The sequence below is a fragment of the Haliotis cracherodii genome, unplaced genomic scaffold (assembly GCF_022045235.1).
Source record: "Haliotis cracherodii isolate W230 unplaced genomic scaffold, xgHalCrac1.p SCAF_12, whole genome shotgun sequence".
NCBI classification, from domain to species: domain Eukaryota; kingdom Metazoa; phylum Mollusca; class Gastropoda; order Lepetellida; family Haliotidae; genus Haliotis; species Haliotis cracherodii.
In genome coordinates this window covers 44,078,090-44,222,268 of record NW_027266267.1, presented here as the reverse complement: position 1 = coordinate 44,222,268, position 144,179 = coordinate 44,078,090, and the positions used below count along the sequence as shown (strand labels likewise).

The 144,179-nt window shown below is 42.2% G+C and overlaps 3 protein-coding genes across 7 annotated transcripts in view; 1 reads left to right on the top strand and 2 right to left on the bottom strand.

Moving 5' to 3' along the window:
- Nucleotides 1-7,152, bottom strand: part of LOC139457923 (phytanoyl-CoA dioxygenase, peroxisomal-like) — a 25,584-nt gene extending 18,432 nt beyond the window's left edge. Inside the window, exon 1 of one of the 3 annotated variants that reach the window (XM_071239265.1) lies at nt 7,105-7,152. The gene's annotated coding sequence lies outside the window, so the exon portion shown is untranslated. Of the gene's footprint in view, nt 1-648; nt 705-7,100 lie in introns of those variants that run through there. The other 2 variants (XM_071239263.1, XM_071239267.1) reach the window with 2 other exon arrangements.
- Nucleotides 7,153-7,367: 215 nt separating this feature from the next.
- LOC139458450 (vang-like protein 2) lies at nt 7,368-51,403 on the top strand. Of its 3 annotated transcripts, XM_071239888.1 has the most exons (4): nt 7,368-7,614; nt 21,182-21,233; nt 45,705-46,961; nt 49,817-51,403. In XM_071239888.1, the coding sequence occupies exons 3-4, from the start codon at nt 45,743-45,745 to the stop codon at nt 50,242-50,244; spliced, it is 1,647 nt and encodes a 548-aa protein (XP_071095989.1). In that variant the 5' UTR covers nt 7,368-7,614; nt 21,182-21,233; nt 45,705-45,742; the 3' UTR covers nt 50,245-51,403. The 3 variants fall into 3 exon arrangements, with proteins under 3 accessions (XP_071095989.1, XP_071095990.1, XP_071095991.1); XM_071239889.1 differs by lacking the exons at nt 7,368-7,614; nt 21,182-21,233 and adding an exon at nt 35,396-35,532; XM_071239890.1 differs by lacking the exons at nt 7,368-7,614; nt 21,182-21,233 and adding an exon at nt 35,407-35,473.
- Nucleotides 51,404-62,285: 10,882 nt separating this feature from the next.
- On the bottom strand, nt 62,286-124,884 carry LOC139458449 (dixin-like). Its single transcript, XM_071239887.1, has 20 exons — nt 123,240-124,884; nt 119,637-119,766; nt 112,691-112,816; nt 110,314-110,453; nt 103,633-103,727; nt 102,027-102,068; nt 90,195-90,418; nt 89,558-89,697; nt 88,180-88,260; nt 87,223-87,327; nt 86,645-86,749; nt 85,582-85,635; nt 85,294-85,440; nt 76,753-76,857; nt 73,354-73,520; nt 73,077-73,089; nt 70,773-70,851; nt 68,528-68,636; nt 66,471-66,579; nt 62,286-66,030 (listed from the first exon to the last, which is right to left on the bottom strand). The coding sequence occupies exons 1-20, from the start codon at nt 123,372-123,374 to the stop codon at nt 65,947-65,949; spliced, it is 2,190 nt and encodes a 729-aa protein (XP_071095988.1). The 5' UTR covers nt 123,375-124,884; the 3' UTR covers nt 62,286-65,946.
- Nucleotides 124,885-144,179: the final 19,295 nt, after the last annotated feature.

Below are 144,179 nucleotides of genomic sequence, written 5' to 3'. Positions count from 1 at the left end.
TAATATGCACCCTTAATTATGGGCATTTAAATTCTGGAAAAATATATCAGTCGTACATAAACATTTCAGGAGGTCGGCATAAACCACGAAATTTATCTTTCAACTCTGTTTTTCTTTTGACCAAAATAATATTCTAATAAGAGCCCCCTAGTTCTAATTTTGACAGCACCCAGGGCGCTTATTACGTCGAATACGGTATTACTTATTGATATAGATTCACTGTATATGAAGAGTAGGTTGTCGAGACAGTTGTCTCCACTCAACAACATTTAAATCTGACCATTATACAGCATGCCATGTTTACAGTGGGGCTGGAACGAGTCCAATTTTACTACCTTGGTACCCACACCCCTATTACCCGACCCTACCCAGGTACCCACTGTTGGTGTCAAGAGATAGGTACAAAATGTCCGATTGGGAATAGTTTGACAGTAGCCTTGGCAGAATGTATTTAGATACACGTACAAAACGATGTGGTCATGCATACACTGAAGTTGACTGACGTTTTAGCTTTGTTCAAACATAAACAAGTCAGAAGGAACGTGTTCATAGTCATGAAGAAATACGAACATTAGAGACTTAAAATTGTTGTGTAACCATGTAGTTATAGAGAATTTTTCTCATGAAACAATATATCATGTGACTAACTGTGGGTCCGGGTAGTCCTGTGGGTACCCGGGTCCTACTCAGGACCTACCCGACCCGAGTACCCGAGTACCCGTCCCAGCCCTAGTTTACAGCAGGGCCTATGTGCTTGAAACCATCATGTCTTGCAATACTCAACAGGGGACATAACTCTGGATGGACTGCCACTAAATAGATTTGCTCAAACACCACATGTAATATTGTGCATTGCATGTGTATATTGCAATGTATTTGTATTGACTATCATATATATTTACTGTATTAAATGTAATGTATATTGTATATAAAAGTATACTGTAGTGTGTACTGTGTTGTTTACAATATAGCATTATGTACTTAAATGTATTGTGTATTGTTTACTATATAGTTTATTCTATTGTTTATTGCATTGCATTGTGTATATTGTATTGTAAATTACATTGTATTGTATAGTATATTGTATTGTATAATGTATTGTATATTTCATTGCATCATATACTGTAATGTAAATTGTATTGTCTAATGTAATGTATTGTATATTGTATTGTATACTGTATTGGATGATGTATTGTATAGTGTTTTGTATACTGTATTGTACATTGCATTGTATATTGTATTGTACATTACATTGTATTGAATACTGTATGGCATATTTATTGTATACAGTATCGTACGTTGTATTGTATAGTGTATTGTATTGCTTATTATATTGTATACTGTATTGTATATTGTATACAGTATTGTACTGTATTGTATACCATATTGTATATTGTACTGTATATTGAATAATGTATTATGTATTTAATTGTATAGTGTATTGTGTACTGTATAGTTTATTGCATGGCATTGCATTGCATTTCATATATTGTATCGTACATTACATTGTATTGTATATTGTTTTGAATACTGTACTGTATAATGTATCGCATATTGTATTGTATATTCCATTGTATTGTATACTCTACTGCATATTTATGTATACTGTATTGTATATTATATTGTATACTGTATTGTATTCTATATTGTAATATTGTATATTGTATCGTATTTTGTATTCTATACTGTATTGCATATTGTATACTGTAATGTACATTGTATTGTGTACTGTATTGCATACTGTATATCTTATTGTATATTGTATTGTATACTGCATTGTATATTGTATTGTATACTCTATTGTACATTGTATTGAATACTGTATTGTATATTGTATTCTGCAGTTTACTGTATTGTATATTGTATTGTATACTGTATTGAATAATGTATTGTATTGTCATATACTGTATTGTATATTGTAGTTTATTGTATAATATATTGTATTGTATAGCATATTGTATACTGTATTGTATAATGTATTGTATAATATACTGTATTGTATATTTTATACTGTATTGTTTAATGTAATGTATTGTACATTGTATTGTATTCTTTATAGTATATTGTATTGTATATTGTATTATATATTGAATTGTATACTGTAATGTATATTGTACATTACATTGTATTGTATACTGTATAGTACTCTGTATTCTATACTGTATTGTATATTGTATTGTTTGTCACATTGTATACTGTATTGTATACTGTATTGCATATTGTACTACTACTCAAAAGAAAACCTGATGTTTTTTACAACAGCTGGCATGTGGCTTTTAATCTTTTATGCAATGTTTAGACATGCCATTACATGACAAAAAGACATGTCTGAGCACACACAGTGTTTCTGATTGACACAGTCACTGATGAATGGCTACCAGCTTGTGGAGATTGAGCCCCTTTAATTGCAAAGTAGGCTGCCCAGTCATCAGATACTGTAACTTATAGCTTCTTGCTGTAAGAGCGCCTCTGGGATCTTGTGGTAGAGTGAGTGAGTGAGTGAGTTGGGTTTAACGCCGCTTTTAACAGTTTTCCAGTTATATCGCAGCATGTCAGCTTAATGTGGGAGGAAAGCCTGAAGTGATGCAGGTCTCAGACGTTTACCACTTCGGTGAAACCCACGAGCACGGGTATGGTGCTGACAAACCTAGAAACACAATCGGGGCCAACTGGGATTCGAACCCACAATCATAGGTTTCTGGCGTGCCCAAGGGACGCAACTCTGCACAGCGAATCGCGGCGCCTTAGACGACTGGGCCACCCGTGCCCCTCCAGTGGTAGTGCGTCCGCCCGGAGAGCGGAAGATCCGGGGTTCGATCCTTGGCCGCATCATACCAAAAGACTTTAAGAGAAGGTACTTGTTGTTACCCTGTCTGGCGCTCGGCATTAAGGGGTTAAAACAAGGACTGGTCGGCTCGGAGTCAGTATACTGTGTCTGAGTGGGGTATTCATATTAAACTGTGGCATGGTATCTCAGTGGGCTAGCACTATAAATCGGCATCAGTCCGGACTAGTACAAGCAGCCACACACAGACACACACGTACATGCACGTCGCTATATAAGGGCAATAATCTAGGACGCAACGTTAAACCCCATTTCACCACCTCTTGCTCTAAAGGAGACATAACAGGCTATCTAGTCCGTCATACAGACCCTGAAACAAATATATCCAGTACATGTATAGCCCATGCCCGTCTTTAATATTTGGCAAGTCTAGATTCTAGTATCTGAAAATGAAGAGTCTCCAGGCTCATTGTTATATTATTTTTATAACTATAATTTAACAACATTTTTTTATCTGTAAAATATGTTCATTTCAGAGACTACATGTCGGTTGGTTTGTTGTTTAAAGCCGAACTCAGCAATATTCCAGCTATATGATGGCGGTCTGTAAATAATTGAGTCTGGACCAGACAATCCAGTGACTAACATCATGAGCATCGATCCACACAATTGGGATCGATGACCGTGCATCAACCAAGTCAGCGAGCCTGACCACCCGATCCAGTTAGTCGCCTTTTACGACAAGCATAGTCACCTTTTACAGCAAGCCTGGGTTGCTGAAGACCTATTCTACCCCGGATCTTCACGGGTCCTAAATGTCAGTCTACAGGCGATCATGCTGCAGTAAGTGACTGATGCAACATAATCCAGGATGAGAAGTCACAGAAATCTCCATCTCGGAGTGGCACTTAGGGAGCTCTTCTCATTGCTGCAAGCAATGTAACAAGTCCTTAATCCATTACCATAATACCCTAGCCCCAAAACATGACTAATAACTCCAAGCACCCTTTTTAAGCTGTCATGATTTGTGCTCAATCCCTAATATTAATGTTTTTGCACTATCTGAACATGTTTAAAGACCACAGATTACCATCTTCCCAAGGCAAGGGAGTTAACTGACTATAAAAGTCCAGTTTCCACCCATGCTGAATTAGGCTGGAATTATGGAGTTATATTTTGGCTGGACTAACGAGTCTATGCATAGGCCAATCAAAATCGTGTAACAGATTTCGGATGATTGCAGGATTTGCAAAACATGTGTATCATTCAACAGATATTTGCTCAATCTTTTCATGTTTTTAATCAAGGAGCTCATGTGATTTGATGCACTTCGAAAAATGAGACCCTTTATCACAATCTAGATTTTGATTATCGATCAGATCGTGTTGACTGGGCGCTGCCATTTTGTTTGAAGCGCATGTAAGCAATATGAGAGGTGGAATCTGATTGGCCAGGAGGAGGAGCACAGAGGGGACGTAACTTGTAATAGCCACTGGTGGAGCTACAATCGAGCCCAGAAATTCCAGCCAATTTTGGCAAGGTGGAAACTGGACTTTTATAGTCAGTTAACTCCCTGGACTTGGAAACACTAGCATCAGTAGTAATGTTAGACTCATCTTCCCGAGGCAAGAGAGTTAACTGACTTTTTTAAAAGTCCAGTTTCCATCCTTGCTGAACAAGGCCTGAATTCCTGGGCTCGATCGTAGCGCCACCTGTGGCTATTACGAGTTATGTCCCTTCTATGCCTGTCCTATGGACCAATCAGATTCCACCTCTCGTATCACCTCCATTTGCTTCAAACAAAATGACAGCGCCCAGTCAAGACAATCTGATTGATAATCAAGATGTACATTGTCTTACATCGCGAAATGCATCAAATCATGAGCACCTTTTTTAAAAACATGAAAAGATTCGGAAAATATCTGTTGACGAGTTGGCGTTGCATATCCTCTGCAAATCCTGCAATCGACGGAAATCTGCATGACAGTTCACAAACCGGATTTCAATTTCGTTGCGCGGTTTTGATTGGACTATGGAATTACTAGTTAGTTCAGCCAAACTGTAACTCCATAATACCAACCTAATTCATCAAGGGTGGAAAATGGACTTTTGTAGTCAGTTAACTCCCTTGCCTCGGGAAGATGTGTTAGACTGGGTGATCAGAACTAATGAGTGAGTGAGTGAGTTGGGTTTAACGCCGCTTTTAAAAGTATTCCAGTTATATCGCGGCGTGTCAGCTTAATGTGGGAGGAAAGCCCGGAGTGATGCAGGTCTCAGACGTTTACCACTTCGGTGAAACCCACGAGCACGGGTATGGTGCTGACATACCTAGAAACATAATCAGGGCGAACCGGGATTCTAACCCACAATCATAGGTTTCTGGCGTGCCCAAGGGACGTAACTCTGCACAGCAAATCGCGGCGCCTTAGACGACTGGGCCACCCGTGCCCCCGGCCCTCTTTGAACCAAGAATATCACACACGATGTTGTTTGTCGTGCTTCATGGAGGCAATGGTGTCCGTCGCTCAAGGAGCCGCAGTTTGTAGTGCAGACTTGCGCCGTAAGGCGTGCCAGCATCCGATGAAGGTTCGGAACTAAAGAAGGCTGAAGGGGACATCCAAAAAGGTGCTACAGATATATGCTGATGCTACCTTCTGTGTACTGGGACGAGTATATTTCACAATACACCAAACAAGTTGATTTGCAGACTTGCACAGTCTACATCGTATCCTTGACAACAACCCATTAATAATGACTAATTAGGTTAATTATGACATCATCATTTTGGGCTAACCAGTACAACTCTCCTTCCAGTGTGCACAGTTATTTCAGAGTACCAGCGAAAGGAATATTATATATGTATGTACCCTGGGTTTGCATTATCGACTGAAAATAGCTATTTGACATACAGTAAAGTACGGTTATAACGAACTCTAAGGGACTACAAATTTGAGTTCGTTTTAACCGTAGTTCGTTATAAGCATATATACAGCATAACTACAGCAAATAGTCGGGACCAAAAAAGTAGTTCGTTATATCCGTCAGTTTGTTATAAGCATGTTCGTTATAACCGTAGTTTACTGTAATAAATTAATGGAAACTATTTTAAAAAACAAGACTCTATAAGAATATTTTCTTTTTAATTACGGCCAAACATGTTATTAAAGAAAACCAAAGATGAGAGTCTTGATAGGCATATCATGGATAACAACTTCATCAGCTGATGGCGAGGCAAGAAGTGAGTGAGTGAGTGAGGATGGTTTTACGCTTTTAGCAATATTCCAGCAATTTCACGGCGGGGGACACCAGAAATGGGCTTCACACATTGTACCCATGTCGGGAATCGAACCCGGGTCTTCGGCGTGACGAGCGAACGCTTTAACCACTAGGCTACCCGACCGGGGCAAGAAGTGGCCTCAACATATGTTATCATAAAACCCCACAGACCAGGGCTGGGACAGGTAACTCGGGTACTCGGGTCAGGTGGGTCCTGACGGGTACCCACAAAACTACCCAGACCGGTGGTTGGTCACGTGATTTACAGTTTACTGACAGTAACAATAACCAAACAACATAGATCTAGATCTACAATTTGCTCTGTAAAAAAAAGGTTGTACCGTATTCAACGTAACAAGCGGCTTGCTCTAATAAGCGCCCATGGTGATATTTGCTAATATATAATTTATTGGCTAGTGAACAATAACAATTAGCACCCCTTCCAATTGATCAATGTACACAAGACTTATTTATATGTGTATAATACGCACTCGTATGTTATATGCACCCTTAAGCTTAATTATGGGCAATTAAATTCTGGAAAAATATATCTGTCGTATATAAACATTTCAGGCTATCAGCATAAAACACAAAATTTACGATTTTTCAACTCAAAATAATATTCTAATAAGAGCCCTCTATAATCTAATTTTGGGAGCGCCCTGGGCGCTTATTACGTCGAATACGGTACGTATACAATATTATTTTATTCTTATTGAGAAAATGTATTAAAACGTACACTGTTTCAACTATGCACACACTACCTAAATATTAAATTGGCATGATACATGTATGGAGGGGACTCCAAGACAAACGAAGGTGCTGTCACTGATCTAAGACTTTTTTTTATCATCCTTATCAGTATTATTTCGTAAATAGGACAATGCCATGTCGTCTTCTTACACGTGCGATGTTTCAGTTGTATCAGTTTAAATTCCGAGTATTTCGTGACACCAGTAGTAAATACGACTGTTGACAGTATTGTCATTATATAGAAACATAATAACTATTGGGACGTGCACCCTACTGCAACACTGACCTACTCTGCTCGCCAGCTCGTGCCACTTCCCGCCAAGGTCGCTCACGTCCAGTGTATAGTCATGTGACGTGATCATGTGACTGATGTGTTCATTTTTCCTTTAAATATTTTTTAAAAACCCTCAATATCCTAAATTAAATCAATAATTATTATCACTATTCGCATTGTCCTATTTTCGCCAAAACAAAAATGTAAAATGTAACAACTCCAATTAATGTTTGGAACAACTTCCGGTGGCTATTCTCTTGTCCCCCCTTTCTATCAGTTTCCACGGACTAAAGGCACATCATACTGTGTTATTTTCCATGGAATAATTATTCATTTTCGTAGTCATTCTCCATGTTTCTGTAATCACTGTAACAGGGTATAATTTTGGTAAAGTAAGCATGAGTAAAGTTAAAAGATCTTGACAAGTAAATCATCACAGATTCTCCGAAGGCGGGAAACAGAATAGCCATATTTGAAAACATGGAGGCACTTTGTGTTGTCGGGTGAGGAATATGTTGAGAATATTGTAAGTATTTGACTCTTTATTTACTCCAAAGTTTGAATATGTGTTCTCTTGCAGTTTCTTTATTTGCTGTAAAAGTCATCTCTTGGTAAATTTGAGTGATTAGCCCTGTAATTCGTGCATTATTTACACGCATGTCGAACAAGGGGAGGAGAGAATGTTTGTTTAATGGGGGCTTGCAGGTAAGAGGATTTGGGCTACCTTGATTCGCGCGACTCTCATTCAATCTCGGCAGGCAAGTTCGCTCCACTTAATCCCAAATCAGTTTTTGTCGTAGTTCTACGTCCCATTGTCGTGTCCTTGTTTATTTGAATTGTTCAAAAGCAATTACTCAGAGAAATTGGTTATGTAGAGATTTGGTTTTCCGCTCAAACGTCAGGTGTGCGGAGTCCGTGTTCTAGTTGATCTGGTACTTACTGTCCACCAAACTCATTCCGTTCGTTGAAAAATAAGAGATGCACATAACCGTAACATTCACAAAAAAGTTACAACTTTTCTCTTACTTAGCTCTTTGATTTTACTGAAAGCTGTAGTGAGGTAAATGTTTAGTGCAGCAGTACTAGTAGTTAGTCGGGGGAGACGTAAACAAAGCCAATAAACATGTTTGATTCAATTTTTTAATTTGAAGAATATTACTTGCATATTTTTATATTGAGAAATTGAGCAAACATTTTGCCAATTTATTTTCCAAATTGCTGGAATACATGAATCATTAATAGAAGGTTACACCGGCGGATCCAGATGAAGGGTTTAAAGAATAAATTAATTAAGCATTCTAAGTAGGGATCTGTACCCTAGCTTCTTTCAGACACCTTATGGGGTAGCCTAGTGGTTAAAGCATTCACTCGTCACGCCGAAGACCAAGGTTCGATTCCCGACATGGGTACAATGTGTGAAGCCCATTTCTGGTGTCTGCCACCGTGATATTGCTAAAAGCGAAGTAAAACCAAAACTCACTCACTCAGACTCCTTATAAATGTGTATTAAGACACTGACTTAGGTATTATTTGCACACACACACATCTTTTCAAATTCTAAGCTTATTTTCTTTAACTAAATACCATTTCTTAAAATCAAAAGGTTCAAGTCCTATCTGTTCATGTGAATGTTTTTATTGAGATGTGCTTGCACTGCTTGAGAAAACATAAGACATCTATTGTCACTGGTAAGATATATTTTGGGTTATCTCAATCTGAATTTACATCAAATTGACGTTCATTTGGGGGCAATTGAAAGCCAGTGCCTGCAGTAATTTCTAACCACTGTTGACAATGTGAAGTCAATTAGCACAGATGTACCCTAAATGTACAAGCTATATACACATACAGCACTTACCCAGATATGTGCCGTCAATATACAAGCTATATACACACAGGTGACACATCACTTAATCAGCAATCAATATACATGTAAGTACATTGTGTGTAGTATATGACAATATGGCCTTAATTAGTTATTCATTCACTGGCAGGAAGCTTTTCAGTGAAGCAGCTTGTGTGATGACATTTGAACAGATTCGGATGAAAATAGGTCTTCAGCAACCCATGCTTGCCGTAAAAGGTTACTAACGGGATCAGTTAGTCATTATGAGCATCAATCAACGCAATTGGGATACGATGACATGCATCAACCAAGTCAGCAAGCCTGACCACCCGATCCTGTTAGTCGCATCTTACGACAAGCATAGTCACCTTTTACGGCAAACAGATCTTCACGGGTCTTATGACATTCAGAGACTTACAGTCTATGGCATAAGTTTACATGCTTAGTTGGTTTTTTTTAACGAAGCAATAAGTTGTCAGGTCCAGTATAAAGCACTGCTGTATTTGTATGGCAGTCTTTCCAGTTCCCCACCAGGACAATAGCACAAGATGAGTGCAAGACAATTCCACACACACAGAATCCCTCACATCTCACGACCGCCTCCGTGGTCTTGTGGTAGAGCGTCCGCCCAGAGAGCGGAAGGTCCAGGGTTCGATCCAAGGCCGCGTCCTACAAAAAGACGTTAAAAGATTGTACTTGTTGTTACCCTGTCTGGCGCTCGGCATTAAGGGGCTAAAACAAGGACTGGTCGGCTCGGAGTCAGTATACTGTGTCTGAGTGGGGTATTCATGTTAAACTGCGGCATGGTATCTCAGTGAGCTAGCACTATTAATCGGCATCAGTCAGGACTAGTACAAGCAGCCACACACACATACATGTGCTCGACGTCGCTATATAAGTGCAATAATCTTGGACGCGGCGTTAAACCCAATTTCACCTCACCTCACATCTCGCATTAAAAAGGCAGCTGAGTAACCAAAAACAAATGACAATATATATTTTATGTGAAGTAAACATTCAAAAGGTCACCTGAGCGTGTTCAGTATGATCCATTGCGCTTCTTTCTTGTTGATTTCATTTCCAATTTCCACAAATTAATTTCAAACTGTTAGATAACATTTGCATATGCCCTTAATCCCATCCTTCTTGCAAAACAACAAACTAGCTAGTTAGAGCTGTATGTAATCTTTCCTTAATGTTTATTCATTTCCAGTTTCCTGCACTAGTTAGAAGAAACATAAACCCTTTTACAAATAAAGTTATTGTTGGAATGTCCTTTAATTGGTAGGGGGATACCGGTGTGGGGAATTGTTCGGACCCCATACTAAGATTTCCCTTTCAAAAGCTGAGTTATAACAAGTATGGTTTTAATTATGTAAACACGAACAGTTGCTTGTAAACTATTGTACAATTTGTAGGCCTTCCTGTAAGTATGTAGGAGTGTTTTGATTTATTGTATTAGTTGTGAACACTTCAGGCAGTACAATTAATTACCATCTTGTTAGGGACCTTGTCAGGTATTGTTATTATAACCAGTTTTTCTATGGCACTGAATGCTTATTCTGTTGTTGTTTTGGTGTTGATTCATTCCTTGAGTGTTTTGAGACAAGTGCACTTACCCTAGTCAATGTAATAAGCTGACCCAGGGCATCACTGGCTACATAAGACATGTCCAAGGATGGTAAGTTATACCCTTTTCGACCACCTCACTAAATGGCCTGAGGACTACCATGACTTGATTTATACTTGTCCTCAGCACAATTTACGAATGATTTAGATGTCCCATACTAATGTGAATTTTGAATGCATTTTGAGGGTTTTGACTAAGTTCATGAGTCTATGGATTAATGTTCTTCTGTATGTGTTTTAATATGATAACAAGGCCAATAGATTAGCCAACATGCTGTTTGTAAATGTACAAAATATAGTATAGAAAACCTTTGAAGACTACCAAGGGTTATGCCCACGTATTAGACTAACATGTAGTCTTTGATATGGACATATCGTACAGAAAAAACAGTTGTTCAGTTATCTTAATAAAAATATAATAAAAGGGAGCCCAGAGACTCTCTTCATTTCCTGCAGTAATCTAGACTTGCATGTGCTGTATTTGATATCTATTTGTATCAGGGTCTGAAAGACTGACTGATATAGAAGATTTAACGTGTGCTTTCCGACTGCAGCGTATTTCGCACACGGGCCTGGTCGGACCATTTAGTGTATTCCGAGAAGGGTGAAAGTGGTGTGGGCTACCCAAGAGGGGGCTTTAAGGGGTTGCTTATATTGATTTTTTGAAATTTTGAAATTTGGAATAAAAGCCGAGGTGGGTGGAGGAGGGAACTAAGGGAGCTGGGTAGGGTGGGTGTTTGTATGTTTATTGGATTTTGGACTGGTAGATTAATTAGTTTTTAGATGCGCTTAATTAGGTCTGTTTTGATTAGGAATATGCCTAGGGCCTTGAAGTTTTCTAGTTTATTTTGAGGGTTTAGTATTTCATCTAGAGTAGGAACCTTCTGAAAGGACTACCTACCTATATTTGTAAGGAGACAGATTATAGTCTAGATGCTAGTGCATCAGACTGAGACATTGTGTCTGTTTACGTATAGTAATCATTAAGATGAATACTACTAGATTGAATAACAATAAAGTTAATTGTCAGATAAATTAATTTTGATAAAATTAAATCAAACCTGCCAGGTTTATCCATTGACCTGAGTTTAGTTGCCTACTTTAAAGTATTATAAACCATCAGACATTGTGTGAGGTGATAATTAGTGAGTAGACATTGTGTGAGGTGATAATTAGTGAGTAGACATTAAAAGTCTTTTTCGCTTTGTCTTTTGTCAAACATGAGACAATTGTCAACCTGTAATCTACATCAGTAAATAGTCTAGATTTTAAAATCTTTGTTTTAGAAAAACAGACTAATATATAATTAAGCCGAGTACATGGCGTTTGTTCACTGGTCATTAGGTCAACAGCTATGACCAAATAATTGTATTAGGTATCTGATTATTTCCTGCAGGATAATACAGAGAAATCTAGGCCATGTGTGATCATAGGATAATCAATACACAATACTTATCAATTGAGCGTGAAAAGTGGAGTGGATTTCCATGTCGTTTCCTGGCTTGATAACACCCTAGATCTGATTGAGTTGTGTCACAAACCACCAATTACTTCTAACAGTACGGAGCCCGCCATGATTTCACAGCTCCCCTGTGACAGGTACCTCTAGGACAATAGCTAATGGAGGTTTGTCACCCACCCACCACCCTCTGATAGGACCTGGCCGTTGTGCTTGAATTAACAGGTGCTTGTTATTGAAATGAAACAATGGTCAGCTAGCCTTTTGTGTTACGAGATCTCGCTTTGAAACGAGAGGTGTGAAAAACAAGGCCAATGTGGGAAAAATATGTTTTAAGTGATAGCTGAAAGGTAATTGTTAATGAGACATGCGGAATGGCTTGTGGGGGGGATTAAGTCAGATTTGTGATTGAAGTGACTGTGTGGGGATTAGCCAGGGACGAACTCCACATGTTGTCTTTCTTGACATGTTTTAATGTCAGAATCTTTAGACATTGTCATGGAAGACTAAGGCTTGGAAATAGAGGTAGGTCACGAAGCTGAAAAAAACGTCACAATTTTTGTTGTTGCTTATTCGTGTGTTTTCTCTGTTTATACTGGATAAGGTAGGGCTGTTTTACATAAGCTTGCTGCTTGGTTCTGTGGAAACAATTGTTTATTCACATGCCTTTAAACAATGTTTAGGTAGTGTTATATTGTCTGCAGTATGTTCAGTGTATTGGAGGTGGATCTTAGAAGACTTAAATTGTAGTCTAAACTGTGTACAAAATTAGATTAATAGAATCTCTTGAAGTAATCGATACAAGAAAACTTCATTATCCCATTTATGAACAATCTGTTTATTTTAGGAAGTAAAATCACTCCAACTAGTTACTGAGAATTTTTCAGTGGAAATATTCGACTAACGAGAAATTGCCTGATGACAATTTTTGTTTTAATAGTATAGATGTGTCAAAAGAATGTTGTTTTGGGCTTTCATTGAAGACGTTAACTTAAAACCAGGAAGGTCATGTGACCCTTTCTCAACCGAAAAAATACAGATATAATTTTTAAGTGAAATAATGTTACATATTCTTGTTGATATTGCCTTCTGCCTCTTGCCATATTGACAAGAAAATCATTGAGCATTTTTGGGTGTCATGTTCTTTATTGTGTGGAACACTCATTGGAGTATATACTTACTCCTTCATTCACCCAATGAGGGGCAGTCGGGTAGCCTAGTGGTTAAAGCGTTCGCCCTACACGCCGAAGACCAAGGTTCGATTCACGACATGGGTACAATGTGTGAAGCCCATTCTGGTGTCCCCCGTCATGATATTGCTGGAATATTGCTATAAGCGGCGTAAAACCAAACTCACTCACTCACTCACCCAATGAAAGTTAACATCCATAAATTCTCTTAGGTTTATCATTTCTAAATGCCATTCAAAGACAAGAAAATCAGAAACGTTCAGTCTGGCCATGCAAAGTCGCAACAGTTTTTATGACTCATGAATTATTCTTTTGGATTTTGTGAGTTTTGAAAATATTTGTCAATGTTGTCATAACCAGAATTTGGCAGGGAAAGGTCCTAATGGCTGTAGATGTATGTTGGATGCCTGTCTGCCTGTAACCCATCACTGACAGAATGAATTGTCATCTTCAATCCTAGCGTCTGCCAGCATGGACCTGCCTATGTAGTGTTGTGATAGATTAGCCTTCTATTTGTAGGCTGTCGCACGTCTGGCTGGTGTAGTACGTAGGAGAAAAACTATCTGGTGTAAAATACCTACATGCTGTCGACTGTTAAGTCAGTGTGTCGGTGAAGGCCCGAGGGATGACCTATATTGGAAGTGGTATGATATAAGGTATATTGACACGGGAGATAGCATCTGGTTATTCAATAACTGACCTGTCAACTCCCAAATTATGTCATGGGGTATGTGATATTTAAGTTCTGTCCCAAGGACATCGTATATGTGTATGTAAATGGTTGATACATGTTTTTGAAACAATTTTGTGACCATTATTAAATATTTGCAATAATTGAATATTGATGTAATTTGGGTGGCGATATTAATTTAATTACATCAATGCAGATAGTTTCTTCATATATTATGTTCGTTATCCAAGAGATGTATAAATAATTTTGTAATCATGATAAAATTTCATTTGACCATTTTAGCATGTTCAGCTCAACTTTATCGAATCAAATCACAATCTTTTTTCTACCACATAATCTTTCGGATAAAATGAAAAACCACATATTTCAAAATATCACTTCGGGTTCACTACCAAGCGCAGAAAGTCATACATGTTTCGGGTAATACTCTAAAATGTTTTGATTGAGCTCTGCACCAGTGCCTGTCGACAGGGTAGGGAGTCTATTGACAGGCGCATGTACATGTTTTGAGGACTTCTGTAAACGTTCACCTCGACCACGGGCTGACTGCGAGCTTTGTCCTCGTCATGTTCCCAAGATTAGGCCTCATTTCCTAAGTACATGGGTAGCCTGAACAGACCTGATTCTGTAATAACCGCACAACACATGTTCGTGCCATGTTTATCAAATCAATACCAATATGTACAGATGCTACATTCCTACAACTAATGCTCTTTTGTAGTCAGGAGCGGGAACGTAATGGGGGTTTATTGTTGGTCGTTGATGTAATTGAATGGACAGCGGCCAATTTACAAAATAGGGGGATTAAAAAGTGTTTTGAGACTCATCCTGCAGCGTGTGTTGCAGTGTGACCTCAGTAGTTAGTCAGCTGTATATTACCAAGGGGCACAGGTGGCCCAGTCGTCAAGGCGCTCGATTCACTGTGCAGAGTTGCGTCCCTTGGGCACGCCAGAAACCTATGATTGTGGGTTCTAATCCCGGTTCGTCCCGATTATGTTTCTAGGTTTGTCAGCACCATACCCATGCTCCTGGGTTTCACCGAAGTGGTAAACGTCTGAGACCTGCATCACTTTGGGCTTTCCTCCCACATTAAGCTGACACGCCGTGATATAACTGGAATAATGTTAAAAGCGGCGTTAAACCCAACTCACTCACTGTATTACCAGGGCTCCAGATCATTTTCTCAGCCATTGGGTATTTTACCCACATGTTATTAACAATGGATGTTTATAATTTTCTTTGACTGTTCCATATATTTTTGATCCCTTAGGTCAAGTCTATAAGGTATTCATGAACAAATTACAACTTATTTTTGAAACAACTTGGCTTAAAATTAGGGGTGTCACGATAAATCGAAATGTCGATATATTGCTATTGGTAAGCACATAAAGTCAATAAATCGATTGTTAAATCAGTTTCCGATCAATAGTATCGATTTCAGTAAGGAATATCGATAGTTTCAATTGTATTTACCTTATCAATAACTTAAATTTGTTTTTCTTTTGATCATGCGTGGTAGTAATTTACGCATGGTAATGTGGAAGTCTCTTTTTCTAGAATTATTAGCATGATTAGGGTAAAGAAAAAACAAATCAGTCATATCTCAAACTTTACTATTTATTTGTTGTTATGGTTATCACATTCAAAGGAAACTTCAGTTCCAAGGTTTAAGTCAACTCTCAACTTAATGCCCTCATTCTATTAGCAAAAGACGTAGAAACAGATACAGGCACGCAAACTGAAAAGGCTATTAGGGTACTCAAACAGTATTATATTTTATTGTTTGTTTATTTGTTGTTTAACGTTGCACTCAGCAATATTCCAGCTATATGACGGCGGTCTGTAAATAATCATGTCTAGACCAGACAATCCAGTGATTGACATCATGACTACAAAGTAGCTCGCTGTGTTCGGATACTATTGGGTTTGGACATTTACCGCATAATTGGGTAATGGCAATTTAATTTACGCAAATTCTCAGTTCTGTATCATGTGTATTACTGACATCGTCTAAATGAATTCTGCGTTGGGAATTGGTTTCCATGCTTTCTATTTGGTATCCAGGGAAAGCCTGTCAAGTACTCTCGCAAATGATGACATTATTATGAATAAGTAATTTCAGCTCTCCTAATGTGGCCCATTAAAGGGGCATATTGCATAGGTCAAATAAACATCTACTGGGTACAAGAGCTTCAGAGTTACCTAACTTATTTATACCAGGAATTTATTACGGGTATCTAGTGTACCTAAGTGCCCTTCACAGACAAAATGGTGGAAAAAGTATTGTGTTCAAAAGTATCTGAAATTCAATACCACTGCATTCAATGCTGTTACGTAAAACGAAGCATTGAACTGAAGTGTCATCCTATTTATTGTCCAGTGAACTACAAGTCACTACCATACAGTGTACAACCATGACAGTAGTCAGGACAATTTTATATGAGAAGGGAAATGATAAATTCCAATTTTGGAATTTGTACTGACATTTGCTGCAGACGTGGGGCAGATATTCGGCCTCTGAGCAGGTTTAGATAATCCCTGTTTAAACCTTTCATGCTTATGTTTCCTTAGCAACCTGAAATTATCTTCTTCAACAGGAATTTATATACCCCTAGCAGGGAATTTGGTGTTAAAAAATGTTGTTTTATTCAAAATTAGGAAATTAAGTTCTTATTTTTAAATTCAAGCTATTTAACATTGTATTACTATGCCATTGCATTCAGTGCAACAAATTAACTCAGCATTAAAATCTCATCACCTTTACTGGTCCTGTTATTGGTGAAACACAGGTAACCTGTATTAAGCCATGAAATTAGTTACAGTATTTGACGTAATAAGAACCCAGGGCGCTCTCAAAATTAGAAATAGGGGGCCCTTATTAGGATAAATTGATGGGGGAAAAACCAGTTGAAAGATCGTAAATTTCGTGGTTTATGCTGACAGCTTGAAATGATACAAAAGAGCATATTATACACGACATATATTTTTCCAGATTTTAATTGCCCATAATTAAGTGTGCATATAACACACGAGTGTGTATTATACATGAATAAATAAGTCTTGTGTACATTGATCAATCGGAAGGGGTGCTAATTGGGATTGTTCACTAGCCAATATATAAGCAAATATCGCTGTGGACGCTTATTAGAGTGGGGCGCTGATTACGTCAAATACAGTAATAGTTATTACATGAATTAGGAATATTCATGATTTTAATTTTTGAAGTTTTACTGACATTTGCTGCAAGCTTGGTCCGAAATATCAGCCTTTGAGCCAGTCCATTTATCGGCCTTTGAGCTGGTCTAGATAAATCACTCTGTGATGTTATTTTTCCTGAGCAGCTGATGTCATCGTGTTGTAAAACTATGCAGCACTGGGTGAAAATTAAAAATGAATTTTCACCAGACTAACGACGGCCTTACAATGACTATGTTCAGTGAACGTAATAATTAGAAATAAAAGAGAATTATTCAGGGGTCGCTATGTTAATTTTCTTCGCTTGACAGTTTCACTGCCATTTATCATGTTAATGACTTTCAAGAGACGTTTAGAACAATTTCCAACAAATCATTAATTGTTTGAACCAAACGACCCTTTTTAAATGGGAGGAAATAGTTGGTGAACATGTAATTGAAACAAATGGTGTAGTGAATGCCCTGGACTGGCTGTGGACAATGATTGCCTATGTTTAGCATGTTTAATTCAGACCCGTCTATAGTGTCCGTAAAAGTGCTTGGTATTGATCGTGTGAGATTTCTCTTGATAATGGGGAGCGCTGAAGACTCGGGTTTGATTCCCGACATGGGTACAATGTGTGAAGCCCATTTCTGGTGTCCCCTGCCGTGATATTGCTGGAATATTGCAAATTATTTTTATTTCTTCCTACCTGAGACAATTATCTGCAACTCCATGACCAATAAAAAAAGTATGTTGTTATATAGGAAATATCGTTGATATTACAATACAAGTGTTCATAGATCCGGGGTAGAATAGGTCATCAGCAACCCATGCTTGCCGTGAAAGGCGACTAACGGTATGGGGTGGTCAGGCTCGCTGTTTTGGTTGATGCAGGTCATCGACCCCAATTGCGTGGACCGATGCTCATGATATCAATGACTGAATTGTCTGATCCAAACTCGATTATCTACAGACTGCCATCACATCGTTGGAGTGAGTGAGTATGTTTCACGCTGCTTTTAGCAATATTCCAGCAATATCACGGCAGGGGACTCCAGAAATGGGCTTCACACATTGTACCCATGTCGGGAATCGAACCCGGGTCTTCGGCGTGACGAGCGAACCCTTTAACCACTAGGCTACCTGACCGCCCCTCATATAGCTGGAATATTTCTGATTGCGACATTAAACAAACATACAGGTGTTAATAAGAAAGGCAGCTCAGTTGCAGACCCAGCCCAGGTATATTACCCCTGTCCTATAGCTTGAATATTGCTGAGTGCAGCCATAAACAACCAACACGTAACAGTCAGTCTCCATCTGCAATAGCTCAAATATATTGTGCCTATTAAATTCCTGAAGTGGCTCTTACCAAGATGATATTGACAGTTAACCTCAGGGTTTGACGATCACTGAAAATATATACCCACCAATTTGTCTGTGATAAACGGGGGCATGGGTAGGCCAGTCGTCTAAGGCGCCACAATTTGTTGTGCAGAGTTGCATCCCTTCGGCATGCCAGAAACCTATGATTGTGGGTTAGAATCCTGATGCATCCCGATTATGTTTCTAGGTTTGTCAGCACCATACCCGTGCTTGTGGGTTTCACCGAAGTGGTAAACGTCTAAAACCTGCATCATTTCAGGCTTTCCTCCCACATTAAGTTTATACGCCGTGATGTAACTGGAATACTGTTTAAAGTGGCCTTAAAACCCAACTCACTCTACGATAAACCTTGAACATTCAATGGAAAACTTATGATCAGAACCAATAGTAACATACATTATTTTTTTAAAAATGACAACATTGGTTTGTTTGTCGTTTAACGCTATACTCCAGCTATATGACGTCGGTCTGTAAATAATCGACCTGGGGCAGAGTACTAACCCAACTCAAACATTAGTTGGCCAGCACTGAATATGATTTAATGTTTTTTTGTTTGCCACACCCTTTTTTTGAAAGGGAGAATGGACTACCAGATTTCATTTTAATTTTAAAATCCTACCAATTTGGCCTGTAGTAGGCTTGAATGAAAAATGTGATATTAGCTATAAGTGCTTATAAGAGTATGGTGAATGTATTCCAAGAACCTTTTTTAAATGTGCTTGCAATGGTAGGCATAGTGTGTTCCTTGGCTGCTAACTCATGTGTATTCAATTGGCTCTGGTCTCCTTGTGAGAGACATAGGATGGTTAAAGTGGGGTCTCTATGTTTTGTTGTCATAATAGTAGTTGTGTGAAGAATGGGAGAGTAGTATTTTGAGGGCTTTTTCAGACAGAAGCAGTCATGCCATTACAGTCTGACGGTAATGCATTTTCTTTCCACTTAGATTTCGACCCGTGAAGATTCCGGGGTAGAATAGGTCTTCAGCAACCTATGCTTGCCATAAAGGGTGACTTTGCTTGTCGTAAAAGGCGACTAAAGGGATCGGGTGGTCAGACTCGCTGACTTGGTTGATGCATGTCATCGATCCCAATTGCGTGGATCGATGCTCTTGATATTAATCACTGGATTGTCTGATCCAGACTTGATAATTTACAGACGGCCGGTATATAGCTGGAATATTTGTGAGTGCGGCGTTAAACAACAAACCAACAAACCAACCACTTAGATTTCCATATCCCCAAATAACTGTCACTGGGGACGTTTATTGTATGATTTTTATATGACTGCTGCCTGTAAATAAATGAGTCTGGACCACACAATCCAGTGAGTGACAATTGGGATACGATGACATGCATCAACCAAGTCAGCGAGTCTGACCACCCAATCACGTGAGTCACCTTGTACGACAAGTAAAGTCGCCTTTTACATCAAGCATAGGTTGCTGAAGAACTATTCTCTCCCAGATATTCAAGGGTCCGTTTATCGTATGAGGTTGATCTGCCTGACCAGAAAGAAGTCAGGTAGTTGTTTTTTCCTCAAGTTCTTTGTTCAAGGTGATGAATGTGGTTATTATTCAAATATTCATAACCAAATTACTTTCAATTAACTTGCGTACAGAAACGCATGCAATAATAAAAACTCATGTATAAAAACAGCTTGGTAAATAGCCGATAAAACTTTTTCAGCATGTGGACAAAGGAGCTAATTCTTAAACACAATTACAAACAAATTTACTTTCCGAGCCAAGCCTATATATTTAGAACAGTTATATACATATATAACATTATTTCATTATATTTTTTTTAAATCTTAAAAAGTTTTAATTTTGGGAAACCCAAAAGAGTGAAAAAATATTGGTTACCCAATGAAAACTGTAATCACCCAATTAAAATAGAAACCCTAGAGTGAAAACGCAATTGCTCAAAAAGTTCTGAGCTCTGATATTCTGTGTTGGGTTCTGCAGTTAGTGCCAGCAAAGAGTTCCGGGCGATGTGTACGCTGTATGCTCATACACCAAATGGGTCTTCGGGACTCCATTGCCTGTGAAAGGCTTGGCCAGGTTTGGCAGTGTTCAGCTAAGGGGTGATATTTGTGAAAAGGAGTGTCATTTATTCAGAGCCATTTGATATGTTTAAAGCACTTGCATCTACATGTAATCAAAGTTTCCAAATTAGACAGTATGTACCAGATAGTTGGCATTTTGGAAGCTTTTCTGGCAATTGTTGGCTGTAGGACATGAGACTAAGATTATATGTAGGCAGGTGAAGGGTGGAAAATAATGTTATTTGTTCCATTCCATCAGAGAAAATTACCACATAATTACTAAAAGGTAGTTGTCCAGAAAATGTCACTTATCCTTCCTTGTTTGATGATGATGTTGATGATGAAGATGATGATGATGATGTTGTTGTTGTTGTTGTTGATGATGATGTTGATGTTAATGATGATGATGGTATATGGTGATGTTGTTGTTGTTGATGTTGTTGTTGTTGAAGATGATAATGATGATGAATGTGTATGGCGCACTTTCCAAATTATAACTGTTCTCTTAGACCACGATAGTTCTTCTAACCCTGATCACTGGATCACTGAGCTCTATTTTTATTCTCAACTCCTTGGGGAGTATACAACCTAAGCATCCTGTGAGGGGACATAATTTCGAAGCGTGACGTGAGATTAGTTACTGTTTTTTTAATAATGTTTTGTCTGTTCCAGATCCAAGCAATGACAGAGAAGCAGGAGGTCGAAATATAAACCTGTCAGTTTGGTAAGCTGTTTTGGATGTTTTTAGTTAAGGAGACCCGTGAAGATCCGGGGTAGAATAGGTCTCCAGTAACCCATGCTTGCCGTAAAAGGCGACTATGCTTGTCGTAAGAGGCGACAAACGTGATTGGGTGGTCAGGCTCGCTGACTTGGTTGATGCATCTCATCGATCCCAATTGCATGGATCGATGCTCATGATGTCAATCACTGGATTGTCAGGTCCAGACTCGATTATGTACTGACCGCCGTAATATGGCTGGAATATTGCTGAGTGCGGCGTTAAACAACAAACAAGATTCAGTTCAGGAAACACTATCTGTGTACGGGTTGTTTTACTATCATTTATACGGAAGACAAACTCGGTATTCCAAGGTAGAATTGTTCCCTGGTGTCCTCTACCTCAACAAAACTGGATAGGGGACTCAAGTTGTCTTCGTGTTCTGATGACGTGGATAGCTGCTCATGTTCTCACTCACTGGTTTGGCTGGCACAGTTATTTACAGGCCGCAGTGATATGGCTGGAATATTGCCAAGGGCATTGTAAAACACTCGCTCACTCTCTCGCCAAGAAATTCAACTGATGTTTTGTCGTGAATTCGCTCATATTCTGTTTAATTAACTCTTGAAAAATTCCTGCATCGTAACATGGATTCCAACCACAGAACAGGTGTCATGACCCGGACTTGAAGTAAGTCAATGACCGCCATGTTGCAACAAGCTACAGCCAGTTTGTAAAATAGGAATATATACAATACTCATTCACAATAGGAAGTTATAATGACCAGAAAATGTACAGCATCTTCTCACTCGCCCTCCCCCAATATGTTCAGCATGTTGAATTTGTCAGAGATGGAAACTGACAGTTTCAGTTCGCTTTCTTTTACAATGATAACAATACATAATCATAAAACAAATCCCTTAAAAAGTGCAAAGTTCCACTATTCCTTATAATAACAAAGCAAAACCAAGGACACATTTCCACTAATCGTTATATTTATAACATATTTTAAAGCAAAACACTTAAAAAGGCCAGATTTCCACTAATCCTTATAATGATAACATATTTTAAAGCAAAACTCTTAAAAAGACCAAATTTCCACTTATTTTTATATTGATAACATATTTTAAAACAAAATCCTTAAAAAGGCCAAATTTCCTTATAATGATAACATATAGCAAAACCCCCAAAGACCAAATTTCTACTAGTCCTTATGATACCTTAACTATCGGGCAGTTCTGCAAGAACTATAGGACTAGTGTTGATTTCTGTTGCTGTGTGTCCAGTCAGTACCTGCGCCTACCCGTACCGTACACTCATAGTGTCTCCCTCACCACTTGTCCCAAGCCTGAGGCTAGTAAACCGTCCACTGGTCAAATAAGCTCAGCGGGAAACTGTCCGCAATTTGTTCAATAACAACTACAAATGTTGCTCTTGCAAGGGATGATGCTGTGGATGATTTCAGTGTCGACCAAGGTTTTTTAGTCATTTACTTAAAATAGTTTCAGATGAGTCATGCATTTTATCAGCTCCTAAATATCACAAATGGCTCCTGAAATTGTCAAGTTCCCATCACAGTCGACTAAGAAGCGCGGGTAATCAGGCATTATGGGGCTCACATCTGACTAGGGACTCCTTGCTAACTTATTGCCAACTATATCAAAGTAATAGGAATGTTCCGCTTGCATTAATATGTCTGTAACAGGGGACGCATTGCTTCCCACGAGGGGCCAAGTACCTGATAGTCTCGCTGTGTATTGATGTATACTAATCAAATCAAGTTAAAGAACACCCACAATTTGCAAAGTTCACCAGCCATGATAGATTGGCTTCACTCATTTGATACATCGGTGTTATTAAACTTCTTTTTAGTGGTATATGATGTTGTGTGGGAATTTGTTGAAATTCAGAATTAATTATTTCTTTTAAAAATTATTGATTTACTTCCATCATTTGAAAACATTGGTGTTCTTTAACTTCTTTTTTAGTGGTATATGATGTCTAAGGAAAAGTGTGACTTACAAGTGATATTGTGCTGGACCAGCTATTCTAGACAAGGGCGGCCGGGTAGCCTAGTGGTTAAAGCGTTCGCTCGTCACGCCGAAGACCCGGGTTCGATTCCCGACATGGGTACAATGTGTGAAGCCCATTTTCTGGTGTTCCCTGCTGTGATATTGCTGGAATATTGCTAAAAGCGGCGTAAAACCATACTCACTCACTCATTATTCAGGACAATCACAACTACAAAGATTTGCAGTCCCAGCAGACCTTTAGACCATCTGGTCGACCTTCGGACTTCACTTATTATTCTCCCCAAATGAAGTTCATAATTGGGAAATAATCTGTCAGATTCATGATTGAAATCATTGATTTGGATGAATTCATTGCCAGGAAGCTGAAATTAGCCAATTGTCAGTCAATTAATTAGAACAGCATAGGGCTTAAGTATCGCCCTCATGGGGAGTCCGGGTTAGAAGAGGTCCATGTGTGGATCGATGCTCATTACATCAATCATTAGATTGTCTGGTATCTGGTCAAGACTTTACTGTCTGCCATCATAAAACTGGAATTGGAACTGGAGTGCAGCATTAAATTTGGTGTTTGTCTAGTTGGGTTTTAAAATTATTTCAATCAGTCATGTGACCCATAAATGATGCCTTCTCATCTCCCAAGTTACCCGCCCACATTCAGACATAAATACTGAAAAAAACACTACAAAATAAGAAACAAATCGCATCTTAACTCAGTTGAAATGATGCTAACAATTACTTGAAAATCTACTCGGAGCTATAATAAAACTGAATACGGAAGTAGGCTTAAAATTATGAGTCTGACAGTCAGGCAGGTAGAGGAAAATTTCATCTTGCTCAACAGAAAAGTTACTAGCCACGGGCAAGGTGGCAGGCAATTATTTCAGTCAGTGGTTAAATCAACAAAGGAACTTAACTCTTTCAACACCATAGGCCTGTTTTCCGGCCAAGAAGCATCAGGAAATGGGTGATGACAGAAACTATTTATAATTCTTTTTAAAATGATTTTCCAAATACGTAAACAATGAAAATAAAACAGAAGTAGGTAAGTGGATTTTATGAAATCTTATATTTGCCGAAAATCATCAAGTTTTCGCTTCCTTGGTCCTTAATCTGGATGTTAACGTGTTAGCGTACATTTTTTATTTACAACAAACTTAATTAAGTTGTAAATGCATTATTTTAAATAATGTGAAAAACATAACTTTCATATTTAGAAACCATAGGATCAGACCTTTCAAATGGTGTATAACATGTAGTAGCAAATATATTTTACAAGCAGATATTTTCTTTGATAAATATTGGCTTCATCTATCACACAAGAGTCTCTGGGAACTCGGTGTCCCAGCAGTAAACACTTCTGGTTGACTGGTGTTGAAAGAGTTATGTACCAGCACATTTCTTGGAAGAGGACAATATTGTCCTACTAATTCACATCTATTTGTGTCTCCCTGTTGAAATGTGTGTGTGGCACCGAGACGTTTAAATTGGGCACAGGACTTAAACCGGGAGACCTAATGTGTTTAATCCGAAAGGAAGGAGCAAGAAGAGTGTGGTGTTGATGTAAGAGATGAAGTACGTGGAACGTATACGAAGACAAAGTGTTATTTGAGGTGGAATCCTGGTACTTACGATGGTGTCATCAAGACTTGGTCCATGCCGAGTCGTGGATGCTTGACACGTGGGGCTGTTTTCTCTCTCTACTCCTATCATGACTACTAACCCCTAATCAAATTACCCTGTCAAATAATTTACGAAGTGCGACAAAACGGGGACACCTTGTGTCTATTCTTATTCCTGGTGCGAGGACAGTTGGGAGTACCAGAGGGGGCGTATCACAATCTGTGTTCCTGTTATCGGCTGCTTGTATCAAGGATTACAATTAGATGCTGACCTTAAGATGATTAGAAACTGTATGCTTGGCTTATAATAACGAAAAACAAAATGTGTTTGTAAAATGTGAATAATATATGACTATGTCACTGTTAGATATTAGTTTGTAAACTTAATATTCTGCCAATCTTGTCTTCTAGTGTGAAACATTCACATTTTTATTGACATTCCTCTTTTTTCACAGCTTTAAAAAAATTTAAATAGCTGGAATCAAAACTACTCAGAACCACACACAATTTTTATTTTTTAAAATTTACACCGCACTCATTAGAATTTGGCATGATTTTTTTTATTATTGGTGTTGGCACGGCCCCTGTGCCTTCTTGACCATGGTGTGGTGTGGCTACTCATGTTATTATGCCGACAGCTGATTGGCTGATCAATGTTCAAGGCAGCCATCTTGACAGAATAGCACTTTGTGCTAGGTTAGTCAGACTTGTAGCATCCCCGAGGGAATTCAATTTCAAATTCTGACCTCAGCAAGGCGCCAATCTCCAGAACTGTCACACAATCCTAAAATTTTGTGCTAATTGTGTTTGTTGTGATTGCACTGAGTGACCTTTACTTCAACGTACCAATTTACCCTTAAAGGAGTATACTAAGAACAGCTTAAGCTATTTGAACACACGTTAAATGTCATTTACAGCCCTGAATTTGACAAATACAATACACAAGTCTGAAAATGAACCCTTTGTCAACAAGATCATTATTCACATTGCGCATTAGCAATGATGAGTAAGTGAGTATGGTTTTACGCCGCTTTTAGCAATATTCCAGCAATATCACGTCGAATATTGACGAAGGGTGTATTTTCAGATTTATCAAAATATATTTATTTTGTCAAATTGATAAATCTGTTTATGAAGAGAAGGTCCTTGATGATTTCTGATGTAGTGTTTCAAAGCTCTAACTATATTAAACATTCACATGTCACCGTATCCCATTTGTGTAGATTGATGCTCATGATGTCAATCACTGGATTGTCTGGTCCAGATTTGATTATTTACACGCTGATGTCATATAGCGGGAATATTGGTGAATGCAGTGTTAAACAACAAACACATATAAATTTAAAGACAATAAACTTGGACAGTATTATTACATGACTCTTAATAAAATCAATAATTCCTCCTTTTTTTTTTGCAACTTGTTAAAGTTTACATTTTGCTGCCATGGAAATAAAAATATTTACCAAAAAATTGGATAGAATAAAGTGCCCCTTTACAAAATGGTTCATTCCATCCCTGCACGCAGGCTCTGTGATGGTATGCAAGGCCGGTAGTGTTGTGTGTGGGCATGTGTGGCCATGGCAGACATAGTGGAGGTGACTCACCGCCCATCACTGCTCCATCAAACCTCCATCAAACCAGATCAGCTTGCTTCCTCAGCCCCAGACTTCATTCATAGGCCGGGAACTATTTGCCCCCTTTCGATATTGACGCATGAAGGAGGAGTCTTTTTCTACTTTTATTTGAATTGATTTTCTACTTTTGTTTTGGCAAATTGAAAAAGTGCTGATTCAGCATCATGTATCTCCACTGGTTGCTATAGAAATTACTGAATGTACCGATCTCATTAAGTGCAGGCGTTCTTTACAGCAACAACCCCCATGCAGTCATATATTCATTGGTTTGAATGAAAGCTTGAGCGTAAGAAAATCACTGTCGACTGGAATAAAATAGTTCCGTTCGTCCACGTCATTGGTATCACCTTAGTTTGCAGTACCGTATTCGACGTAATAAGTGCCCAGGGCGCTCTCAAAATTAGAAATAGGGGGCTCTTATTAGAATATTATTTTGGTGGGTAAAAACTGAGTTGAAAGATAAAATATTTAGGTACGACATATATTTTTCCAGAATTTAATTGCCCATAATTAAGGGTGCATATAACACATGAGTGTGTATTATACACGAATAAATAAGTCTTGTGTACATTGATCAATCGGAAGGGGTGCTAATTGGGATTGTTCACTTGCCAATATCTTAGCAAATATCGCTGTGGGCACTTATTATGTCGAATACGGTATTAAGATCTGTAATAGACCAATGTGTAAGTAATCTTCATTACTGGCTGGTTCTAAGCCCCCAAAGTTAAGTGACAGTTCGTGTTTTCTTGTGAATATTACAACAGAAGGAGGGTCCATAACTGCCTCGCAACTATAACCTAGAAAATGTTTTTGTTCATGGGTGTTTGAAGTAATTCTTTCGGAAAGCAAATTCGGCTTGTGTATGGTTTTAATAAGCGCCAATCTTTGTCAATTTCCTTGGACCCCAGGGTGCTTATAATGGCTGATGAGGCATCTGCCTTTTGTCGTCTACCATGCTGCTATGCTGAATTATATCATGTATTCTTAAAATATCAGCCCCTCAAATTTGTGCAAAGGGTGTCTGTTTCAGGTCATGTATTGATGCAAACTTGTACATTTATAGGGGCAGGTAGCCTAGTGGTTAAAGCGTTCGCTCGTCACGCCGAAGACCTGGGTTTGAATCCCGACATGGGTACAATGTGTGAAGACCATTTCTGGTGTCCCCCGCCGTGATATGGCTGGAATATTGCTAAAAGCGGCGTTAAACCATCTCACTCATTAACTTGTATATTTATCTGCGTTACAAAACAAGTTAGGTTCATGAATATTTTTTGGGATATTTTTTACTTTAGGTTTTTAAACACATATGTACTGTATTCGACGTAATAAGCGCCCCGCTCTAATAAGCGCCCACGGCGATATTTTCTAATATGTTGGCTAGTGAACAATCCCAATTAGCCCCCATTCTGATTGATCAATGTACACAGGACTTATTTATTCGTTTATAATACGCACTTGTGTGTTAAATGCATTCTTAATTATGGGAAATTAAATTCTGGAAAAATATATCTGTCGTATATAAACATTTCAGGCTGTCAGCATAAACCACGAAATTTACAATCTTTCAACTCTGTTGTTTTTCACCAAAATAATATTCTATTAAGAGCCCCCCATTTCTAATGTTGAGAGCACCCTGGGCGCTTATTATGTCGAATATGGTACATGTTTCCAGTCTTAAACTGTACAGTGATCACATATTGCATTGAGACTTCGTGGTGAGGTATGCTCTTTATCACTGAAGTCCCATAGGGACTGAAAGTTTGAATAACAAGCACCCAGTTCCCCATGATAGTCATAAAAGTATTAGACCTATGAAGATCCGGGGTTAATAGGAGCTGTGAAGATCCGGGGTAGAATAGGTCTTCAGCAACCAACGCTTTCTGTAAAAAGTGACAATGCTTGTCGTAAGAGGCGACTAACGGGATCAGGTGGTCAGGCTCGCAGACTTGGTTTGATGCATGTCATCGTATCCCAATTGCGTGTATCAATGTTCATGATGTTAAATCACTGGATTGTCTGATCCGAATTTGATTATTTACAGATCGCCATCATATAGCTGGAATATTGCTGAGTGTATCTTTTAACAACAAACAAACATTAAAGTATTATAGCTATCAATCACTTGATTGTATGGTCCAGACTTGACTATTTACAGCCAACTGCTACAACTGAATCTTGGAGACTGGCTTAAAAAAACATTCATTCTCTAGTCGTAATGTCTGCAAATGACTAACACCCACTTTAATGGATAGGTTTTGTCAGTGCCACACGAACAGCCATTTGCCTCTGTCCTGGTGTATGACAGCAATGAATATAAATTCCTCCAAGCCACAGAAACACACTATGTCCCCTGGCATGAGTTACAACAGATATTTTTCATAACATTTACAAGTCTCCAACCTTTGAAGTGAAGGGATAGTTACAAATTGAAAGACCATATTTGCATGGAGAACATGACTTTGAACATTGTTGAACACACAGATGAAATTTTGAATGCCAAGTGTTCTGTTGACCTTGTCTCAACAAGAAGATTCCCGCAAGAGGAGCTGCCTCTTTGCCATCTGGGATGCAGGTGTCGACGGCCATGGCTGGTCGGAGACAGATTCAAATGCAAACGTTTAGTAATCCCTTCTACCTGTGCCTTGTGTGCTTGATTCTGTCGACAGGGTCAAGGTCGGCCAATACAAAGGGTTTCAATCCCCCAGCTTAGGTGTATCTGAAATACATGAGGGATTTAACCTGTCGTAGGTTGGCTGATATATGGGATGACTGGCTTGACGGGAATGAATTTCATTCATTTTGCAAACCTGGTCGGGGCAGTCGTAAATAACAAACTGAACATATTTAATCAATCATTGATTTATGATATCACGTATATTGTTTGAAAAATAACAGTGGTGATTAGAATATTTTGGTTGTCAAGTTATTGGCTTTAGTAGGGTGTAGGGGACGTGTTACGTGATTGATTTTTGGGTGTCAAAGGGCACTCTCTATTGTCTCGACACGTCTATGGTAGCCCATGTAATAAAGGGCACCTGTTGGACTGCTGTTCCTGGTGTCGTTCTCGTCTTATCAGAGGCTTTTGACAGAGGATAGTAAAACAGATATTTAGTCGTTCACATTTATTGACTAGGGAGTATTTTTCTTACAGTGCTGATAGTGAATGAGGTTTATGGTTGTAAAATATTCCAGTATTGGGCGTGTAATAATTTATGTTCAACATGTTCAAACCAAGGCAATACTCGCAATGTTACGAGTATCTTTTTGTGAAGTTTGTTGTTTAACGCCTCACTCAGCAATATTCCAGCTATATGACGACAGTCTGTAAATAATCAAGCCTGGACCAGACAATCCAGTGATTCATATCATGAGCATCGATCCATGCAGTTTGGATCGATGACATGCATCAACCAAGTCAGCGAGCCTGACCACCTGATCCCGTTAGTGGCCTTTTACGACAAGCGTAGTCGCCTTTTACAGCAAGCCTGGGTTGTTGAAGACCTATTCTACCCCGGAACTTCACGGGTCCTACATGTCAGTCTACAGGCTACACGGGTCTTCTTTGTGTGTGTAAGGTCATGTATCAATAGGGGCGGTCGGGTAGCCTAGTGGTTAAAGCGTTCGCTCGACACGCCGAAGCCCCGGGTTCGATTCCCAACATGGGTACAATGTGTGAAGCCCATTTCTGGTGTCCCCCGCCGTGATATTGCTGGAATAATTGCTAAAAGCGGCGTAAAACCATATTCACTCACTCACTCACTCACTCACTCACTCACTTGATGATTGGTCGGAGAATACGACATGGTGACAGAGCCACAGGAACATTTATTTCAATCATGGCTGACAACCGGAAACATCCAAATTGTTTTGTCATCGAGGTCATTGTCATGCCATAAATATACCCGTGTAATTAGCCTTGGGGCCAGATTAAACAAGTCTGAGTTTATTGCTGGTTGATGTTTAAGGCGTGAAGTGTTGACTGGTAGCACAGCAGGTCGAGCATTCACTGAAGTCTTGGGTTTCATTCCTCAAACCTTTGTATTGCAGTTATATTGCTGGTATTAGTGGTGGACAGTTTTCCAATATCAAATATGAGCACATCCCTAAATCTTTTGATATCCTTGCAAGTGCTTCACTAGGTTTCTGGGTTTCCCTGTCACCTGTCTGTGGTCTAGCTCAGGAAAATGGAAAACAGGAAATGATGAAAAAACGTTAATAGATGGTACTTGTTGTTACCTTGTCTGGCGCTTGGCATTAAGGGGCTAAAACAAGGACTGGTCGGCTCGGAGTCAGTATACTGTGTCTGAGTGTGATATTCATGTTAAACTGCGGCATGGTATCTCAGTGAGCTATCACTATAAATCGGCACCAGTCCTGACTAGAACAAGCGCACGCACGCACTTTGCCATATAAGTGCAATAATCTTGGATGCGACATTAAACCCCATTTCAGCTCACCTAACAAATGAAGTATGATTTTAAATAATTATATAAATAATAGCATTCCATAACATTAAAAACAGTAACATGTTAAATAACAGGAAATGATGAAATATTTGTTAGATTCATGTGTTAAAATCAGTATATTCCGCCTTTCTTTGTCATCATCTGGAGATTGCCTTCGATTCTTGACGCTGTGCTCAGATGTCATACGAAGTCAATTTCTTGTAAATGACACCTTTAATAACACCGGAATGAAATTGAGGGAGACCCTACTGACACGTGATGAGACTTTCTCAAGACATTGAGTCATCGCCACACCTTTGAAGTGTGCGAGGCCTCTAATTAGCCTGTCAATCCTGCCTGTGATGGAACAGATCCTTGTTACTCAATAACTGACCGTGAGCCTCGCCAAGACGTGGACTGCCCCTCTATAAACAACAATGGCTGCTTTGCTGACAAGACTGGGTCTGTATGGGCGGGGGTCGTGTGGCTGTGGGGATCTGTGTGGCTAATTACCCTGTTTGATCCCTAGCATCTATAGACTAGCGGTGAGCGGCACGAAAGGGTCACACCGGATCGTGCTGAGCGGGGAATGAATGTAGCCCAGAATCTCACCACTGACCTGGGTTTGTTTTTTTTGTCCAGCAGGGTTGACTTTTTCGAGCGGGCAGTTGTAATTTTTTGCCCTGAAATATTAATGAGGTAATCTGAGAGAGAAATAATTTTTTAATCTTTTCAAGCCTCCCATTTCCCCTCCCACCTGCATCCCCCTCCATCCCCCCTCCATCTTCATCATCATCACACCCCGAACCCCCACCCCCACATCCCTGCACCTCCCCGCTCATCCCCCCCTCCTTCCTTCTCTTTCTCCTCCTCATCCCCCCTCATCCATCCAAAGTTATTCCTCTATCTCTTCCTTTTGTGAGAAGTCTTTTCATCTTTTTTGCACGGTCTTGAAAGTGCCCTAAGGGGTTGAACATTTAGCGATATGCAGATCTGCAGTGGTCTTAGATAACTGCCGGCGTGTTGTAATGTGGTTGTCATATTAGGGGGATGATTTGTCATTCCTGCCCAGAGAGTGGTTTATGGCCGACATCACATTGGCAACCATGCGTGTGATCTGGCACACTCCACGGTTTCCTGGGTGCCTCGCACACACCACTAGAAGAGTTCAATAGCTAGAAATTCAATTTTAGCATTATTTTCAAATTTCAGTGCATTGATGTTAAACTAAGTATTAAAGCCACTTTGACTTTATTTTGTGACATACAAGTAAGTTTTGAAAAAAATATAACATTGTCATACATTATGGTAACTTGAATTGGGAAAGTTGAATTTGCTGTAGACCCCCAATAGGCCTCTTGGAGCACCTGGATAACTTTGTGGTGAGACACACATGGCTCTGAGAGTATGCATCGTATATCCCGAGTGTGAGATACATGCATTGTAAGTCCTGACTGAGACACATGGCTCTGAGAGTATGCATTGTATATCTCAAGTGTGAGATATATGCATTGTAACTCCGGATAGAGATACACATGTCTCTAAGAGTATGCATCGTATATCCCAAGTGCGAGATATATGCATTGTAACTCCGGACAGAGATACACATGGCTCTGAGAGTATGCATCGTATATCCCGAGTGTGAGATACATGCATTGTAAGTTCTGACTGAGACACACATGGCTCTGAGAGTATGCATTGTATATCTCAAGTGTGAGATATATACATTGTAACTCCTGACAGAGATACACATGGCTCTGAGAGTATGCATCGTATATCCCAAGTGTGAGATACATGCATTGTAAGTCCTGACGGAGATACACTTGACTCGTCATCTCTTATATACGTTGTATATCCCCAGTGTGATTTACGTGTGACGAGTATATATCCCAAATGTGGGATACGGATGAGAAGCCATCCATGGAGTAGTGCTGCACATACAGCCTACCCCTCTGTCTGACCTTGCTGCTAGCAGCCCCCTCAGATGTGAAACATTCCTGTCGTGTACTGAGATGTCCTGAGTTCCGCCTGGGTGTGCTGCCGCCACCGTCCCCACCGCTTCCCTTCACAGGATGCTTACCCATATACAAATAATGGCTGGACTGCCTTCTTCCATTGTGTCAATACTTCAAGCAGGGATGTTGTTCTTCTGACATAAACCTGTGTAAGGAGGATAAATAGTGTTCAAGAAAAGTCCAATCATTAATCTCTCTTCCCCCATCCTCCTCCTCCTCCTCCTCTCTCTCTCTCTCTCTCTCTCTCTCTCTCTCTCTCTCTCTCTCTCTCTCTCTCTCTCTCTCTCTCTCTCTCTCTCTCTCTCTCTCTCTTCTCCTTCTTCCCCCCCCCCCCAGTATAAGATGTATAGATGAAGCCAGATACAGTGAGGCCTCAAAATTGACTCTAAACAATTGTTTTCAGGGAGCCAATGGGAAATTCAAGAAGCCAGGTTAAAATCAAATTTAAGGAGCAAATCTTCAAGATTATAGTCAGTAATGTATAATTCTGTTAAAGCATAGCTAATCTGCCTGACTGCAGCAATACCGATTCCTACGTTTGGTGTAACACACGTTGTTGTTTACGTTGTTGAAAATATTTGACAAGATTTTAATATATTTTTTTTACCATACAGCTCCTATGTTGATTATTAGATTTTCTAAAATAAATTTGAAGTTCTGTTGATCAGCATTCATTAAAATGTATTGTATTTCTGTACTATGCAGTTAGTAACATCAGGTTGCCGGCTTGATTTTTGCAAGTAGCCAAGTGACGACTGCTCAAGTAATATTGGTCGCCAAGTGAAAATTTCAATTGCCATAGCGACCAAATTAGTTGCAACCATTGAGGCATCTCACTGTACAAGGCATTGGATAAAATAAGACACAATACATTTCCTTCCACCATCACCATGACGATGTACATTTTTCAAACACGACATTACCATGTCCACCATTGCAAGTTTCACCTGCAAGTCATACAACTGTCACAAGTCCTCAAATGTGATATTAAAATATATTTGGAGTATTTACCAACCCATATCTGAAACTATTCTTTTGAGTAAACTCGTCAAAACTGCTTAAAACCATGTCTGTAACTCCTTCGGAAAAAATTGAAACTGCTAAAATATATTTTGAGTAACGGCCACCCCATGTCTGTAAAGGGCATGCTTTGCTTGTTACCTGAAACACAGGTATCTATTTATGTTTATTACCTGAAACACAGGTATCTATTTATGTTTATTACCTGAAAAACAGGTATCTATTTATGTTTATTACCTGAAACACAGGTATCTATTTATGTTTATTACCTGAAACACAGGTATCTATTTATGTTTATTACCTGAAACACAGGTATCTATTTATGTTTATTACCTGAAACACAGGTATCTATTTATGTTTATTACCTGAAACACAGGTATCTGTTTATGTTTATTACCTGAAACACAGGTATCTGTTTATGTTTATTACCTGAAACACAGGTATCTGTTTATGTTTATTACCTGAAACACAGGTATCTGTTTATGTTTATTACCTGAAACACAGGTATCTGTTTGTTTATTACCTGAAACACAGGTATCTGTTTATGTTTATTACCTGAAACACAGGTATCTGTTTATGTTTATTACCTGAATCACAGGTATCTATTTATGTTTATTACCTGAAACACAGGTATCTATTTATGTTTATTGGCCTCTTTGGGAGGCTCTAGCCTTTGTTTCCCCCTTGTTCCACTGTCACCATTCACTGCTTTCAGTAATCCTGTAGCGTTCCTCTTGACATGCACCTGTATAAAGAGGACAAATAAACTTCTCATTGTTACAGCCCCCTCCCCCTTCCCCCACCCCCCTGCCTCTCCCCCATTCACTGGTTTCAGTAATCCTGTAACGTTCCTCTTGACATGCACCTGTTTAAAGAGGACAACTTCCAAGTCTCATTGTTACAGCTCCCTGCCCCCTGCCTCTCCCTCCCCCCTCCCCCCTCCCCCCCTCTCACTCCCCCCCTCTTACTCCCCCCCCCCCCTCTTACTCCCCCCTCCCCCCTCTCACTCCCCCCTCCCCTCCCCAACTGCCGCAGTGTGCAGTGACCATGCAGTGCTCTGTCTATGACTATGGGGTCCACAGCACAAACACACCAGCCCTGTGTCCCTCTGTTAGCCTTGCTCCAAGTCTGTACTGAAAGATAAGTCCATGGATGTGTCATAATTCTACCCTAATAAGGCAAGTCTAGACAAGTGGACTCTAAGGACCCAAGTTTCTTCTAGAGACAACTTGTTCTTATTATTTACATAATCTAGAAATTATGATTTAAACTAATATTCATTGGCATGGAGACCTGGTCAAGTCTACCTCTGTGCAAACACCCTATTCCCCCCACAACAGCCATGTTTAGATGGCCACCAGTCAAGAGGATTTGCAAAGGATTGTGGGTACAGCAGACATTATGCTAAAAAACATGGCCGCCGCCGCTAGGTAGCAAGAGCAGGTAGACACCATGGCTGCTGACAAGTGTGGATTAGGTCTGTGATCTGGTAATGGATAATGGAGTCGGGTAATGGTGTTTGGAGCGAGGAGGAAGGTAGGTGCAGGGGGGATCGGGGGGGATCGGGGAGGACATGTATCACTAGCTAGGTCTTGTCGTGTGGTGATCGCATTTCTTTGTACACATGTAAACACAGGGGTGATGCACTTTAGGTGATCAGGGGAACTGATCCCGGTGAACCTTGAACAGGGCCAGTTTGGATTTCCGTGGATGAATTTATGACTTGTTTGTGGTAGGGATCGGGTGGTAGCTGCATCGTGAGTCACTGTGAATTATGCCGGCTGTGTAGGTATGAGACATTCTTATGATAATTACCTGTGTTTGTGTCGGGGCATGTGACTAAATCGAATTGTGTTGCTACATCGACACATTCAACATGGTTGATGGAGACTGTTGTTTCTGAGGCAGATGGCCAAGTATTAACAGGTGATAATTGCATGAGCTGTCATAGTGGAGGTATTTGTAGGCGAGACTGTTGACAGTAAATGAGGATTTGAATGTAATGGAGTGAATTTAAAGATCAGGGTTGACATATTGCCGATGCAGTTGTATTTTATTTCTTATCATTCAGCCATATAATTGGTCATGAGTCACTCTGTTTAATCAGACATAAATTACCTATACCGGTACCTAATTTGTAAGTCCTAATGGATAAAAGGCCACAAGAATTTTTAAATCAATATTGTTTGATTTTGAATCCGTTGTTAACATTTCGTCAGATTATGACATGTAAATATTTGCCTTGAGAAAATAACCAGATGTAATAAATTACCCGGTATGTCGTTGTTCCTCATTAATTTTTTTTAGTAAATTCCTTCTGCATCTGCAGAGGATGCAGATATAAAGACAAATATATTTTGGGTTGTGCATACCCAGCGAGCCCACTTGTCCTTATAATGATAACATATAGCACAACCTTTATACAGGGCAAATTTATTTCTACAAGTCCTTAGGATACCTTAACTATAGGGCAGTTTGGCAAGGACTATAGGACCAGTGCCAATTCCTAACGCTGAGTACCTGTGAACAATCACTCCTTCGTCCATGTTTGTTTCGCCTGGGGGGTTGGACCACAATGGCCCCAGGTTTGTAAAAAGCTAATTTTGAGGGGTCGGGTCAGGCATTTTATTGAACCCTCAAAAGGGTGGGATGTATCAACCACTGTCTGGCCTAGGCAGGATTATTTATAGGTCATTGTACTGAAGCTAGAATATTGCTGACAGGCATAAAACAAACATTGCTCTTTGACTGGTGTTCTGTTTAATTTCAGCACTACTGAGGCTCTATCAAAATTATTACCCTGATCCAAGTCAGACTTGCAAATAAACACTTTCACTGTGTACATACCAAATCTTATCGGTTGTTTTTACCGGTGCTTTTTGTGCCGTTCATAGATGTATGCCTTTGCACAGATGGGATTCCATGTATCTGATGGCTGAATATTTGTGTTCCTGCTGTGTTTGTTTGAGGAGGTAGGGTTTGTATGCAGAGCAGGATTCCGACAGACAACACTCCGCATTGCCGTACAAAGTGTATCTACCTCTTGTAGCTATCTCTAAGTAGGGCACGAGTGATTGCTTAATTCATTCATACTGTGTGCCCTGTATATCCCGCTGATAGGGGCTGTATACGGCAGATAGACAGAGCTCTTATCACACGGAGAGACTGGTCGTGGATAATTCACTCCTCCACAATGTAGATATAAAAACCCTCATAGCTCCCGGCTTTGTTCTGTGTGGCTGCAGGAGTTGATGGGGTATATAACATCGTATTCCTTGGAATACCGTGGTCCTATTGAGTACAATTGCTGTAAACAAGATGTGTTTTATTGTAGACCCCGGAGGGGATACATCTGTTTTATGTTTTGCCCAATTTGTGATTTTCGTTTCAGATTGCTGAGTTTGTTAGAACGTTTGCTGTTTATTGTGCGAAACACATGGTACCAACACCTAGTTATTGTGTTTTTTTGGGCAGACAGTGGTCACTAGATATTATCTGGATGGCAAATATTGCATCCTATACGAAAATAAAAACAAAAATGGAAGCATATGTATGCACTGTGAGTCCATTACAGGTTTTCGAATAATGGTAACAGGGAACATTGGTGAATCCAACTTCAAAGATTGTAATTGGACGTAAGGATCTTTGAAAGGGCTGTGTGACCTGTTAAGATCCGGGGTAGGTCTTCAGCAACCCATTTTTGCTGTGAAAGGCGACTTTGCTTGTTGTAAGAGCCGACTAACGGGATCGGGTGGTAAGGCTCGCTGACTTGGTTGATGCATGTCATTGATCCCAATTGCTTGGATCGATGCTCATGATGTCAATCACTGAGTTGTCTGGTCCAGACTCAATTATTTACAGACTGCCATCATATAGCTTGAATATTGCTGAGTGCGGCGTTAAACAACAGACAGACAGAAAGGGCTTCACTGTGCAGCCTTTGGGAATAGACAGTATTTAAGATAACAATCAAATTAAAAAACCACTTGACGTTGTTTTTGTATTCACATGCATGTCATGTGCCCCCGCGACATACAGATATGTGTTCTTGTTCTTAGAGTGTGGCAATAAGTTACCCCCATCAGTGTCAGTGGAGAACACTGATCTCATCAGAGCCAGGCGCCTAACAGGAATTACAACGAGTTGCTAATGTAGATAGAGAATGCACTCGCTCACATGGACTGTCACCATCTAATGCATTCACTTGCACTTTGTGGAACATTACCGCCACATTTCCAGGGGACCGGCGCCGCCTGACAGTCTGGCCTAGGGGAACCACTCTGGTCCTCCAGGATTGTACCAGGCATTGCCCGATGATATGGCAGCCATGTTTAATTCACTTCCATCATGGAGTGATGGATGTAAATTTGATCGCTCGGCAGTTTGAGGAGATGAGGGGAAATCATGAATTATTGACCAAGGCTGGGGATGTGTGGTGATATTTTGTGGCAGTGATATTAATACTCTGCAAATGGACAGTCTTGGCGATACTTGCACCCAGTGTTGTCATATTTCAGTGGACTCGATGCAATCATAACCTATTTAACTAACATCTGATTCACTTTGTTGGATGACATGCAAACCTATAGTGAAGAACAGAATCTCAATCTCAATCTCAGCAAAACATCCGGTCCGAAAACACAACCACTTGAAAGAAAGTTGGCATGTCAAACCATCTTCATACATACGAGATCAGCCTTTGTTTACACATTTTTCGTATCTAGCACTTGGGTATTAGAAACAAGTGTGCTTGTAACGGTGTAACACAGTCCATGTTTATGTTCATGTAACAGTGTTACAGTCCTCACAAGGACTGTGTACAAGCATAAAGTATGTATATTCAGAGCTCCAGATAACTTTTTGAGTTTTCACTCGCAAGTTTGTATTTTAATTGGGTTGTTACATTTTTTATTAGGCGACCAATATTTTTTCTCTCATTTATTCATCACTCTATTGGTTTTTCCCCCAAAATTAGTAAACATTTTAAGATTTACAAAAAATGAAATAATGTTTTAGATGTTTATAACTGTTCTAAATATATAGGCTTGACTCGGAAAGTAAATTAGCTCGTAATTGTGTTTCTGAAATTAGCTCTGTTGAAAAAGCGTCATTGAGTATTTTTGTGTGTGTTTTTATACATTTGAGGTGGGTATTTTACGCAAATACTCTGCTTATCTGTAGCTCTGTATATTTGATACCATATACAATCTGATACAGCTTCCTGGAGAGTGACAGATATGGAAACTGGACGCATCTTGACAGAATTTAATACACTAATGTTTTCATGGTTGGACTCGTCTGAATTGTTGTCTGTCATCCGAGTTTGAGATACAAATCTCGTGTGATCGCCATCGCCTCCTGTTACAATGAGCTGACAAGGACCATTGCCCTGCAAGCGGAAACTATCTGTGTGCTTGGGTGAACATGACTTCCACTATAAGCCGAGTCCTACACTGATATATATAATTAGTTTGGGAATGTAACAACTAGCCATCAATATTATACTTTATGGTAGATATCCATTGTGCAGGGAATACGCACTCGTATCACCTGATAATGTAGGACAATATGGTCCCATCTCCCATTGGAAATGGACTTGAATGGGTGAGTCGGACATTTGTAATGTTCTTCCACTGAAGGAATAGTATCGTTGGATCAGTAGGAGAGATAAGAATTCCCAGCTAGATATGTACACTAGGTTGTGTGGTATGGGGTCATGTGATATGCATATATATTCCCATACTCATTTCCGACTATGCTTGTCGTAAAAGGCGACTAACGGGATCAGGTGGTCAGGCTCGCTGATTTGGTTGAAGCATGTCATGGTATCCCAATTGTGTGGATCGATGCTCATGATGTCAGTCACTAGATTGTCTAGTTCAGACTCGATTATTTACAGACCGCCGTCATGTAGCTGGAATGTTGCTGAGTGCAGCGTTAAACAACAAACTCACTGTTCCATAGGACTTTAGTTCCATGTCAAGAAGGAAGCCATTGTAGATGTTTCTTTGTTTGTCTGATATATTTACATGCATTTTGTGAAAGCAAAAGTAAGATTTGTATAGCAAACCTACTTGCTGATGGTTGTTATGTATCACAAGTCTTCATGAATGTAGTATTTTATTGTATCGCATCTCTTCACCACTATCCATGCATTTCTTTGACCCTGGACTATCTCCGTGGTCTGCTGGATAGAGCGTATGCTCGGAGAGCGGAAGTTTGGTTTCGATCCCCGGCCGCATCATACTGAAATACAATAAAATATTGTACGTTTTCTTTCCCTGTCTGGGGCTTGGCATAAGGACTAAAACAAGGACTGTTCTCACTGGGGTATCCATGTTAAATTGTGTATGGTATCTCAATGCGCTAGCACTACTGAAATTGGCATTAGTCTGGATGCGATAATATTGAAGCGACATTGAACCCAATTTCCCCTCATCATCTCATCTGAGATTGGACTTATTTGAGTGGTCAGGTAGTCTGTCTTACAGACCCTGATACAAATATATATCAAATACAGCCAATGCAAGTCTATAATCTTTGGCAAGTCTAGATTACTGCATATCAGGAAATGAAGAGAGTAACTGGGCTCCCTTTTATTATATTTTTATTAAGATAACTGAACAACTGTTTTTTCGGTACGATATGTCCATTTTAGAGACTAGATGTAAGTCTAGTGGTCAGGCTGTGTTAGATGTTGTCATGGTGCCCTGTTGGCATAAAACAACATTCACTCACTCATCCCTTCTGAGTAATATTTAAGGGCATGTGCCCTCTATATTCTATCATTGCTGTTCCTGTCTTGTTTGACTGTTGTGCACAGGTAGCATTACCACGTAACCTTGTTTGTGGAAAAACAGCTGTTTGAAGTGAAAGATAGTTCCCTTCCTACAATGGTACTCTCGCCTATACCTATTGACTGTATAATTGGGACTTGCCTGTGTTAGGAGACTGCTATCTCATTGTCATACAACAAACAATTTAGAGTATCACATGACACAGTCGACTTGCGACCCACCGGAACTGGTTTACTTTGCGCCGCCAAGTCACAGTGACGACAAACAGTCGATCCTTATAGACTCGCTCACTTTAAATAGTCGCTCCTGAAAAAGATTTTGAATGTTTGCAGACACTTAAGTGAGAAAATATCAAGCAGGTGACGTGATTTGGGGAGACGGGACGTGTGGAGTGGTTCACTTGGGTGACAGACAGCATTGGAAGTCAAATTACTCACCTTAGTAATCATTCGTGGAATAAGAACATTTATTCCCAGGCCCATAACACTACCCTGAGTATGAAGAAATTGCTGGACTGGGCTGTGATTAGTCCTGCACCATGACCGTGGAATATATTTATTTTATGGAAAAATAATAATCTAGAAATGCATACAAAAGCAAGTCTAGCCAGCTCAAGCTAGCTCTGTTCCACATCTGCATAGGGAATTTTTATTTTATTTTTAGAGTCAAGAAGGATATTGTGTAATGTAAGATTTCAGAGACTAAATGTTAGTCTAGGCTGTGATGTTTGCAATGGTTTGCCTGCATATATTGTGAGTGGCCTTTCTCGTGTGTGTATGTGTGTGTGTGTTCATGCTGTAGGTCCACATGTTTACCAGTCCTGGGATATTGCTGGAGACATGACTTTTTATCAACTTTTGACATTCCTCTATATCCCTAGACCCGTGAAGATCTGGGGTAGAATACGTCTTCAGCAACCCATGCTTGTCGTAAAAGGTGACTAACGGGATCGGGTGGTCAGGCTCGCTGACTTGGTTGATACATGTCTTCGATCCCAATTGTGTGGATCGATGCTCATGATATCAATCACTGGATTGTCTGATCCAGACTCGGTTATGTACAGACCGCCGTCATATGGCTGGAATATTGCTGAGTGCGGCTTAAAACAACAAACAAACAAACAAATCTATATCCTTATGAAATTTGAAAATTGTGGACAACATGTCCTAGAAAACAAACAGATGTGAAAGCCATCAGTCAGTACATGTCGGTTCAGTTCCAGTGGGGGGTCCTTGAGAAGTCTATCAGTAATTGGGCAGGAGACAGGGAGAAAACTGTGACATATCAGTTTCCGATAGGGCAGTGGGATTGCCTTGTGGTTGAAGTGTTCACTCGTCACGTCAAAGACCCGGGTTCGATTCGCCACATGGGTACAATGTGTGAAGCCCTTTTGGTGTGATTTTGCTGGAATATTGCTAAAAGCGGCATAAAACAATACTCACTCACTCAGTCACTCAGTTTCCAATAGGACAATCTTCATTGTCAGTAGAGAATCTTTGGGACATCTGAGAATCTGTAGATGTCCTGACCCGTGAAGATTCCGGTGTGGAATAGGTCTTCAGCAACCCATGCTTGCCGTAAAAGGTGACTATGCTTGCCGTAAAAGGCGACTAACGGGATCGGGTGGTCAGGCTCGCTGACTTGGTTGAGGCATGTCATCGGTCCCAATTGTGTGGATCGATGCGCATGATATTAATCACTGGATTGTCTGGTCCAGACTTGATTATTTACAGACCGCCGTCATATAGCTGGAATATTGCTGAGTGCGGCGTTAAACAACAAACCAACCAACCAACCAGTAGATGTCCTAGAAAATGAAACCTTGCCCCTCCTCTGGTGGATGGTATGGCCATAATGGCTGTATTATTAAATTAAATTAAATTACGAATTTGGATCGCACATTTTCCAATTAACAACTGCTCAAATGCACGATGACCATGATCGTTCTAGTCTAAGGATCTCTTGAAGAGACAGGTTTGGAGTGTCTTTAATGTTTGTCAGATTTTGTTTCTCGGATTTCTTGTGGCAGATTGTGCCATGCTACTGTTAAAATCCATTGATCTCAAGACAACAGCAAAGCTGGAGGTCAATATGAGTAAAGTTCCTGTCAGTTGAAATGATTTAAGAAAACCCAAAATGTCTTATAGCAAACAACATGGAGCTAACATGTTCCTGGACCGAAAATAAACTTCTTGATAGAATGTAACTGAGTTTAAAGTAATAGACCCTGTGTTCTCTTGGAAGTATCACACCAGGTTGGCAGCAGGGGAAGGCCATCAGCTCAGGAATCCATTACAGATGCTTATATATTTAGCACAGAACAGATTACACTAAAGAGTTTTGGACAGAGTTAATGCTTTAATAGCCATCCATCACAGAGTCAGAAACAAAATGGCTGCCAGCAGCTTGTGAAGTCGATGTTTATAAACAGCACTCTTAGTTAGGGTTCAAGTCTTCTACACTATCTATTTATTTCTTCTATTTAACCACCATCTGCTTCACGGTAGGACTCAAATTAAATGTTTTTGCCTGCGAGGCAAGATGGCCTCTCTGATAGTGACATCACAACTGTTTTCCTGCAACAAATTGCATTATGGGAAGGTGCTTTGTGGAGCATCAGATGGTAGATCTAATTAGCAGAGCTGGGTGTGAGAGGGGATCGCCCTGAGACAGAGTGTGCCCCCTGAGACAGTGTGTGTCCCCTGAGACAGTGTGTGCCCCCTGAGACAGAGTGTGCCCCCTGAGACAGACTGTGCCCCCAGAGACAGAGTGTGCCCCCTGAGACAGACTGTGCCCCCTGAGACAGTGTGTGCCCCCTGAGACAGTGTGTGCCCCCTGAGACAGAGTGTGCCCCCTGAGACAGACTGTGCCCCCCGAGACAGTGTGTGCCCCCCTGAGACAGTGTGTGCCCCCCTGAGACAGAGTGTGCCCCCTGAGACAGTGTGTGCCCCCTGAGACAGAGTGTTCCCCCTGAGATAGAGTGTGCCCCCTGAGGCAGAGTGTGCCCCCTGAGACAGTGTGCCCGGTACATCGATGCAGTAGGTCGACTGTGTTAGTGCTTGTGAGGTGTTGGACTTCAAATAGCTTTTGATAGTACATATGTGAGCAAAAAGGGGCCGGTCATTTATTACAGAGTTTTTTAATGCAAATAATGACCCTCCCCTAATCATGTGCTAATGCTTGTCATATTTTTGGATGACCCTCCCCATGTCAATGGACGTTTGTTTTCATGACCTTTTCTGAAACGACCAAAAAATAAAAAGCACTTTATATTTCATAATATCAGGGCTTGATTTCAGGAAATGTATTTAACTTTAAATACGACATGTAATCTTAGTTGCACCAGACAAAGCAGATTAAATCAGGTCCCATAAATGTTTTAAAGCTGAAACAAACAGATCTCTGACGACTGTGTAATGATTTTACATAAATGACTGACGAGTCGCTGTAAAACATAACAGGAACATGTACACATTATCTTGAATGACCAACAGTTCGATGTCGACGTCAAGATTTTACACTACACAAGGATTGGTTATGTAGTATGCTTCGTCAAGCTGAGATGTATTGACTCTGTTCAAAGATTGATGATGTGTGGGAAAAGTAAGGGCCAGTCATGCTAGGTGCATGTAGACATAAATATTAGACTCTGCTTTTCACTGATAGGTTGCACTGGTGCATGTTTTGTGGGGTTAAATCTAGCCCTGAATTTTATGTTAATTTTTGAATGAACCTCTCCAAATATGTGTCTCTCTTGAGTCTGTGACCCTCCCCTGATGCTAAGAGCCAGTGTAATACCTCACTCACTCACTCACTCACTCGCTCACTCACTCACTCACTCACTGATCAAATAAACTTGTTCAGGGTGAAATGGCAACGCATGTGGCAGAACCCCCACACTGACACCATATTCTATGTAATGTTTAATTCTGTGACTTCGGCCCTCCCAGCCGTGAGAGTTAATGAAGGGGAAACAACTCTGACAGACTGCCCTCAGTGCCTGACTTGTAAAGCCATTAAGTTGGAGAGAATCAAACGGTTTCTCCGTCGCTTTGTGGCAGCTAATGAACAGACCTATTTTGGGCTCAGCTTTAGACAGTATACACAAGAGTTAATATGGCCGCACCCAGGAGCCACATTGGATATTGTGTTGTCAATTGGATCAGATATACATGTAATTGTCAATGTTCACACGATTGATCCCCCGAGGTCTTTGAACCCTAGAAGTTATGTTAATATATTTCAGTGTTTATGTGAATGTTTGACAGAAGTTAACTTCAAAGTCAGTGATGACATGTTGAAAGGAGCCTCTTAGAAAATGGTAGTTTTATTCTCCAAATCAATTCTTGACAAAAAGGGAGCTTAGAAAAACAAGGTCCACCCTGATATAAGCACTCCCATGATAAAGCGAGCCTCATGCATTTTGTGTTTCAGAATTTGTTTGCATACAGATATTTCAATATTGTCTTCAATATTTGTAGACAAACCAATTGTTCTATTCAAAACATAATTCTGCCTGTGTTTCTGACCATCGCCGGGGGGCACGGGTGGCCCAGTCGTCTTAGGCGCCATGATTCGCTGTACAGAGTTGCGTCCCTTGGGCATGCCAGAAACCTATGATTGTGGGATGTTTCTAGGTTTGTCAGCACCATACCGGTGCTTGTGGGTTTCAGCGAAGTGGTAAACGTCTGAGACCTGCATCACTTCGGGCTTTCCTCCCACACACCGTGATATAACTGTAATACTCTTAAAAGCAGCGTTAAACCCAACTCACTCACTCACTCTCTCACTCACTGAATATTTGTATGTTTATCTCTGTCAATGTGTTAAATCAGGTTTTGTTGACATTTATTCCCATTATAATACCCGTGTACAATCTTATGAGTGCTAATTTTCCTGTTTTATTTTCAGTCACCCTATTAGCAGTTGTCAAGTAAGCGGTATCTAAGATGGACGGAGCAGAGTCAGTACGTTCTGGTCGTAGTGACCGATCTGAGCGGTCCCATCGTAGCCATGGCAGCCACCACCACCGTCACCGCCAGCAGAGCGGGCGACCATCCAGTCACAGAGGTCGGAGCCGCGACCGAGGCGACCGTGACGACCGCTCGGTCACCATCAAGACCCCGGGTCACATGTCTGACGACTGCCATGAGGAGGAACGCATAGAAGTCCAAGTAATTCCTCAGGATGACAACTGGGGCGACAACACCACGGCCATCACAGGCAACACAAGCGAGACCGGATTCTCTATGGAGGACATGCATAAATTTTCGAAAGAATTCGAGGACAATGTTGGGTTTGACTGTACGCGATATGTGGGGTCAGCGTTAGCAGCTGTGCTCAGTATATTCGGCTTCATTTCGCCAATCGCGATGGTGGTTCTACCCAAACTGGGAATCGTAGACTGGAATGTGCAACCGGACGGCACTGTTGTAGCAGCATCAGATCCCGACGATATGAAGTGTAAACCAGAGTGCGAGGGCCTCCTCATCAGTTTTGCCTTTAAACTCATCATATTATTCGTAGGAACATTTGCACTGTTTTTCCGTCAACCCAAAGCCACGATGCCGAGAGTTTTTATTTTCAGAGCCGTGGTGCTTTTCCTTGTGTTTGTGTTGACATTCGCGTTCTGGCTGTTCTACGGTGTTCGTATATTCAAGGAGAGGGAGCATAAGTACCACTCTATAGTGCAGTTCTCGGTGTCGCTAGTCGACGGACTACTTTTCATTCACTATCTCGCCATCATCTTGTTGGAGGTGAGACAGATTCAGCCGCAGTACGTCATCAACGTGACGCGGTCGCCGGACGGGGAGAGTCACTCGTACACGATGGGCGTGTTGAGCATTCAGAGGGCAGCTGTCTGGGTGCTGGAGCAGTATTTGAAGGATTTCCAGTCTTACAATCCGTATTTGGAGAACGCCACCCGCCGCCCGGCCAAGCTTACAGGGTTCAAAGTGTACGATGTGGACGGAGGCGCTAATCAGGCCAATCAACAGGGCCGATCACGGGCTGTGTTCGCGGCCGCGGCTCGCCGGAGGGATGCTAGTCATAACGATCGGTTCTACGAGGAACAGGAGTACGAGAGGAGGGTGCGGAAACGTCGCGCGAGGCTGCTGGTTGCAGCAGAGGAGGCGTTCACACACATCAAGAGGATGCAGGACGAACAAGGTCGGTGGATACACATAGATACTAGAGGAAAGGTTACAAAAATTCATTGATCATAAATTTCAAGGCTGACACTTATTCAGTTTTAATACACCTCTGAATGATGTTTGTATTTGTGTTAATATGTGGTTTAGGTTGCTGCAACTTACCTATCAGAGTTGTGCCCCCTAGCTGTGCCAGGATCTATTGTGCATGAACGTCGCAATAAAAGTGAAATAATCTTGTCTATTCTTGAATACAACATTCAACCCTATTTCACCTAAACACCTTGGGTTGTGTGCACCATACCATGTGCTTGTGGATTTTTATTAGGGGCTTACTTCTCACATGTAGGTGACACTGAAATACTGTTGAAAGTGAAAACCCTCTATCAATATGACAATGAAATATTTGTATCTGGTGTTCTAGTAAGTCTGGGGGCGGTCAGGTAGCCTAGTGGTTAAAGCATTCGCTCGTCACGCAAAAGACCCGGGTTCGATTCCCGACATGGGTACAATGTGTAAAGCCCTTTTCTGGTTTCCCCCGCTGTGATATTGCTGGAATATTGCTAAAAGCGGCTAAAACCATACTCACTCACTCCAGTAAGTCTGTTCATTCTCTTCTCATTTGCTTTTATCCATGACCATATCAATGAAATTGTTACTGTAAAGACTGTTTGCTATGGCGTTAGGTCCAACTATTCCGAGCAGAGCACTTGCGTGGCGGGGCACGTCACATGGAGGGAGTAAGGGAAGACTAATGGCACAGTAGATCTTGTTGTGACAGATCTGTCAGTCGTGTTAGTGGACGTGTGACAGATCTGTCAGTCGTGTCAGTGGATGTGTCTCTGTGAATGACAGGTGTCACAAACGAAGGAATAACCCCTGATTTAAGTTCAAAAGCAGATTATGAATTTGATGTGGCCAAGATGTCAGAGCTATTCTGTCATCTTGACTGCATTTATGTTTACATGGCGATAAGGGGGGGAGGGGAGGGGAGGGGGACATTCCTGAGGGTCTGGTTGGTTGTGACACTTTGATGGATGAGTCGAGCAGTTTAAGTTTCCATGTAGCACGCAACAGGGAGTGAAAGCATTACTGTCTTAGTGCTCCGGAGTATGGGATTGGCCATGAGATAACCTAATACAGGAGTGTAATACTGCCTCCCTGTGCGAAAACAGACAATTATCTCCCTTTGAATTGCAGTGATGGGACATTGTTGCCTCAAGAGGAGAATTCTGAAAACTATTCCACGAATGATCATGTCCAGATTTGTCCTCTTGATGCTGAAACGTACCAGTTTTGCAGAAAATCACTTATTGTGCAGAAATTTGCATTTTCCTGCTGTGAAATGGGTCAAATACGATGCAAAATATAATGGCAGAAACAAATCGTCAACAAATGTGGATTAATTGTTTTGTTATTTTTGTACTAATAAATAATTTCAAATAATAGTTTGAGAATAATAATAGAAAATAATATGAAATTTGTTTGGTATCTTGATCATGTTGATTACCATTCGTCCTGTCACAAATCATAGATAAACTTGTCCAAGGATCAGTGAATTCATTAAAAGCTAGCTTAAGATATTGCAGAATTCGTCAAATGACATTTTTGTCTGCAGAATTCAAATTTGTTACTATGCATCAAGCATGTCTTCTTGGGGTCACAGCAGGCGTAGGGGTTGTCGGGTAGCCTAGTGGTTAAAGCGTTCACTCGTCGTGCCGAGGACCCGGGTTCGATTCCGGACATGGGTACAATATGTGAAGCCCATTTCTGGTGTTCGCCGCCGTGATATTGCTGGAATATTGCTAAAAGCGCGTAAAACTATACTCACTCACTCACTCACAGCAGGCATAGTCATGTAAGGTGCCACTGTTCGCTGACTTGCAATGATGACAGTGGTGCCTTACTAGGGTTGGCATATTGGCGCTTAAGGGTTGTATTGCTGATGGACGGGTTAGAATTGGTCTCCAGCAACCCATGCTTGCCATAACAGGCAACTATGTTTGCCGTAACAGGCGGCTGTGTTTGTCTTGAGAGGCGAATAGCAGGAGTGGGTGGTCAGGCTCGCTGACTTGGTTTGGTTGATGCATGTCATCATATCCCAGTTGTGTAGATCGATGGTCATGAAGTCAGTCACTGGATTGTCTGGTCCAGACTCGATTATTTATAGACCGCAGTCATATGACTGGAATATTGCTGAGTGCAGTGTTCATCAACAAACAAGTGACAAAGTAGACACAATTTATGGATAACCACTTCTTTATTTCACTGTAATGGCGATGTTTCAGTTTAGATCCTTGTGCCATTAACGGTATGAGGATCTATACCGAAACGTCATTATAGTAAAACAAAGAAGTTGTCTTCAGCAACCCATGCTTGCCATGGGAGGCAACTAACGGGATCGGGTGGTCAGCCTCACAGACATTGGTTGACACATGTCATCGTATCCCAATTGCATGGATGGATGCTCATGGTTTCAATCACTGGCTTGTCTGGTCCAGGTTATTTACAGACCGCTGTCATATAGCTGGAATTTAATTTTTTTAAATTTATTTATTTTTATTTTATTTTATTTTTTTAGTTTATTTTTTTATTATTTTTTTATTTTTTATTGTTCCTGGTAAAAGTACATCATGTTTTGATAAGAGTCAAAATACATGACCAGGGTTTTTTAAGAAAGTACATATCATTCACACACATCCATACACTCATTCACACTCACTAGAAGCTTTAGTATTTATGAAGACAGAATGCGTATAGCTGGAATTATGCTAAGTGCGGTGTTAAACAACGAACAAACAATAATCACAATTAAGCTAACATGTTATTTAACTCTTTCTGGAACTACAGTTGTTGTTGTTGTTGTTGCCACAGGTCCAGCCATCCCCATGGACCCCCAGGAGGCCGCCCAGGCCGTCTTCCCCTCCATGGCGCGGGCGCTGCAGAAGTTCTTACGGGTGACCCGTCAGCAGCCCCGCTACACCATGGAGTCCGTGCTGAACCATCTTGCCACCTGCATCGCCCACGACATGAGCCCCCGGTCCTTCATCGAGAGATACCTCACACAGGGGGTCGTCATCATGAACGAGAAATCGTACAAATCCACGGAACGCTGGGTGCTAGTGTGTGATCAGCTGGTCACAAGGGAGGTGGAACACGGATCGTTGTTTCAGCTGCGGAGCGGGGATGTTTCGTTGTTGTGTTCGATCCGCAAGATACCACATTTCAGTCTCACTGAAGAGGTCATCGACCCCAAAAATAACAAATTTGTGCTGCGGTTAAACTCTGAAACGTCAGTATAGTGAAGTGTTGTGATCTCTCATTGGCTGGCAGCATTGTCATGTGACCTTGCATTATGTTAAGTGAATGATCATTGGTTGTGTGGTTGTCATGTGGCCATTGTGGGTCGACTTATAGCGTTTGCATCGATGCGGGAACAAAGTCACAACATGATTGGTCGGACTTCAGGTGATCTCAGCGCGTGGATCATGTGACAGGACACTCAAGTCATGTGACACCGTGACCAGGACATCGTCAAGAAAGAAGGAACCTTATGTTGTGAATCACGAGTGGATGTGGTTTAACCCTTTAGATTCTAAAACAACATGAATATGAGCTTGTCGTGTTGATCGTCTAATGAGTGATTGTCTCCCCGGAGCAGGTACAACTTGTGGTTTTCGTAAAGTTCACTAACTCATTGTCCATGAACTGTTGAAGGTGTTGAACCTGTTTGTGTGGAAGGCCCAAAAAACAAAATATGTGTTTCCTGTTTCACCCTGACCAAATATAGGCGTGGTCGGTCAGGTGGTTTTTTAAATTTTCATTTTTTTAAAATCTGTAGCTATTGAACAAATTTACACTTCTTTCATAAAATACAGACAATGTCAAGATAGTATTAATACTGGTGCGACTCGAGAAAAATAAGAAAAGAGTTTTAGGTCAAGGTTAGGGTCAAGGTCAGGGTCACTGCAGGAAATGCATATATTGTATTTGTGGCCCGAGTGTGAGTGTGTTGCACGGACTTGTGGCTGTTGCGTATACTGCTGTAGAATCTGTCTGTACAGTCTGAAACGGGTGATATTCACCATACACTATATCACACACGGATGTTGCCATACTTTCAGTGAACTATTCTCTACTGTGTGAATTGATGTCTTTTCTCTGGCTGCTATTATCATTTCAGTTTGGTATGAGAAATATGTTGACACTTCTTCCGTGTATGTTCGATTTTGTAAAATGGAGCAGATGTGGAGATTTGACGGCATTTGCAGTTCTGGTGATACGTGTCGTATTGCATGGCATTGTTCACGTCATACCACGCATTCAGATGGTCTTGCTGCCATTGTTTCTTACTGAGGTAGTTTCCTTTTGTTACGAGTCTCCACAGACATTCATAATAGTAGAGAAATCTCAGTGTCTGTCGTTTACAAACCTGGAATCTCATTCTAAAGTAAAATATTATGGCTTTTGTTTCATAGAATATAGCATTCAAGAAAAGTTGAAATGTGAAATGAAATCTCACCGAGCTAGAAGTTAAAATTTAAGAAACCTTGACATGTTGGCATAAGTCTACAAATCAATTTATGTTTTACAGTTGAATTTATTAATAAAATGTAGTGTCAGTGCATACACAAAGTTGCTTTATTTTACAGCTGGTCCGTGTTAGCGTGTTTTATTTTTGAAGGATAGGTATTGTTCAATTGTATACTTCCCAAGTCTCCAATGTTTTCCAAGACTCCAAGCTGCAGGTTGTACAAATGTTGTGAGTTTGTCTGAAGTGATAGCGCGTAGCACCACATGTGCCGTAGACTCCTGTTGCCATGGAGACTTCTCAAATACTTTAAAAAAAACAAATAATGTTAATATTTGTGTGAGCAAATATGCAGTTTTTTTCAAATCCCAATTGAACAAACTTTATCGATGCATAATTTAGTCCACTGCATTTTAAATAACTATGAAATAACATCAACTTAGGATCCTAGCGCAACACTCTTCATTGTACCTTTGACTTGTGAAGTTTTGTTGTCAGTTTGGATGGCTCGCATGGATGCAATTTGTGAAGTCTATTTTCTGTTGTAATTTGGCTAAACAGCATTCATGTTCCACTCAGTGCATCTACAGTAGAGACAGAGTTATCGCCCTTTGATTACATCGTCACATTTTGCCTTGACTTGTCTCAGGATACATCATTGTCTGTAGCACGTCGTCGGCCATCTTTCACGGACCAATGTTTGAACATTCAACCAAAGAGTCAGGAAGGCTTGTATTTGCTGTATGAATGTTGCACAAATTCATTTTTAGAAATCAATATTTTAGTCTCATTTCAATCATGTGATGATAACGGGTGATTGTCTTTGAAGAAAAAAGAATCCTCGCACATGTTTTATAGACGTGCATAACTGATCAGACGTAAATCAAATAGGCAGATGACAAGTTGCCATGGTTACTGCCATGTATTATGATTATTGTTGCTATGAACTACGGAATAAGATTAAATTAAATTTGATTAACGTCATCAAGTTATCTATCAATGTCCTGTGATGGTAGAGTATATATATGTCTGTCAATAACACTATCTGCTTTACAAGTAGATTCTCTGCTTATTTCCATGTAAATTTCTTAAACTACTTAATGATAAAATGGTATTCACGGTAACATGTATGCTTCAAAAATAGTTAATTAAGTTACAAACATCTCTCAAAACCTGATCCAATTAAATTCAATATTTGATAGGTCTTTTCTGTCAAATTATTTGAAGATATTTTGTTATTTCACGTTAAAAAGGTGAACTTGTCTTCTTTAAAAAATCAAAACTTTTTTCTTTTCTGATTTTTCTATTCAGTATATAGGAGGAAATCAATTTCTGTACAGCAATCAAATAATTCGACCACCTGTGAATGATTGTATTGGCTGATTGTCTCGGATGTTTGCATATGTATTGTACTGATGTTCAACCAATCAGAACTCAACAGGGATGTTTCAACCAATCGGAAATCAGCAGTATGCACACTTGAAATAGTGCTGTTTTATTTACATTATTTTGTAATGATTGAAACATTCAGCTTCTGATTGGCTGAGTTTGTAAATGCCATGAATATGCGAATATGCTGTTGTACAGTGTAGTAGCAAGACTGTTTATATACTTATTAGAGTAGTTGTTCAGACATTAGTACCGTGTTCGACCAATGAGTGCCTGTCCCAGGTGAAAAGGAAACGGTTGGCTTCTGGTAATGGCAGGGATGCAGGGTGTTTATTTAGACCTGTTTTTTTTATTTCTTTTGCGGATCCTCTGACCCAAATTATTAACAAATTTTGGGGGGGGGGGGATTTTTTCATTCAAAATATAATAATTTTATCACTGCTGACCTATATGAATTTTTTATAGGAATTATAAAAATGTATTCCTAGAATTTTGCATCACAGTAATGAGATGTTTTTGTCATAAAAAAATGGTACGCTGCTGAAGGAATAATTTATGTATCAATGCAGTGTTGATAGTTCTGAGTATTAACTCCAGCCCAGTCCGCGTCCCTTATGGCAGAATTCTTTTTTCCTTTCCCCCCCCCCCCCCCTTCCGAAATGACTTATTTGGGGGAAGATTTGTAAACCCACAAATAAAAAAAGGCCTAACTTTCAAATGGTAGTTTTACAACCAGTCCTGCTTCGTGTATCTCAATCAGAAGTTCACACAAATGGGTACTGATTATTTGGCAAATACCTTCAGCAAGAATCTTGCCTTCATCACTGTATGGGGGCGGTGGGGTAGCCTAGTGGTTAAAGCGTTTGTCGTCACGCCGAAGACCCGGGTTCGATTCCCGACATGGGTACAATGTGTGGAGCCCATTTCTGGTGTCCCCCACCATGATATTGCTGGAATATTGCTAAAAGTGGCGTAAAACCAAAACTCACTCACTCACTCATCACTGGATGTCCCATGTAAAGATTGACTGGACCTGTTGGCATAAAGTGATGGTGGTGAATGGGACTAGAGTCGGGCACTTATTAGGTTGAATACGGTATCAGGAGCATAGTCATATCAACTTTTATTTATATTTTGTACAATTTTGCAACTATTTTCTACACTGATAATTTATTTTGCCTTTACAGCTTCAACACTACTGTTGCCCTGAATGTTAATTATCTGTAAATAAGCCCATATGCTTACAGAATAATTTGCCTTGCAGGAAGGGTTGAAATACGAAGGGAAATATGAAAATGAAAGATCTGTGTCGAAAACTTTAGAACGATGTATAGGTAGCCTAGACCTAGAAACTTGTTTCAGTATTTTCACATTTTGAGATGAACTTCATAAAATTTGTTGGAAGAATCTCTGTTTACAAGATGTAACTTAATTTACAAGATTTTGGAGACCCTCGTTGTTTGGTTGCTGTTATTTCTCCTTCAGTTCAGCTGTATTACATGACAAGCCCTGCTGGAGCGAGCCCCGATGCATCATCCCAAACACCCTCAGGAATCTAGGGAATGAGAAATTCAAAATGGTAAATGGGAAGAATTCCCAATGCAATATTATCATTGCCCATGTTTTCAATTTAGAACTCTGAAACATTGGATCCAGTAAATTTGGATCTGCAAAAAAAAAAAGTTTTAAAAGAACAAAACCCGCCATCTTTGAATGTCCTTCCCAAGGCTTGTCTGGCTCCAGCAGGTGCTTGTCCTGGAACCTTGTCTGGCTCCAGCAGGTGCTTGTCCTGGAACCTTGTCAGGCTCCAGCAGGTGCTTGTCCTGGAACCTTGTCTGGCTCCAGCAGGTGCTTGTCCTGGAACCTTGTCAGGCTCCAACAGGTGCTTGTCGGATGTGATGCTCCTCCTCCAGTATTTTGTATTGCCCATCGCCATCATTTGTACAAGCTTCATCCTCAGTTCATCTTTTATAGTCAAAGTTTTGTACATAAGTTTATGGCCAATAAATACTTCACAAACATACGTCTTTGTCATCTCCTCTTTGGAGTGAGTTTGAATGCAGCAATCCGCTATATTCTAACTGTATCAAGGAGGCGTAGGTAATGAGTTGTGGACATGCAACTCGTAATATGCCCAGGATGTGGCGTTTGACGTCTACACCTCTGAACAGTTTTTTGACCCAGTTGTCAGAGTTCGCTGTGTAGAGCTGTGCTCCTGAATATACCGCAATCCAGATCATGGGTTCAAATCCCGGATGTCCCAGATTATTGTTCTGGGTTTGACAGTATCATTTGAAAGGCTGATTCCTGAACATATGGTAAAATGGTAGTGAAATGTTTCAGGCTGTGGACTCCCAGTATGAGAAAAGACTAATTTCTTATGAGGTGAGGTGAAATTGGGTTTAACGTCGCGTCCAAGATTATTGCACTTATATAGCGACGTGTGTGTGTCTGTGTGTCTGCTTGTACTAGTCCGGACTGATGCCGATTTATAGTGCTAGCACACTGAGATACCATGCCGCAGTTAAACATGAATACCCCAATCAGACACAGTATACTGACTTCGAGCCGACCAGTCCTTGTTTTAGCCTCTTAATGCCGAGCGCCAGACAGGGTAACAACAAGTACCATCTTTTAACGTCTTTTGGTATGATGAGGCCGGGGATCGAACCCCGGACCTTCCGCTCTCCGGGCGGACGCTCTACCACTTGACCACAGAGGCGGTCAAAATTTCTTATGACAAATGGACAAAAAAGCAAACTGCAATATTTCCACAGATGAAGGATTTGAAAAACAGGCTTAGAAAATACTTTTTTGACCATCTTGTTCTCACTAATTTTGAAGCCTTTTGCAACCTGCGGCATGGTATCACAGTGGGATAGCACCACAAAACTGGCATTACACATACTTAAAAAAGTAACTGCTTCATATAAAGTTCAATAAAATAATATTCAGAAAGTAAACAATGCATCTTTCAAAACATTCATGATGACATCTCAACTCTAATTTAGGTCGAGATTCACAATTTACACAGTGGACTGTTTGTTGGGTGCTGTGGGTATGCTGCAAACAGGAATAGGGGCAAAATAGTTGTCAGATATCATGGTCATCGAAGAACACTATCCAGCAGGGACTTATGACTCAGCCCTGGCTTGTAATCCACATGCGACATCAGGTCAACAAGACAGCCATCTTCGATTGGTGCATCTACGAAATCCATTCCAAACTGCCACATTAACAGCTTGGACAATTCCTGGGTAGTAATTAAAGGCAAAATCATATGAAACCGGTTGAGGGAGCACAACATCTGGCCCTAACATCAAGCGATATGCCCAATTTCATCAGAAAACCTGACAGGGACAATACTACAGTTTTCATCTGGACAGTTCTGATGTCGTGCAAAGGTCTACAGGCATCCAGAACATTTTGGTGTCACTTGCGTTACTCAACATTGTGAGTCTGGGGCTGGAAGTGAAGTGTAATGTTATAGGGATATAATTATTAATAGCAATTTGAATGGAGTACAAGATCATGTTAAACCCTTTGTGTACATGCAGTGCGTTGAAGCGGGGGAAAATGCCCGCCCACACATTCCACATTTTACAGACTTTATGAGGCAGCATTACATTGTTGTATAACACGCCCTCTCCTATAGAACATGTCTGGGATGAGATGGAACAACTCCTACGACAGGACCAGAACCAGTTGGTATAGCTAGCTCCATGGGTGAAGAACATCCTCCAGGCTGATTTCAATCTCTAGTGGGGCGGTTGGGTAGCCTAGTGGTTAAAGTGTTTGCCGTCACGCCAAAGACCCGGTTTCGATTTCCGACATGGGTACAATGTGTGGAGCCCATTTTTGGTGTCCCCCGCCGTGATATTGCTGGAATATTGCTAAAAGCGGCTTAAAACCATACTCATTCACTTATTCATACTTAATTATCGTCTTCAATGCACTGCCGCCACTGCCTCGCAGACCTGATACTGATATTGTTAGTTAAGTCCTTACGTTGTTGCTCCATCAACTCAGATGGTTTTGTCAATGAATTTATGATAAAACAGTGATCAGTCGAATGACCAAATATTATGTTGTTATTTTCAATAGCCCAACACTTACACCATTTCATATGAAGCACAATTACATTCTTCTGCTAGCATATGAAATTACAATAATCTTGAAAGTGATGTTAAACCCAATTTCACCTCAACCAACAGTGAGTGAGTGAGGTTTTACGCCACATCTATCAATATTCCAGCAATATGGCAGGGGACACCAGAAATGGGCTTCACTCCTTGTACCCAAGTCGGAAAACAAACTCGGGTCTTCGGTGTGATGAGCAAACGCTTTAACCATTAGACTACCCGACCAGCCCCCTCAACCAAGAGACCCCCGACAAGAGTCGTCCATTCAATCAAGCAGCCTCGACCGCAAAAAAGACCAAAACACATGGCATACTTTGCAATTTGTATTTATTTTGACATTTTGCCACGGCCGACTGAAGCGGCAGATAATCACATAATGCTTCATGCGTAGTGAAGACTGTAGACACACAGACATGGGATATATGGACATAAATAGGCAGTTTGTACACGAGTGAACAGCTAATTGCATTACAGCGCACACTGACAGGGACATACACTTAGGTGGACACACAGGCAGTGACTGGGACACTTGAAACGGGTGGGCTGATCTCGGCAGTGACCGCTAGCATCAAAACATGGGCGTAATAAGGGCAAAATATTCTTGAGTCAACCTTGCAGAATGAACATATTTTTGTATGAAAACTGAAAAAAATATGACAATATCTGAATGAAAATTGAAACAATTTTTGCATGAAATTGATTGTCCAATAATTGTGTTTAAAAAACATGAAATGTTTCCTTGAATTAAAAAGACTCCAATAACATTTCAGAAAATACATGAAATTTAAATTCAATTAACAAGAACTTTGAGAAAAACATGATCTTTCCAACAATACAAATCAAATCAATTTGTCATATTTTTCTTCCAAATAAGTAGAGGAAGCAGGTTGGGCCCAGTGATGGAGCAGACATTGGGAACACTGCCAGCAACACCGGGGAGCGCGGTACCAACATAATGCTGAATGTTCTCATGACAAGACACAACACTTTACACTTAGATATAGACCTTGTATCTCTTACTTGTAGGCAGTTTTAGCCATTACTTGAGCTCTATAGTCCCCACCATAAGCCTGTATTCTCTAACTATGCTTCATATTCCCCACCATAAGCCTGTATTCTCTACCTATGCTTCATATTCCCCACAATAAGCCTTTATTCTCTACCTATGCTTTATATTGCCCACCATAAGCCTTTATTCTCTACCTATGCTTCATATTCCCCACTGAAAGCCTTTATTCTCTACCTATGCTTCATATTCCCCACCATAAGCCTGTATTCTCTACCTATGCTTCATATTCCCCACTGAAAGCCTTTATTCTCTACCTATGCTTCATATTCCCCACCATAAGCCTGTATTCTCTACCTATGCTTCATATTCCCCACCATAAGCCTGTATTCTCTACCTATGCTTCATATTCCCCACCATAAGCCTTTATTCTCTACCTATGCTTCATATTCCCCACCATAAGCCTTTATTCTCTACCTATGCTTCATATTCCCCACCGATACATCATATTCCCCACCATAAGCCTTTATTCTCTACCTATGCTTCATATTCCCTACCAATGCTTCATATTCCCCACCAATACCTCATACTCCCCACCATAAGCCTTTATTCTCTACCATAAGCTTCATATTCCCCACTGATACCTCATATTCCCCATCGATACCTCATATTCCCCACTGTAAGCTTATATTCTCTACCATAAGCTTCATATTCCCCAATGATACTTCATATTCCCCACTATAAGCCTTTATTCCTACCATAAGCCTTAATCTCTACCTGCCATCAGCCTCTTTTCTCTATTAACACTTCAATTCTTCACCACAATATGCCATTATTCCCCCCACAATAAGCCACTCTTATTAAGGACGTCTCCAAATTTTCAGATCTCCACAGATTCACAGAAAGTTATCGTAAATATATCACCTTGACTAGATGTATACGTTTGAAGAAGACACTTTCTGCCAACAGTTTCTACTAAAACCTTGTCAGAACTCTCATCTCAGAAAGAATCTACAAATAAATTATGAAGTCTATAAAACTAGAAAAAAAGTAAAAGATAAAAAAAAATCTACTCATCTGTATACACACATCTTGACCATGGGTGGTAACCATGGCAACGAACAAAATCCTAGTGACTAAGATGTACAACAAAATATGCGGAGTCTGCAACTTGATGTAAATTAAACGAAGCATGTACGAAATGATACACATGGCCGATATAGACCAGCTTGGGACGGAGACACAATAAACAGAAGTCAAACCTATGACCTCGCAATGTGACAAAATAGTCATGTACATAATACGACTCTACAACAAAATGATAAGACAACAAGTCCTCATGCCGGAATGTGTTATGCGAAAAGATTCTTCAAATCCTTGTCTCAGTGTCTGTATTACTAATGGACGACCTTAACTGCTGAAATATTTGGGAAATCGACTAGATTCATTTAGAAAGTTGTCTGACAGCAAAAATATGGAATCATAGAAATATTGCAGTAAATTTCCTATGTGACGTTGTCAATCTCTAAGATGAACATATAGAGGACTGAGATCTGCTGAGATACCCGTTTAACAAGTACCTTCTTGGAATGGTCAAAGAGTACTGGGAGAGAATCGGTGCGACACGGGAATTAATACACTGATTCAAAATAGCTGACTCATTTCATATATATATAGATTGTATATAAGCGGTATTCCATAACAGGTTGTTACACTAATAGAAAACAGCTGGCTCATTGCCCATTGTATATATATCATGAAGATTGTATAAAAGTGTTATTCCATTCCTAGGACAAATCTGGTACATGATTGTAGTAGTGAGTGAGTGAGTTGGGTTTAACGCCGCTTTTAACATTATTCTAGTTATATCAGCTTAAAATGGGAGGAAAGCCCAAAGTGATGCAGGTCTCTGACGTTTACCACTTCGGCGAAACCCACGAGCACGGGTATGGTGCTGACAAACCTAGAAACATTATCAGAGTGAATTGGGATTTAAACCCACAATCATAGGTTTCTAGCGTGCCCAAGGGATGCTACTGTGCTGAGAGAATCGCGGCACCTTAGACGAGTGGGCCACCCGTGCCCCCGATGAGCGTAGGATCAAGATCAGGCATGCCATGTTCTTTTTTGGGGGGGGGGAGAAATAGTTTGAACATTTTTTTTTTCATTTTTTTTAAAGATCCTGAAATGTCATGATGCCACATCCACCCCTCCTCATCACTTGCTCTGCTTCATGTGATGTGCAGTCAGTCTCCCCCATCTTCCCGAGGCAAGAGAGTTAACTGACTTCATAAGATGAGTCTCCCCATGCTCTCAGCAAGGCCACCATCTTGCCTGAACGAAAATGTGGTGATTGTCGTGCTGCAATGATGCTATACCCAATAGCCTGTCACTGTCAATGCACTTCGAAAGTCTTATCTTCATCTCTCAACCACCACAGCTGAATCTATTTTTAGCTGATAGCCCTGCTGAGGTGTTAACAGTGTCATAACTGTAAAATGATAGTATTTGTTTTACCCATTGGAAAAAAACAAGTCATCTGATCTTGTTCTGTTTATATTGAAAAGAAAGTTACTGATCACACAAAACTTCAGATGTTTAATCCTCAGATATTAGCCCGACAAGCCTGAATTCCTAGGGGAGTACTGAGCTTGAACCAGCAGTGAGGATGTGGGGAGGACTCGGTGAATGAGTGAGTGAGTGAGAGAGTGAGTATGTGTTTACGCCGCTTTTAGCAATATTCCAGCAATATCACGGCGGGGGACACCAGAAATGGGCTTCACACATTGTACCCATGTCGGTAATCGAATCGAACCCGGGTCTTTGGCGTGAAGAGCGAACGCTTTAACAACTAGGCTACCCAACCGCCCCTGGGAAGGGCTCAGACACGTATGCGTTGCGCGATGACTAGTGCGATGACTAGTGGATGCTATTTTTGTATGTTTTTAGCAAAAACCAAGGAATACTTCGATCTTTACAATGATGAATGTGGGTTTAGTGGATATTCAGATGATTTTAATGATTATTCCTTAGTTATAGGTTACACAGTCCTCGAAACAAGTCAAAATTAGATCAAGTTTCCAATTGTCGACCCCTTCACTTTGTCTGTTGGTTTAATCTGCTGGTGGAGCAGTAGTTTCAAGCTTAGATCTAGAAGTGATTGGTGGACAGGAAGTGGGTGGTTGGGTTGACTTGGAGGTTGGGTTGACTTCTGCCGAAGCTAGGCGACAAAACTGTGGCAAAAGCATCACTATCGACATCGCTGCATTTGAAAGACAAGAAACACCGCATTTCAAAACCAAAGTACAAATGTCAAGTGAAAAAGCTACCAATTACTGCTATAGACTATTACAATCACTGAGCATATATTCAAAATTGCCAGCAGCCCAAGGGAGGTAACTCCTCACAGACTTGCACTATCGACATCCTAATACTGATACTCTACCACTGAGACAACACTTAGTGTAACTCAACCCTTTCAAAGACAGAGGTGTGTGTGGGTTCGAGTCTCGGCACAGACACACCACTGCAGTGAGGGGTTGAGAGCATGTCATGGACTATGAAGGCACAAACACATGGTATAATGGTGTCAGATACCGGTACGAGTGAAGGAATATTGAGAATGTTTTTTTAAATACACATTAATCATACTTAGCTCCATTCAACAATGCAATCCTAGCACAGGGACAAATCGGACACACCATAAAGATAATGTTTATTCCCTTGTGAGGATTAATTAGTTGTCATGTGAGTGATGAATAAATAGACGTAAGAGCCCAGAGTGTGATGTATTGACTGTAAGGGATAGAGTTCCGGCAGTCGTTGCTCTGGGATATCTTTGTGGAATGGGTACTTTGTGATGATTGTGGCTTAGATAAGAAGTTAACAGCTGCACAAAGTTAACAGTTGCACAATGTTAACAGTTGCACAAAGTTGAGTTGCACATAGTTAACAGTTGCACAAAAGTTAACAGTTGCACACAAGTTAGGAGTTGCACAATGTTAACAGTTGCACAAAGTTAACAGTTGCACAAAGTTGAGTTTCACAAAGTTAACAGTTGCACAATATTAACAGTTGCAAAAGTTAACAGTTGCACAAAGTTAACAGTTGCACAAAGTTAACAGTTGCCCAAAAGTTAACAGTTGCACAAAAGTTAACAGTTGCACAATGTTAACAGTTGCACAAAGTTGAGTTGCACACAGTTAACAGTTGCACAAAAGTTAACAGCTGCAGAACAGCATTAACAGCTGCAGAACAGCATTAACTGTTGCACAGTCCAGATCCACATCCACACTCACATCAACTTCTCAGCACATGAGTTGTGGTAGAATGTTTCTCTCGTATCATCAGAGAAAAAATATTCAGCATTTGTTTTAGAAATAGAGTAAAGGAATGATCAGCACAGATGCAAGACGAGAAACCTGGGATGAGAATGATTGCAAGGGTTATCTCCCTTTCATGAATTCACATGAACTGTGTCTTCCATTTTGATCACGGAGAAAACTGACGAAAATACAAAATGAAATGTTCACAAGGGTTACCTCCCTTCTCAAATATTTGAATCAAATGAGCTGTATTCTCCATACTTATCATGGAGAAACAGACGAAAACACCCCCTAAAAAGATGAATATTTTGACAAAAGTCAGTTTGATTTCAATAAGCCTTCGAATTAAACAAAATATCAGTCAACTTCTTCAATTATTGCACATATAGTGTCGGGTCTCGGCACTGACATGACACAAACACTCGACCTCTCAGAGCCCGGGTCCCGTTCTACAGACCCATCTTAGCTCTAAGGTGATCGTAACTCCCATATTTGAACCTAGGCCTACGGTAGTCGTAGCATTAAGATCGCATAGTGGAACAGCACCCGGTACTAGGATACAGGGGAACACCACCATCACTTTCAAATCCTAGAAAGTCACAATCTTATGGTTTATACTTAACATGTACTGAAGATAATGAAAATCATAACAGGAAATAAAGACATATTCATCTTGGTGTGGCTTAATGTTTCCACCATGTGAGTGAGTGAGTTGGGTTTAATGCCGCTTTTAACAGTATTCCAGTTATATCGCGGTGTGTGGAAGGAAAGCCCGAAGTGATGCAGGTCTCAGACGTTTACCACTTCGGTGAAACCCAGGAGCACGGGTATGGTGCTGACAAACCTAGAAACATAATCGGGGCGAACCGGGATTCTAACCCACAATCATAGGTTTCTGGCATGCCCAAGGGACGCAACTCTGCACAGCGAATCGCGGCGCCTTAGACGACTGGGCCACCCGTGCCCCCTCCACCATGTAATGTTTCTACTTTCTCACATTTGGCAGAAAACTGATAATACCTGAAAACACCTGTAAATATGAAATATGGCCTACATGTCAAGCAAAGATATCATTTAAGGCCAGAAAAATTTCATATCTTGTTTTAAAGATGTTCTTTGTCAATTCAAAATAAAGTTTTAACAATTATACAAACAAAAATCAAACAACATTTTTTTTTTCACTCTCATAAAATTAAAGTTCAGTTTCTGTGAAACATAAATAATCCGGCCTCAAAGCCTTTAAGAAAACACTTGAAACAGTGTCAAACAGGATTAGTTCATATCTGGACAAAATAGGTCCGCCAGTTATGAGAACCACGTATATATTGTAAATGGGGCTGTCACTGGGTGTAGCAGGTGCCCTTTGGTTCCCATGACAACTGATGGCTGCGTACAGGATACAGGGAAATCAGCGCAGCTGGGGTGATGGTGACGACAGCAACATGGGCATTTTTAAAACGATGGATATTTGGCATTAGAGGCAGTGGGAGGTTCGATCTCAGGCCATGATGACACAGTCAGGCCAGAGTGATGGTGATGATGTGAGAATTGTCCACAAGTTAGCATAGGATAACTTCAGTAGACGTGGTCCAAACTCACTGGATATTTGTAATGAAACATTGTCATAGAGATTGTGAATAGTCTTGAAAGGTAGTACTGGGAAAACAGGTTCAGAAAATCATTACTTGTTGAAGGTGTCTTGAGTGAGTGAGTTGGGTTTTAACGCCGCTTTTAACAGTATTCCAGTTATATCACGGCATGTCAGCTTAATGTGGGAGGAAAGCCCGAAGTGATGCAGGTCTCAGACGTTTACCACTTCGGTGAAACCCACGAGCACGGGTATGGTGCTGACAAACCTAGAAACATAATCGGGGCGAACCGGGTATTCTAACCCACAATCATAGGTTTCTGGAGTCCCTTGGGGACGCAACTCTGCACAGCGAATCGTGGCGCCTTAGATGACTGGGCCACCCGTGCCCCCTGAAGGTGTTTTGAGAAATGGGTATGAAAGGTTGCCGAGATGGTCTCCGTAAATGTTTCTAGTTCTCACTGGAGAGAGAGAGTGATTATTGTACTGTTTTATGCAGCATCAGCAGTTCTCAATGGAAGCAGTTCTGTAACATACAACTGTTTATGGTTGGTTGGTTTGCTGTTTAACGCCGCACTCAGCAATATTCCAGCTATATGACGGCTTGACACAATGTTTGACACATCGTGTGACACCAAGGCTTTCATGACAGCCAGCTTGACACAATGTTTGACACATCATGTGACACCAATGCTTTCATGACAGCCGGCTTGACACAATGTTTGACACATCGTGTGACAACCAGCCTTTCATGACAGCCGGCTTGACACAATGTTTGACACATCGTGTGACACCAAGGCTTTCATGACAGCCGGCTTGACACAATGGCCTTTCAACACAGCTGGCATAACACGCCCAGTGCTGTCTAACATCTATCACCAACCCCTACTCGAGTCTTCAAACCAAACAATTTTCTGAAGCCGTGTCACCAGTTGATTCCCGACATAAGTACGCCACTCAGATACGTTGTCAACCATCAAACATTTGAAACATCATGCAGAAAACATTTTGAAAACTACTCCATTAAGTTTTCCATGTCATCTTATACAATCATAATCATTTAAAAAAATGTCATATCGTTAAAAGAAACATTCCTGTAGTGGCCACACCTTGGAAACACATGGAAGAAAAGAAAGCATTATTGAAGCACCTTCCTACAAACACATCAACATGAGCCTGTTTACTTCGAAATCAGCGTCAGCTCGTCTTCATGACAATTTAACCTACGGCTAACCCTGTCAGAAAACTTGTTTTAATAAAATGATGCAGGCCGTTCTGCTGTACCATGCAGTCATACTTTCAGCTTGCACTATCATTAAGCGAGGATTACCAGAGTAGCTCACACACACAGCAACCATCAGAAACTACAGGTCTGGGTTTGGTATCTGAGTTTGGTCGGAGACCATGTCGGTATATGGTCTCTGCTTTGGTAAAAGGATGCGTTCAATCTTAGGAGTAGGAATGTTGTGTGCTGTAGCCCTGAAATATCCAACCTATCCGGTCAGAATGCGTCAAAGGAATGTTGGGTAATTTGTTGGTTTAAATCTGCCAAGACTGCTTTCCTAACAACTTCTAACTGGAATATTCTCAATGTTCAGTGTCTCCTCATTAGGATGAACATTTCAGCCTCATTATTTCCTGTTCTAAAAACAATCACATTGTTTCCTATGAGCAGTTTTATCACTTGTAAATAAGTCACACAGATAAAACAATGTCCTCCCAGTTCCTTCGTTAAAATCCTCAGTAATGTCCAGAATTCAGTCATCTGTTTACACATACTATTATCTCAACAACATATGAGACAGTCTTCCAATATCACTTCTGTTTTAAGTTGTAGGGTTGTCCATTCCATTCCTTAAATTAGTCACAAGGAAAATCCAACAGAATGAGTAAATACTATCTCCTTGACAACTCATCTCCTGAGGCGACACAGCACATAGCACTACTTGCCAGAGTTACTTCCTGCAATCAGTCTCCAGGAAACTCCAATATGAAATAAATACTATTTTCCTGATGACTGTCTTCAACAGGCTGTACTCTGTTCCTCTTCAATCCAGGCTACAATCTTCCCCTCCCAGCCAGGGATAATAGTATCATCATTGGAGATCTGAAACGCAAATCAATCGCTTATTAAATGAGTGAGTGAGTTGGGTTTAATGCCGCTTTTAACAGCATTCCAGTTACATCACGGCATGTCAGCTTAATGTTGGAGGAAAGCCCCAAGTGATGCAGGTCTCAGACGTTTACCACTTCAGTGAAACCCACGAGCACGGGTATGGTGCTGACAAACCTTGAAACATAATCGGGGCGAACAGGGATTCGAACCTACAATCATAGGTTTCTGGCATGCCCAAGGGACGCAACTCTGCACAGCGAATCGCGGCGCCTTAGACAACTGGGCCACCCATGCCCCCCGCTTATTAAATGAATCTTATCAATCATGAACTAAGACTTTTGTCTTTAATTATTTCAAAACTGGCAAATACTGCTATGAAGACTTAAAAGACTGTTCACGACTTTCCAACTATGAGTAATAACGTGAGTTACCTCTTCTTTGACAGTGCCATATTCTGGATCCAGGGCCTTGAAGTGATACCGGAACTGGTTCGGCTTCTCAAACAGCTCCTTGAAGTCCTTTAGAGTTATCTCCCCTAGTCTGAAAGTTGCATTTGAATATGAGCACAACTGACAACACCTATCTCTTTATTATCAAACAGCTCTTTGAAGTCCTTTAGAATTATCTCCCCTAGTCTGTTGCATTTGAATGTGAGCACAACTGACAACTCCTATCTCTTTATTATCAAACAGCTCTTTGAAGTCCTTTAGAGTTATCTCCCCTAGTCTGAAAGTTGCATTTGAATGTGAGCACAACTGACAACTCCTATCTCTTTATTATCAAACAGCTCTTTGAAGTCCTTTAGAGTTATCTCCCCTAGTCTGTTGCATTTGAATATGAGCACAACTGACAACACCTATCTCTTTATTATCAAACAGCTGCTTGAAGTCCTTTAGAGTTATCTCCCCTAGTCTGAAAGTTGCATTTGAATGTGAGCACAACTGACAACTCCTATCTCTTTATTATCAACAGCTCTTTGAAGTCCTTTAGAATTATCTCCCCTAGTCTGAAAGTTGCATTTGAATATGAGCACAACTGACACCTCCTATCTCTTTATTATCAAACAGCTGCTTGAAGTCCTTTAGAGTTATCTCCCCTAGTCTGAAAGTTGCATTTGAATGTGAGCACAACTGACAACTCCTATCTCTTTATTATCAAACAGCTGCTTGAAGTCCTTTAGAGTTATCTCCCCTAGTCTGAAAGTTGCATTTGAATATGAGCACAACTGACAACACCTATCTCTTTATTATCAAACAGCTCTTTGAAGTCCTTTAGAGTTATCTCCCCTAGTCTGAAAGTTGCATTTGAATGTGAGCACAACTGACAACTCCTATCTCTTTATTATCAAACAGCTCTTTGAAGTCCTTTAGAGTTATCTCCCCTAGTCTGAAAGTTGCATTTGAATGTGAGCACAACTGACAACACCTATCTCTTTATTATCAAACAGCAGCTTTGATGAATGATAAGTAAATTGTTTAATAGGTGTTTGGGCAACTAGGCCCATTTACACCTTGTCCATAATAAAGGTTTGCTAAGTACCTAGATATTGCATAAAGTATCCAAACCGCCACAAGCTTTAATATAAGCGAGAATGACATTCTAAACATCATTGTGAACAATATTCCTAATACATAAAATACCAGACAATGAGAAGTCAATATTGAGAACTGTTAGAGACTCCACCATTGCCTTACGCTGATTAACATACTTTTGGCAATGCAATAAAAGATGAGCTATAATATCAAGCTGATTACACACTGTACAATGTGCAGAAATGTCTTTATTAATAACATTTAGATAAGCACCAAGACCACAACGCCCAAGACAAAGTCTGGTTAAGAGGACCTCCTCTCTCCGATTATTTCTAGATATGTATATTTTAGTGATAAAAGGATCGATGCCAAAGAGACGACCTCCTTTGAAGGATGATGCCCATCTCTGCTGCCATTTTGTTTTAGCATGGGTCATACTGACGGTGCCTAACTCTGCAGGAGAAGGTAAAATTGTTTCATCTTGTTCTGATTCATCATATTCTAACGCAGCTTTTGCCAATTTATCAGCTGCCAATTTATAGTGCTAGCCCACTGAGATACCATGCCGCAGTTAAACATGAATACCCCACTCAGACACAGTATACTGACTCCGAGCCAACCAGTCCTTGTTTGAGCCCCTTAACGCCGAGAGCCAGACAGGGTAACAACAAGTACCATCTTTTAACGTCTTTTGGTATGACGCGGCTGGGGATCGAACTCCGGACCTTTCGCTCTCCAGGCTCTACCATAAGCCATCAATTAAAAGTAACAATTATTCTACGATTAAAATCGTGGTATTGTTCAAAAAGAATAAAATATAGTCAATATAATGCTTCCTATCTTCAAAAACATTTATGAAATATTTTTGTTTATTGTTCCCCGATACTTAATTCCACAGTAGTCCCGATACTGCATCTAGGACCGACCGTCTTCAGTAGGACGAGGACCACACCCACCTCTTGTATATGGTGCACATGAAGGGAGTGACCATCTTGTCCGTGAAGTACAGCACTTTAGTACACGCCTGTCCCCCGAGCAGGCCGTCCAGCTGGTTCACTGTGATCCCTGCAACATACACACCTTTTATATACAAATCTTACGTGAGTGAGTTGGGTTTAACACCGCTTTTACAGTATTCCAGTTATATCACGGCGTGTCAGCTTAATGTGGGAGGAAAGCCCAAAGTGATGCAGGTCTCAGACGTTTACAACTTCGGGGAAACCCACGAGCACGGGTATGATGCTGACAAACCTAGAAACATAATTGGGGCGAACCATCCACCTTCTGCTCTCCAGGCACGTGCTCTATCCACTAGACCATGGAGGCAGACTCAGATGGAGGTCACACAGATGCAAGCGATGATGAGCAAGTCATGGTTCGTGAAACACTATATCCATATAATAATGAGTGAGTGAGTGAGTATGGTTTTACGCTGCTTTTAGCAATATTCCAGCAATATCACGGCAGGGGACAGCAGAAACTGGCTTCGCACATTGTACCCATGTGGGGGATCGAACCCGATTTTTCGGTGTTACTAGCGAACGCTTAAACTACTAGGCTACCCCACCTACCCCATATAACATTGACACATTTCCAAGACGAATCATTATGGATCAATATCTATTCAAAAGATTTGTTTTGTTTGTTTGTTGTTTAACACCGCACTTAGCAATATTCCAGCAATATGACAGCAGTAAATAATCGAGTCTGGACCAGACAATCCAGTGATTGACATCATGTGCATCGATCCACGCAATTGGGATCGATGACATGTATCAACCAGGTCAAAGAGCCTGACCACCCGATCACATTAGTCGCCTTTTACGACAAGCATAGTCGCCTTTTACGGCATGTATGGGTTGCTGAAGACCTATTCTACCCCAGAATCTTCATGGGTCCTATTCAAAAGAAATCAGGGACCTAATCTATTGCAGGGCTACATGAATGACGAGGAAGTAGATAAGTGCCAAATTAATGGTGTTCATTAAAAGCGTAAGAGTAAGACAAACCTAGCATATAACACCGCAGTCAGCAATATTTCACTTATGTGGGGGTGGAATGTAAATAATCCAGTGATTGATATCATAATGAACATGCCATCAGGGTACGATGACACGCAATCAACCATATCTCCGAGTCTGACCACTGATTCAATAATCGCCTATGGGGGGGATCAATCCAACCTGGAGTCACCATGGGTTGTGCCATGTAGTAAGCATCTTCCTGAGGCAAGGGAGGTTAACTGACTATAAAAGTCAAGTTTCCACCCTTACCGAACTAGGCTGGTATTATGGAGTTACATTTTGACTGGACTAACGAGTTTATGCACAGTCCAATCAACGAAATCGAAATCTGGTTCATAAACTGTCGGTTAATTGCAGGATTTACAAAGCATGTGCACCGCCAACTCGTCAACAGATATTTTCCAAACCTTTCCATGATTTTAATCAAGGTGCTCACTTGATTTGATGCACATCGCAATGTAAGACTCGTTTTATCACATTATAGATCTTGATTATCAATCAGATCGTTGACTGGGTGCCAACGTTTTGTTTGAAAAAAATGCAAGTGATGGAATCTGATTGGTCCATAGGAAAGGCTTAGAATGGACATAACTGGTAATAACCACTGGTGGCGCTGTGATCTAGCCCAGGAATTCCAGCCAAGTTCGGCAAGGGTGGAAACTGGACTTTTAAAGTCAGTAAACTCTCTTGCCTCGGGAAGATGTGAACTAAGATGACAAGCACAGGTTGCGGGGGATCGATTCTAACCTGGGTTGTGCCATGTGCTAAGATGACAAGCGCAGGTTGCTAGGGGTCGATTCTAACCTGGGTTGTGCCATGTGCTAAGATGACAAGCGCAGGTTGCTAGGGGTCGATTCTAACCTGGGTTGTGCCATGTGCTAAGATGACAAGCACAGGTTGCTAGGGGTCGATTCTAACCTGGGTTGTGCCATGTACTAAGATGACAAGCGCAGGTTGCTAGGGGTCGATTCTAACCTGGGTTGTGCCATGTGCTAAGATGACAAGCACAGGTTGCGGGGGATCGATTCTAACCTGGAGTCCCCTCCTGTATTGCCATGTGCTAAGATGACAAGCACAGGTTGCTGGGGGGGGGATTCTAACCTGGAGTCCCCTCCTGTATTGCCATGTGCTAAGATGACTGAGAAAGGGACCGGTACTGCACCTGCAGACTTGTTACCTGTGGCGGAACTGTTGGACGATCTCCTCACGTCACTGGCCTTGTCGTAGTTCATTCTCTTTGGTGAAGACTCCACGGACTGAAAAACACAACACGCATGACTGAACCTCCGAGTTAGACTGCCTCCAGCATACACTCACACTGACACCGGGCCAACTGATGGGTGTGGGAAGGTGTGGGTGTGGGTGTGGGTGTGGGTGGTAGGGGTAGAGTAGGGGTAGGGGTAGGGGTAGGGGTAGGGGCAGGGGTAGGGGTAGAGTAGGGGTAGGGGTAGGGGTAGGGGTAGAGTAGGGGTAGGGGTAGGGGTAGAGTAGGGGTAGGGGTAGGGGTAGAGTAGGGGTAGGGGCAGGGGTAGGGGTAGAGTAGGGGTAGGGGTAGGGGTAGAGTAGGGGTAGGGGTAGGGGTAGAGTAGGGGTAGGGGTAGGGGTAGAGTAGGGGTAGGGGTAGGGGCAGGGGTAGGGGTAGAGTAGGGGTAGAGAAGGGGTAGGGGTAGGGGTAGAGTAGGGGTAGGGGTAGGGGTAGGGGTAGAGTAGGGGTAGGGGTAGGGGTAGGGGCAGGGGTAGAGTAGGGGTAGGGGTAGGGGTAGAGTAGGGGTAGGGGTAGGGGTAGGGGTAGAGTAGGGGTAGGGGCAGAGTAGGGGTAGGGGTAGGGGTAGGGGTAGGGGTAGAGTAGGGGCAGGGGTAGGGGTAGGGGTAGGGGTAGAGTAGGGGTAGGGGTAGGGGTAGAGTAGGGGTAGGGGTAGGGGTAGGGGTAGGGGTAGAGTAGGGGTAGGGGTAGGGGTAGGGGCAGGGGTAGAGTAGGGGTAGGGGTAGGGGTAGGGGCAGGGGTAGAGTAGGGGTAGGGGTAGGGGTAGGGGTAGGGGTAGGGGCAGGGGTAGGGGTAGGGGTAGGGGTAGGGGTAGGGGTAGAGTAGGGGTAGGGGTAGAGTAGGGGTAGGGGTAGAGTAGGGGTAGGGGTAGAGTAGGGGTAGGGGTATGGGTAGAGTAGGGGTAGGGGTAGGGGTAGGGGCAGGGGTAGAGTAGGGGTAGGGGCAGGGGTAGGGGCAGGGGTAGAGTAGGGGTAGGGGTAGGGGTAGGGGTAGGGGTAGGGGTATGGGCAGGGGTAGAGTAGGGGTAGGGGTAGGGGTAGGGGTGGGGGCAGGGGTAGAGTAGGGGTAGGGGTAGGGGTGGGGGCAGGGGTAGAGTAGGGGTAGGGGTAGGGGTAGGGGTGGGGGCAGAGTAGGGGTAGGGGTAGGGGTAGGGGTGGGGGCAGGGGTAGGGGTAGGGGTGGGGGGGTGGTTGTATCCAGCAAATACACTATGACAGAGGACCTGTTGAAGGCGTGGGAAGGGGTGGGGGTCAGTGTAGGGTGGGTATAACGACTGCCTCCAACACACTCACATTGACACTGGACCTGTTGATGGGTGTGGGAAGGGGTGGGGGTCAGAGTAGGGTGGGTATAACGACTGCCTCCAACACACTCACATTGACACTGGACCTGTCGACAGACGTGGGAGGGGGTGGGGGTCAGAGTAGGGTGGGTTGTACCGACTGCCTCCAACACACTCACACTGACACTGGACCTGTTGATGGGTGTGGGAAGGGGTGGGGGTCAGAGTAGGGTGGGTATAACGACTGCCTCCAACACACTCACATTGACACTGGACCTGTTGATGGGCGTGGGAAGGGGTGGGGGTCAGAGTAGGGTGGGTATAACGACTGCCTCCAACACACTCACATTGACACTGGACCTGTCGACAGACGTGGGAGGGGGTGGGGGTCAGTGTAGGGTGGGTATAACGACTGCCTCCAACACACTCACATTGACACTGGACCTGTTGATGGGCGTGGGAGGGGGTGGGGGTCAGTGTAGGGTGGGTATAACGACTGCCTCCAACACACTCACATTGACACTGGACCTGTTGATGGGCGTGGGAAGGGGTGGGGGTCAGAGTAGGGTGGGTATAACGACTGCCTCCAACACACTCACATTGACACTGGACCTGTCGACAGACGTGGGAGGGGGTGGGGGTCAGAGTAGGGTGGGTTGTACCGACTGCCTCCAACACACTCACACTGACACTGGACCTGTTGATGGGTGTGGGAAGGGGTGGGGGTCAGAGTAGGGTGGGTATAACGACTGCCTCCAACACACTCACATTGACACTGGACCTGTTGATGGGCGTGGGAAGGGGTGGGGGTCAGAGTAGGGTGGGTATAACGACTGCCTCCAACACACTCACATTGACACTGGACCTGTCGACAGACGTGGGAGGGGGTGGGGGTCAGTGTAGGGTGGGTATAACGACTGCCTCCAACACACTCACATTGACACTGGACCTGTTGATGGGCGTGGGAAGGGGTGGGGGTCAGAGTAGGGGTGGGGGTTGTACCGACTGCCTCCAACACACTCACATGGACACTGGACCTGTCGACAGACGTGGGAGGGGGTGGGGGTCAGAGTAGGGGTGGGGGTTGTACCGACTGCCTCCAACACACTCACATGGACACTGGACCTGTCGACAGACGTGGGAGGGGGTGGGGGTCAGAGTAGGGGTTGGGATTGTACCAACAGCCTCAAACACACTCACATTGACACTAGACCTGTTGACGGGCGTAGCACAGTTGCTGAAAGAGTACAGGTGTTCCAGGAGGGAGGCGATGCTGTGCTCCAGACTGTCCACGGACTTGTACTGGGGGTCGGTGGGCTGGTACTGCAGCCTCAGGTTCTGCAGCGACTCCCTCACAGCCTGCAGCTCGTCCGGGCCACTCTGGAAGGAGAACACATCTTCCAATCCTTGTGATTAGAACCACCACGCTGCACCGATCTTACCTCAAGACATAAGCAATGTTACACTGAAATGTATCCTTTTATAATTCTTTATAACAATTACAGAAATTTCAAAAACATCATTATGCTTGGACTAACACCTAACAATCATGCAACACTGTCTTAGTTTATTAATAACAAATCTAACTTATTAGTACTTGTTAATACATTTGTACTTTGTCATATTCAAAACTGTGATGTCAACCACGATCTCATACTGAATCTGGTCAGAGCGTGAGTGAGTCGAAGTTTTTTTACAGTTTTTTTTCTGTATGGAGGGTATGACAACATACAATCAGAGTGAGTGAGTGAGTTGGGTTTAACGCCGCTTTTGAGAGTATTCCAGTTATATCGCAGCATGTCAGCTTAATGTGGGAGGAAAGCCTAAAGTGATGCAGGTCTCAGACGTTTACCACTTCGGTGAAACCCACGAGCACGGGTATGGTGCTGACAAACCTAGAAACATAATCGGGGCGAACCGGGATTCAAACCCACAATCATAGGTTTCTGGCGTGCCCAAGGGGCGCAACTCTGCACAGCGGATCGCGACGCCTTAGACGACTGGGCCACCCGTGCCTCTACAATCAGATGATGATTCTTAAGTTTTTGGTTTGTTTGTCATTTAAAGCAGCACTCAGCAATATTCCAGCTATCTGACAGCTGTCCACAGGTAATCAAGTCTGGACCAGACAATCCAGTGATTGACATCATGAGCATCAGTCTATGCAATTGGGATATGATGACATGTATCAACCAAGTCAGCGAGCCTGACCAGCCGATTCTGTCAGTCGTCTCCTGCGACTACCATGAGTTGCTGAAGACCAATTCTGACCTGGAACTTCAGGGAACATGTTCTCTCCAGGACTTAAAGGTCAAGGACATAACCACTCCTTACATTCTGTCCATGACAGTCAGAGTGAGTGAGTTGGGTTTAACGAAGCTTTTAACATTAGTCCAGTCATATCACAGCATGTCAGCTTAATGTGGGAGGAAAGCCCGAAGTCTCAGAAGTTTACCTCTTCTGTGAAACCCACGAGCACGGGTATGGTGCTGACAAACCTTGAAACATAATCGGGGTGAACCGGGATTCGAACCCACAATCATAGGTTTCTGGCTTGCCCGAGGGACACAACTCTGCACTCCGAATCGCGGTGCCTTAGACGACTGGGCCACCCGTGCCCCCATAATAGTTAGACATCACCATGTATTTTCAATATGTTGATTGGTTGGTTTGTTGTTTTGCGCATTCTCAGCAATATTCCAGCTATATGACGGCGGTCTGTAAGTAATGGAGTCTGGACCAGACAATCCAGTGATTGACAACATGAGCATCGATCCACGCAATTGAGATCGATGACATGCATCAACCAAGTCAGCGAGCCTGACCACCCGATCCCTTTAGTCGCCTCTTAAGACAAGCATAGTCGCCTTTTACAAGCATAGTCACCAAGCATGGGTTGCTGAAGAACTATTCTACCCCGGATCTTCACGGGTCATTTTCAATATGTACACTGATAAACGTACATTCCACAAACCATTAGGTACATTAGCTGCTAAAGTGTTAGTACTAGTGACATGCATGCAAGTTACATCTGACGACACTTCAAAGGATCATTGATAACGGGTCCGACATCAAACGTGTGACATCAGCTAAATGAGGAATGCATCTTCAAACATTTATCCTCCCTTGTCATACATAAATATTCAAACAATATAACGTCTATTGCCATAAAGTATTTTCGTGAAAATGGCAAATAAAGTTTTTTAATGACCTTGACCTTATACATGTCACAACCTTTTCCAATCTGGCCCCACCGTAAAGATGTACCAAGTTTCATAAACCTACAGTAAATAGTCTTCAGACAAAATTTATTCAAGCAATGACAATGACCTTGACCTTGACCTTTGACCTGACCTTTGGTGGTCAAATTCGGACAAAATCTCACAAGCATCCCCATCTACAGAGGGCTGCTCATCTACTATTGGACATCCAGAAATCTCCGTACCGAATCCTGCGAATACACTCAGTGGCCAGAAGGCTGAAGAATAGTTTGTTTCTCAGGAGAGGTGAGGCGAATTAAAAATGGGGTCCAAGACTTTTGCACTTATATAGCGACATGCATGGACGTGTGTGTGTGTGTGTGACTGCTTGTACCTAGTCCGGACTGATGCCGATTTATAGTGCTAGCTCACTGAGATACCATACCGCAGTTTAACATGAATACCCCACTCGGACACAGTATCCTGACTCCGAGCCGACCAGTCCTTGCCCAAAGGTTTTACGATTTACAGATATGAGGGCCCAATGTCTTTAGAGTTCTCTGCCCTTGGGTAACAGTGAAAGACTCAATCTCATTTAAATCAGATCCTCAATTAGATTGTCAAAGGTAAACCCATCTTTGATTCCTCATTCAACGTCAAGTCTTTCACAATCTCATTAAAATCAGATCTTAGTTCTCGCTATCATGTATACTTCCTCCATTGTATGAATGCATAATCAGTGTCAATCAGTCAATCAGTTTTTTTGGTTTTGGTTTGTTGTTTTAACACTGCACTCAGCAATATTCCAGCTATATGACGGCGGTCTGTAAATACTCGAGTCTGGACCAGACAATCAAGTGATTGATATCATGAGCATTGATCCACGCAATTGGGATCCATGACATGCATCAACTAAGTCAGCGAGCCTGACCAACCGATCCCGTTAGTCGCCCCTTACGACAAGCATAGTCACCTTTTATGTTAAGCATGGGTTGCTGAAGACCTATTCTACCCCGGAATCTTCACGGGTCCAGTCAATCAGTACTTATACACAATGTCTGCACCCCCGGAGAGGCACGCAAGCGGCACCCTCGATCTGACACAGGAACCTGTTGTGTCAAAACTACTGTTTGTGCATTTCTAAATAGTGACATAGCATAGGCTAGAATGTGACAAAATAATAATACCAGATAAATAAACACATTAAACACACAAACACATGAAAAATATCCCAAACTTATGAAAACTTCCGTTTTAAGTCAAGATCCCGTATAGTGATGAAATTTCGGTGATGATATTTCTGGAAGAGGTTGAACAGACAGATACTATTCCCCCGTGAAATGTCTCGAGTTTAGTAAGACAGATGTTATCGGTTAGTGACATCTAGGATGGATATAGTTAGTTACTCTTACACTGCGAGAGGAGGGACTTCCGTTTTCTGGGTGTGGATGGAATATTTTACCCTCTAACTTGGCCATTCTCTTATCTTGAGTGGCAACTCGCGCTGACAGTGTGGCCTGACAAGACACAAGAATGAAAAGGTTACGTTAAGCCTTTTCCTTGCTGAACTTCTAGCTTCTGTTTTTCAAATATTCCCAGGAACTATCTTGTGAACCACTTTCTTCTCTTTTAAATAAATGGTAAAAGAATGTTATAATATTATCATTAATCCCCCCCCCCCACTATATTCCAAACATGATTCTGTGAATGACATGATTTCTCTCTTTTACATGAATAGTTACTCTAGGAAACAAGAAAATACATTAAAGAATTTAAAATATAATCAGAGCTCCAGATAACTTTTTGAGTAATTGAGTTTTTAAGCTAGGGTGTCTATTTTAATTGGGTAATTACATTTTTTATTGGGTAAGCAATATTTTTTCACTCACCCATTCATCACTCTATTGGGTTTTTCCCAAAATTAGTGAACATTTCAAGATTTTTAAAAATGAAATAATATGTATATATATAGATGTATATAACTGTTCTAAATATATAGGCTTGACTCGGAAAGTAAATTAGCTCATAATTGTGTTTCGGAAATTAGCTCCTTTGTACGTGTGCTGAAAAAGCTTCATTGGGTATTTACGAGAGCTGTTTTTATACATTTAACACATGCATTTCTGTATGCAAGTTAATTAAAAGTAATTGGGTTTTTGAATATTTTTGGGGGGGTGGGGGTGGGGGGCAGGTGGTTTGGGGTAATTTATGCAAATCGCTGCTTATCTGTAGCTCTGTATAATTGATCGAAAGATCCCCTTCTAACTTCTTGACTTTTCACATTATCACACTGCAGTGGAAATGTCCTCTAGGAAACTACACTAAAAAGAACTTTTCTGCAGAAAGAAAAAAATCACTCCTAAACCTGAAATGACAAAACAGTCTAACAGTGCTGAAGCCTGGGTCTAACTGTGCCGTCCTCACTGACGTCATACACAATCCCGTCATCGTCATGCACATGATGACATAGGAAACAGGTACACCCTCTAGAAGTTCAGCAAAGATGGAGAGAAGGTGGTATATACTGGCCAGTTCTAGAGTCAGTAGAACATGTCCGCATTAATTTCCAGATATAGCTTTCAATATCTTCCTCTTGTGATAAAGAGCTGTTTGTGTCATGGCGTACAGTCACCTAACTGTAGCATATTGACCTGTTGGGAGGTCGATGATGACATGGGACACCCTAGTTGGAGTTACTATGGAAACAGTTGCATCGTATTGACATCTATACATGAATCACGGAGAGGTTGAATGTCCAAAAACAACAAAAACAAAAACAATCCACAAAACATCACTCTGTAGGACATCAGTGAAATTTACTATTTTTGTGTTTAGGAGAGTTTGTCAATTTTCTGTTGTCTTTTTTTAAAGACAATTTATTTTGGGGTATATGGTTGAAAGCAAAATAACCCTGCTGCTTTTGATTAAAACTTTATTTTTAAATACCTGTTAATCATGTTTTGATTAAAACTTCAATTTCAGATTTTCTTTTAGAAATTTAACCTCGAACAAGTGCTGACTAGACGTTTGTTACTGACTGAGGAACTCCCTACAACAGGAAATAATACTGGTTGGCCTAAATAGCCTTCTACATCCACGATAACACATTGGTTTGAAAATATACCCAGAGCTCCAGATAAGCTTTTGGTGTTGTGGGTATTTTACCCATGCATTTTAAAATCATTGGGTATCAGTAATTCTATCTGGGTATTCAAATTTCTGTTAGCCACTAGTTTTTACACATGAGGGTATTTAAGTTAAATATTTAAAAACAGTTTTCATCTAGTCCCTGCAAACTGGTGTCGTGTGGGTTGGAGAGCTTTATAGGACTCACAAATACCACAATACTTCCACAAGAAAGTGTGATGGCAAATGATCATGATGTAACTGTCACCTTGGAGTTTGGCAAGGCTGACGGAATGTCCATATATAATTTAAAAATAAGCTGATTTGCGCATCGAATACGCAGGGTTACTTCACAATATTTTGATGATACGCATCAGTTATATTTTTGCAGTGTATCTGTAATGTTTGTTGCGTATTTGATATGCTTGGATTTGATTTGCATTTCTGATGCGTATTTTACGCAGATATGCAGCTTATCTGGAGCTCTGCCTTTGAAACACTACATCAGAAAACATCAAGGACCTTCTCTTCCTAAACAGATTTATCAATTTGACAAAATAAATATTTCTCTGGTTGTGAGGATGTTACTTTGTCTTCTAACAGCATAATTACAGACATGGTCATAAGGACTAGCCACTTTCATAGCCAAACAAAAGTCATTACCACAAGAGGACGACTGGCGCCAATGGAAAATAATGTATATACCACCTTTGAAAATCATAATACACACAATAAATAATAACAGAATACAATCCCATCTTCCCTCATTCACATAGTTCCCAGGCCTGATCTGATATGGCACAGACATACATGGGCAGAAACAGCACCCTTCTCATGATGGATAGGTCACTATATTCCAGAACAAATATCACTATATCCCACAGTAAATATCTCAAATGATAAAGCATGCAACCCTGAGCTCGTGAAATAAAGCAAAAAGACACATAATCAGCATGCATACACCAATGACCCATCTCCCTGACCACCTTCAGCTTGTTGTCCTGTATCTACATCACCCTGTATCTACATCACCCTGTCTCCCAGACCACCTTCAGCTTGTTGTCCTGTATCTACATCACCCTGTATCTACATCACCCTGTCTCCCAGACCACCTTCAGCTTGTTGTCCTGTATCTACATCACCCTGTATCTACATCACCCTGTCTCCCTGACCACCTCCAGCTTGTTGTCCTGTATCTACATCACCCTGTATCTACATCACCCTGTCTCCCAGACCACCTTCAGCTTGTTGTCCTGTATCTACATCACCCTGTCTCCCCGACCACCTCCAGCTTGTTGTGCTGTATCTACATCACCCTGTATCTACATCACCCTGTCTCCCACACCACCTTCAGCTTGTTGTCCTGTATCTACATCACCCTGTCTCCCTGACCACCTTCAGCTTGTTGTCCTGTATCAACATCTTGTTGTCCTGTATCTCCATCACCCTGTTTCCCTGACCACCTTCATCTTGGTGTCCTGTATCTACATCACCCTGTCTCCCTGACCACCTTCATCTTGTTGTCCTGTATCAACATCATCCTGTCTCCCAGACCACCTCCAGCTTGTTGTCCTGTATCTACATCACCCTGTCTCCCTGACCACCTCTAGCTTGTTGTCCTGTATCTACATCTTGTTGTCCTGTACCTACATCACCCTGTCTCCCTGACCACCTTCAGCTTGTTGTCCTGTATCTACATCACCCTGTCTCCCTGACTACCTTCAGCTTGTTGTCCTGTATCTACATCACCCTGTCTCCCTGACCACCTCCAGCTTGTTGTTCTGTATCTACATCACCCTGTCTCCCTGACCACCTTCAGCTTGTTGTCCTGTATCTACATCACCCTGTCTCCCTGACCACCTCCAGCTTGTTGTCCTGTATCTACATCACCCTGTCTCCCCGACCACCTTCAGCTTGTCCTGTCTCCCCGACCACCTTCAGCTTGTTGTCCTGTATCTACATCACCCTGTCTCCCCGACCACCTCTAGCTTGTTGTCCTGTATCTACAACACCCTGTCTCCCTGACCACCTTCAGCTTGTTGTCCTGTATCTACAACACCCTGTCTCCCTGACCACCTTCAGTTTGTTGTCCTGTATCTCCATCACCCTGTCTCCCCGACCACCTTCAGCTTGTTGTCCTGTATCTTCAACATCCTGTCTCCCTGACCACCTCCAGCTTGTTGTCCTGTATCTACATCTTGTTGTCCTGTATCTCCATCACCCTGTCTCCCCGACCACCTCCAGCTTGTTGTCCAGTATCTACATCACCCTGTCTCCCCGACCACCTCCAGTTTGTTGTCCTGTATCTACATCACCCTGTCTCCCCGACCACCTCCAGCTTGTTGTCCAGTATCTACATCACCCTGTCTCCCTGACCACCTCCAGTTTGTTGTCCTGTATCTACATCACCCTGTCTCCCCGACCACCTCCAGCTTGTTGTCCAGTATCTACATCACCCTGTCTCCCTGACCACCTTCAGCTTGTTGTCCTGTATCTACATCATCCTGTCTCCCAGACCACCTCTAGCTTGTTGTCCTGTATCTACATCAGCCTGTCTCCCTGACCACCTTCAGCTTGTTGTCCTGTATCTACATCATCCTGTCTCCCTGACCACCTCCAGTTTGTTGTCCTGTATCTACATCATCCTGTCTCCCTGACCACCTTCAGCTTGTTGTCCTGTATCTACAACACCCTGTCTCCCCGTCCACCTCCAGCTTGTTGTCCTGTATCTACATCTTGTTGTCCTGTATCTCCATCACCCTGTCTCCCCGACCACCTCCAGCTTGTTGTCCTGTATCTACAACACCCTGTCTACCCGTCCACCTCTAGCTTGTTGTCCTGTATCTACATCACCCTGTTTCCCTGACCACCTTCAGCTTGTTGTCCTGTATCTACATCACCCTGTCTCCCTGACCACCTCCAGCTTGTTGTCCTGTATCTACATCTTGTTGTCCTGTATCTACATCACCCTGTTTCCCTGACCACCTTCAGCTTGTTGTCCTGTATCTACATCACCCTGTCTCCCTGACCACCTCCAGCTTGTTGTCCTGTATCTACATCTTGTTGTCCTGTATCTACATCATCCTGTCTCCCCGACCACATACAGCTTGTTGTCCTGTATCTACATCTTGTTGTCCTGTATCTACATCACCCTGTCTCCCCGACCACCTTCAGCTTGTCCTGTCTCCCAGACCACCTTCAGCTTGTTGTCCTGTATCTACATCACCCTGTCTCCCCGACCACCTCTAGCTTGTTGTCCTGTATCTACAAAACCCTGTCTCCCTGACCACCTTCAGCTTGTTGTCCTGTATCTACAACACCCTGTCTCCCTGACCACCTTCAGTTTGTTGTCCTGTATCTCCATCACCCTGTCTCCCCGACCACCTTCAGCTTGTTGTCCTGTATCTTCAACATCCTGTCTCCCTGACCACCTCCAGCTTGTTGTCCTGTATCTACATCTTGTTGTCCTGTATCTCCATCACCCTGTCTCCCCGACCACCTCCAGCTTGTTGTCCAGTATCTACATCACCCTGTCTCCCCGACCACCTCCAGTTTGTTGTCCTGTATCTACATCACCCTGTCTCCCCGACCACCTTCAGCTTGTTGTCCTGTATCTACATCACCCTGTCTCCCCGACCACCTCAAGCTTGTTGTTCCGTCTCCCTGACCACCTTCAGTTTGTTGTCGTGTATCTACATCACCCTGTCTCCCTGACCACCTTCAGCTTGTTGTCCTGTATCTACATCACCCTGTCTCCCCGACCACCTCCAGCTTGTTGTCCTGTATCTACAACACCCTGTCTTACCCCTGTCTCCCCGACCACCTTCAGCTTGTTGTCCTGTATCTACAACACCCTGTCTTACCCATCTCCCCGACCACCTTCAGCTTGTTGTCCTGTATCTACAACACCCTGTCTTACCCATCTCCCCAACCACCTCCAGCTTGTTGTCCTGTATCTACAACACCCTGTCTTACCCCTGTCTCCCCGACCACCTTCAGCTTGTTGTCCTGTATCTACAACACCCTGTCTTACCCCTGTCTCCCCGACCACCTCCAGCTTGTTGTCCTGTATCTACAACACCCTGTCTTACCCCTGTCTCCCCGACCACCTTCAGCTTGTCCTGTATCTACATCACCCTGTTTCCCTGACCACCTTCATCTTGGTGTCCTGTATCTACATCACCCTGTCTCCCTGACCACCTTCATCTTGTTGTCCTGTATCTACATCTTGTTGTCCTGTATCTCCATCACCCTGTCTCCCCGACCACCTCCAGCTTGTTGTCCAGTATCTACATCACCCTGTCTCCCCGACCACCTCCAGCTTGTTGTCCTGTATCTACATCACCCTGTCTCCCTGACCACCTTCAGCTTGTTGTCCTGTATCTACATCACCCTGTCTCCCCGACCACCTCCAGCTTGTTGTCCTGTATCTCCATCACCCTGTCTCCCTGACCACCTCCAGCTTGTTGTCCTGTATCTACATCACCCTGTCTCCCTGACCACCTTCAGCTTGTTGTCCTGTATCTACATCACCCTGTCTCCCTGACTACCTTCAGCTTGTTGTCCTGTATCTACATCTTGTTGTCCTGTATCTCCATCACCCTGTCTCCCTGACCACCTCCAGCTTGTTGTCCTGTATCTACATCACCCTGTCTCCCTGACCACCTTCAGCTTGTTGTCCTGTATCTACAAAACCCTGTCTCCCTGACCACCTTCAGCTTGTTGTCCTGTATCTACATCACCCTGTCTCCCCGACCACCTCCAGCCTGTTGTCCAGTATCTACATCACCCTGTCTCCCTGACCACCTCCAGCTTGTTGTCCTGTATCTACATCTTGTTGTCCTGTATCTCCATCACCCTGTCTCCCCGACCACCTCCAGCTTGTTGTCCAGTATCTACATCACCCTGTCTCCCTGACCACCTCCAGCTTGTTGTCCTGTATCTACATCACCCTGTCTCCCTGACCACCTTCAGCTTGTTGTCCTGTATCTACATCATCCTGTCTCCCAGACCACCTCCAGCTTGTTGTCCTGTATCTACATCTTGTTGTCCTGTATCTCCATCACCCTGTCTCCCCGACCACCTCCAGCTTGTTGTCCTGTATCTACATCACCCTGTCTCCCTGACCACCTCCAGTTTGTTGTCCTGTATCTACATCACCCTGTCTCCCTGACCACCTTCAGCTTGTTGTCCTGTATCTACAACACCCTGTCTCCCCGTCCACCTCCAGCTTGTTGTCCTGTATCTACATCTTGTTGTCCTGTATCTCCATCACCCTGTCTCCCCGACCACCTCCAGCTTGTTGTCCTGTATCTACATCACCCTGTCTCCCCGACCACCTTCAGCTTGTTGTCCTGTATCTACAACACCCTGTCTACCCGTCCACCTCTAGCTTGTTGTCCTGTATCTACATCACCCTGTTTCCCTGACCACCTTCAGCTTGTTGTCCTGTATCTACATCACCCTGTCTCCCTGACCACCTCCAGCTTGTTGTCCTGTATCTACATCTTGTTGTCCTGTATCTACATCACCCTGTCTCCCCGACCACCTCCAGCTTGTTGTCCTGTATCTACATCTTGTTGTCCTGTATCTACATCACCGTGTTTCCCCGACCACCTTCAGCTTGTTGTCCTGTATCTACAACACCCTGTCTCCCTGACCAGCTCCAGCTTGTTGTCCTGTATCTACATCACCCTGTTTCCCCGACCACCTTCAGTTTGTTGTCCTGTATCTACATCTTGTTGTCCTGTATCTACAACACCCTGTCTCCCCGACCACCTCCAGCTTGTTGTCCTGTATCTACAACACCCTGTCTCCCCGACCACCTTCAGCTTGTTGTCCTGTATCTACAACATCCTGTCTCCCCGACCACCTTCAGCTTGTTGTCCTGTATCTACAACACCCTGTCTCCCCGACCACCTTCAGCTTGTTGTCCTGTATCTACAACACCCTGTCTCCCCGACCACCTCAAGCTTGTTGTTCCGTCTCCCTGACCACCTTCAGTTTGTTGTCGTGTATCTACATCACCCTGTCTCCCCGACCACATACAGCTTGTTGTCCTGTATCTACATCACCCTGTCTCCCCGACCACCTTCAGCTTGTCCTGTATCTACATCACCCTGTTTCCCTGACCACCTTCATCTTGTTGTCCTGTATCTACAACACCCTGTCTCCCTGACCACCTTCAGTTTGTTGTCGTGTATCTACATCACCCTGTCTCCCCGACCACCTTCAGCTTGTTGTCCTGTATCTACAACACCCTGTCTCCCCGACCACCTTCAGCTTGTCCTGTATCTACATCACCCTGTTTCCCTGACCACCTTCATCTTGTTGTCCTGTATCTACATCACCCTGTTTCCCTGACCACCTTCAGCTTGTTGTCCTGTATCTACATCACCCTGTCTCCCCGACCACCTCCAGCTTGTTGTCCTGTATCTACAACACCCTGTCTTACCCCTGTCTCCCCGACCACCTTCAGCTTGTTGTCCTGTATCTACAACACCCTGTCTTACCCATCTCCCCGACCACCTCCAGCTTGTTGTCCTATATCTACAACACCCTGTCTTACCCCTGTCTCCCCGACCACCTTCAGCTTGTCCTGTATCTACATCACCCTGTTTCCCTGACCACCTTCATCTTGGTGTCCTGTATCTACATCACCCTGTCTCCCTGACCACCTTCATCTTGTTGTCCTGTATCTACATCACCCTGTCTCCCTGACCACCTTCAGCTTGTTGTCCTGTATCTACATCACCCTGTCTCCCCGACCACCTCCAGCTTGTTGTCCTGTATCTACATCACCCTGTATCTACAACGCCCTGTCTTACCCCTGTCTCCCCGACCACCTTCAGCTTGTTGTGCAGGTCCTGGATCTGGGACTTGAGACTGCGAGTGGTGGATTCCTTCTCCTGTATCTGTAGCAGCAGGTCATGCTGGAGAGTGTCAATCTTGTTATCGCGCTTCTGAATGTCTTTCTGCAAGTGACACAGACAACAACTGGTATTGGTAGACAGTAGGTTTGATCTACAAATCAATCACAATACCCAGTGAATAAAAGTATCAGTGAGTGGGTAATTACGACATATATCTACCGGCAGGATGCCGTATCTACCCACCTTGATATCGGAGATCAGTTTATCCCTCTCCTGGAGCTGTTTCAACAGGCTGGCCTGTAACACACAATTTTCATGACTGTACAGGGTTCGATTAAGCTATATACAACATGTGCAAGTGCTACGTATTATTGATAAATGCAACCTAATATTAACCAAATTTACCTTCAGCTGTGGTAACGAACATGGTGTCCATTCCACAAAGCGACCGTTGGGTTTGTACAGCTCATAACATCCTGTACACCCACTAGTGACACATGTAACAAAGGTATCATTACGAGGACACAAGATGCAAGGCATTTTCAGTGAACAATTTGTGTGTAACAATGAGATCTATCTTGTGATGCCATCTTAATTTCAGTTTGATAAATCACAGTGTTTCAACAGTCAACTGTGACGTGACAAGCAAGTTTGTTTGTAGTTGTTTAACACCGCACTCAGCAATATTCCAGCTGTAAATAATCAAGTCTGGACCAGCAATCCAGTGATTGACATCATGAACATTGATCAACGCAATTGGGATACGATCACATACATCAACCAAGTCAGCGAGGCTGACTAATCGATCCCGTTTACGACAAGCATATTCACCTATTACGGCAAGCATGGGTTGCTGAAGACCTATTCTACCCCGGATCTTCACAGGTCGTCCTCACAATAAGGAGACTACAGACAACAGGCAAGACACATGTTAAATATGGGAAAAAAGAATTTCATCGGGTGCTTAAGACCTATTCCACCCTGGATCTTCATGGGTGTGACGAGGCGGTTGGGTAGCCTAGTGTTTAAAGCGTTCGCTCGTCACGCCGAAGACCCGGGTTCGAATGTGTGAAGCCCATTTCTGGTGTCCCACGCCGTGATATTGCTGGAATATTGCTAAAAGTGGCGTAAAACCATACTCACTCACTCATGGATGTGACAAGCAAGTGACATCAAACATTATGACCTAATGACAACCTTACAGGCCATGCAACTGACATGTAAAAGATGGTGCCTAGCCAATCAGATAGCAAGATTCCTTCACAAGTAAACAGCCCCAGATTCGCTCTGTATCGGGCCTACTGACCTTCTCCGCTTCCATATTTTGTTTCTGGAAGTCTTTCTGCAGCAGTTCCGACTTGAGGGCGGAGAGCGAGATGTTCTGTTCACAGAGCCGGTGTTGGAGGCCGGACTGAAACACAAACACATACTTTATCTCGGTGTCTATTATCCATGGCATGCAGAGTAAGTAGGACATCAGATGGGCTGCTACAAATGTCATATCTGGGAGTACACTTTCTCAGTAAAGTACAAATTCTCGCACTTTTATGGGGTTGAGTCGCATCCAGGATTCGAACCCACACAAAGTGTAATTATGCAATTTGTCAACATAGAAATCACACTCCATGAACAAGGAAAACTTTTGCAAATCTCTTAGGAATTTCAAGACGCTAGATTACAAGATTCACTACAATTTCTTCACAATTTGCCATCACCAATCGATTGAACTAACAAAACATGTACCGCACTATACTCAAGAAAATATGGTACACGAACATAAATGTATTCCGAGGTAGATCATCTTCTTGAAATTTAAAAAACCAATAAAAAAGGAAAAGGCCCAAAAAGTTTTCCGTAACTAACGCCAAATGTCACATGACCTACCCGCGTTCCCTGGAGCTGCATACACTCGTTCTTCGACTTGGACAGCTCCGCCCTCATGTCCTCACACAGCTCACTCTGCTGCAGCAGCCGACTTCGCAACACCGCCTGCATCATCACATCATATAAGTGCCTCTTCAATATTTTCTAAACCCCCAGGGCACTTGCTATAGTCTGTCTTCAGTGTTTGAAATCAAGCATGAGGTGGGGTGAAATGGGGTTTAACGTCGTGTCCAAGATTATTGCACTTATATAGCGACGTGTGTGTGCGTGTGTGTGTGTGTGTGTGTGTGTGTGTGGCTGCTTGAACTAGTCCGGAATGATGCCTGATCTATAGTGCTAGCCCACTGAGATACCATGCCGCAGTTTACATGAATACCCCACTCACACACAGTATACAGACTCCGAGCCGACCTGTCCTTGTTTTAACCCCTTGCCGAGCGCCAGACAGGGTAACAACTAGTACCATCTTTTAACGTCTTTTGGTATGACGCCGCTGGGGATCGAACCCAGGACCTTCCGCTCTCCGGGCGGACACTCTACCTCTAGACCACGGAGGCGGACTAATCAAGCATGAAAGTCAAGGGGTCTGGCCATAACTGTTAAAAAAAATGTTAGAAAAGAATTTAGGAGGTCCCTATAATTTTTTGTTTATTGTTTTAGTGAGTGAGTATGGTTTTACGCTGCTTTTAGCAATATTCCAGCAATATCACAGCGGGGGACACCAGAAATGGGCTTCACACATTGTACCCATGTCGGAAATCGAACCCGGGTCTTCGGCGTGATGAGCGAACGCTTTAACCACTAGGCTACCCGACCGCCCCGTTTATTGTATAACGTTGCACTCAGCAATATCCAGGCCTTATGACCGAAACCTATAAATAATCGAGTCTGGACTTGACCAGACAATCCAGTGATTCCTATTGTAAACAAGGACTGATGAAATTGTTTTATACATACTATTTTTTCGTGAGGTGTCGAGCCTTCGAACATGTCGTCGTGTTTCTCATTGTCCCCTTCTGGAGCCTTGCCACTCAGGAGCTGGGGGACACAAGACAACCGGTCAAACACAAGCAACAGTCTTACATATATCTTTGTCGCACTCACCAATATTCCCGCTATATGACGTGGACCAGACAATCCAGTGATTGACATCATGAGTATCCATTTATGCAATGACATGCATCAGCCAAGCCAGCGAGCCTAACCGCCTGATCCTGTTATGATTGACATCATGAGTATCGATCCACGTAATTGGATACGATGACATGCATCAACCAAGTCAGCAAGCCTAACCACCTGATCCTGTTATGATTGACATGAGTATCGATCCATGTAATTGGATATGATGACATGCATCAACCAAGTCAGCGAGCCTGACCACCTGATCCTGTTATGATAGACATCATGAGTATCGATCCACGTAATTGGATATGATGACATGCATCAACCAAGTCAGCGAGCCTAATCACCTGATCCTGTTATGAATGACATCATGAGTATCGATCCACATAATTAGGATATGATGACATGCATCAACCAAGTCAGCAAGCCTAACCAGAAGATCCTGTTAGTCGCCTCTTACGACAAGCATGGGTTGCAGAAGACCAATTCTAACCCTTCGCAAAGGGCACTCCAGCATATAGACACTTGACAACAAAAATGGGGAGCAGTTATAAAATATATAACTAGCAGCATGTAACTAATCGAGACCAACTTTAAAAGTTGACAGCACGCATCAGGAATACAAGCTCTCATTCCACAAGGCCATCGTAGTGGCACGACTATCGTACATCTATGCGAAAGTACTTCCCACAATCGTAGCGTACACTACGACTCATGCAACCCATAGGAGCAGCAGATTGGTTGGTTGGTTGGTTTGTTATTTAAAGCCGCACTCAGCAATATTCCAGCTATATGACGGCGGTCTGTAAATAATCGAGTTTGGACCAGACAATCGGTGACTAATATCATGAGCATCGATCCACGCAATTGGGATAAGATGACATGCATCAACCAAGGCAGCGAGCCTGGCCACCCGATCCCGTTAGTAGCCTTTTACGACAAGCATAGACACCTTTTACGGCAAGCATGGGTTGCTGAAGAAGTTTAGTTAGGCTGTAAATAATCAAGTCTGGACCAGACAAATTAGTTATTGATAGTACGAGCACTGTCATCGGGTACGATGAGGTGCAACCAAGACTTCAAATCTGACAAAGCGATCCACTAAGTCTCCACTTCCAGTATAGGGAGCTGTGACCTCTTTGACCCGGAACCCCGGGGTCATCTACATGAGAACTATGCAAGCTCCCTGTGCGACTAGGACGGCGTGTCTTACCAGATCCTGCAGCTTGGACAGCTCTTGCCTCGTCTCCTTCATGGCCGCTGCCAGCTCCGAGTACTCGTTCAGCAGCTCCTCGTACTGCGTCTTGTCGATCATCGTCATCGTGTCCTCAAACTCTGCACCACTGTCCTTAGCTGTCATAATGAAAACCCCTCATAGTGATGTCATGATGAAAACCCCTCATAGTGATGTCATAATGAAAACCCCTCACAATGATGTCATGATGAAAACCCCTCATAGTGATGTCATGATGAAAACCCCTCACAATGATGATGTCATAATGAAAACCCCTCACAATGATGTCATAATGAAAACACCTTACAATGATGTCATAATGTAAACCACTCACAGTGATGATGTCATAATGAAAACCCCTCACAGTGATGATGTCATAATAAAAACCTCTCACAAAGATGTCACCGTCATGATGTCATTATGAAATGATGTCATTATTAACATGTTATAATAATAATGTCTGCTTTCTGACCCTGCCAAGTTTGAAAAGCCTGCTCTCAAACCCTTTCAAGAGGCCAAATCAATACATTATGATTATGATTATGATTATCAAACCTACATCAGTGACATATTGAAACTATGATAGATGATTCCCGAAGTTAACAGGTTCACCTACCTGTGACATAATCCGTGGACTTGCTGCGAGATATGAGACTATCCCGTGACGACGCCTTCAGTTTGTCGAGGTTGACGCTGGTGCGAGGGCTGCCGTAGATGCTGGTGGTAGGGCTGCTGCTGCTGCCCTCCACGTCACGCCGCGCATGGCGGGCCCGACTTCGACTTGTGGGGCGGTAACATTCGTCGGACTCACTGAACTGGTCGGAACTACTCTCCTGGTACCTGGAGTACAGAGACGTGTGCTCAATATACTCACACAATAAAATAAGGGAACGCATAGAAATACGTCCGACAGACGTCTTCAGTTATATACTTCTTATCAACACACGAAGACACAGTTACATGTGTTAGTATTCAGGAAACTGGATTACGTATATATTTAGTGAATATACTGACAGAGAATAATAAGGGAACATACAGAAACATGGGAGACAGTTTCCTGTAGCATTCAAAGACCCTTGATACAAAGAGACACACTGACACAAAGTGAAAAGTTAGTATCTCATGCACCCCTATTTTGAGTGAGTGAGTGAGTGAGTTAAGTTGTGTTTAACACCGCTATACCAGTCAAATTGCGGCATGTCAGCTTAATGTGGGAGGAAAGCCCGAAGTGATGCAGGTCTCAGACGTTTACCACTTCGGTGTAATCCATGAGCAAGGGTATGGTGCTGACTAACCTAGAAACATAATCGGAGCAAACCGGGATTTATTTGAACCCACAATCATAGGTTTCTGGAGTGCCTAAGGAAACCTAACTCTGCACAGCGAATCGTGGCGCCTTAGACTCCCACCCCCACTATTTTGACCTCAGTGTTTAACGCGATGCACAAATGTAGAGAATGGAAGCAGATAAAAAATATACTATCTCCCAAGGGACACACAATATAATATTCATTGTACCTTCAGCGCTTAAAGAGCAGTTACAGGTGTGTGTCATTTCTTCCATCAATCATGGGGTGAGTGAGTGAGTGAGTATGGTTTTACGCCGCTTTAGCAATATTCCAGCAATATCACGGCGGGGGACACCAGAAATGGGCTTCACACATTGTACCCATGTCGGGAATCGAACCCGGGTGACGAGCCCCATCAATCATGACCACTGATCATTGATTCATTCCAGGCTCCAAAGTAATTTCAAGTGTACAGTAAACTACCCTATTTTATAACTTTACAAGACCCTCGTATTGCCTGCAAGAACCCTTAAAATAGGTCAAACTCTGGCCTTGAACTGATCATCTGCAGGTACTCATAGATTGTGTCGTCAAACAGATGACTCCCTTCATTAGGTTCCCTTTTTTCTTTCCATCAGTATACAACAGCCATTCCGTTATAGCCTATAACACCTATAAACATATACCGCAATAGAGTGTTATGATAGAGAGCTTAACCATATAGCACACTAGCGAACGCTTTAACCCCGAGGCTACCCGACCGCCCCAGCAAAGCCAGGAACATGACACAGATGCTAATATTGTACTATATTGCAGCCATCATATAGCTGGAATGTTGCTGAGTGAGGCGTTAAACATCAAACAAACAAACTACATCACAACAGCACATTCGTAAATCTAAGGTTTAAAGACTAAAGAAATTCTAATTAAATAAAAACTTTCTGCCACAGCAAGTTGGACACAAGTTGTCAATGTGATCTGTATTGTGTGGACCAGGTTGGTTGGTTGGTTGGTTTGTTGTTTAACGCCGCACACAGCAATATTCCAGCTATATGACGGCGGTCTGTAAATAATCGAGTCTGGACCAGACAATCCAGTGATTAATATCATGAGCATCGATCTACGCAATTCGGATTGATGGCATGCATCAACCAAGTCAGCAAGCCTGACCACCCGATCCCGTTAGTCGCCTTTTACGACAAGCATAGTCAGGTGACTAGACCCATCTTACATTATTACCAACATAACAACCCATATTAACTACCTGATATGGAAATAGTCAGGGCATTGACATGAATCGAGAGCTCCTCTCCCTACAAATTTACCATGCTTCTGGTGAAAAATGACTTTTCTTACTTATTGGCAATAAGTTGCTATAATCAATGGATGTGTTTGATGTGTAGGTAGTACTCTCCAAGACTCGGCAAAGATCAAACTTGTTTTCACTGTACTATTTGTACTAGTTGACATTTTTATTTGTTTCAATTTCGTTTTTCGACACTCTTGCGTATTTACCTTCTTTATTTCCATGTTTTTGTTTACATTATTTACACTGTTGTCTGTTAACACTTGTTTTCTTACACTTGTTTATACTTGTTTATTTACTGTTTATTTACACATGCTATATTTACATTATTTTTTACACTTGTAAATTTACATTATTTTTTACACTTGTAAATTTACACTTGTAAATTTACATTATTTTTTACACTTGTAAATTTTCACTTGTAAATTTACATTATTTTTTACACTTGTTTATTTACACTTGTCAATTTACATTTGTTTACTTACACTTGTTTGTTTACATTATTTCTTTACAATTGTTTATTTACACTTATTTGTTTACATTATTTACACAGTTTATTTACACCGTTGTCTATTTACACTTGTTTATTTACACTTGTTTGTTTACATTATTTATTTACAATGTTGTTTACTTACATTGCTTAGTTACCCATGCTTAACATGTTTAACTTACAAATATTAATATTAATTCTTATATCATTATTGCTCAAAAATTACAAATCCTACCTCAAGAAAATGGAATCTGCCATACACATGATTGCTGCTGTATCTTGACCCACTTGACACAGGTGCTCCCGGGTGGTAGATAACAGAGATATGGCCAACACCGTATACCAAGCTCAGCGAATAACTCATGAATAACAGTATAGGATTTCACTAAGTACTAACACCAACATGACAACCTCTCAAATTTGTATTTCTATTCTAATCAAGAATTATTTAACACTGATGTATTAATTAGGGATAATTTTACAGTTTACTCAAGGGTCAAATCAACTGTGCCAGGATGACTCCATCTTGGGTCATAACATCAATATCTGTGACTGACCCGTGTCTGACCTGCAACACTGAATTGTTTAACACATCAAATTAAACTAACAAAATCATTAAAATTTTATAGAATTGTTTTCCTTATTTATGGGTCCTATGTAGAAGGGATAGTTTTACATGAAACAAGTTTATTACATTTTTGGTCTAAGGTTTGGTCATCTGAGGATGAGTAAGTGAGTATTGTTTTACTCTGCTGTTAGCAATGTTCCAGCAATATCACGGCAGGGAACACCAGAAATGGGTTTCACACATTGTACCATGGGAATCAAACCCTGGTCTTCGGCGTGATGAGCAAACGCTTTAACCACTAGGCTACCCGACCGCCCCTAATCTGAGGATGAACCAGTGAGTGAGTGAGTATGGGTTAACGCCGCTTTTAGCAATATTCCAGCAATATCACGGCGGGGAACACCAGAAATGGGCTTCACACATTGTACCCATGTCGGGAATCGAACCCGGGTCTTCGGCGTGACGAGCGAACGCTTTAACCACTAGGCTACCGGACCGCCCCTGAGGATGAACGAAGGGGTTTGTGACACTCAACCTGTCTGAGCTGAATCCTGCATGTTGTATGGTAAATTCTGCATCATACGTATATTACTCCTCTTTATGTAACGTGTCTAGGGCCGACTTACTCATTTCCATCTTCAAACGTTACATTTATTTTTCCTCTTAAATCAAACTCCAAAATTCTTCAAACAAATTAAAAGATATTCATTATACAAATACCTGTAACAGCTTAGGGTAAAATAAAATACTACAGAATTTGTACTGAGAAAATAAGCTCACTCTAACAATCATAGAAACTAAATTTTAAAAAATTTTTTTGTCATAATACACGATTGCAGACTTCAAAACAGACATTTAAAACAAGAAAATGGATCATTCGAAAACAGACCTAGAAGCTGGGATGAAGGGATGAGACTGGATATTTTCCTTTCCAGCTGAAACTTCTTTTCAATGGAGCGTGATCCATAACTTTGCAGTGTTTATGGGGGGGGGGGGGGGGGGGTGCTTGGCCCCCCCTGAAGCCATCAGATTTTAACAAATTTGTGGTCACTAAAATTCACAGATCCGCAAAGATTCACATCCTTGTTATGAATACTGACTGAATTGTTAGAAGCACAGAATCTAAGGCAAATATCACAATACGTCAAAGTCAGACAAATACCACCATACCTCAAGGTCAATGGCTATGTTAACACACAAGAGTTGAACGAAAGGTTTACTGTTAGAGGTAACTATGTCTCACATCAAACTGTTAGTTAAAACTGAATCAAATATTCAGAGCTACAGATAAGCAACGTATTTGTGAAAATACCCCCCAAAATATTCAAAACCCAATTACTTTCAATTAACTTGCGTACAGAAACGCACACTTTAAATGAAAAACTCAAATGTATAAAAACAGCATGAGTAAATACACAATGAAGCTTTTTCAGCATGCGTACAAAGGAGCTAATTTCCGAAACACAATTACGAGCTAATTTACTTTCTGAGTCAAGCCTATATATTTAGAACAATTATATACATCTAAAAAATTATTTCATTTTTTTTTAAATCTTAAAATATTCACTAATTTTGGGAAAAACCCAATAGAGGGCTGAATAAAATATTGGTTACCCAAACAAAAATATAAAAACCAATTAAAATCGAAACCCTAGAGTAAAAATTCCTCAAAAAGTTACCAGGAGCTCTGGATATTAGACATTAAAATAAAAATAATAAAAATTAAAATAAAAATTAAAATAAAAATTAAAATGAAAATAAACAAACTTTAAAATACAGATAACAGACCAGAAAACTGGTTCCCAAGTATCAGAAACTATATTCTAAACATCTACAAAAGACCACAACAACAAGTAACAAACTGTACGCTTCACATGGGTCGTGCGTTAACTGGTTCACGTCGCATCCGGACAGACTATTCCCCAACATCACGAACTATGAGCATTGTCCTTCCTTCCATCCCACCTCGGACAGCTTGGGTTGTGATACGTGCGAGCGGCTGAGCAAACAGCCAACATTCTGGGAGACTGGCGTGAATCTGGGGTTTCAACACCTCTCCACACACACACACACTCAGGCTCTCTGTATGATCTGGGCCCTCTTCCTCATGACGATCTCAGTCATACGAGTGCTGTATTGCCCCTACTATACGTGTTCGTAGCGCTCAGATCGGCTTGCGGAACGCGGCCCTCGTCCCATGCTGGGAGAGGGAGTATCACATCAGCTATATTTCAGCTATTCACAGTAACCCAGCATGAGTGAGTGGATTGGGTTTGAATCCGGTGAGTCTGGCTGAGGCAAACCAGCAGTTGGTAGTGTGAGCATGGATTAACGTTAAAAACAGTCACGTCAATTGCCTTGTAACTACTTTGGAATATATATTTAGCTTTATCGATGTTTGAGTAAGTGAGTTTAAGCAATAGTCCAGCAATATCCCGGCAGGGGACACCAGAAATGGGCTTCATACATTGTACCCATGTGGGGAACTGAACCCGGGGTTTCGGTGCGACGTGCAAAGGCTTTAACCACTAGGCTACCCGACCGCCCTTAAGTTTGTTTGAAGGTATTTTATTGTTCCAAGGTTTGTACGCTGAGGCAACGGATACAACTCGACATGCTTTCTGCTACCTCAGCAGTTTTAGTATCACTGTGTTACCAGGATCCAACTCTAAACTAAATGCTCCTGGCAAGCAAATTGGGAAAAATAATTATTTTATGCAAACTACTGATTTTTCTAAAAGATATTTATTTCATAAGTATACAAGTATTTTGACACTGCATTCAATACATTAATGACTCTACCACCCTATTGTTCCTGTATAAGTGGGCGGTCGGGTAGCCTAGTGGTTAAAGCGTTCGCTCGCCACGCCGGGTTGATTCCCGTCATGGGTACAATGTGTGAAGCCCATTTCTGGTGTCCCCCGCCGTGATATTGCTGGAAATTTGCTAAAAGCGGCGTAAAACCATACTCACTCACTCACTCACTATTATTATTATCATTTTATTATTATTATTTCATGAACATTTATTGTTACACTGTATATCTGGAGAAAGAACATCTTTTTTTCTAAAGTTTTAAAAGTCATTTAGAACTATGATTTAAGTAATTTATCAGGTATTTGTTGTGTTTTTGTCGTTAACTTCTTTTGAACCAATATTCATGAAGAGTATTGTTTGCATTTGTCAAGAGACGTAACATATCAGTATCTGTTAAAACAACCTACGTGTATCCTAACGCTGAGAGTAAACCTAACAAATGTTTCACACAACTAACACAGAACATCTCTGAATTGCGAAGAGAAACAATTTAATGGGTTTATGCCACGTTGACCGAATTAGTCCCTGATCTGATAACCATTTATAACACACAGTGTTAATTTCTCTCCAAGCTAATATTGGAAGAATGAGTGAGTGAGTGAATGAGTTGGGTTTTACGCCGCTTTTAACAGTATTCTAGCTATATTGCGGCGTGTCAGCTTAATGTGGAAGGAAAGCCCAAAGTGATGCAGGTCTCAGACGTTTACCACTTCGGTGAAACCCACAAGCACGGGTATGGTGCTGACAAACCTAGAAACATAATCCGGGTGAACCGGGATTCAAACCCCCAATCATAGGTTTCTGGAGTGCCCAAGGGACGCAACTCTGTACAGCGAATCGCAGGGCCTTAGACGACTGGGCCACCTGTGCCCCTGATATGGGAAGAAATCCCAAAGTGATGCAAAGGCTTTGTTGATGCCTGACTCATCAATATTTCAGCTAATTAACGGCAGTCTGTAAAAAATCAAGTCTGGCCCAGACAATTGTGGCACCTTAGACGACTGGGCCACCCCACCCCCAACCCGAGAGTGGCAGAGTACCAAGGAATGCAGATATGTCCAACTTAGCTGCCTCCTTCACACAGAGTTATTATTAACATGCATGGGTTGAACCAAACACCAGGTGCAACTGTTACAGATACAAACAAGAAACAACAAAAAACCCGCATGCATAGGGTGTCATTGATTGAAAATATTAGTATCCATAAATACTGACTCAAAAGTATCATGACATCTCGATATATCTACTAAAGAGAAGTTAATTATTCTGAGTACAGAGATACCTATGTAGACCTATACAGAACTGCAATTAATAAAAATAATGCTAAATATGAACTTGGCTGATCAATTAGATATTCCAAAAAGAATTTTCAGCCTTCTCATCGTCCATCCTTACAAGGTAATCTTATAAATGTAAACAGTGTATTGATATTTTAGTGTCAATATCCATAAATTTAAAAAAATACAGTATTGCTATTAAAAATGTATGGATACATCACGATGGCGATATACAATGACACCCCTAGAAGAACTGAAACTGTTTCTGGCATGCAATTAATGTATATACTAGTGCAGTTATTTCATGTGGGGTTTCAGAATAGCTCTATGAATAATCTCCCCTGAATTGCAAGTTATCTCCCTTCAATTGGGTTACCTCCCCTGAAATCTGTTTTGTCGGGGGGAGACAAAATGTTGCACATTATAATAATTATAATTAAATTATGTTTATATTCAATAGTTCTTTGGAGCAAAACAAATCCTTAAACCCGAGGAGACAAGGACACTTGGACACGGTCCATGGATTGTAGAGTGATACAGTGGTACAACTCAGAGCAAACCCAACAATATTCACAGTTCTCAGATGGCCCTGTGAATACCCAGGGTTCAAAACTAACATATGTCATGACACAAAAAATTCAAGAACGACTTGTGACATTTACTGGTGTGCTAGCACTTTTACCACCAGGTATATGGCAATTCTGTAGCAGAGCTTCTTAGTGGACCAGTTAAAATAAATATTAATTACAAGGCTTGTAGAGGACCTGGAATCGGAGTAATGACATGGTGGAGGTTTGCAGTGAAGCAGTGCACAGAATGAAGGGAAGTTTGAGCATGGCAGGGCAGGGGTGAGTGATTGAGTTGGGTTTAACACCGCTTTCAACAGTATTCCAGTTATATCACGGCGTTCAGGTTAACGTGGGAGGAAAGCCCGAAGTGATGCAGGTCTCAGACGTTTACCACTTCGGTGAAACCCACGAGCATAGGTATGGTGCTGACAAACCTAGAAACATAATCAAGGCGAACCGGGATTCGAACCCACAATCATAGGTTTCTGGTGTGCCCAAGGGACGCAACTGCACAGCGAATCGCGGCGCCTTAGACAGGGCCACCCTTGCCCCTGGGGACCGATGGGACATGATGTGATGATGAGTGAGTGAGTGAGTGAGTTTGGTTTTACGCCACTTTTAGCAATATTCAAGCAATATCACGGCGGGAGACACCAGAAATGGGCTTCACACATTGTACCCATGTCGGGAATCGAACCCGGGTCTTCGGCGTGACGAGCGAACGCTTTAACCACTAGGCTACCCGACCGCCCCGGATGATTTGATGATGAGTCTGTGCACAAGGAAACGGCAGGTATTCTGACACGAGTCTTACACAAGCAGGGATTTACCTGTGTCTGTCACTTTTCAAGTCGCTGAACTCTCCTTAATACATTTTGGGTTCAAGGGATGAGCATGGGAGTCCAAAGCGAGCGATATGTGGCATGGTTTACTTCATTCCCCCCGCTTCCCCTTTAAAAATAGTTAACCATTGCAAATGCTGAGAAAACTTGAGCCTTCAATGAGGGTTTCAATTATAAGACTGAAGAGTGAGTGGGTAAGGTTTTACGCCGCTTTTAGCAATATTACAGCAATATCACGGTGGGGGACACCAGAAATGGGCTTCACACATTGTACCCATGTCGGGAATCGAACCCGGGTCTTCGGCGTGACGAGCGAATGCTTTAACCACTAGGCTACACGACCGCCCATAAGACTGAAGAAAATTAACCATTAACACTAAGTGTACCAGAATAGAGACGCAACCTACGGTTTGGTAAATTCAATTATTCAAAGGGTCATGCTTTTACAAACCACGGAACTATGTTAATAACTGGCGTTCATTGTCAATATTTTACTTTCATCAAGTGAGTGAGTCAAGAGAGTTAAAATTTAATGTTGCATTGGCATTATTTCATCCATATCGCTACAATTTTTATCTGAAGAGACGCTGAACAAGCATACTCTACAGAACAGCACACCACCAGTGGTAGAAACTTACACTGTCCACTAGTGAGTGAGTGAGTGAGTATGGTTTTACGCCGCTTTTAGCAATATTCCAGCAATATCACGGCGGGGGTCACCAGAAATGGGCTTCACACATTGTACCCATGTCGGGAATCGAACCCGGGCCTTCGGCGTGACGAGCGAACGCTTTAACCACTAGGCTACCTGACCGCCCCCTGTCCACTAGTCCTTGTAATGATATTACCGCATTCAATGTAATAAGTGCCCCTCTCTAATAAGCGCTCAAGGCAATATTTGCTAATATATTGGCTAGTGAACAATCCCAATTAGCATCCCTTCCGATTGATTAATGTTCACAAGACTTATTTATTCTTGTATGATACGCACTCGTGTGTGATATGCAACCTTAATTGTGGGCAATTAAATTCTGGAAAAATATATCTGTCGTACATGAACACGAAATTTATCTTTCAACTCTGTTTTTCTCTCACTAAAATAATATTTTAATAAGAGCCCCCTATCTAATCTTGAGAGCGCCTGAGCGCTTATTACGTCGAATACGGTAACCCCTTAAAAATGGGAAATTTCCACTAGTCCTTATGATACCTTAACTATTGGGCAGTTTGGCAAGGACTATAGGACTAGTGCTAATTTCTAACACTGACAACCCTGTCCACTTGATTTCCTGGGTTTTAAAAAGAGTGAATGAGTATGGTTTTACCCCGCTTTTAGCAATATTCCAGCAATATCACGGCAGGGGACACCAGAAATGTTTGAAAAAAGAGGGGAGGGCACCAGCTCAGTTGGAACAACAAAACAAACCGAAGTAAACAAAAAAACTAATACAAGGTTTGACAAATACGCCAGACAAATGACAACAAACATTTATCAGAGCAAATTACATTGAAATTGTTAATCTTGTCTGACTGGCTTGTGGTTAACTAAATGATCACTTTAAATAGTTAACCTTTATGTGAAACCAAAAAAACAATTTGTAATACAAAGAATAGAAGAAAAGTAAACATTGGTGTTTTGCAATGGGCAATCTTTTTCAACTAATCTCTGGTTGGACTGTTGCTTATATGATATCAAAAGCAGAGTTGTCTCCCTTTGGAACAAAAAGATCACCCATTGCCTACTGTTCTATAGGACCTGTGGTGAGTATGTAGCACTGGTTCTCTTTTAGCAAAGTGATCTCAGCACTCCAACCATCGTAAGTCAATGTTAGTACAGAGGTTATGAACATCTTGGAGCTAAGATTGCTCTATGCAACGAGACCCGGTTGACCCTTCGTATCAATCATTTGTCAAACCTTGTACACAGGCCAATGAGTGAGTGAGTGAGGTAGTCAGTTGTTTTTTGTTTGTTTGCTTGTTTAACGCCGCGCTCAGCAATATTCCAGCTATATGACGGCGGTCTGTCAATAATCGAGTCTGGACCAGACAATCCAGTGATTGACATCATGAACATCGATCCACGCAAGTGGGATCGATGACCTGCGTCAACCAAGTCAGCGAGCCTGACCACCCGATCCCGTTAGTCGCCTTTTACGACAAGCATAGTCGCCTTTTACGACAAGCATGGGTTGCTGAAGACCCCAGATCTTCACTGATCAGTGAGTGAGTTGAGTATAATGGCTCTTTGGAAAGTATTTCTGTTATATATATAACAGCAGCACCTAAGACGACCAGGCCCCCCCGTGAACCCTACAGAGCAAGGAAATGATCTGGACTGAAACTAGGAGGACATTCAATGAATGAAATGATGAGGAAAAGTTAATCTAGACAGAAAGACTTTACCAGGATGGATACAGACGATACTTTTGATGGATAAGGGATGAGTACTATGAAGGTTTATCTTATACCGAATAATCAACACACATTAACACACTGCCTGGTCCCCATCAGCATACCTTATAATAATGATGATGATGATGATGATGATGATGATGATGATGATGATGATGATGATGATGATAATAATAATAATAATAATAATAATAATAATAATAATGATGATGATGACACTTGTATAGCATCTAGTTGTGTCATAGCATTAAAGCCTAGCGGGTATTTCATCAAACTTTAAAGGCAAAACAATTACCAAAATCGATTTTGCGGATGACAATTTCACACATACGTTTTTAATCATTAGGAAAAAACCTGATTACGGAGCCTTGTTATTTGCAAGAAAATCACCAAACGAAAGTTTGCCTTCACCAGGTTTAACCAAATGTTTGTGATCAACACACGCTTCATTTTATTTCGCCTCTAAATATTGACAAAAAATTGTTTGATGTTTTCCAAAGTTAGCGGAGGGACAACAATCATCTCAAATTTCCTGTATAAAATTGATATTGCTCATAGATACACCATCATAATAAAAAAACAAACAACTGGAAATATATAAATCAAGTGTGAAAAGGAAGTAATAGGTCACAAAAGAGGTATGAAATAATAATAACAGTTCTATATTGGAAGTCAAATGAAGCCTGTGCCATGTTTCTATGCTTTAGGTTTGCTGATGGGGACCGCCACATACCCATACCTACCACTGGGCTATATTTAGTAACAGGGGAATCCCCAAACCAAAACCGCTGCCAGGATTAAAATTAAGGCTTATGTCAATGGTGAGAAAAGCAGATAACTAGAAAAGCAATTTTGATAAGTGGGTCACCGTGACCTACATTTTGCTTGTTATTTCTGAGTACTCTGGACTTAGGCGTTTCCTAAAAAAAAGAAACATGAAAAAAATGACAATTTCTGGAAAGGAAATGCTTGACCTGTTAGTAAGAGATGAGAATGAGATGTAGAATGAGCTGTTATCGGAGGCAAGTGCTAGTGCTGGCACTGTGGAGGGAACTGCTCAGTCAGCAATAATGGCTGGAATCTGCTACAATGTTCTAATTTGGCCACCTTCGCAAGTGATCAAACTTTAGGACGCATCTACGTACGTGTCTTGCCATTGAATACCTGATCTTAAAATGTAGGATTTCCGGTTACAATAAACTGTTCCACAATTTATCCAGTTTTCCCCAAATCAAATTTTCTCAGAAATAGTTTGATTAATATCTGACAGCTGAGAGGCAAGTCTCAAACAGTTCAATGTTTTACCAATAAGCATTTCAAAATTTTCATACTTTACAAATAGAAAATAACCCCTTTTCCATAACCTTGCACAACCATTAAAGTTATTCTCTGTTCCAAAATTTTGTATTTTGCAAATATGAGATGCCCCTTTTCAAAAACCTTTATGCCAATTAGAGTTACCTCCCTTTCCAATATCCATATTTGGCATTTTCAAACATAGGAATCTTTGCCATAAACTTTTGACACCGACTTGAGTTATCTCCCTTGATTGGGCCAAATGACCTTGAAGGTCAAGTTCAGCTCTCATGAACACCCACGTCAACCTCCATGCAGTATATTCAGTCACAGCAAGTTTACATGCAGACATGCAGCGGTTATATATAACCTTTCCCCAGAACAGACTGACAAGGACAATAACTCCGATAATGCACTCGGGGTTGCAAATCAATGTGGCACACTGTAGCAGAGGCAGAGAAACAAAGTCCCAGGCACTAAGACTCCACGATGCAGATTGAGCATAAGCACTACACTGAAGGATATATTCATATTAACACAACAGCACATCTTACCATCTTCTGATCCAAATTACAAAAGATGTGATATATGCTTTATAATCACAGTTGGGATATGTCATAGTTATAGCAAGCACATGGTATATCATATATAATATATCATACATATTAATGGTCTAGCATAAGGTATATCATACATCATTAGTAATGGTCTAGCATAAGGTATATCATATATCCTATATCCTATATCATAAGTAATGGTCTAGCATAAGGTATATCATATATCATACATATTAATGGTCTAGCATAAGGTATATCACATATGATACATATTAATGGTCTCGCATAAGGTATATCATATATCATATATGAGTTATATAAAAAAGTGATACGAATGAACAATCTTACAGTGATATTTAATACATGCAAAACTCGAACAGTGCAAAGTTATTTATTAAAATAAAATATTTACATTAAACAACATTTATGGAAAAGAAATTCTTCCCTTTAATAACTTAATCTACAGACTTAATCTACCTATTTCCCACACTGTACTCGTATGGCGAGAATCAAACCCTGGTCTATCAATGGGAGGAGCTAACACACTAACCATTGGACTACCCCCCTACCCCCAACATAACCTAGACAAGCGAGGATGGTATCACCTTACTATACATGGAAGAATACTCACCGTCGCTCATTGAAAGCTGCGTCCCTACTGCGGCGATACCGGTGTCCAGCACGTGCTGCATGGCGTCGCGCATCCGCTAACGCTGCAGATGCACCCTGCAACAACAGACACAGAGTTACACAAATCTCAGCTGACTTGACCCAGATCATTTTTATCATCCATTGGGCAACACATATTTTATTTTTCATTTCATGGGCCAGCCGCCTCTACTGAAAGGCAGCTGGAAAAGAAATAAATTAAACATAAAAATATATTTTTATTATGTCTCCCACCAGTATGATAGACCTTCTTTAAAATATATAAAATGTTATAAATAAATTCCATGTCTACATCACTATAAGTGATTCCAGAAGGAGAATGTGAGAATCCTCACCTTAATCCATCCTTACATTAATCCAATCACACACCAAATAGCACCGCTTATTAGCGCTGATTAGAGTACTTCCGCTAAAACAATACAGGCGCACTGGCTCATGTCAGCTTTTGACACAGTCGCAAAGAACAAAGATGCTGTGTTGCGTGGGTGGCGTCTGTCTGGACTTGCAGGTGTGATCAGTGATGACATAAGTGACTAGAACTCTTGTCTTGACCCCAGGAGTGACGATGCTCGTCGTAAGAGGCGACTAACAGGATCGGGTGGTCAGATTCGCTGACTTGGTTGATGCATGTTATCGTATCCCAATTGTGTGGATCAATGCTAATGACGTCCATCACTGGATTGTCTGGTCCAGACTCGATTATTTACAGACCGCCGTCATATAGCTGGAATATTGCTGAGTGCGGCGTTAAACAACAAAGTAAACCTCGCCATGAATACTAAGTCATTGTTCTAAGACAGTCAAAGAACAGAAGTAAATAAAATGTTTACATTAAACATCATTGTGGTGTCTCCCATTGACACAAGCATCACAGAAATCTGTCACAATAACATTTTCTCTCCTTGTGTGGCAAGGGAGACTACTCTTACCCTACATCACAAGCAACAAGTGTCCAGCTCAATTGGGGAAGACAAAGAATTTTCTCAACCCTAACAAACAACAAATATTGACCATTACCAATTTTTCCGTTGCCTGTGTGGCAAAGACTGTCTGATCAAGTTTTGTCATCATACACAGTTATTCCTCTTCAAAAACAAATCTGATAATTTGATCAAACCGGCAATATGTGTACGAAGTGACAACTTCCAGTTCACCCGAGACTATTCTCAACCGTGTCGACTCTGGTGACACGACAGTTTTGTTTGTTTGTTTATTGTTTAACGCCATATTCAAGCTATATGACAGCAGTCTGTAAATAATCAAGACTGGACCAGACAATCCAGTGATGGACATCATGAGCATTGATCTATGCAATTGGGATACAATGACATTAAATGACAAAAAATATGCACCGATTTAAACTTACTTTTCATATGGTTGAATAAAGATATAACTTAAGTCAACTTCAGTGTATGCATGACCAGATTGTTTAATACATGTGTCTAAAAACGTTTTGCCAGAGTTATGGTAAAAAAAAAATTCCAATCGGACATTTTGTACCTATCTCTTGAGGCTACCTATCTCTTGAGGCCAACAGTGGGTACCCGGGTTGTAAATGTGGACTCGTCCCAGCCCTAGATGACATGCATCAACCAAGTCAGCGAGCCTCACCACCCAATCCCGTTAGTCGCCTCATACGATTAGCATAGTCGCCTTTTACAGCAAGCATGGGTTGCTGAAGACCTATTCTACCCCGGATCTTCACGGGTCAATTATATTAGATATTATTTCCAACCAGCATTAATGTTAATATACCACAGCTGGTCATTCTAGTCACGTCAAAAGAAGTCAACATAGTTTGAAGACAACTTTGGAGAACAAAGATGTATATGCATTTAAAAACCTGAACAAAATTTCTACAAGTCCCTATGATACCTTAACTATTGGGCAGTTTGACAAGGATAACAGGACTAGTGCCAATTTCTAAAGCTGTATGCATTGAAAAAAACTGTACCTTGACATCAAAAACCTATTCTGTAACCAAAAGTACATGACAAAATTTCTACTAGTCCCTATGATACCTTAACTATTGGGCAGTTTGACAAGGACAACAGGACTAATGCCAATTTCTAAAGCTGTATGCATTGAAAACCCTGACACTTGACATCAAAAACCTATTCAGTAACCAACAGAAAATGACAAAATACTACCATCTTGATCATAGTGAGCGTATTCTCCCCAGCATCGTGACCGACATTCCGACAGTTCAGTGTTCAGCTAGTGTATACGTCTATTATACCCCATACAATACACAGCCAATACAGGCATAGCACAGAAGGTAGTACGCACAGTTACCGTATTTAGTATAACAAGTGTCACTACATTCAAAGTTAAGAATGGGAATTGGTAGCATTGTCGTGCCCAGAAGTCCACAATGAAGCATGTCACAGATGTTGCCACTTCTGTGTAATCCATGATCACAGAATCGTCCTGACGGATCACATGAATTCACCAGGGACTCCCAAGAGCACTTGTCAGGCAAGTTAAAAAAAATCTTAGTATTGTAATTTCACTTTGTAGCAGTGTACTAGACATGAAGTCAGTGATATGCCAGTGTTACTAATTCCTTGTATTAAAGTGTCACAGTTAAAATCATGATGACACAGTTAAGCAAATATCCCAGTGTCTTAGAACACACTTTATCATCCAAAACTGGCTCCCAAAGGAGATATCGCTTGGATGAGATCAAGCGATATCTACATTGTAGATACGCTGCAATGAAATTACATCACAATGCTTTGCAGACCATTGTGACGTCACTGGTTACCATGACATCACAATCAAATGACATCACTGATGGCTCTGCTACTGAAGCTGTTAGCAGTACTTTTTACACTGAAGACACTGCTAATTACTGTCTACAAATTCAAAAAGTTGAAAGAATGATGTTGGATGATAAATAAAATCTCACCCTCGTGTCTTTTGATATCAAATATATCAACACTCGTTGATAAAAGTGGCAAAAATCCTCGGCAAGCCTCGGATTTTTTCCACTTTTATCAACTCGTGTTGATATATTTGATATCAAAAGACACTTGGGTGAGATTCTCTATAGAAATCATATTTTGTTTACTACAAATACTGTGTTGCAATATTTATAATGTGAAGCCAGTGATAGACGTACTTTCCCACAAAAAACATGAACAAAACTGTAATAAAGAGCTTTCTTTTTTCATTGACAAGTATTCTTCTGTTTGGCCCACTCAAACATCAAAGGGCACACCTGAGCACCTTTGTGAATGCCCTGTGTCACACTTGAAACAAAATAGATTCCTATTCCTGTATGTGAGACGACTGTATTTGTATTTTCACCTCAGTGTGTCATGCATTAAATATGATGAATATGGTACTACAGAGAATCAATACCACGGCATATGGTCTCCGTTAAGAAAAAAATAAAACGGAATTTGACGCATAATGCGTAGTCGTTCAACCGTCACTGTTGCCTCCTGACAGTCCACCGCTTCGGTCAACAACACGAAGAATACAAACAGCTTGTAGCAGAACAGTTGCAGCATCATGTCAATGCAGCTTCCATCCTGCCAAAACGCCATTGTTATCCTCGTCATAGGCCCACTGCATTGATGCATGAAAATTCAAACAGCAAATACTGGAATATTTGCACTAACATCTAAACTGAGTTTCAGCCCTGCCATTTCAATGTTGCCAATGAGAAAGCTATTGTTACGAGGATAATAGCCATACTGGCTTTGATACAACCCCCAATTGAATTCCAGGTCTGTGTTCAATGAAGGTCTTGTTGACCTCAGCGAACAGGTGCTCTGCTCGGGGCTTGAATGAATTCAGATAGAAGATCAATGAAACTGATTGTGAATATCGCTTAATATCTTTACTTTTTTTCATCAACAGTATTTATGAAACTTGAATTACAATAGTCTTGATTCTCAATCATCAGGTTTAACAGTAACACCGCGACATTTTTCCTTAATAAAAACCAAAATATTGAGCCACCTGCGTAACATATTAAAATATTTTGTGATATAAACAGTATTTATGAAACTTGAATTACAATAAATAGTTTTGATTCTCAAACATCAGGTTTAACAGTAACACCGCGAAACTTCCTTTCCTTAATAATAAAAACCGAATTATTGAGGCACATGCGTAACACATTTAAACATTTTTTTCATCAACAGTATTTATGAAACTTGAATTACAATAGTCTTGATTCTCAATCATCAGGTTAACAGTAACACCGCAACATTTTTCCTTAATAATAACCAAAATATTGAGGCACCTGCCTAACACATTAAAATATTTTTTTAAATTATCAGATACACTGAGAGACAAGTTTGGTGATACTATATTGCCTCAAGGCTGCAAGGATGCAAGTTATCATGCTTTTTAGGGGATGGTATCGCTTTCCGGGCTCGTAACTGTTTCTGTTTAAGTTGCCTCGAGCTAGTAGTTTCTGTGGATGAAAATGTATGCAACAGGTGGGATAAAACATAATAACATGGCCAAACAGCACCATCAGTGTGAATGTGAGGACTCCATTAAGGATGTGACTCGTTAGTCACGCTTCCAGGCACTATTCACTGCAGGTAGTTTATGAATTGAACAGCCGGAAATGTGTGGGCAAGTTTTGTGTCCAGCTGTCTGCTGTTGTCCTTGTGCTGGATGCACTTCCAGTTCCTGATATGGACACTTGCACAAGTGAACGAAGTATTTAGTGAATCGGTCATAGAATTGTGGTTGTAATGGCTGTAAATGCACTCACTCACCCTGCTGATCCAGATGATAGTATTTGGTAGGGCATTCGTTTTCTGAGACACTGTTTCAACAGGACTGTTCTGAGTGAGTGAGTGAGTGAGGACTTGGATTCTTGTGAGTGAGTGAGTGAGTGAGTGAGTGAGGACTTTGATTCTTGTGAGTGAGTGAGGACTTTGATTCTTGTGAGTGAGTGAGGACTTTGACTGATTCTTGTGAGTGAGTGAGTGAGTGAGTGAGTGAGTGAGGACTTTGATTCTTGTGAGTGAGTGAGGACTTTGACTGATTCTTGTGAGTGAGTGAGTGAGTGAGTGAGTGAGGACTTTGATTCTTGTGAGTGAGTGAGGACTTTGATTCTTGTGAGTGAGTGAGGACTTTGACTGATTCTTGTGAGTGAGTGAGTGAGTGAGTGAGTGAGGACTTTGATTCTTGTGAGTGAGTGAGGACTTTGATTCTTGTGAGTGAGTGAGGACTTTGATTCTTGTGAGTAAGTGAGTGAGGACTTTGACTGATTCTTAGTTGTCCCAAAGATTCTCTACTGGCAATGAAGATTGTCCTATTGGAAACTGAGTGAGTGAGTGAGCTGTTATGCCACTTTTAGAAATATTCCAGGAATATCATGGCAAGGGACTCCAGAAATGAGCTTTACACAATGTACCCATTTGGGAAACAAACCCAGTTATTCAGCGTGATGAGCGAACGCTTTAACCACCGGGCTACCCCACCACCCCGACTGCTTTAGGTGAGGTCAATGGGGTTTAACATTGCGTTCAAGATTATTTCACTTATATAGCGTGGTGTAAGCATGTATGTCGCTGCTTGTACCAATTTGGACTTTGCCGGTATTATTGCGCAGCCCACTGAGACAACATAGATACCCCACTCAGACACAGTATACTGCCTCCGAGCCTACTAGTCCTTGTTTTATCCCCTTAATGCCGAGCACCAGACAGGGGATCGAACCGCCATACTAAGAACCTACCTGTGCTATCCCGGCCAGGTTTCCCTTGCTAGGAGAGCGGTAGTGCTGGTATGCCGAGTGTTTGACACTGTTGGGTTTATACTAAGAACCTACCTGTGCTATCCCGGCCAGGTTTCCCTTGCTAGGAGAGCGGTAGTGCTGGTATGCCGAGTGTTTGACACTGTTGGGTTTATACTAAGATCCTACCTGTGCTATCCCGGCCAGGTTTCCCTTGCTAGGAGAGCGGTAGTGCTGGTATGCCGAGTGTTTGACACTGTTGGGTTTATACTAAGATCCTACCTGTGCTATCCCGGCCAGGTTTCCCTTGCTAGGAGAGCGGTAGTGCTGGTATGCCGAGTGTTTGACACTGTTGGGTTTATACTAAGATCCTACCTGTGCTATCCCGGCCAGGTTTCCCTTGCTAGGAGAGCGGTAGTGCTGGTATGCCGAGTGTTTGACACTGTTGGGTTTATACTTAGAACCTACCTGTGCTATCCCGGCCAGGTTTCCCTTGCTAGGAGAGCGGTAGTGCTGGTATGCCGAGTGTTTGACACTGTTGGGTTTATACTTAGAACCTACCTGTGCTATCCCGGCCAGGTTTCCCTTGCTAGGAGAGCGGTAGTGCTGGTATGCCGAGTGTTTGACACTGTTGGGTTTATACTAAGATCCTACCTGTGCTATCCCGGCCAGGTTTCCCTTGCTAGGAGAGCGGTAGTGCTGGTATGCCGAGTGTTTGACACTGTTGGGTTTATACTAAGATCCTACCTGTGCTATCCCGGCCAGGTTTCCCTTGCTAGGAGAGCGGTAGTGCTGGTATGCCGAGTGTTTGACACTGTTGGGTATATACTAAGAACCTACCTGTGCTATCCCGGCCAGGTTTCCCTTGCTAGGAGAGTGGTAGTGCTGGTATGCCGAGTGTTTGACACTGTTGGGTTTATACTAAGAACCTACCTGTGCTATCCCGGCCAGGTTTCCCTTGCTAGGAGAGCGGTAGTGCTGGTATGCCGAGTGTTTGACACTGTTGGGTTTATAGTGAGCTGCCAAGGCCAGGATGAGACGCATGATAGCCTTCAGGTTGCCATCTACAATATCTGAAACACACACACACACACATATTACAGCAATTCATGTCTCAAACATGCATGGCTGGTGTGCATTTCTAATACTTCAACACATGACTGTAAAGTGAGTGAGTATGAATTTACGCCGCTTTTAGCAATATTCCAGCAATATCACGGCGGGGGACACCAGAAATGGGCTTCACACATTGTACCAATGTCGGGAATCGAACCCAGGTCTTTGGCGTGACGAGCAAACGCTTTAACCACTAGGCTACCCGACCACCCCCATGACTGTAACGGATTTGCCTTTCAATAGTAGCCAATGAGTGATAAAACCCTACAGTTCTTTGTTGCCTGGCAACAGTAACCCCTGTTCTTGGTTGCCTGGCAACAGTATTTTTATTTGTTTGTTTGTTATTTAAAGCCTCACACAGCAATATTTCAGCTATATGACAGTGGTCTGTAAATAATTGAGTCTGGACTAGACAATTCAGTGACTGACATCATGAGCATCGATCCACGCAATTGGGATCGATAACATGCATCAAGATCAACCAATTCAGCATGCCTGACTACCCAATACCGTTAGTCGCCTCTTACGACAAGCTTAGTCGCCTTTTACAGAAAGCATGGGTTGCTGAAGATCTATTCTACTCTGGATCTTCACGGGTGCCTGGCAACAGTGACCCCTATTGCACTTGGGTGCCTGGCAACAGTAACCTCTATTGTACTTGGGTGCCTGGCAACAGTGACCCCTATTGCACTTGGGTGCCTGGCAACAGTAACCTCTATTGTACTTGGGTGCCTGCCAACAGTAACCCCTATTGTACTTGGGTGCCTGGCAACAGTAACCCCTATTGTACTTGGGTGCCTGGCAACAGTAACCCCTATTGTACTTGGGGCCTGGCAACAGTAACCCCTATTGTACTTGGGGCCTGGCAACAGTAACCCCTATTGTACTTGGGGCCTGGCAACAGTGATCCTATTGTACTTGGGGCCTGGCAACAGTAACCCCTATTGTACTTGGGGCCTGGCAACAGTAACCCCTATTGTACTTGGGGCCTGGCAACAGTAACCCCTATTGTACTTGGGGCCTGGCAACAGTGATCCTATTGTACTTGGGTGCCTGGCAACAGTGATCCTATTGTACTTGGGGCCTGGCAACAGTAACCCCTATTGTACTTGGGGCCTGGCAACAGTAACCCCTATTGTACTTGGGGCCTGGCAACAGTGATCCTATTGTACTTGGGTGCCTGGCAACAGTGATCCTATTGTACTTGGGGCCTGGCAACAGTCCCCCCTATTGTACTTGGGGCCTGGCAACAGTCCCTCCTATTGTACTTGGGGCCTGGCAACAGTGATCCTATTGTACTTGGGTGCCTGGCAACAGTCCCCCCTATTGTACTTGGGGCCTGGCAACAGTGATCCTATTGTACTTGGGGCCTGGCAACAGTAACCCCTATTGTACTTGGGGCCTGGCAACATTAACCCCTATTGTACTTGGGGCCTGGCAACAGTAACCCCTATTGTACTTGGGGCCTGGCAACAGTAACCTCTATTGTACTTGGGGCCTGGCAACAGTAACCCCTATTGTACTTGGGGCCTGGCAACAGTGATCCTATTGTACTTGGGGCCTGGCAACAGTAACCCCTATTGTACTTGGGGCCTGGCAACAGTAACCCCTATTGTACTTGGGGCCTGGCAACAGTAACCCCTATTGTACTTGGGGCCTGGCAACAGTAACCCCTATTGTACTTGGGGCCTGGCAACAGTGATCCTATTGTACTTGGGGCCTGGCAACAGTAACCCCTATTGTACTTGGGGCCTGGCAACAGTAACCCCTATTGTACTTGGGGCCTGGCAACAGTAACCCCTATTGTACTTGGGGCCTGGCAACAGTAACCCCTATTATACTTGGGGCCTGGCAACAGTCCTCCCTATTGTACTTGGGGCCTGGCAACAGTAACCCCTATTGTACTTGGGGCCTGGCAACAGTAACCCCTATTTATACTTGGGGCCTGGCAACAGTGACCCCTATTGTACTTGGGGCCTGGCAACAGTAACCCCTATTGTACTTGGGTGCCGGGCAACAGTCACCCTTATTGTACTTGGGGCCTGGCAACAGTTCCCCCTATTGTACTTGGGCGACTGGCAACAGTAACCCCTATTGTACTTGGGGCCTGGCAACAGTAACCCCTATTGTACTTGGTTGCCTGGCAACAGTCACCCCTATTGTACTGAGGTGGAAGTGAATCTCGTGCACCTACCTGCTGCGTTGGTGTGATGCATCCTTATTCTGCTTTTACACATAAACTGTAGCACCTTCTCCACGTTCTCTTTCATCTCCCCATACCCAGACGGATCCGGGTGGGTCCCCGTCAGCTTCTCTCCGCCTGAAACACAACCACCCCCATGAAACCACGCCCTCACATTCCTTCCTAAGTCATGTACCTCCTGTAAAACAGAGACAGAGATGCACAATAGACAGTAATGGGCACCCAATGACAACTCATCTCTCAAACACAAGATGTTTTGACATCTGATCAACGAGAGACAACAAGAGTCATCAGAAAATGATAAATCCCACCGGCACCCACAAATTCAAAAGAACAAATCATCTGACTGGCGAGTGAGTGAGCGAGTGAGTATGGTTTTACGCTGCTTTTAGCAATATTCCAGCAATATCACGGCGGGGGACACCAGAAAGGGGCTTCACACATTGTACCCATGTCAGGAATCGAACCCGGGCCTTTGGCGTGACGACAACTGCTTTAACCACTAGGCCACCCGACCGCCCCTCATCTGACTGGTACTTTAAGTCCAACTTGAGTGAGTGAGTGAGTATGGTTTTACGCCGCTTTTAGCAATATTCCAGCAATATCACGGCGGGGGACACCAGAAATGGGCTTCACACATTGTACCCATGTCGGGAATCGAACCCGGGTCTTTGGCGTGACGAGCAAACGCTTTAACCACTAGGCCACCCGACCGCCCCTCATCTGACTGGTACTTCAAGTCAAACTTGATGAGAGAAGATCTATCTAATCTGTCAGTCCGTATACAAGATTTGTTATTGAGCTATCACAACAATAGCATGGAATTGGGATTCGGAACTTTGTACTTCTATGTCAGGTACAAACCACTATGACAGAAACAAACTCGTTGCCATGGAAACAGAAAAAATAGAAATTCTAAAAAATCCTAAATAGCAGAAGGCACCTGTGGACATACATACTGGTTTTTGTGTGTGTAGTTTTAAGAAAAGATACATAAAGTTTTAGAGAATTAGCCCTGACAAGCAAACCACTATGAACAGAGTCAAAGTCAAACTTGTTTCCGTGGAAACCGGGAAAAATTAAATTTTGAAAATTTCCTAAATAGGAAAAGGCATCACTTCAACCCTTGTATAATACATGTACACCAGATTTGGGTGAAACGTTTTTCAAGTTTTCAAGTTGTGCTCTGGGAAATAAAAATGCAAAAAAACTGCAAATAGCCGAAGGCACCACTTCAGGATCCATTTGACATTTTTGCCAAATTCTGTTGAAAAATATTGAATGTTTTTGAGTTGTGCTGCAGAAACGAAATTCTCCACCCATGAGACTAAGAACAAATTGTTTCCATGGAAACTTCAGGATCCATCTTACATACCAGTATCTGCCAATTTCTGTTGAAAAATATTGAAGGGTTTCAAGTGGTGCTATGGAAATAAAATGATTACAGACGGACGGACAGACAGAAAATGCGTCGACTATATCTCCCCGCATCATATGCCAGGAGATAAAAGGTACAGACACTAAACCCTCACTTATGAGGGTTCACAACATGAGCAACACAAATCACCAACCTCTAGAAATGGTATGCAGTAACAGACTAAATCATGTCAATGTCTAGTCCTGAGTGTGTAGTTGCCGACATCAAAGTGCAGTAATACTTCCTCCTCATACAACATGCACAAAGTGGCGCAGTTTTCCCTAGGTGTAGGCCATTGTGCACTATGTAGTGCAGCACTGAATAAACATCCTGTCACACTGCACCTTACACACACGACAGACACACCAGGCCAGACACTGAGTGACAGACACACCAGGCCAGACACTGAGTGACAGACACACCAGGCCAGACACTGAGTGACAGACACACCAGGCCAGAAACTGAGTGACAGACACACCAGGCCAGACACTGAGTGACAGACACACCAGGCCAGACACTGAGTGACAGACACACCAGGCCAGACACTGAGTGACAGACACACCAGGCCAGAAACTGAGTGACAGACACACCAACAGACACACCAGGCCAGGAACTGTCAGAGACCAACAACTGCATTACATATGGTTGGTTGGTTGGTTGGGTGGTTTGTTGTTTTATCGCCGCACTCAGCAATATTCCAGCTATGTGACGGTCTGTAAATAGTCGAGTCTGGACCAGACAATCCAGCGATTGACATCGCGAACATCGATCCACGCAATTGGGATGTGGGTAATAATTTCCTTATCATATAATGTCATGGTTAAAACAACTGAAGTTGAGACATATTCCTATTCACCATAGCCATTTTAGAAACTGTGTAGGAATACAAAGCCTGAGTGAATCGTCCTATTTGTGATATAGTGCCAAATGATTTGCAGCCCTGGCTGTTGATATGCACTCACACATCAAGAAAACACTTTCCAATCATTAAGGGAAAGTTATGCAATAGTTATTGACAAGTAAACACTACATCGACATACAAAGCCAACTAAATGTAGTTCCTGCTATGTGACCTCATTTGCATATTTTTCATATCGTCATACCAAGTTTTATCACATTGGTTTATCACATCGATGAAACAGTCCATCATATGATTAAATGAAGCAATTATGAACTGGGTGGCCATCATGAATCTTTATGAATCCACATTTCATTTCAATTATCCATCTTTGACAGTGTCTGAAATAATTGCTTGCCTGCCTGCCTGCCTGCCTGCCTGCCAATGGCAAGTAACTTTTCTGTAGTTATGACTGCAGAAAAATTTCCTCCAACTGCCCAAATGTCTGGCAAATATTTTTAACCTACTTAAACTTATCATAAAATCTGTGTAGATTCTGAAGTAATTGTTGGCAATATTTCAACTTATTCAAAATGCAATTTGTCTCTTATTTTTCTGCGATTTTTCAACATTTAGAATGTATGGATGTGAGCAGGTAACTTGGAAGATGGGCTGGCAACATTAATGGGTCTGTTGCCCGACTGTCTTGTTGGGTTTTATAATTATTTCAAACACTGATCTTTGAATGACTCAAAACGAATGACTGCCATTAATTCAAGTAATATTTATACAATTGTCCTATGGTAAACAATAATTAATGAACCAACATCAACTACACAGGTAGTAATAGGCCGGAAAACTGTGAATCACTTTGTCGTCAGGCGAAGTGGCATATGCTACAAATGCTGTCTGCAATGATGACTGCCATTAAATTCAAGTAATATTTATACAATTGTCCTGGTAAACAATCAATTAATGAACCAACATCTGGTAGAAATAACGTCACGCAAAGTGGCATATGCTATGAATGCTGTCTACCCATGAAATAATAAAATACCAATTACACCTGAACAACACGATGGCACGTGCATGCTGATAGCCTCCAAGGCCTCCATACACATGGTGTTGTGATTGGAGTTTATTAATTAGTGATATCAGTTGTGATCAGGATTTGGTAATTAGTGATATCAGGCGTGATTTGGGTACGTTAATCACTGGTATGACTGCTAGTTATCCCACAGAGTTCTGTGCACCTTGTCCACAGACTTTGGAACAGACAATTTCTATTTGTTTTGCACCAGATCAACCTTTTTTAAGACTGTTCAGTGGTGAGTGAGTGTTTCAACCAGCGGCATTGGTTGGAGACGAGAGTAATAATAATTAGAACGAATCTAGGATTTCCAAACAACTAAGAACACCTCTGAGACTCAAACCCACAACCAGCAACAGATCCTGGCAAGACTAAGGGCCACAACTCTGCAATCAACTGCAGCACCTTCACCACTGGGCAGACCTACCCAAAGCTGAGTGAGTGAGTGAGTGAGTGAGTGAGTGAGTGAGTGAGTATCAGAGCCCCAGATAACATTTTGAGCAATTGAGTTTTTACTCTAGGGTTTCTATTTTAATTGGGTTATAACATTTTTCTTTGGAGTAACCAATATTTTTTCATTCATCTATTCATCACTCTATTGGGTTTTTCCCAAAATAAGTGAACAATTTCAGACTAAATAAATGAAATAATGTTTTAGATGTATATAACTGTTCTAAATATATGCTTGACTCGGAAAGTAAATTAGCTTGTAACTGTGTTTTGGAAATAAGCTTTGAATATTTTTGGGGGTACTTTACGCAAATATGACGCTTATCTGTAGCTCTTCCCATCAATTATAACCACTGTCCATGTGATCATTGATTCATTCCAGGCTCTAACAGTCTAAAGTAATTATCAAAAAAGCACTGTACACTACAGCATTTCGTTACCTTACAGGACTTCCCCCCCCCCCCCCCTCCCCCAATACTGCCTGCAAAGACCACTTTTCCTAAGTGAAGGTAAAACTCTGGGACGAAAACTGATGATACACCTCTTGGGTTAACAGAGTGAGTGAGTATGGTTTTACGCCGCTTTTAGCAATATTCCAGCAATATCACGGCGGGGGACACCAGAAATGGGCTTCACACGTTGTAGCCATGTCGGGAATCGAACCCGGGTCTTTGGCGTGACGAGCAAACGCTTTAACCCCTAGGCTACCCGACCGCACCTTGGCTTAACAGAGAGAATCACCACAACAAAATAATGTTATGTAAGTCCCCTAACTCTTACCACGGTCCCGGGTAGCCATTTAACTGTTCTACACCACTGTTGACAGACAGACAGCAGCACCCTGGAGCTCTCAGCTCTGCTTATCCATGAACTTACTACGGCCTCTCTCCCACACACTGACTGACAGTGGGGTACAACACCACATGCCTGTAGCACAGAGATGGTCTGACTCATAAACATTCCCCTAAAGGAACTCTCCAAGGAGGAGGAAGGAAAGTGATTAACCGGCCAGTCTAGTCCCACGCTACCAACAGAGTATAAAACAGGCCTCAAACTACAATACACGGAAGATACATTCACTGAAGAGGAAATGGAATCTTTTACTGCATAGTTAATACTAATAGTTATGTTTATGCATTCTCAACACAACTGTTTTCCTCCAGACTGAGTGAGTGAGTGGGTCTTACGCCGCTTTTAACAGTATTCCAGCTATATCGCAGCGTGTCAGCTTAATGTGGGAGGAAAGCCCGAAGAGATGCAGGTCTCAGACGTTTACCACTTCGGTGAAACCCACGAGCATGGGTATGGTGCTGACAAACCTAGAAACATAATTCGGGGTGAACTGGGATTTGAACCCGGAAACACAGGTTTCCAGCGTGCCCAAGGGACGCAACTCTCCACAGCGAATCACGGCGCCTTAGACGACTGGGCCACCCGTGCCCCAGGAAATCCACAAGATGAACCAGCAGTGTAGCCGGCACAACCCTTCCTGTCAGGAAACAATAGGACGACTCTGTGATTGACATTATCACAGCAGGATGTCTGCTGGTTCTCTGTACTTAGAGTAACTGACTTTTGTATGATACACATTTGTCAAATCGTTAATGTCACTGTCAAATAAAAAAGAACAGGTCTCTTTGACTAATATTTAGTCCAAGACATAAAGTTATCTTATTTGGAAATATATATCAACAAAACAGAAATAAAATCCAAATTGGGCCCAAAATGCTAATTTGTGAGTGAGTGAGTGAGTGAGTGAGTGAGTGAGTGAGTGAGTGAGTGAGTGAGTGAGTGAGTGAGTGAGTGAGTGAGTGAGTGAGTGAGTCAGTCAGTCAGTCAGTCAGTCAGTCAGTCAGTCAGTCAGTCAGTCAGTCAGTCAGTCAGTCAGAAATAACGTGAACACATGCATTTTGTTCAGCTGATATAGACAAGACTTCTACCTTAAAATATTAAAAGAACTTCGGCACATCCTTAATCTAAGACAACCATGCTTGTCGTAAGAGGCGACGAATGGGATTGGGTGGATGTTGGTGGCATGTCATCGATCCCAATTGCATGGATCGATGCTCATGATGTCAATCAAAGGACTGTTTATTATTTGCCGACCACCATCATATAGCTTGACTATTGCTAAGTGCGGTGTTCAACAACAAACTTTTGCACATGACATTGCACACACACATATGCAAAGAACCTGAGAATGAAATATCTGCTTAATACGCCACATTTTCAGACAACCAAGGAGAGTCACCTTAGTGTCCGACATTAGTTTCTGTCGCATTGAGGTGAGCAAATAGATAACATGGGGGACATCACTTTTCAAGAAATGTAGACTTCTGAACTGAAACAAGTTTGATGGCCATGCAAGAGTTATCTCCCTTCATTCAGAACTATTGCCATCAACCTGCATAAATTTAATCCAGAAGAGCCTTCTGATCCGAACATATTTTGTTCAGCTGTGGGATTCTTAAGTTCCCATTTTCTTAAATACAGAAGTTTCTTAACATTTTATATTAACATTATATTTAATGCAATAATGTAAAACTTGGCATAAGAGATTCTTTCTTCCTTGTTTTTTGCAGGGATAATTCTAGGGAATTCGCCTTTTGCTTTAAAGCCCCTAAATTTGAAAAAAGGCCCCATTTCCACATACAAAGGGGCATATTAACATTGTGCTTAATGGGTGTACCTCTGGAATATTTAAAATTTTCACATAAAGGGCCCATTTAAGAAAAATCCTTGAGAGAACCCTGTTTTTGTTTTTTGTTTGTCTGTTGTTTAACGTCGCACTCAGCAATATCCCAGCTATATGACAGCAGTCTGTAAATAATAAAGTCTGGACCAGACAATCCAGTGATTGATATCATGAGCATCGATCCACACAATTGGGATATGATGACATGCATCAACCAAGTCAGCGAGCCTGACCACCCGATCCCCTTAGTCGCCTTTTACGACAAGCATAGTCGCCTTTTACGACAAGCATGGGTTGCTGCAGACCTATTCTACCCCGGATCTTCACGGGTCTCCTTCCAATGGAAGACGTAGGTATGTTGTTGTTAACACGTAGCCAGATGACAACATCGGGCTACATAGAAAAGGACCCAGATTTAAATTTGAAAACGTGACTACAGTTACTCACCAACAATGTCTATAAGATGAAGCAGGGCCACGCCATCTCGCATGTCAACACGCAGATCCTCTATCAGCCGGATCCCCTGCCGCTTCTTCAGCTGGGAGTTAACCCACGCAACGTACGCATTTAACTGCGCCTGAAACCACAGACAAATACACCATGAACATACTTCAATAAAAACTGTCTTCACTGACAGTCTACCAGTTTGTTACCTCAGGCAAGGATCAAACTATTCCTCAAGGGAGGGAAGGATGAGGCGAAATTGGGTGGGGGGGGGAGAGGAGGCCAGAGTGAGTGAGTGAGTTTCATTTAACGCCGCTTTTGACAGTATTCCAGTTAAATCGCGGCATGTCAGCTTAATGTGGGAGGAAAGCCTGAAGTGATGCAGGTCTCAGACGTTTACCACTTCGGTGAAACCCATGAGCACGGGTATGGTGCTGACAAACCTAGAAACATAATCGGGGTGAACCGGGATTCGAACCTACAATCATAGCTTGCCCAAGGGACGCAACTCTGCACAGCAAATCGCAGCACCTTACACAACTGGGCCACCCGTTCCCCAGGAAATCCACAAGAGGAACCAGTCTGGGACAATTACCTTCCAGCGTGTTACACTCTCGGTAACAAGAACCTGGAAATTTGCCATCTTACCCCAAATGTAGTCACGTTCATACTTTTGTTTGTGTTTGGGAATGCCATCATAGTTCATATTGAAAAGGTTTACGACTGACCATGTTTTTCAGATGAATTTAATTTGCTGTTTGTATAATCAGATTGGTTCGAGATTGCAGACTAACAGAATTTCAACCAACTTCTCCCTTACATTCTTACTACATCAATTACATGATAGTTTTAATGAAATAGAAATTCAAATTGACAAAGAAAGAAAGTAATTTAGGAGGGGTAAGTGTATTCGGCGTCACAACAGTCGTCACTTGTTTGTAAACATAACGGTCATTTGGTAGCGAGTTCAACTCCAAGCATGGTTGTGGTCATCTATCACTGTGGGGAGTTTTGACTGGTGGCACCGACAGAGCTCTGCGAATGAGATATCGCAATTAGGAGCTTGCCAAAAAAGGATGGGTATGACAAACCCACAATAATAATCAAGGGTGGCCTGGGATTCAAACCCACAATCATAGGTTCCTGGCACACCCAAGGGAAATAACTCTGTATGGAAAATTGTGTTGCCTTAGACGAATAGGCCACCCATGTTCCCTACTGCAACCGCTAAACTAGTCAGAAAAAACATTGTTGTGTACAGTCGAACCTCGTTGGGTTGAACTTGGATGTTAAATTCCCAGTTGTCTCCAACTCATTTGGGAGTGCCAAGTACCCAAATTAAGAATAAAATAGACCTGATGTCTAGAACCAAGAATAACTCGAAAACATTGTCAGGTCCCAACGAGTTTGAGTGAGTGTGTGAGTATGGTTTTACGCCGCTTTTAGCAATATTCCAGCAATATCACGGCGGGGAACACCAGGAATGGCTTTCACACATTGTACCCACGTCGGGAATCGAACTCGGGTCTTCGGCGTGACGAGCGAACGCTTTAACTACTAGGCTACCCCGTCGCCCCCCTTACAATTTTGACACGAGGTCGTCTATTCTCGCATTAATTCATCATGTCTACATACACAGAAGATGATTGTAACCAAGAGACTTGAGATGGTCAGATAAGTGGGGTTAAATTCACCAACAGTGAGTTACATCGCACAAGTTCAGCTGATATAGAAGGTAAGACTGAAGTGACGCAAATCCTGCGATGTTTCTTGCATGAGTAAGGGACACAACTCTGCATTGGGAACTGATGCACGTTAGAGTGAGTGAGTGAGTTGTGTTTAACGCCGCTTTTAACAGTATTCTAGTTATATAGCTGTGTGTCAGCTTAATGTGGGAGGAAAACCCAAAGTGATTCAGGTCTCAGACGTTTACCACTTCGGTGAAACCCACAAGCACGGGTATGGTGCTGACAAACCTAGAAACATAATCGGGGCAAACTGGGATTCGAACCCACAATCAAAGGTTTCTGGCGTGTCCATGGGACGCAACTCTGCAGAGCCGTAGACGACTGGGCCACCCGTGCCCTCCGTTGCATGTTAGATGACTGGGGCACCTGTGCACCTAAGTGATGCACAGTTGGTTGAGAGTGTGATCAAACCCACATGAAAATAATTCTGTTTGATCCATGCCTGATATCTGTAACTTCTAAAAGAATGAAATCTCATATTTAAGTTTTCAAAGTACATTCCCTGTAACTGAGTTTCTATGAACAGCCTATCCTTGTTTAAAGTTCCGGTTTATCTGGTCCCGATAAATACTTTACGAGAACAGATAATTTTATAACTGTCGAGGTGCCACAGATCTTAAAACCACTTCAACAAAAAATTGTCATGTTTATCAGTAGAATTCTGATTAATAATTTTGGTTAATATTTTTAAATAATTTGTTAAAAGTTCAAAAACATAATTTCATTTTGACGAAATATGTCCAGAAATGCATTCAAGAGAAGAAATCCTAATCCAAGACATAAATTGTGCATTATTAACATGAATATATTTAACAAGTATCAAGAGTAGATTATGCAAAATAACTATGTACTTATATCGAAAAGATATTAATTTCGGGCAATTCCTTGTGAAACGTGGAAAGCGAAAAGAACAGAACAAAATCAAAAGAAAACATAACATAAAAACAAAATGAAAGCAAATCGATACACAATGTCCTAACTCTGATTGTATTTAGCTAATGGGTACCGAGTATCACTGACAACAAAAGCAACAATATTTACGGCATATTTGCCTCGACAACATTGTAACAAACTACAGAGGTTCCTCCATCGCTGACTTTCCTGGGTTGTGTCCAGCAGAATGAAGTTAACATGACAAGTGGCCAAAAATAGGACACCTCTGGGTTTTACTGGATTCGTATGCTATACCGTACTCTAAACAAGAAAACTGGGATAACTGAATATACAACAGCAAATACCTGTACACACAAAGGAAAGGCTGTTTGAACACACATTAACCAATACAAGCTACCTTTTCCTGACATTGAGCAGAGGAACTCTCAGATTGGTTAAACAACCTCCAAGTTCAAATGTTAATCTCAGTTTTGGAAACAGTTTTATGACACAACTTCCACATGATGAACTGTAAAAGTGTAAGTACTAAGTCAAAAATATTTTTAATAAAATCATGTTTGTTCTATGATTATGATTATAGGAATAGCCTCAGACCTCAAAGTTTAGATTATTCTGTGCCCAAAAGGCCATTATGCAAATTTTGGCACCAGTCAGAAGTTGAGAACTCAAAAGAGCCAACTAACGATAAAAGTTCTAAAAATAAAACATTATAATTTCTACATCGTGAAGATACAAATTGTAGCAATTTGACACACATTCTTTCCCATGGGACTAGTTCCCAGTACTATATGAAATTTGACCAATCGTTAATGAATTCATTGGTCAAAAATATTTAATTGTAAAAATAAATTTGAATTATTTGGCAGCTGTTTGCTGTAGTTGCCAAATATAAAATCAAACGGCTATGGTCACCACTTTGAGGTCGGAGTATCAGACAAAGAATATTGGTTAATAAGTGCTGTACCTGCCACGCCCCCCAGGTGGCGCTGTCATCACTGTCGTTACTTTTGACAGGACTCGTGAATCCAGACGACATGTTTTCCAACAGTTCTTGATACTCTTCCAAGATAACCAAATCGCTATTTCGTTTGGATGACATGCAAATGATTTGTGACTGCACCGACTTCTACCTTTGTTTCCACTATCTCAGGGCTAATACCCAAGAACAAGGTTCAACTAGCATCAGAATGTTTTCATTTCTGTTCATAGAAACGAAGTTCCACACATGCTAGAATATTGTTAACAAGTTTCATTAATTATGATCACTAATGTCTTGACCAAAATCCTTAACGACTTTTCATTCAATGTTCACTTCAGTAATGTTTTGACTATTGTCACTCAAGACAAACAACAATCCTAATGAATATTCATCACTGGTTTCCGCGACCACAATCACAGGTGAGCAAAACAAGGATAGTCAGGTTGCGTCATACAAGCGACTCTGACGTGATCAATATTACATAACGGAATACTGCCAAGTTGGTATTCGGACTGAATGCCTAACAGATACTGATGTATATCCAGACTAGAAAAGGAATAATCAGAGATAAAATAAATCAGGCCAATAAAACTTAATAATACTTGTGTAAAAGTAAAATATCACAAAGAAATCACAGAGAAATTGTTCCATATAAGAACTGTATAAATAGTGATTAGTACAAAGTCATAAATTATTCTGTTAAATTATCAATGAAAACAAAATACATTAACAGGAATATGTCAATATGTACAAGATGCCATTAACTGTGTGTGCATATTTTGTAAATATTCTACAAATATTGCGTAAAATAACGAAACAAGCCTCCTTTCTAATTTTGTCAGATTATGGTTGAGTCATTTTGAATAAATTAAGGATAATTTGGCGTGTTCCTGAATGGTTCGATTATAACCCAGATATCTTACACTGGAAATATTCTTCGAACAATTGGGTAGCAAACAATATGAACCCGTCACGTATGTTTAGAAAACGCCATATAATAAATAACTGATGGCAAGTCAAATGAATTTTCTTCTACACAATCTGGACAGGATGACCTGGGCACGTTCGACTGCCGATTCCGAACACAGACAATGCACACTCTATCCAACAACACCGATCTACACGAGGCGAGAAGCATCTACCATTAGCAATATCCTTCCTTGAAATCACACATGGACCAGTTATCAAATCCCTGGCGATGCTACCAGTCGGCCTGTCATATTAGCTGTCGAGCAGACGAAAACCGACATTTTTGACATAGTGTCTGGTTTAGAAAACACGAAAACGTTGAACATCCGAACAGCGGATCAGTTATATTCGCCATTGGTATTCGCACATCCTCCAATAGGTCCAGGAAACCACGATCGACGGATGTTTGTTGCAATGTATGTCCCACTGACCACCTGTTAGGACATGAATATCTTTAGACGTAGCCTCACAAAATCGGCTGCCATGATGTAAATAAATTATCCAACATGGCGAATGAAATAATATGCGAACGAGATCTTGTTAAGTGTCAGGTGTAAGTGAACACATTTCAGCGTCCGTCACTCGTCAAATGCACAATAAGGGGTAGCGAAGCGCGAAGAATAAATTATTAATTCCGAAATTAGCAAAAACCACCTGCCGATCCGTCAAGGTTTCTCGGGTCGTGGTTTTCACTTCCGGGTTAAATATTTGTAAACATTGTCACGTGGTTCCTGACACATGTTGAAAGAGGCATATATCTCGCACAAAGCCTCGGAGCAAAGAAGGCGCTTGTTGACCCTTGGGATTACAGCATCGTGTCAGAGAATTAGTGGAGAAAGTCGTCACCTGGTGAAGTCCCCTTGTTGTCAATTCATTGGTGGTCAAACTTTATTTGATAGAAGCCAGAAATTAATAATTATTTCAAATGTCGTAATTGTCGCTGAATTTTAGTTGGTGAAATCGGTTGTTACTGATTTTTTTATAGATAATATACTACTGTATTTAGCTTCTTTGCCTTCATTCACCCGATGACGGGGTAAGACGTACCCCAGAAACGTCGTCACAGATAATAAAAGAAGTTGTTATCCATCAAAAAGTGTATGCCAGTGTATGTTCTGCCAACTTCTAAATGTTTATCAAACACAACAAATTAACCATTTCTAATTCCAAGAATCTCTGTATAAAGTACATCACCACAACCCTCAGTAAAAGTACATGAAAGGATCTTTTTCCCCAACCAAAATAAATTCATGTAGTCTCAGATGAAGGCACTATCGCATTCGTTACCACTCGCCCCTTTCCGTAACCTACAAGACGTGAATAACACGAGTTGGTCACGAATGGCACTGTCGCCAACGAAACTCCCCCGTTTTTGGCGCCTTAATTGATTTTGGTGATGTGGACAGACCATCCCGCCCATTCTGTGTTTTCACACAGTTCGACAGAGACGAAAGAAAGGCGATGACCAAAGGGAGATAAGACAGCCCTCAGGAGGAGTTTTAATGACCCCCTGTGGAGTTAACCCCAGCATGCGCACCTGCTGTTACCGAGGTCAGAGGTCAAACAACCGACATTGCTCAAGGATTCTTGGAACAATGAATTCACGATTGAAATTGATCGTTGACCCGATTTAGATCTCGAATTTGAGCATTGATCCGATCTAGATCTTGAATTTGCGCAGTCACCCGCTTTAGGTCTAAAATTTGAGCAGTCACCCGATGTGTATCTAGAATTTGAGCAGTCAACCGGTTCTTGTCGACCACTTGATCATCAAGTTGACCCGATATATATTTAGAGACGTCGCTACCTTGTATTGAAGACTGCTGTATCGGAAGGCTATTGGATTTATAAATGATGTATCGAGGTTTTGTTTTTTACAATGGCCTACTTGATATTTGTCTATCAATATAAGGGGCGGTTTGGTAGCCTAGTGGTTAAAGCGTTCGCTCGTCACGCCGAACGCAAGGGTTCGATTCCCGACATGGGTACAATGTGTGAAGCCCATTTCTAGTGTCCCCCGTCGTGATATTGCTGGAATATTGCTAAAAGCGGCGTAAAACCGTACTCACTCACTCTTAATCAATATCGACCCCAGGACTAATATTTTATCACACAAAGCGAGAAAATTCAACGCGAAATTTACTAAGTTCAAATGGACCTATTGTGTATAAAAGTTTTCCAAACGTTTAAGTTAGAGAACGAATAAGACCACATTTCATCAGGACATGACGACAAAGCCATGAAACTATGTCAAGTGTTCCCTTACTTCCAGACACAACCACCATACTTTGCACGGAATGCACGTGCATCACACAATCTCTAGAAACGTAAACCACGTGCAGTATACATTTGACGCGATGTCAACATATTCGTGATCGTGTGTGAGACTTTAAATTTTCTGTAAACTTTGATGCATTTGAGGACTGGTTATATATTAAAGATGTGTGTGTGTGTGTGTGTGTGTGTGGGGGGGGGGGGGGGGGGGGGGTAGGGGGGGGGGGTAGGGTAGTAGGTGTGTTTGTTAGAGAAAGAGAGAGGGGAGGGGAATTTTACATAAAATGGTGGGGGGTCATCAATATGTTACAATCCACTCCCACCCCCAACCCCATAACTTATGACCAGTCCCTTAGCTCCATGAATCTATCTGTTTTACTTTAAAACTAAAAACAAAATTTCGCAGCGACATTTCTTTAAACGATTGGGTAATAGATGGAAGTACAGATTGCCTCAAGATAGACATTTGACTGTAGCAACGTCCACTGTTGTCACAGTTTGATAGATGGTGACGTATTTGTTGATCTTCATCTCCGTGAATGGCCACGTCAGGCAGTCGTCAACAAGAACATATTTTCTGAGACAACACGCACTGATTATTCAGGAAACTAACTAGTACTTTCAATTAGAACTGCAGTATCTGATGCAGCTGGTACAAATGTGAACTAGGGCGATTCAATCCCAACCAAAGTTTCATTAAATCTTTCAAAACAAACTATGAGAAATATAAATACGACATACTATTTTGAGACGACCCCTCGTTATTCATTAACTGCAATCGACTTCTTCGAGTCCACGGTATCAACCTGTTCACAGGAGCCAACTGCCCTCAGGGTCGAACCATCAACGCCTCGCACTAATGTGTTACAAATACCCCATGACGTAATAACATGTGTCGTCTCTTATTATGACGTAAGAATGTGTCACGTGATCATCTGTCGCACGTGTTATGTCATGGCGTGAAAATGTATTGATATCCAGCAATCACGTGCACCTGTTTCTCTTTGGTGTTCCGCTACCCACACAAATGTGACGTAACGAGAGCTGTGTTTCCAAATGTGTCACGTGATCATTAACACTTGCAATGGGATTTCTCCGCACACATACTTCAATAGAGGTGTGTGAAGCCCATTTCTGTTGACCCCCGCCGTGATATTGCTAGAATATTGCTAAAAGCGGCGTAAAACCATACTCACTCACTCACTCACTCGAAATGGGGTTTAACGTCGCGTCCACGATTATTGCACTTATATAGCGACGTGCATGTACGTGTGTGTGTGTGTGTGTGTGTGTGTGGCTGCTTGTACTAGTCAGGGCCGATGCCGATTTATAGTGCTAGCTCACTGAGATGACATGCCGCAGTTTAACATGAATACCCCACTCAGACACAGTATACTGACTCCGAGCCGACCAGTCCTTGTTTTAGCCCCTTAATGCCGAGCGCCAGACAGGGTAACAACAAGTACCATCTTCTAACGTCTTTTGGTATGACGCGGTCGGGGATCGAACCACGGACCTTCCGCTCTCCGGGCGGACGCTCTACCACTAGACCATGGAGGCGGTCACTTCAACAGAGTGTTACAAAACGTGGATGCTGACTTGAAAGAGCATCGGATATTTTCTTGCCAGACATGTAGTAACGGTATGATTGGGGAAACACGTAAACTGCGGCATGGCATCTCAGTTTGCTAGCACTATAAATCGGCATCAGTCCAGACTACCGAACACACACACACGCATACGCGCGCGCACGCACACGTACACACACACACACACACACACACACACACAGAGGTCACAATATAAGTGCGATAATCTTGGACCCGACGTTAAACCCCATTTCACCTCAAGGCCAGTTTCGTCAATGACGCAAAATGATACAAATGGTATGGCCATAAGCTTCTGGACTGCAATGATTGAGATCACTCTATTTTAAAACATGCTGGATCTGTTCTTGAGAGGGTGTCTTCAGTATCGCATTTCCGAAAACATCCGTGGGTATTCCAGGGCAGAAAAGTCGCCTGTACCCATGTTTGTAATAGGTATTGGTTGACTGGTTATGCTGTGTGTCATCGTAACCGGTGGCGTGTACTGGTGCTCATGCTTTCAACCACTGGTTTGCCTATACCCCGAGTTGGTTATCTGCAGACCGTGACATAGCTCGACTATTGTCGGCTGTAGCGTAAAATAACATTCACTCACTTGTTTATGTAAACAATCGTGCATACCGTGTGACTGAGAACGGGTCAGGGGTAATAATTTGACGATCATTTAGAAATAGCTCTGTACTCACGAGGATGGTAAGGAGTAAGCAGAGAAGGTAAAATCGTAGTTACTACGTTCAGTAGACTAACATCTTGTCTCTAAAATGAACATATCGTACAGAAAAAACAGTTGTTCAGTTATCTTTATAAAAAAAATAATAAAAGGGAGCCCAGTGACTCTTCATTTTCAGATACTGCAGTAATCTAGACTTGCCAAACATTATAGACTTGCATAGGCTGTATTTGATATATATTTGTATCTGGGTCTGTAAGACAGAATATACGTTCAGAAACAGAGAGAGAGAGAGAGAGAGAGAGAGAGAGAGAGAGAGAGAGAGAGAGAGAGAGATGGTTTGGGCTGTTGATCGTGTCACACCTGTCAGTAACTGAGTACCCTGAATGCAACAACGGGTAATATCGATATCAAAGGACAGCCTTTGTAAGGTCTTCAAACGTGAACTCCATCTTGTGAGTATATTAGTGTCAGCGGTGTTTATTTTATAAAGAACGAACGAGTTTTATTAAGTAATTTCGTTTTTTTCAAGAAGTGTTCTTGTGAATGGTGTCCATTACAAAGGCGTCCTGTAGAGGGCTACTTGGAAACTGCACTTTTCGGATCGAATTTAAATGCATATTTTAATTTAAATTGGACAATTTAACAACAGGTGTATGTGTGATTATTTAGGTGACAGCGACAGATGGACACAAGATACTACTCAGACAGCGCATGGACATTTGTCTGGGCTATTTCTAAAACTAGTGCCAGTCCAGGGCAATAGGCAAACAGGTTGAAAACTGTAATTACGTTTTTACGAAGTTTTTCGCGTCAAATTACCGCCACATATACATCTATCTCGAAAGCCATCGAATAACACAATATTAATTTCAGCAATGTAGGAAAGGAATTGTTTGTCCAATCCGTTCGTCCCCTGGCGTCGAAACGGGTCTCAATGGTCCTTACCCCCGCGAGCTGTCACTCCCCGTGCAGCCCCCCCTCCTCCTCAACACACACACACACACACACACACACACACACACCGACCAATTGTCCCACATCGCGTGTGTGGGAAGTGCCCTTCTTAACCACCCCCCCCCCCTTCCCCCCCCCCCCCCCCCCCGCCCCCAAAGGAGATACGGTTGGGTTGTCCAGACGACTGATTATAACAGATAGCATTGTTTTCACTGGACTAAGTTTCCTAACCTGTGTTGAGGTGGAAGGTTTGGAAATTATTTCCAGCTCGACTTAATTACAACCGACAATACCTTAAGTCCGTTGCTATGGATATGTACAATCGGACTTTCTTTTTTATGATGTTGAATTGTATACAGGTTGTCTAGGCTTACCGGGATGTGAAGTCATGGCCAAAGGTATACGCCCCTACAACCACCTCAGCTGTGGAGATTACTGAGGATTTAGGTCCATTTATGGACTGAAAATAATTACCTATTATTGGTTGACCCTTCTACAATTTTCTAATACCCTTTCCCGAAAAGACAAAACGCCAAAGCGCTTAATATTTTATTATAAAATGTCCCTTTTTTCACGACCCTCACTAAATGAGAGTATTGTATTTTATGACCCTCCCCCTAAAGATGTCATGTTTTTTAGGTGAGCCTCCCCTGATTCCCCCTGCCCCCATCCCTACCCCCACACAATAATAACTGACCGGTCCCTAAGTTCCAAAATCGTCATAATTCGTTGTGTTTTGGAATCGGCGGATTCGTAAACAAGTTGTTGTTTTGTTGTTGTTTTTAAAAAATATTCGGCCTAAGGGAATATATCGCTATGCAATACAAGGACGTCGTCTGAAGTACAACGCTGATACAATTACCAGTATCGAACATAATGTCTCACTAGGTAATACGACCCGTGAAGATTCCGGGATAGAATAGGTCTTCAGCAACCCATGCTTGCCGTAAAAGGTGACTATGCTTGTCGTAAAAGGCGACTAACGGGATCGGGTGGTCAGGCTCGCTGACTTGGTTGATGCATATCATCGATCCCAATTGCGTGGATCGATGCTCATGATGTTAATCACTGGATTGTCTGGTCCAGTCTCGATTATTTACAGACCGCCGTCACATAGCTGGAATATTGCTGAGTGCGGCGTTAAACAACCAACCAACCCCTAGGTAATACATACACCCACAGCCTGTATATCAAAGTCACATATAAATTGCATCTTCCCGATGCAAGGGAGTTAACTGACGTTAAAAGTCCAGTTTCCACCCTTTCCGAACTAGGCTGGTATTATGGAGTTACATTTTGGCTGGACTAACGAGTCTATGCATTAGTCCAATCAAAATCGCGCACCGAAATCGAAATCCGGTTCGTAAACTGTCGTGCAGATTTCGATCGATTGCAGGATTTGCAAAACATGTGCCCCGCCAACTCGTGGTCAGCAGATATTTTCCAAATCTTTTCAAGTTATTAATCAAGGTGATCAAGTGATTTGATTCACCCGTTTTATCATATTATAGATCGACTCCATTTTATTGAGGTATGAGAGGTGGAATCTGATTGGTCAATAGGAGGGACATAGAAGGGACATAACTTGTAATAGCAAGTGAGGTGGCGCTACGATCGAGGCCAGAAATTCCAGTCTAGTTCGGCAAGGGTGGAAACTGGACTTTTACCGTCAGTTAACTTCCTTGCTCCGGGAACATGAAATGTGCGAGGAAGACACCACCTGACACAGAACATCTAACCCCTGAAACCGGTAACCCTGCGAGTGGGGCGGTCGGATAGCCTAGTGGTTAAAGCGTTCGCTCATCGAGCCGAAAACCCAGGTTCGATTCCCGACATGGGTACAATGTGTGAAGCCCATTTCTGGTGTACCCCGCCGTGATATTGCTGGAATATTTCTAAAAGCGGCGCAAAACTATCCAGCCTGACCTCCAGCTAAGGGACATAACTCTAGACAAACGAAACACGTATGCAATTTTGGAAGTAATCAAATCTTACCCTATTGATTAGAAAGTTAATTTCGTGACACTCCCTATCTTGAGTTTATCGCTGCTCTAAATCAATCAGAATCTCCCCGTCAGTTAAATCCGTCAAAGGACGCATGCGTGGTGCAATTCCTCCGCTGCCTTGCATACAATGACACTGCACACGACAGCAACATATATAGCCACGTTTGACGCAGAACATCAGCTCGTTATGGTATATCCTGCCTTTGTACAATAACCCACATGCTTGTTTGTTTGTTGTTTAACGCCGCACTCAGCTATCTGTCGGCGGTCTGGAACAGACAATCCAGTGATTGACATCATGAACATCGATCCGCACAATTGGGATACGATGATTTGCTTCAACCAAGTCAACGAGCCGGGGGTTAGGCAAGGTGATTTTCTGCGTGAAACTTTGACCATTATGGCATATCAATCACTGGATTGTTTGGTCCAGATTTGAATATTTACAGGCAGCCGTCAAAAAACTTTAACCTTGTGCCGCGTTAAACAACAAACAAACAAACAAACATGCTTGTAATCGCCAATCAAAACCTCGCTTCTAACACTGTATTTCCCCCATTAAGGGTCTGCTAATCCTGCACCATGACCGTGGAATATATTTATTTTATGAAAAAACAAAATCTAGAAATGCATACAAAAGCAAGTCTAGCCAGCTCAAGGTTTTGAAATAAGAGTAGTCGGTCACCAATAGTCTGTCTTACAGACCCCGATACAAATATATATCAAATACAGCCCATGTAAGTCTATAATGTTTGGCAAGTCTAGATCACTGCAGTATCAGTATCTGAAAATGAAGAGAGTCACTGGGCTCCTTTTTATTATATTTTTATTAAGATAACTGAACAACTATTTTTTTCTGTACGATATGTTCATTTCAGAGACTAGATGTTAGTCTAGGTCTCCAAGGCCCTACAGAATAAACTGAAAAGGCACCCAACTCACGTCCAGAATGATTCGGCAAGTCTAGATTGCTCAGACCTGATAAGCATTGTTCAGGGCTCTATTTGGATTTTAATTAGTATAAATACATTCTTAAATAGGATATGAGTTCTGGGACTAAATGTTAGTCTGAAATAAGAGCTTTGTCTGAATGAGGGCCGGGTTTATGACTTCTCCCCATTAACCAGGAATATTACCCTTTAACCCGTGCCTTCTCGCCATTTCCGCCATCAGAAATACCAAGGAGAGTATACAAAGTGTATATAGACTCCATGGGAATACCAATGGAATAACTGCCGGACCTTGGGTCGAATGCCTGCCCGCGCTCTGACAAAGGAAATATCACTTTTCCGCCATCAGGGACGGTCATTGTCGTAGTGACCAGGTGTGAAGACCACGTGATGTTGTACCTATATAATCCTGGTTCAATAGATCCCGGTAGTGTCTTGATAGAGTTTACGTTTTAACACCAGGAGGCAATTACTGTGGACTCAGGCGTGTCCACTTAATGGTAAAAACGGAAACACCCGCCATATCTCATTTCAACCGAGGAACGACCGTTGTTTGGCTTCTTATTTTATTAAATGATTATAAAAATAGGCGAGGGGAGGTGAAATTGGGTTAAACGTCGCGTCCAAGATTATTGCACTTATATGGCGACGTGTGTGTGTGTGTTTGTGTGTGTGTGTGTGTGGCTGCTTGTACTAGACCGGACTGATGCCGATTTATAGTGCTAGCCCACTGAGATACCAAGCCGCAGTTCAACATGAATACCCCACTCAGACACAGTATACTGACCCCGAGCCGACCAGTCCTTGCTTTAACCCCTTAATGCCGAGCGCTAGACAGGGTAACAACAAGTACCATCTTTTAACGTCTTTTGGTATGACGCGGCCGGGGATCGAACTCCAGACCTTCCGCTCCCCGGGCGGACGCTCTACCACTAGACCACGGAGGCGGTCTTATACAAATAGACTTTGAATATACAGATATATCTTTCAATATTGCTTCTAAAGTTTATCGGGGCGGTGAGGTAGCCTAGTGGTTTAAACGTTCGCTCGTCACGCCGAAGACCCAGGTTCGATTCCCGACATGTGTACAATGTGTGAAGCCCATTTCTGGTGTCCCCGGTCGTGATAATGCTGGAATATTGCTAAAAGCGGCGTAATACCATACTCACTCACTAAAGTTTATCGGTTTACAAATCTGATCGAAGATCAGCTGTGGTAGGCATCACGAATACCTGTCAGTACTTGAGTAACCAGTGGCCAATATCATGAGCATCGATCATAAACTCGGGGAACGATAGAGCTCAAATAGCCAGGTCACACAATGTAACCATCCGATTTTAATCGAGTCTAACGAAAAGCATTGGGTGCTGGGGACCTACTCGCCCTGTAATACCGACAGTGAGACAAGCATGGGGTACTGGGGACCTACTCGCCCTATAATACCGACAGGGAGACAAGCATGGGGTACTGGAGACTTACCCTGCCCTATAATACCGACAGGGAGACAAGCATGGGGTACTGGAGACCTACCCTGCCCTATAATACCGACATGGAGACAAGCATGGGGTACTGGAGACCTACCCTGCCCTATAATACCGACAGGGAGACAAGTATTGGGTGCTGGGGACCTACTCGCCCTATAATACCGACAGGGAGACAAGCATGGGGTACTTGGGACCTACCCTGCCCTATAATACCGACAGGGTGACAAGCATTGGGGACTGGGGACCTACTCGCCCTATAATACCGACAGGGAGACAAGCATGGGGTACTGGAGACCTACCCTGCCCTATAATACCGACAGGGAGACAAGCATGGGGTACTGGGGACCTACCCTGCCCTACAATACCGACAGGGAGACAAGCATGGGGTACTGGAGACCTACCCAGACCTATAATACCGACAGGGAGACAAGTATTGGGTGCTGGGGACCCACTCGCCCTATAATACCGACAGGGAGACAAGTATGGGGTACTGGGGACCTACCCTGCCCTATAATACCGACAGGGAGACAAGCATGGGGTACTGGGGACATACCCTCCCTGTAATACCGACAGGGAAACAAGCATGGGGTACTGGGGACCTACCCTCCCCTATAATACCGACAGGGAGACAAGCATGGGGTACTGGGGACCTACCCTGCCCTATAATACCGACATGGAGACAAGCATGGGGTACTGGGGACCTACCCAGCCATGAAAGCCCTACACGGAGACAAACATGGGGTACTGGGGACCTACCCTGCCCTATAATACCGACAGGGAGACAAGCATGGGGTACTGGGGACCTACTCGCCCTGTAGTACCGACAGGGAGACAAGCATGGGGTACTGAGGACCTACCCTGCCCTATAATACCGAAAGGGAGACAAGCATAGGGAACTGGGGACCTACCCAGACCTATAATACCGACAGGGAGACAAGCATAGGGAACTGGGGACCTATTCGCCCTGTAGTACCGACAGGGAGACAAGCATGGGGTACTGGGGACCTACCCTGCCCTGTAATACCGACAGGGAGACAAGCATGGGGTACTGGGGACCTACTCGCCCTGTAGTACCGACAGGGAGACAAGTATGGGGTACTGGGGACCTACCCGAGCCCTATAATACCGACAGGGAGTCAAGCATTGGGTGCTGGGGACCTACCCAGCCCTATAAAACCGACAGTGAGACAAGCATGGGGTACTGGGGACCTACCCTGCCCTATAATACCGACATGGAGACAAGCATGGGGTACTGGGGACCTTACCAGCCCTATAATACCGACATGGAGACAAGCATGGGGTACTGGGGACCTACCCAGACCTATAATACCGACAGGGTGACAAGCATGGGGTACTGGAGACCTACCCTTCCCTATAATACCGACTTGGAGACAAGCATGGGGTACTGGAGACCTACCCTGCCCTATAATACCGACAGGGTGACAAGCATGGGGTACTGGAGACCTACCCTGCCCTATAATACCGACATGGAGACAAGCATGGGGTACTGGAGACCTACTCGCCCTGTAATACCGACAGGCAGACAAACATGGGGAACTGGAGACCTACCCAGACCTATAATACCGACAGGCAGACAAGCATGGGGTACTGGAGACCTACCCAGCCATGTAATACCGACAGGCAGACAAGCATGGGGTACTGGAGACCTACCCAGCCATGTAATACCGACAGGCAGACAAGCATGGGGTTCTGGAGACCTACCCTGCCCTATAATACCGACATGGAGACAAGCATGGGGTACTGGGGACCTACCCAGCCATGTAATACCGACAGGGAGACAAGCATGGGGTACTGGGGACCTACTCGCCCTGTAATACCGACAGGCAGACAAGCATGGGGTACTGGAGACCTACCCTGCCCTATAATACCGACATGGAGACAAGCATGGGGTACTGGGGACCTACTCGCCCTATAATACCGACATGGAGACAAGCATGGGGTACTGGAGACCTACCCAGCCCTATAATACCGACATGGAGACAAGCATGGGGTACTGGAGACCTACCCAGACCTATAATACCGACAGGGTGACAAGCATGGGGTACTGGAGACCTACCCAGCCATGTAATACCGACAGGCAGACAAGCATGGGGTACTGGGAACCTACCCAGACCTATAATACCGACACGGAGACAAGCATGGGGAACTGGGGACCTACTCTCCCTATGATACCGACATGGAGACAAGCATGGGGTACTGGGGACCTACCCAGACCTATAATACCGACAGGGAGACAAACATGGGGAACTGGGGACCTACCCAGCCCTATAATACCGACAGGGTGACAAGCATGGGGTACTGGAGACCTACCCAGCCATGTAATACCGACAGGGAGACAAGCATGGGGTACTGGGGACCTACTCGCCCTGTAATACCGACAGGCAGACAAGCATGGGGTACTGGAGACCTACCCTGCCCTATAATACCGACATGGAGACAAGCATGGGGTACTGGGGACCTACTCGCCCTATAATACCGACATGGAGACAAGCATGGGGTACTGGAGACCTACCCAGCCCTATAATACCGACAGGGTGACAAGCATGGGGTACTGGAGACCTACCCAGCCATGTAATACCGACAGGCAGACAAGCATGGGGTACTGGGGACCTACTCTCCCTGTAATACCGACAGGGAGACAAGCATGGGGTACTGGGAACCTACCCAGACCTATAATACCGACACGGAGACAAGCATGGGGAACTGGGGACCTACTCTCCCTATGATACCGACAGGGAGACAAGCATGGGGTACTGGGGACCTACCCAGACCTATAATACCGACAGGGAGACAAACATGGGGAACTGGGGACCTACCCAGCCCTATAATACCGACAGGGTGACAAGCATGGGGTACTGGAGACCTACCCAGCCATGTAATACCGACAGGGAGACAAGCATGGGGTACTGGGGACCTACTCTCCCTGTAATACCGACAGGCAGACAAGCATGGGGTACTGGGGACCTACCCAGCCATGTAATACCGACAGGCAAACAAGCATGGGGTACTGGGGACCTACTCTCCCTGTAATACCGACAGGGAGACAAGCATGGGGTACTGGGAACCTACCCAGACCTATAATACCGACACGGAGACAAGCATGGGGAACTGGGGACCTACTCTCCCTATGATACCGACAGGGAGACAAGCATGGGGTACTGGGGACCTACCCAGACCTATAATACCGACATGGAGACAAGCATGGGGTACCGGGGACCTACCCTGCCCTGAAAGCCCTACAGGTAGACAAGCATGGGGTATTGCATCTTCCCAAGGCAAGCGTGCCCACTAGCCTATATCAAAGCCTAGAATCAAGACTACAGGGAGACAAGCATGGGGTATTGGGGACCCATTCCGTCCTATATCCTCCAAACGGGTTTCGTAATTTTAACGTGCCTCGGGATGACGTAACCTTGTAGTGAGATATGGTTTCCAAGTGATTAATAATGATAAAAAAAACATATTTTTATATTAACATCTTCAACCATATTAATCACACATATTGATGTCCTCCGTATAAAAAAGAGTCTATGGAAGAAATTCATAATGGCGAATATGAAGAACAGAGGTCCTGTGTCACACGACGAGACGCCCGATGTGTTCCGATTGCAATCTCGATCTCTTTACACGAACATGAAATCGAGAATGACGCTCAAGTCACGTTACAACACGACGTAAATCAAGTCAGGGCAGTACTCAGTGGCTGTACACATGCACGCGCTGACTGCATGGCGTGGGAAAGAACAGAATAACATCTGAATTCAACCACTTCCCCCATTTCTTATCAAAACACGCTAACGCTCATCCGGCGCTCCGGTACGGCCATACATCAACTCAGCGGAAACTCACGCGCTGGGCCGCGTGATAGACTAACATCTAGTCTCTGAAATGAACATATCTTACAGGTGAGGTGAGGTGAAATGGGGTTTAACGTCGCGTCCAAAAATATTGCACGTATATAGCGACGTGCATGTACGTGTGTGTGTTTGTGTGGCTTCTTGTACTAGTCCGGACTGATATCGATTTATAGTGATAGCTCACTGAGATACCATTCCGCAGTTTAACATGAATACCCAACTCAGACACAGTATACTGACTCCGGGCCGACCAGTCCTTGTTTTAGCCCCTCAATGCCGAACGCCAGACAGGGTAACAACAAGTACCATCTTTTAACGTCTTATACTGTGACGCCTTTCTGACGCTGTCATTACCATGTGATTTATCGAGTTCACTGGAGTTCGAGACAAGCGTGTACATATTAGACGGTTGTGTCGATAAGGTTCCGCCGGGCAAACAAATTGCGTCGCCTAAAAATATATACCATAATAAAAAACAAAATAAAAATAAAATAAAATAAATATATATATTCCATATAACTCACCCAGTATGCATGGAATTCTCGATAAACACGTGACCATGAAGCGATGCACTCGATTATCCAGGATATTTGCTATGTTCTACGGAGTTTTCATCTCACATTGAATATCGTGGTTTGTCATTACAAAATGCACCAAACCAACAAATCAATAGAAACAACTTACTTTTGTTCATAGAATATCGCCACATTCACCCAATTGTCTGAAGCACCAAATATACATTACTTGTCTTTTCAATAAGAACGGATGGGTGAAGCGACCCTTGCAGGTATTTACAATACCACTATACAACATGGCATACCACTGAAGCGCTGCGGTCGACATATGTCGCCACAAATAGCCTAGTTTTGATGAGGCTGAAACACCACAAAGATGGCCGTTTATCTTTTGATGAACCCGCTTGAATGACATAAAATTGCTATGTCATATTTGCCAGAATTGTTGGCATGTTTGAAATTCTTCGTATAAGTGCGCCATCATTACTGAAAGAGCGCTCACTTTGATGGCGTTTCCGTATCTCTGTATCAGTGTTATCACTTCGCACAGGGGCGGTATCAGTCAGTATCACCTGGTTGGCAGGGCCGCGGAGTTATGTGGGTTAACACTTAGTGTTACCTCCCCTTATCGCACGTGCAATCTGGGGTGACCTGTTCGCGTCAATGAATAAAGGTGGTATTATGCTGTCGCCGAGGGTGGATGGAAAGATGGGCTATCAAAGTCAGCCTTGAGTACTTTTATTTGTTGCTTTATTCGTAACCATAAGGCTGGATATCTTCTCTGAGTGAGTGAGTGAGTGAGTAGGCAGTATTTGTGACCCAACAGTGAGTGAGTGAGTTGGGTTTAACGCCGCTTTTAACAGTATTCCAGTTATATCACGGCGTGTCAGCTTAATGTGGGAGGAAAGCCCAAAGTGATGCAGGTCTCAGACGTGAAACCCACGAGCACAGGTATGGTGCTGACAAAACCTAGAAACATAATCGGGGCGAACCCGGATTCGAACCTACAATCATAGGTTTCTGGCGTGCCCAAGGGACGCAACTCTGCACAGCGAATCGCGGCGCCTTAGACGACTGGGCCACCCGTGCCCCGTGGTGATATGACCCAACAGGAGAAAAAGGACCTTATGGTGCAGGGATGCAATTGTACTATGACGTCATAAGACGTTTGACGTTAACTTACTTCAGTGAAGATTGCTATGTGTGCGGACTGTACCAAAAAATCTTACTTTTCTTTCGTTAGTTCGTAATGTAATACAACCTGTATTTCAAAAAAACATTTCAGCATACATGTCTACTTCAAATTCATCAGACATTATGTCCAAAAACTGCAAATATTACATAAACAGTTATAAGTAGGAAAATGTTTGATGTCTAACGCCGCACTCAGCAATATTCCAGCTATATGACGGCTGTCTGTAAATGATCATGAGCATCGATCCACGCAATTAGGAAACGATGACATGCGTCAACAAGTCAGCAAGTCTGACCACCCGATCCCGTTAGCCGCTTCTTACGACATGCATAGTCACCTTTTACGACAAGCGTAGTCACCTTTTGCGGCAAGCATAGTCGCCTTTTACGGCAAGCATAGTCGCCTTTTACGACAAGCATAGTCACCTTTTGCGACAAGCATAGTCACCTTTTGCGACAAGCATAGTCGCCTTTTGTGGCAATCATGGGTTGCTGAAGACCTATTCTACCCCGGATCTTCACAGGTCAGAAGGAAATTAACTTCTTCGATAAGATGTACATTTTAGCTTTGAATGTCAGTTCTTACTGTGTATTATGATATCTGATTGAACTTTTAATGACGTTTTACATCATTTATATGATGGTCTAATTACACATTGCAAACATGTAAACTTTTAAGCCGCGATTAACTGCAATATTGCTGATGCGGCGTAAAACAATATTTACTCACTGACTGTAAACAAAAGTAGAGGGTTTTTATTGTAGAACATACACAAAGAGGGATTCTCTCATTGAGGGGCGGTCGGGTAGCCCAGTGGTTAAAGCGTGGACAATCAGCGTCCATTTGCAACAACTGACAAAAGCAACGTTCTTAGTGATATGTCCTTGACTCAACCATCTCTTTATTTTAGGCCAGTGTTATTACCGTAAATATCGTCATAACTGAACCTGGTCCGGGCCAACTAGCGGTTAATATTGGCCTTTATTTTAGGCCAGTGTTATTACCGTAAATATCGTCATAACTGAACCTGTTCCAGGCCAACCTAATGGTTAATATTGGCCTTTATTTTAGGCCAGTGTTATTACCGTAAATATCGTCATAACTGAACCTGGTCCGGGCCAACTAGCGGTTAATATTGGCCTTTATTTTAGGCCAGTGTTATTACCGTAAATATCGTCATAACTGAACCTGGTCCGGGCCAACTAGCGGTTAATATTGGCCTTTATTTTAGGCCAGTGTTATTACCGTAAATATCGTCATAACTGAACCTGGTCGGGCCAACTAGCGGTTAATATTGGCCTTTATTTTAGGCCAGTGTTATTACCGTAAATATCGTCTTAATTGAACCTTGTCCAGGCCAACTAGTGGTTAATATTGAGAGCACCGATCCACGGGATAGCGATAAACCAGGACAGTTGCGTTAAAGCGTTCGCTCGTCACGCCGAAGACCCGGGTTCGATTCCCGACATGGGTACAATGTGTGAAGCCCATTTCTGGTGTCCCCCGCCGTGATATTGCTGGAATATTACTAAAAGCGGCGTGAAACCATACTCACTCACTCACTCACTCATTGTCTGGATGAGGTATGTGACCTTGTACAACACTTATCCAAATTTTACCAATGTCAATTCTAAAACATACACAATGGTGCGGGAATTATAAAAAGGAGGGGTGGTCCTAAACCTTTTTTAAGCTGTATAAATCCAATGTAGATATCAACAGGGGTGTTTCAAAACATTAACAATACATCAACACATGTGGAATGACCGGAAAAGTCTTAATGGTAAGAAACTTCGCACTTACAGGCTGTTTAAGAAGGATTGTCGACCGGAGCCCTATCTACAAACCATTATATCAAGAAATAAGCGACGAAATCTCACTAAATTTCGTTGTGGTAATCTACCCCTCCACATTGAGACTGGTCGCAATAATAAACCTCCCACGCCACATAATGAGAGACTGTGCCCTTTTTGTAATCATCTAGAATATGAAGTTCATTTTCCTTTTTATTGTAGCTTTTATTATGATCTTAGGTTTGAACTTGTTAATCTTTTAGATTTTAAATCATCTGATAAAGACTTTTACTATGTAAACTGATAATACTTTTACTGTGTTAACTGACGTCATGTCAAGCTCTGACGCCTCGTTAATCAAACCTTTAGTATCAACTATTAATGAAATGTTTAACAGGAGACAGCGTTTTACATAACATATGTCTCAGTCGATTGATATCTGTATATTTTAATACATTTAAATCTATTCTATTTTTCTATTAGATAAGAAATTACTAGTTTATATCTGTTTTAAAATAGTGTCTATTAAGCCTAGCTTAGGCTGGATGGTATGATAATTTTAATATGATGTATTCTTATTGTTTCATGCCATGTGACACTTTAATAAACTATGTCTGTCTGTCTGGCTGTCATCATTACCAAGTGACGCCATCGCGTCAGGTTGTCCGACGCTGACTTTAGAGCACGTGGTGAAGGAAATGGCGGTGATGGGTTTCCGGCAATGGCGGTCCGTCACTCAACGTAAGCTGGGGCGTTAAAATCACGTCATGACAAGTGATGAGATATTGATAGCCAGACAGTGAAACCCCGCTGTGATGTCCCAATACATCACTACGCTGAGACAAGTGACGCTCTGTTGATGTAGTCACCGTATCACGACCATGGCATGACCCGTCACTACATCATAATGTCATACGCAGACTGTTCGAGCGGAGACCGCCTCCGTGGTCTAGTGGTAGTCCGTCCGCCCGGAGAGCCGAAGGTCCGGGGTTCGATCCCCGACCGCGTCATACCAAAATATGGTACTTGTTGTTACCCTGTCTGGCGCTCGGAATTAAGGGGCTAAAACAAGGACTGGTCGGCTCGGAGTCAGTATACTGTGTCTGAGTGGGATATTCATGTTATATCTGCGGCATGGTATCTCAGTGGGCTAGCACTATAAATCTGCATCAGTCCGGACTAGTACAAGCGGCCCGTGAAGACGCCGGGGTAGAATAGGTCTTCAGCAACCCATACTTGCCGTAAAAGGTGACTATGCAGTCCGGACTAGTACAAGCAACCACACACACACACGTGCATGCACGTCGCTATATAAGTGCAATATTTTTGGACGCGACGTTAAACCCCATTTCACCTCACCTCACCTTTTCGAGTGGTCGCTATAACGAGTGTGGGCCGGTGGACTAGCCTAGTGGTGTAAGCGTTCGCTTGTCACGGCACTGGCACGGGTTCTTGTCTCACATGGGTACAATGTGTGAAGCCGATTTATGGTGTCCCCTTCCCCTCGTCATATTGCTGGAATATTGCTGAAATATTGCTGAAATATTGCTGGAATATTGCTGAAATATTGCTGGAATATTGCTGAAATATTGCTGAAATATTGCTGGAATATTGCTGGAATATTGCTGAAATATTGCTGAAATATTGCTGGAATATTGCTGAAATATTGCTGAAATATTGCTGGAATATTGCTGAAATATTGCTGGAATATTGCTGGAATATTGCTGAAATATTGCTGAAATATTGCTGGAATATTGCTGAAATATTGCTGAAATATTGCTGGAATATTGCTGAAATATTGCTGAAATATTGCTGAAATATTGCTGAAAGCGGCGTAAAACCATACGCTCACACTCACACTTTAACGAATGTATACAGATAAACCTCGTTTATCCGGAAGTTACTGTTTCCGATAAAACCTACCAGATTGACACATTCTCGGGTCTATCAACAATTGTGACGGAGTAGCGTCCCTTGTTCACGTTCCAACAGCTTAAGTCCGTAAAGTGGTGTTTCCGAACAATGGGGGTTCTCCGTACACAGTGTTACAACCCCCTCGGACACATAACCCCCACCAAACATTTAATAGCAACGTCATCGCAGACGAGGAGACGACATCAATCACGTGTGTTTTAAACGAACGTTTTCATTAATAAATATCAAAGTCACGAAAATAAGGATTTTGATTTTCCGATAAAACAATACGAATTATTATTTTCTGAAAGTCATTTGAACCTGTATTCAAATTTTAAAAATGAAAATGTCAAAATCACGTAAATATTTGACATAAACTGACCTATATATTGTTATCGAGCCGGGGATATGCTTGCCCTATTTATCCATACACGTTCAGTAATAACTGAATGATATTAAATGATTATAAAAATAGGTGAGGTGAGGTGAAATTGGGTTTAACGTCGCGTCCAAGATTATTGCACTTATATAGCGACGTGCATGCACGTGTATGTGTGTGTGTTGCTGCTTGTACTAGTCCGGACTGATGCCGATTTATAGTGCTAGCTCAAGATTACTATGCCGCAGTTTTAACATGAATACCCCACTCAGACACAGTATACTGACTCCGAGCCGACCAGTCCTTGTTTTAGCCCCTTAATGCCGAGCGCCAG

Coding starts and splice junctions, on each gene's coding strand:
- LOC139458450 (XM_071239888.1), top strand. CDS start 45,743: ATGGACGGAGCAGAGTCAGTACGTTCTGGTCGTAGTGACCGATCTGAG. Junction 46,962..49,816: donor GAGGATGCAGGACGAACAAG/GTCGGTGGATAC, acceptor TTGTTGCCACAG/GTCCAGCCATCCCCATGGAC.
- LOC139458449 (XM_071239887.1), bottom strand. CDS start 123,374: ATGTCATCCAAACGAAATAGCGATTTGGTTATCTTGGAAGAGTATCAA. Junction 112,817..119,636: donor TCATCTTATAGACATTGTTG/GTGAGTAACTGT, acceptor GTTGTGTTTCAG/GCGGAGAGAAGCTGACGGGG. Junction 86,750..87,222: donor TGCAGCTCCAGGGAACGCGG/GTAGGTCATGTG, acceptor TTTGTGTTTCAG/TCCGGCCTCCAACACCGGCT.